At 44.3% G+C, this 141,234-nt stretch overlaps 6 protein-coding genes and 4 long non-coding RNA genes across 34 annotated transcripts in view; 5 read left to right on the forward strand and 5 right to left on the reverse strand.

Annotated features, from left to right (window-relative positions):
* Positions 1–531: 531 nt before the first annotated feature.
* Positions 532–4,313, forward strand: OPN1SW (opsin 1, short wave sensitive). The gene is made up of 5 exons (XM_025471586.3): positions 532–991; positions 1,265–1,433; positions 1,955–2,120; positions 2,558–2,797; positions 3,425–4,313. The coding sequence occupies exons 1-5, from the start codon at positions 640–642 to the stop codon at positions 3,542–3,544; spliced, it is 1,047 nt and encodes a 348-aa protein (XP_025327371.1). The 5' UTR covers positions 532–639; the 3' UTR covers positions 3,545–4,313.
* Positions 4,314–5,011: 698 nt separating this feature from the next.
* On the reverse strand, positions 5,012–34,264 carry CALU (calumenin). 3 transcript variants are annotated; one of them, XM_049093377.1, is made up of 8 exons: positions 34,119–34,215; positions 33,366–33,407; positions 23,885–24,116; positions 18,313–18,506; positions 14,354–14,520; positions 13,134–13,194; positions 8,748–8,947; positions 5,012–7,451 (listed from the first exon to the last, which is right to left on the reverse strand). In XM_049093377.1, exons 3-8 carry the CDS (start codon positions 24,103–24,105, stop codon positions 7,347–7,349), a joined length of 948 nt encoding a protein of 315 aa, XP_048949334.1. In that variant the 5' UTR covers positions 24,106–24,116; positions 33,366–33,407; positions 34,119–34,215; the 3' UTR covers positions 5,012–7,346. The 3 variants fall into 3 exon arrangements, with proteins under 3 accessions (XP_048949334.1, XP_035554521.1, XP_025327368.1); XM_035698628.2 differs by lacking the exon at positions 18,313–18,506 and adding an exon at positions 18,580–18,773 and having other exon boundaries at positions 34,119–34,208; XM_025471583.3 differs by lacking the exons at positions 18,313–18,506; positions 33,366–33,407 and adding an exon at positions 18,580–18,773 and having other exon boundaries at positions 34,119–34,264.
* Positions 34,265–40,971: 6,707 nt separating this feature from the next.
* On the reverse strand, positions 40,972–60,082 carry GARIN1B (golgi associated RAB2 interactor 1B). 22 transcript variants are annotated; one of them, XR_007401921.1, is made up of 9 exons: positions 59,915–60,082; positions 55,157–55,549; positions 53,544–53,728; positions 52,006–52,258; positions 47,914–48,035; positions 45,053–45,102; positions 42,880–43,115; positions 42,403–42,682; positions 42,056–42,194 (listed from the first exon to the last, which is right to left on the reverse strand). XR_007401921.1 is itself a non-coding variant. In XM_049093376.1 (8 exons), exons 3-8 carry the CDS (start codon positions 53,678–53,680, stop codon positions 41,242–41,244), a joined length of 750 nt encoding a protein of 249 aa, XP_048949333.1. In that variant the 5' UTR covers positions 53,681–53,728; positions 56,011–56,159; positions 59,915–60,077; the 3' UTR covers positions 40,972–41,241. The 22 variants fall into 22 exon arrangements, 14 of the variants coding, with proteins under 14 accessions (XP_048949333.1, XP_025327358.1, XP_048949330.1 ...); XR_007401920.1 differs by having other exon boundaries at positions 45,053–45,108; XR_007401922.1 differs by having other exon boundaries at positions 45,053–45,096; positions 59,915–60,081.
* On the forward strand, positions 60,071–61,183 carry LOC125752426 (uncharacterized). Its single transcript, XR_007401925.1, has 2 exons — positions 60,071–60,312; positions 60,639–61,183. It is a non-coding gene; the product is annotated as an uncharacterized LOC125752426 (long non-coding RNA).
* Positions 61,184–72,291: 11,108 nt separating this feature from the next.
* Positions 72,292–83,563, reverse strand: GARIN1A (golgi associated RAB2 interactor 1A). The gene is made up of 5 exons (XM_025471570.1): positions 83,291–83,563; positions 79,748–79,932; positions 78,553–78,802; positions 76,719–76,837; positions 72,292–72,657 (listed from the first exon to the last, which is right to left on the reverse strand). The coding sequence occupies exons 1-5, from the start codon at positions 83,441–83,443 to the stop codon at positions 72,462–72,464; spliced, it is 903 nt and encodes a 300-aa protein (XP_025327355.1). The 5' UTR covers positions 83,444–83,563; the 3' UTR covers positions 72,292–72,461.
* LOC125752427 (uncharacterized) lies at positions 80,538–83,467 on the forward strand. The gene is made up of 2 exons (XR_007401926.1): positions 80,538–80,740; positions 83,200–83,467. It is a non-coding gene; the product is annotated as an uncharacterized LOC125752427 (long non-coding RNA).
* A 9,381-nt stretch (positions 83,564–92,944) lies between the features above and the next one.
* On the reverse strand, positions 92,945–94,886 carry HILPDA (hypoxia inducible lipid droplet associated). Its single transcript, XM_025471571.3, is given in 3 exon segments — positions 92,945–93,651; positions 93,654–93,868; positions 94,704–94,886. Coding segments are annotated over 2 exon segments (189 nt in total). The 5' UTR covers positions 93,805–93,868; positions 94,704–94,886; the 3' UTR covers positions 92,945–93,613.
* A 72-nt stretch (positions 94,887–94,958) lies between these two features.
* On the forward strand, positions 94,959–101,345 carry LOC112675055 (uncharacterized). The gene is made up of 2 exons (XR_003145733.2): positions 94,959–95,125; positions 100,714–101,345. It is a non-coding gene; the product is annotated as an uncharacterized LOC112675055 (long non-coding RNA).
* A 6,424-nt stretch (positions 101,346–107,769) lies between these two features.
* Positions 107,770–114,891, reverse strand: LOC118350645 (uncharacterized). The gene is made up of 3 exons (XR_004804851.2): positions 114,111–114,891; positions 111,078–111,151; positions 107,770–108,336 (listed from the first exon to the last, which is right to left on the reverse strand). It is a non-coding gene; the product is annotated as an uncharacterized LOC118350645 (long non-coding RNA).
* A 16,364-nt stretch (positions 114,892–131,255) lies between these two features.
* The window catches only part of IMPDH1 (inosine monophosphate dehydrogenase 1), a 16,392-nt gene continuing 6,413 nt past the window's right edge, over positions 131,256–141,234 (forward strand). The window contains exons 1-7 of one of the 2 annotated variants that reach the window (XM_025471568.3): positions 131,256–131,497; positions 135,671–135,769; positions 137,914–137,962; positions 140,161–140,262; positions 140,394–140,468; positions 140,712–140,918; positions 141,072–141,159. In XM_025471568.3, the coding sequence (XP_025327353.2) occupies positions 131,316–131,497; positions 135,671–135,769; positions 137,914–137,962; positions 140,161–140,262; positions 140,394–140,468; positions 140,712–140,918; positions 141,072–141,159 (802 nt within the window). In that variant the 5' untranslated portion in view covers positions 131,256–131,315. The remainder of the gene's footprint in view (positions 131,498–135,670; positions 135,770–137,913; positions 137,963–140,160; positions 140,263–140,393; positions 140,469–140,711; positions 140,919–141,071; positions 141,160–141,234) is intronic. The other variant, XM_025471569.3, reaches the window with a different exon arrangement.

Here is a 141,234-nt window from a genome sequence, read left to right on the forward strand (position 1 = left end):
GAGGCCTTAGACTTCAAGCATTGTCCAATTGCCCTTGTGCCCATCTGTGAAGGCTGTTTACTAAGCTGCTCCCAGGGCGCTCCCCAGGATGCTCCCCTGGCTCTGCCCCTTCCTGGGGCATGAGGCTGCTCCCCAGGCTGGCTGTGAGTCCAAGATCTCTGGAGAGGGAGACTTAGGGGGCACCTTCCACAAAGGAGCAGATGGGAAGAGAAACACATAGGGATGTAGTGGTGCTGGACACCAAATGGAAAGGCATGCCCTCAATAGCTTCGTTCGAAGGACACACACACACACACACACACACACACACGCACACAATGGTGGCCACAGCTCTGTTAATATGGGTCAGCACCCCCAGGTTGCAGTGAGCCAATTCTTATTCATTCTAGCACCCAGTACTGCATATTGATTCTTTGAGCCCAATATTTTTATCCTCTCAAGAACACACAATCAGCTTTAGGGCCACAAAAGGAGGATGAGGTGGGGGCTTGGACAGCTCTAATCTCAAACTTTGTCCTTAGGAGGCTTAGGATCAGGACTGATCATTCAGGGAGCACGGAAGGGGCTTTGGAGGGTGGGGCAGAAGTGGTGGTGGGATGGTAATCTATAAGAGGAATCAGAGAGGGTGGTGGACATCCCATGAGTAAGATGTCAGGGGAAGAGGAGTTTTATCTGTTCAAGAACATCTCCTTGGTGGGGCCATGGGACGGGCCTCAGTACCACATCGCCCCTGTCTGGGCCTTCCACCTCCAGGCAGTCTTCATGGGCTTTGTCTTCTTTGCAGGGACACCACTCAATGGCACGGTGCTGGTGGCTACCCTGCGCTATAAAAAGTTGCGACAGCCACTCAACTATATTCTGGTCAATGTGTCCCTGGGGGGCTTCCTCTACTGCATCTCTGTCTCCACCGTCTTCATCGCCAGCTGTCAGGGATACTTCGTCTTTGGCCGCCATGTTTGTGCTTTGGAGGCCTTCCTGGGCTCTACAGCAGGTACTGCAGGGGAAGAGGCTGGGGGGAGACAGGACTACTCCAGATTTGGAACCAGGGACCAGACTGTGGGGTTAGAGTGGGTCCCTAAAGAGGCCTGGGGGGACGGGATTTGGTGCTCTTTATCATCTGGGTACAAAGCACCCTGGACTAGAAGTTTGACGAACTGAGTCCCAAACTCCACACCAAACGTCAGCCCAAAGCGCCTCTTTCCCCGCTCTGCCTGCCAGGCTGGGTGGGGCTGTCTACCCCAATTACCCTCACGTTTCACTACAGGTCTGGTGACAGGCTGGTCACTGGCCTTCCTGGCCTTTGAGCGCTACATTGTCATCTGTAAGCCCTTCGGCAACTTCCGCTTCAGCTCCAAGCACGCACTGATGGTGGTCCTGGCTACCTGGACCATTGGTATTGGCGTCTCCATCCCACCTTTCTTTGGCTGGAGCCGGTGAGAGTGTAGGGCAGTGGTGCTGATTTAGCTCGGAGCTCAGGTTGGCGTGGGTGGAAAGAGTTGGGTATAAATTTAGTCTCTGACCTCTTTTTTGTTTTGTTAAAGATTTATTTTAGAGAGAGAGAGCGAGAGCACTCGTGCACACACGGGGGTCGGGGAGGGGCAGAGGCAGAGTCTTAAACAGACTCTGCCCTGAACGTGGAGCCTGATGTGGGACTAGATCTCATAACCTGCCCCAGGTGAAACCAAGTCAGGCACCCCTGACTTGCACTTTTAAAGAGCTGGTGGACTAGGTGAGGGCAAGGCCTGTGAGAGGCAAGTGCTAACATTTATCCTGCAGTTGGAATTGCTATAGCTGTAGCTGGTAAAGACACAAACTGCCCCTGCATGAAGTCCTTGAGCATCCTCTAAGTGGAGAGCACAATCCAGGAATCTCAGCTCCCACTCCATTCATACTTGTGGTGAGCCCCGCAGCGAGCAAGTGCTTGTCCAGTGGGTGAGTGCTTGGTCCCTTGCAGGTTCATCCCGGAGGGCCTGCAGTGTTCCTGTGGCCCCGACTGGTACACCGTGGGCACCAAATACCGCAGCGAGTATTATACCTGGTTCCTCTTCATCTTCTGCTTCATTGTACCTCTCTCCCTTATCTGCTTCTCCTACTTGCAGCTGCTGAGAGCCCTCAGAGCTGTGAGTGATTTTTGAGGGTCAGGGAGGAAAGGGTCAGGGAACTCCAGAGGAGGGAAGAATGAGTGGGTGCTTTCAGAACATAAGACATCTGGAAATGCCCACAGTCAGGTAGAGGGGATATCTAAAAGCAGTGAGGGAAGTGGGGGCAGGCAGAATGATGAAATGGTGTGAAGAGTAGGGCGAGGACCTCTCTGCTCAAATATGTGTGGAGAGATTCATGTGATCTCTTCCAATGTCGCAGACTGTGCCATCTCCATCTTGCCTTCCTCAAGGAAGGAGAGCAAGAGGCACTAGGCCAGAAGCTGGGACAGAAGAGAGGCAACTGGAGTAGATGCGTGCAACCCCTCCACCCCCTGCTGCCAGCCCCAATAGAAAAGGGTGGAGATGTGGGAGTTGAGGGCCAGGGAGAAGAGGATGTTTCTCTGTGCTCTGCCCAGGTTGCAGCCCAGCAACAGGAGTCAGCTTCAACCCAGAAGGCCGAGAGGGAGGTGAGCCGTATGGTGGTGGTGATGGTGGGATCGTTTTGTCTCTGTTACACACCCTATGCTGCGATGGCCATGTATATGGTCAACAACCGGAATCACGGACTGGACTTACGGCTTGTCACCATTCCTGCCTTCTTCTCCAAGAGTGCTTGTGTCTATAACCCCATCATCTACTGCTTCATGAATAAACAGGTAAAGCTCTCTAATTACATTCCTATGAGATTCCAGTTCATAAGACCTGGTTCTCTTCTCACCAACAACTTTTGATTCAGAGCTCTTGAACTCAAAAGGTTTCTAAGAGTGAACAAGGGAAGCCTTTGGTAAGCACAGGGAGATAGGTGTGGTCGTCGAGACAAAGTAATAGAACCCAGAGAAAATAGAACTTGAGCCATAAAAAATCTGGTTGCTCTAAATGGCAGGATGAGAAATGAAAGGGTTTTGCTTTCTTGAAAAATAATCATTCCCCTAAACTCCTAATCCTTCCACTTTACAAGTTCTTAGTCCTTTCCTTTCCTATTTCTAGCCCGCAGGAGCATATGCAAAGCACAGAAATCACAATACATGCATAAATCTCTAACACATCCTATTATCTGAAGGTTCCAGGTGGCCTCCTATCCCAAATCATGAATCTAATGAAAACCCAAATTTAGGTGAATCTAGGAGAGTTCCTGTCTTGTGGGGCAAACTCCTTGCTTTGAGAATAAATAACTTTGTTTCTTCAGTCCCCAGAGATGGATTCAAAACCTGTCAATGGAAACAAAATTGGCAATTCTTTCCAACCAGAAGCACCTTCTAATAATAGTGGCCCTTCCCTTCCAGTTCCGAGCCTGCATCATGGAGATGGTGTGTGGGAAGTCCATGACAGAGGATTCTGAAATGTCCAGCTCCCAGAAAACAGAAGTCTCCACTGTCTCTCCCAGTCAAGTTGGCCCCAACTAAGGTGCCATACTGGCTTATTTGCAGCAACAAGGGTTTTACATTTAGGGAAATTTCTTTCTCTCTCAAAAACCAAACTACTAACAAAGCAAAAACAGATGGGAATAATGGTAATTCAGGGAGTCAATTTTCCATTTTCCTACCATTCCTTTCCTACCTACAAAGCTATTGTTCCAACTGGGTCTACTAACATGGTCTATGGCCATGTCAACAATCCTCGATTTCTACTCCTAAGTGGCATCATTCATAGCATTTGGAGAACTGATTATATATGAGGGACAATAAAGGAGTATGGCTGATTTTTCAGTGTATGGATAATAATTACCTTCCTTTTTGCCAATATTTTTCCTACTGGGAATCTGAGAGGATACATTCTGAATTAGAACTCAAACACCTTAGAAATGGGAGAGAGATAAAGAAAAAAACTGAAACTTTGAGTAAGCCCAAAATAGGAGTTTGAAAGAACTTCTTTATGCCATCACTGCCAGTAACCCTATAGCTCTGGCAAGGACAGCCATGTCCAGAAGTTCTTGAGCCAGTATGAGTTATTCTAGGTGCTCTCCCACCCAATTTAGCTAACCCTATATATCTCTCTTAAAGCTGCATTATTTAGTAAAGTTAATATTTAATTCCCTTCATGTTCTCAAATGACTGCCCATCTTAATACCATTTATAAACTATACCAGAATGTTCAAAAAAACTGTTTTACCTTATAATTTATGCTTCCCCTCTGCACCTCCTGAAAAAGAGCCTTTTTGAAATAAAAGATAAATGTGTGTACATTCAGGAATGGCTTGTTTGGTATCAGGTAATTATGTAATGAGCAGCTGGACTCCTCTCCAGTTATATGGCCCAAGGAAAGCAAAGAAGGGTTACAGCTGTAGTGAGAAAGATGCCAGATTTCAGAAATAGAAAAAGAATAATCTGGGAGAAGGCAGAAGTTGGATGGGGAGGGAGTGTGGTAAACCTTCTAGGAGACCTCCTTTTCTTGACATTATATAGCATACATAATTCTAAGCATGAGTTTTTCTTTTTTTTTTTTTTAAAGCTTTTATTTATTTATTCATGAGAGACACAGAGAGAAAGAGAGAGAGAGAGGTAGAGACACAGGCAGAGGGAGAAGCAGGCTCCATGCAGGAAGCCTGATGTGTGACTCGATCCCAGGTCCCCAAGATCAGGCCCTGGGCTGAAGGTGGCGCTAAACCGCTGAGCCACCCAGGCTGCCTGTGAGTTTCATTTCTTTTTTTTTTTTTATTTATGATAGTCACAGAGAGAGAGAGAGAGAGAGAGAGGCAGACACAGGCAGAGGGAGAAGCAGGCTCCATGCACCGGGAGCCCGACGTGGGATTCGATCCCGGGTCTCCAGGATCGCGCCCTGGGCCAAAGGCAGGCGCCAAACCGCTGCGCCACCCAGGGATCCCTGTGAGTTTCATTTCTTAAGAGAATAAAGGACATACACATTCCCCACAATGAATGTAAACAGTTTTATTTAGAAACAGATAGGTACCTGTTTGCATTATAGAATATAAAACTTGGTTTACACTCTATAAAAAATAACCAGTATCCAAATTCAAGAGAGCTAGCATTCACAGAACACACAATGTGGGTGTGTAGCTACTGTTCACCAGCCTCAGGCTTGACTTAAACCAAAAAGATAATCCAGGGGGATCATTAGAGATTAGAGTACAACACTTGCTGCTGAGCACCCAGCATCCAGAAGTTGCCATTTTAGCATATGAAGGTTTGCTTTCTTTCTTTCTTTTTTTTTTTTTTTTGAAGGTTTGCTTTCTAAGTGCATGACTTTAACATAAGGCCTGGGTTCTCTGTACCTAGGGAGCTGCAGGGCTCAGTTCATGTGCTCTCTCTAATCCCAGGTTGACATTATTATCTCTGATCTTCTTAACGATAAAAATGGGGAATCTGGAGAGCAGGGAATTTATATTCCCCTATACTGGGGTTAGACTTTAAAAGAGTGTATCCACTCTCAAGAGCTCAATGTAAAGGCCAGGATCAAGTTATGTGATAATCTGGCTTTTTACCAGGCTAAGTAGTCCACCTCAACATGATCATGGAAGACCAAAGGATACACCTAGGTTCAGATTATAATAATCACCCAGCACCACCTGAATGTATTATCCAGAAAGATATATGAAATAATAAAGGTTAGATATACATATATTTATCTTAGTAACCTGAGGGCTAAAAAGTTTGGAATATAATAATTCTTCTCAAAAGAGGTCCATCTGTAAGAAAAGGACCAAAAAAGACAGAGTTCATGTTACATAAGATATGGATAAAGTGAGTTGGGAACAGAAGGTGGCTTCTTCAGCTCTTTCTACAGTGTCCCTCTCTTTGACAAGGATTGACAATTTGCTGATCCATGATAAACTTTTTGGGGGGCAGCGGGGATGGGGGCTGATGGGTCAAAAGGCAAGAAGGTTGAGCAATGGTCCTCAAACCAAAGAGTCCTCTCAGTAGGCCCTCTCATCTTTGAGTCTGAGTTCAAGCTCTTCAGCTGACACAGAAACAGGCCTGGGAGTAAGTGGTTAGCATTCTGAGGTATGAGGATCCCTGGTAAATTCAGCAGCATGTGGTTTTTGGAAACCAGCCCACAAGATAAGAACACTGCAACCAAGCTCCTAACTAATACTGCTATTTAACCTCTGTCTGAAAGAGAAAGAGAAGAAAAAAAAAAATCCCCAATATGCTGGGAGGTTGTAAGCTTCATATAAGGTGGCCCAAATAATCTCTATTTCATCTCAGGGTTTCTTAAGAGAACCCTCATTCAGTGATCATTTCTCTCATTAAAGGCACTTTCAATGAAATAACATAATTGGCAAAGAGTACATTTTAACTGTAGTGAAAGCAAGATTAATTCCTAGGAACACCTGGGGAAAGAGGAGTTGAACGGGGCGCTTACAGTGATTTAATAGGCAAGACAGTCTTGAGCACTTCAACAGATGCATACCCAGAAAAGTGTGGAAAAGTGTGTGCCCTGAAAACACTTGTATTTTTCCCTTAGTTTTCCAGCTGTTTCTATGTATAGCTCTGTAAGAGATCACACTCACTACTTGATTGATTTTCAAGACATGGCCCTAACTCTTCCCACCACAGCTGTGCCTAGCAAAATTAGCAAACAGCCAGTCCTACTGGGAAAAAAAAAAAAAAAAAAAAGAATGAAATCAAGTCGAGCCAAGCTTTCTGACAGCACAGGGATCTGTCCTTGCCCAGATATTGCCACAATCAATTGCTAGACTTAGAGCAATTGAATGGAATATGTGGCCCCTACTACTTATGAAATATATTTTTCAATAGGCAAGATTAAGTGTTGTCTCTCTAAATATAAATTTTGGGGTATATTTTTTTTCCTTTTCTCTCTCCTAAACATTTCTTATTGATCTCAGGCTTAAAAAATTAGTTAAGTCAAAATTACAAAAATTATATGGCAAGGGTTGAGAAAGACTGAAGGGCTAATGTTTGCCTACAAGCATGAGTCAAGGATGTTGATCCTTCATATCATACTCCCAACCAGAGAACAAATACAAAAATAAACACACCATGTTATACATAATACAAAGTGTAAATCTACAAACACAAGTGTACTAATTAGAGTTGTTCCTCAGAAGCACAGTTCCCTCCAGTACCTCAAGGAGGAGGAGGAACGGGGACGGGATGGTTTTCATTACGCCTTTTCAGGTCTTAAAGTTTGTAATAACAGTCTCAGTAGCGCAAACAATTTCATGTGAAACCAGAAGCTGTAAAAATAAATTACTTTTGAAGAAATGTGGGTTCCTCTGTCTACAGCTCAGAACTCATCATGCCGTACTAAGGCCTCACCAAAATCTGTGGCCTGGCTGCCCACAAATAAATCATACTTGTCAACAATCTCCTCCTTGGTAAGCTTGCCATCCTGAAATTAGAGAGAAGAGTGAATTGAGGCAAAATAGATTTCCCACTCCAAATTTAGAAACACTGCCAAAGAACAAAAGGGGTTAGTCAGGATTTATGATTCTAATTCCCACTAAATTAAATGTGAACTCAATCTTCACCCTCAACCCTCCACAACACACACACAAAGGAAGAAAACAGCAATTAGTACAGTTTTCTTATAAAGAAAGTTAAAAATGGAGGGATGGAAATAACACAGCTCAATAACTGAACACCAGAGATACGTCAAACAAAATGTGGGACATCTCCTATGTATAGGTAAGAGACAGGAAGAATTGGGGAAAATACTTTAAAGTGAATCAAGTCATTGCCTAACAGGAACAATGAAATCTGCTAACGTCCTCACATAGTCTTCACCCCCGCTATGCCCTAGCCACCAATCAGATTCCAGACACAACTCCAAATGAAGGCTCAGACACTCAGCTCAAAAATTATCTAGGCCAGATTCCGAAGGGATGACCTTGGGAGTTTCCTTTTCTTTCTTTTTTTTTTTTTTTTTTCTTTTTTTGGGAGTTTCCTTTTCTCACGTATCTCAGGACACAGCACCTGGCTACTAAAGCGATTAAAGCAAGAACTCAAAAACAGACTGACCCTTAAAAAAGCCTAATGCTAAGACACTGCATTTGAAACAGAAGTTTGGCCTAGATAGGACAATGTTCAGCATACCATTCCTCCCCTCCATCTTTAGATTGATTTTCAGCATACTCTAAGCAGAGCATTCAGATTGCTGAAAGGCATTCAGATTGGTGAAAAGGTGACGGCTTAGTGAGACTTCAATTCTTTTAATGAAATAAATGCCTCAGATAATTGATGAAGGACAATTTTAACAAGCTCCAGAGAAATGCTGATTTATAATCCACTACAAAGAACTTAATTTTAAAAAGTATATTTAAAGAGGAAACAATCAAATTTGAGCAAGCAAAATGAGCCTGTAACAGGTAAAAGAACAAAGGAAAAAAAAAGCAGAGAAAATGTTCTGGGGATCCAAAGATAACAGATGATGCATGCTGGACACAGGCTACATACAGAGGCTCATTTCTGAAGCAAATGCCTTCAATGTGTGAATACTGGGCGATGGGATTTCTAAAATCAGATAGCTACTGCCCTGTAAGTTTTCAATAGCTGACTTAAGATTAGTAGCAGACTTAGACCAATTAAGACCTTGCATGCTCTATGTACCTTAACAGGAATGGTTTAGGCAACACCCCAGAAACAGACTTCGCTCACTGCTATGTCCTTTAGACATGGCCAGACTTACCTTGTCTTGGTCTGATTCATAGACTAGATGCCTGGCTTCTGCCTCTGCATGATCATAGTCTGAGGGGAGGATCCAGTCTTTGGTCTCTTCCTTGTCCATCTTCCCATCACGGTTCTTATCTCGAAACTCAACAAACTGTTCTCTTTCTGTCTTTACCCACTCTGGCTCATCAGCATTTCCATCATGGCTGTACATGTCACCTGCATGCACAGATGTATATAATGCAAAAGGTGAGTCTGTCTTTTCTCTAAGACTGTCACATGGTAATCTGGCTTAATTAACTCTTCTTCCTCATCCATTTGTACGGGACCTAGTAGCAGTAACAAGGGTATTTTAGGTCAGAGAGGCCTTAACAAGTAAGGCATTTTCCCGAGGCTTACTTAATGACCTTGTAACAAGAATATTTCCAACTGCTTAATGTCCACAATAGCTAAAATATGGGGAAAACCCAGATGTCCACAGATGAATGGACAAAGATGATGTGGTATATATATATGCAATGGAATATTACTTAGCCAGTAAAAAGAATGAAATCTTGCCATTTGCAAGGACATGGACAGAGCTAGATAAATACCATATGATTTCACTCATATGTGGAATTTAAGAAACTAAACAGGTTGAATATAGAGGAAGGGAAGAAAAAATAAAAGCAGAGACGGGGTAAACCATAAGAGACTCCTGGGATCCCTGGGTGGCGCAGTGGTTTAGCGCCTGCCTTTGGCCCAGGGCACGATCCTGGAGACCCGGGATCAAATCCCACGTCAGGCTCCCATTGCATGGAGCCAGCTTCTCCCTCTGCCTGTGTCTCTGCCTCTCTCTCTCTCTCTCTATCATAAATAAATAAAAATTAAAAAAAAAAAACCATAAGAGACTCCTAACTATAGGGAACTGAGGGTTGCTGGAAGGGAGGTGGATGGGGGGATGGGATAATTGGGTGATGGGCATTAAGGAGGGCACTTGATGTAATGAGCACTAGATGTTATATGCAACTGATGAATCAATAAATTCTATCCTTGAAACTAATAATATACTATATGTTAACTAAATTTAACTTAAATTAAAAATTATTTTTAAAAAGAATATTTTATGCTGCTGCTTTTATGAGTGCAGAGAGTCCTTAGCTCTTAGGAAATGCAGAAATAAGGGGCAATGACTAGCATCCAGAAAAAATAAAGACTATACTTTTAGAATTATGTGAGTGGAAAAGTCTGAAAATTCCTAAGTTATACATCAAACTTGCATGCAAGATATGGGGAACATATATTACATATATTACATAGGTCTAAATAGTTTCTAGCAGTTCTAAGCAAAGGTAGTTATTTAGTTGTGATAAAAGTAATTCATATGTTGAAACCCACAAAATGGAGGCTGCTCTACTAGCATGGCCTACGCCATAAATCTAAACCTAACTTCTGGGAAACACTACACTGCCAAGGAAATTTAACATAAACCAATCATAATTCTCCAACTCAGCTTTAGCTAACTTACCTAACCCTAGAAAACAGAACCTACTAGCCCTATAAGGAAATCCCTGACCTTCTAGCCAATAATGCTGTTTCTGCATTGCTTTCTTCTAATGCTTTATAAAACCCAGTTTTACTCAAAATCCCTTGGGAAGAGTGTTCCACTGCTTATGAGGCATTGCACTCCCCAATCCATAGACTGTTTTCCCTTGAATAAAGGATGAATTCATTACTAAACAGTATTGACAGCTGCTACTATCATTTTCCCCAACTTGAAGGCTTAGAACTACTTTTTTTTGAACAAAGGAGGAGTACCTCAGAGCAGGACTTGCCAGTTTTTTTTTTTCTATGCCACAGCATATTCAGAAAATGTAGTATTTGTATGATCCATTAGGCCCAGTGCACCTTATTAGCTGTCCTATGGGTCAAGGAGACCTTTCACAGTACATATGAGGAAATTCTGAATTAGGGAATAAATGTGTGCTGTAAAGACAAATTTTAATATATTTTTTATTTTTTAAAAGATTTTATTTATTTATTTGAGAGAGAGAGAGCATGAGTGACTGAAGAGGGGGACAAGTGGACTCCATGCTGAGTGCAGAGCCTGACTTGGGACTCAGTCTGAGATCATGACCTGAGCAGAAATCAAGAGTCAGGGCAGCCCCCGTGGCTCAGCGGTTTAGCACCGCCTTCAGCCCAGGGCGTGATCCTGGAGACCTGGGATCAAGTCCCACACTGGGCTTCCTGCATGGAGCCTGCTTCTCCCTCTGCTTATGTCTCGGTCTCTCCCATGAATAAATAAATAAATAAAATCTTTAAAAAAAGAGAAAAAGAAATCAAGAGTCAGACGCTTAACCAACTGAGCCACGCAGGCACCCCTTAAAAGACATACTTTTAAAAGAAGCTAGAATATATGACATAACCTAAGTACATTTTAAAGCTAAATGAGTAAAGAATATTATTTAATTTTCCATTTAAAAAGGATTCAATCTTTCTTTTAACATAATCTCAAAAAGTTCTTTTAGGTTTTAGAGATGTATACATAACCCAATGCTTATAGATGAAATGAGATGATGACTGGGATTTACTTCAAAATAAATTAAAAAAAAAAAAGAAGCAGCAGATATAGATTTAAAAGTACTGGCCATGGGCTGATGGCCATTAGGTACATAGTGGTTCATTATACTAGTCTAATTTTGTGTATGTTTGCAATGTTCTATAACAAACTTAAAGAATAAAAATAACAGTATAACTCCAGGGACTTCTTATTAATGTTAAATGTAAGAGACAAGGACCATTTACTTATGATCTCATTCCTCAACAGGGCAGAAACTAGCCCTGGCATATCCCCCCAAACTGGAAGATACTTTTTGGGATACTTTCAGGTTTACAAAGCCCAGCATCCCTAATGTAAAAGTGTTCACAAATTGATGATTTGTAAAAGAAAGCAACAAATCTACATACACACCTGAGAGCTTTAATAGTTTCAAAATACAATTCCTCTGCCCTTGAATCTCTATGATAGGGATGCAGAAAGAAATCTCTCCTTATTTGACCTCGGTGCTTGATAAATGATGGTACTTAACAGTTATAAAACTTAGTTCCTCTCCTCTGGAGGTTCAAATGAGTTCTTCAGTTTTAGCAATGGTGATAAAATGGCAAAAGCCAAGAATGAAAGGATAAAATATTGAAAAGTGGAAATAGTCAACTTTGAAACAGGCTCAAAGTAAATGCACCCAGACATTTATTTCCACTACGGTGATGAACTCCACTAAAAATAATCATTTTGGTAAAAAAAATTTTCTACTGTTCATCCCTTTCTTTAAAAAACTCAAAACACAAAACACAAAAAAAAAAAAAAAAAAAAAAAAAAAAAAAAAAAACTCAAAACACATCACTGAGTCTTTAAAGAAAAGAATGGTTAAGTATTCAGGAGTAATTCAACTAGAATAATAACCCTAAATGTAAGTAGCAAGCATAATTAGATAAAAATCTAAGAAGTAACTCATTTAATTCAAGGGACAGGTGGAAAAAAAGAGACAGAGGACCTAGACAGAAAATACAAACAGAACACCATGGAAAGAAGCAAAGGCTCTAAGAGAAACCCGCGACTCATGGTCATTTATTCACCCACTGATCTCTTTTATTCTGTTCCCTATCTTCTTCTCCTGGGTTTCCCAATGGCAGCCTAGGCTCCCTGAAACTCTTTATTGTCGATTCCATAGGCATCTGGGATGAACCGCATCAGTGCTATCCCATATGGCAGCCACTGGCTACGTGGAGCTATCAAGGACTTGAAATGTGGCTGGTCTGAACTGAGATGTACCGTAAGTGTAAAATACACTTTAGAAGACAATATGAAAAAAATCCTTAATAATTTATATTGATAACACATTGAAAGTATAGTACTTTAGAATATTAGGTTAAATAAAACATATTATTGAAAATAATCATGTTTAGGGCAGCCCGGGTGGCTCAGCGGTTTAGCACCTCCTTCAGCCCAGGGTGTGATCCTGGAGACCCGGGATAGAGTCTCATGTCAGGCTCCCTGCATGGAGCCTGCTTTTCCCTCTGCCTGTGTCTCTGCCTCTAATTCTCTCTCTCTCTCTCTCTCTCTCATGAATAAATAAAATCTTAAAAACCAAAAAAAAAAAAAAAAAGAAAGAAAAAAAAAAGAATCACGTTTAAAACATTTTTTTTGATGTGACTATCAGAAAAGTAAAAATACGTATGTAGCTCACATTTACATTTTGATTGGATAGTGCTGCTACAGATACTTTATCACCACCCACTATTATTCATGCTGGTCTGGCCTTAATGTTGTGCTAAGAGTTGACCCATAGGGGCCAAATTATTTCTATGGGCAAATACACTTCCATTGCTTCTCAGCTTCTCCTAGGAAAAACAGTAGAAACAGACTTACCAATATACTCTTCTAGGTCAATGAAACCATCGGCATTCTTATCTATATCCTCCATTGTTTCCTAGGCAGAAGAAAATAAGAAGAGACTATTAAAGTTAGTATCTAGATGAAATTTAGGCAATAATTTATCATTAAAACACATACATACACATATATGTGTGGGTATGATTAAACCACAGGAAATTGCTTAGGGCACCTGGGTGCTCAGCTCGTTAAGCATCTGTCTTTGGCTCAGGTCCTGGGATCTAGCTCCGTGTAGAGCTCACTGCTGGGGTGGGGTGGTCATGCTTCTCCCTCTCCCTCGGCCCCCCCCCCCCCCCCCCACGGTTTGTGTTTTCTCTCTCAAATAAATAAATCATTATTTTTTATTTTTTAAAAAGGATTTCATTTATTTATTCATAAAAGACAGAGAGAGAGAGAGAGGCAGAGACACAGGCAGTGGGAGAAGCAAGCTCCATGCAGGAAGCCCAATGTGGGACTCGATCCTGGGACTCCAGGAACATGCTCTGAGCCAAAGGCAGATGCTCAAAAACTGAGCCACCCAGCAGTCCCAATAAATAAATCTTTTATATATGTAAGTATGTATGTATGTATGTATGTGTGTGTGTGTGTATATATATATATATATATATATATATATATAAAATAAGCCATAGGAAATTGCTGTTTTTCTAGCTAAAAAATGGTAAAACATTACTTATTTTTTATGCTTCAACCCAAAATAACTATGAACCCTCTTGGAGGAACACTAGCACTGTTCAATGACCTATCCCATCAAGCCCACAATGATACGGAATAGCCCCAGTCATGCTGAAGTCATTCTAACGGGAGATGTGACAAATAGGTCAATAGCTATAGTCTATATTTCATGTTTACAAAACTATAAAGCTTATAGTTTATGTCTTATTGGTAACTGCCTCCTGTGAGAATTCTTTAAGTATTACTATTAGTGCCTGATAATTAGTGCCTGATTCATAATATTACTATTATGGAATATTTTTAAAAATAGGATTTTCCTGGGGTGCCTGGCTGGCTCAGTCGGTAGAGCATGTGACTCTACCTAGGGGTTATGAATTCAAGCCCTATGCTGGGGCTTAGAGCTTATTTAAAAATAAAAGCAAATCATTCTTCCAGATACAAAGTAAAGGCTAAAGAGGAAAGACAGTGGAAGTAACAAAAAGAAACTGAGTTTCTGTTGAGAATTATCACTCTTCACCAACCTGTACTACTATATCTTTCATGTAGTCATATTCCTCAGGGTGCAGGAAAGCTGTAAATTCCTCCTTTGTGGCAATGAGGTCTCCATCCTTGTCTGCCATTTTAAACCTCCGCTCATCTCTAACCATCATTTGTTTATAGTTAAATCCATCATCAGGGTCTGGATCATCTAGAAAACAAAACATTTACGTCAAATCTTAAGACTTCCACAAAACATGAAAATGTGTGGGCTGAGGAATCAATTTCCAAGATGAACCAAGTAAAGAAGAAATAAGCTGATTACAAAGGTAAAATTTTAACGGTGTGAAAACATTCAGTTTTCATAATCAAAATCAGGTGCAAATTAAATGTAAATGTTTGCCATTCCACATGGAACCCTGACTCCTTAGCTATGTAACCTATTACGTGATGCTTTGCTATTTTTGAAGTTAAGGTTATGAGGGTTCAAGCTTTCTGGTTATATTTGAGAGGCAGTGCTAACATCATACTATCTGGGTTTGAATCCTACCACTTTTTAGCTGTGTGACTGTGGGCAAGTAACTGTGCTTCAATCTATTCATCTGTAAAATGAAGATAACAGTGGTGCCTATTGCGCAGGACTGTGGAATGAGCGAATAAATCTAAGTGCTTAGAATAGTGCCTGGCATATAGTGGGCATTCAACAAATGTTAGCTATTGCTGTTTTTATTAAACATTAGGCTCCTGAGGCACCTGGATGGCTCAGTCAGTTAAACATCTGCCTTCGGCCCTGGTTGTGATCCAAGAGTCTTGGGATGGAGCCCCACATCGGGCTCCCTGCTCAGTGGGGAAGACCACTTCTCCTTTTGCCTCTGCCGCTCTCCCCCTGCTATGTTCACTCACTCTCTCAAATAAATAAAATCTTAAAAAAAATAAACATTAGGCTCCCATTGAGAAGCTAGATACCAAAGGCCCCCTCCCCTATCTCATATTAAGCACACTTTGATTCAAGCAACAGAATATTACCCTTTGAAAGGTCACACTTTTGTTTTTTTTCAGTGAACTCAGATCTACTGTAAGTTACAGGTACTGTCTGCCACTCTTATCATCTCCCCCACCCCCGGAAGATTTATGGAAGATTCTAGAATGCAAAACTAATCTACAGTTACACGGGTCACGGGTCCCCTAAGAATAGGGGGAAGGAGAGCAGAATTACAGAAGGACATGAGGAAACCTTTTGGGGTGATGGATACATTTATTTATCTTGATTGTAGTAATGGGTTCACTGGTATATATCTATGGCAAAACTCATCAATTGTTCATTTGAAATATGTGCGATGTACTGTATGTCAATTATACCTTAATAAAGCTGTTACAAAAAATAAGCACTAGATTACAACCAAATTGAAGTTGGACCTACCCATCTGCTAGGATGTTGAACTACATAAGGAGTAGTTATTTAGTCTCTATATAAGAATCTAGAAGAATGAAATTCAGCTTGAGAAAATGTGGAGTTATCTGTAGTAAAAAAACCCAAAACAAATGAACAACAAAAAAAAGTCTTTTCAATCTGCTGTGTGGACCAAAAGATAACATGTGAAGATATTATGAAATGTAAAAGACACCACCACATTAAAGCTAAGAAACAATCTTTCCTAGAACATACTGATCAAATAAAAAAAGATATGGCATTAGTTTTATAAAAAGGCCCACAGGGCCCCTTTAGCAATAACATCACATTGATTTTTGATACTGTAGTTCAATCTTTCCATACTTTAAGCACTGTTGGGAAAACAAAAAGTACTGTTCTATTTTCAGAGTTGGGTAGTTTGAAGCTTTATTCTTTGTTGAGTGTCAAAATTCTGTAAGACAGCTTATTGAATCATACTCAAAATCATAACAGGTTGGAGATGGGAGAATTTAAGGAAAATACACTTTTCTAAGATACTGAGTCATCTCTTCTAAACAAAGTTTCAGCACTAACTACATAACAAAAAAATAAGATAACAGAAGACAACTTACATATTAAGACTAGATTCTTAACTAAGAGCCCTCCTCTCTGCCTTAAGGTAAAATGTGGTGGCTACAATCCAGTAGCCTGATACATGCACATATATGAGGATGAAAAAGGAAGATAACTTTATTTTTAACAACTAAACTCATGTGTCTGCTGTCATTACTGATCGCCAGATCTATCCTAAGTACCAGTTTACTGTGCTATCCAGCCTACACAGTTTTGATAGGCTCTTATCTAATTTTGCTAGAATGGATCTTAGTATTTATCTGACTTGTGGTAGAGACAGTGTTAACTTTCCTTTTGTGGAAAGCAGATTCATTAAGACAGATTTTAATTAAAAGCTAAGATGATTTATACCTGAGCTCAAAAATTCAATCAAGAATGTACTCTCAGCTCACAAAAAACCCCTTAGCACTTCTGTAAGCCACCTTACTGCCCCAGCAATATCCACCCACATGCCTCAAGGGAAAGGTGCCTTATAAAGATATTTCCTCTCTAGTGAGTGCGTCAGCTTATTCAGCCTCAGTAGAAATACACATTACATTGAATCATTTGACCAAGACAGCAAAAGAGCTCTCAACAGCTTTTTATGCGCATAATCATACAAAGGGTTTAAGATTCATTCTGGGTAGCAAGTGAGCGTCTAGGTCTGAATAGAGATTTATTATCATATCATTTTGTTTAGATCACCAAGAACTTACCCTTCATTCTATTTTTATAAGTCCAAATAAATCAGGAGGGTGTTGGCTCTGAGCCAGAAAGCAAGAAGCACGGGTGCCTCTCCATCTGCACTGACTTTTTAATACACAGGTTCTTAATTGGGTGAAGGATATGTTTGGTTCTTGGCTAAGTGTCAAGCATGAACAGAGATTGCCACTTTAGTCTAAGGAATGAGAACAAGCCCAATACAGAAATAAAAGTCTCTTCACTAGAAATGCATGCAGTCCTGTAATTAACACAGACAGCTGGCTATCCAGTGGGAGAAACAGACCATTATACACTCACTGCTTATTAACCAGTGGTGGAGAATGCCTCCTTTAACCCAGAAATTTGCCTAATTTCCAGGATAAAAATGCAAGAAGTAACATTTAATATACATCTTATTTCAAATTGTAACCACATAGGGGAATCTCACTAACAAAAACATCCTAAGTCATCAACTCAGTAAGATCGCCACCTAGCATTCAGCAACAGGCAAGTGTAATACAGAAAAGAAAATTACTAACAGGTGGCCCAAGCACACAAACTACCAAATCCACAGAAAGCAATCAAAGTCATATTTATTTGCCTTGAAGCATTTGCATAGCAGGCTGATAAACTCATGTGCCAGAGAAAACAAATGGGAAATTTTCATTTCTAAACTTCATAGGCAGATACACTAAAATAGTTAAATTTTATCAAGAAAAGCTATTATACTTGATATTTACTTCATTAAGGAAAGAGCAATTTTCCTATTCTCACCAGTTATAAGGAATCTAATTTGGTTTGAATTTCAGGTCCAATATTTAAAAAATTTTTTTAATTCAAATTCAATTTAGTTAACATGTAGTGTATCATTACTTTCAGAGTAGCATTTAGTGATTCATCAGTTGCATATAAAACACCCATCATGTCCAATACTTTAATGTGACCATGTCAAGAGACATTTTAAGGTCTCCTGCTTTGCATTATTGAAATAATGTAGCCTTTTAGATGATATCTACTCCATGGTCTCTGAGGGATCACAGAAAGAAAAAATTGGTAAAATAATATCTGAATTGCTAAAGATGTATAAGATGCCAGACCTTAGAAAACCAAATTAAATACTTAATATATACATTTAAAGTTAATTTAAAAAAAAAAGAAATCAGTTCAGAATTGGACTATTTATTTATTTATTTATTGGACTATTTAAAATAAGCACAATTTCCTCCTTTCACTGTGTGACCCATTTGTTTCTTTGACTCAAGACCATGGTCTCTATCAGGCTGACATCTTGCCCCTTACCCAGGTAAGTGCCATAAGTCACGTTTCTGTACTCATCCCAGGAGATTAAGCCGTCTTGATTCATATCAAACTCGTGCCATTGGTTTTCAACATTGTCATATATGTATTTCTTCTGGGCGTGCTTAATCCAGGATTTCAGCTCCCCCTCCGTCACAAACCCATCTTTATCCACGTCTATTTTATCTACAATCATTCTACAAGACAAAACAGTTACGTTTCAAGGTGCCAGCTCCACAAGGCTTTTTCCCCCAGATAGTAGGGACCTACCTAAAACGTAGCCGTAGGTGGCATTTTTATACTCCTCCCAGGAAACGAGGCCGTCCTCATTGAGGTCATGCCCCTTCCACTGTCGCTCTACATCCTCGTAAATCCAGCGCTTTTGTGCAAATTTAATCCAGTCTTTGAGTTCATCCACAGTGACAAACCCGTCCTTGTCGCCATCTATTTTACTTACAATTTTTCTGTAGAAAATGCAGAGAAATCCAGCAAGAGGTTAAAAGGACACAAGGCTCTAGACTTAGCCAGGTGTGTGCTGTAGCCAGAAGTGTTGCCCAGCGCTAAAGCACGGACATAAAAGAAGTCTCCAAAAAAAAAACAAAAAAAACAAAAAAAACCAACAACAACAACAACAACAAAAAAAAACCTTCCAGACAGGCAACTGAAAATATTTCTCATAAATGGCCCGTTACTGATCTGAAATGAGCCTTCCAGATAAGGCAAGCAGAGTTCATAGTCGGTGCACTCACATGCAAACCCAATCTCATCCCTTTAGGGGCAGGTTATAGCCAGTGGTCATAATTCAGGAGTGAATATCCATTCCTATCTGGATTCTTCATTCTTTGCATCAAATAACATGCAAATCTTTATGTTTTTCTTTATTGCTTTTGAGAGAATCTCAATTTCTTGGTAAATAATCACAATCACTGATATGATTTTCTAAAAAATCAAAAATTTACACTAGAATTTTAAAAAATCAGTTGCTTTTTAAAAAGGTAACACTTTTGTTAAAAATATAAAAATACAAAGACAGTTCTGGGATCACTTACACCTCAAGTCAAGATTTAAAAACAGAAGCCAAAAAACCAAAACACACACACACACACACACACCCCCAAACCAAAAAGACCCAACCCCTCCCCCCATAAGCCCCCCCAAGCCCCCCACAGTGACACAAAGGCAGGACAAATGCATGTTTATTCTAAAAAATAGCTAGCAGCTAATTATACATTATGTTGAATTGGACTTTCACATATAACCACAAAGAAAGAGAACTCTGAGGAAATGATGGATAAGAATGTCTGCCCCTAACATACATGAGCTTAGAAGAATGTTAGTAAGTTGAGAGGGTGAGGATATAGATGATAAAGCAAAACTATAAAACTAAAGAATCAATATACTTCATCCTTCATCCTGGAGCTTTTCTTCCAGGTTTGCCATCTCAAGTTTAACTTAAGAATTTTGAAATATGTGCATGATATGAAAACCCCTAAAGATGCCACCACTCTAACTTATAGAGACACAGACAACCTATGTAAAGTCACCCAATTAAGTAGCCCAGTTTGGAACGGGAACTTCAAATCAAAATGTCTACGAGATCTGAAATCTTGGCATACTCCTATCCTCTACTATTTGCAGAATTGAAAGAAGTCTGTCACTTGGTAGCAAAGATGGTCTTTTCCCAGTTTGCATTCATTTCATGAATACAACACTGGAAAGTGATTAAAAATCACAGAGTACTTTAAAAAAAAAAAAAAAATCACAGAGTACTCCTGACACTATGAAAAGAGATTCACTTTGATATTGGTATGTTGTTAGCCTTAACTGTCTAGTATTTACTTAAACTCTGTAATGTAACAAGCATTTTCCTTCAAGGAATGTGTAATCGTCTAGCTTTTACTCTAAAATGTTAATAGAAAAAGTAAAGCAGTAAGAAGCTCTCTCTTAAATATCTTCCTCTATCTATATGGACATAAGACGATTTTTTTGCAACTTTAACCCTTGAGAGTCTAAAAAGTTTTTAACACATTGATTCCTACCAGTATTAAAAACTTCTGCATTATCTATAATGGAGCCCATTTTATGTCCAAATGGTACTACCAATAGTGCCACTGTACCATTAAGAAAAAAAGGGTAAGGTATTGGAATGTCTCCTGTTCTCAAATGAAAATTTTAAACTATTATAAATAGCCTAAAAAGAAGGATCACTCAAATAAAGAGACCTATGACTATTCAAGATGGGGTTTTGTTAATGAAGTTGGCTGAACGCTACTCTATGTATTTCAACAGAAATATCTCAAATGCTTTAACCCAGAGGGTGGTAAACTTTTTCTGCAAAGGGATAGATAGCAAATATCTTTTATTTTGTTGGCCACATATGGTTTGTCACATATCTCTATATTTTATTTTTTTTAAAGATTTAATTTATTTATTCATGATAGACAGAGAGAGAGAGAGAGGCAGAGAGACACAGGCAGAGGGAGAAGCAGACTCCATGCAGGGAGCCTGGCGTGGGACTCGATCCCGGGTCTCCAGGATTGCACCCTGGGCCAAAGGCAGGCACTAAACCACTGCACCACCCAGGGATCCCGTATCTCTATATTTTAATAGTCATTTAAAAATATGAAAGCTGGGATGCCTGGGTGGCTCAGTGGTTGAGCGCGCCTTCAGCCCAGGGCATGATCCCAGAGACCCAAGATCGAGTCCCACATCAGGCTCCCTTCATGGAGCCTGCTTCTCCCTCTGCCTATGTCTCTGCCTCTCTCTCTGTGTCTCTCATGAATAAATAAATAAAATCTTAAAAAAAAAAAAAACTTATATATGTATAAAAGCCACTCTTATCTTGCTGGCGATCCAGCCTATAGGGAGCTATGAAAGCACACTAGAAGCAGGTATGTCCTATTTTAGGCACTAAGCTCTAAACTCTGATCTTTAAAGCCTGTGCAAATTTATGAAGCTAATGGGTCCTGCGACCCTGAAGAACTCTACAGATGTAGTTATGATGCCACCAAATAAGCATTTATTTCAGGATAGACACAACGTACTTAGCGGACCTTATGTTATTTCTCCTAAGAGATAAGACATGCTTCTACATTTCAAAAGTCAGAAAGCAAATCCTTTGTTGTTGTTGTTTTTTCATGAACCTGGGTAAGTAGGCTCCAGGAGGATTCACAATATTCCTGAAATTTTCAGCATGCAAAATTTTATATATAGTCATATGTGCACTTTTCTGAGGAAGACTTCTTTGCTTTCCTTAGACTCTCAAAGAGGTTGGCCTATGCCCTAAAAAAGGATGATGAACTGCTCTAGTTCATTTCTTAAACAAATACACCAACGGTGAAAACTGTTTAATATTAAGGACCACCACCTTAAAACAAATAAACTTCATCTGAAGGACACATAAATGAAAAGTATACTTAAGACTTCTTCGGGTGGGAGGGGAAGAATACACACATAAGAAAAAATGTTCTATTTGTCAACATTCTTAAGAAAAAGGGAAAACTACATTAAAATTAAATGTTTTAGATATTACTAAAGATTTAAAAATAGTAGTGAATTTTTGCAACTACAGGTGTAAACAATGATCTTTTTCCTAATCACTTGCCTTCTATATAAATGGAAAATTCAGAGGGTGGGCCAAATCTGTTGTTCCCAACCTCTGGTGTGCAGTCCCCTACCAAAACAATGTTTAGAAATGCCACAGCAGGGACGCCTGGGTGGCTTAGCGGTTGAGCGTCGCCTTTGGCTCAGGGCGTGATCTCAGAGTCCTGGGATAGAGATCCATGTCAGGCTCTCTGCATGGAGCCTGCTTCTCCTCCCTCTTCCTGTGTCTCTGCCTCTCTCTCTGTGTCTCTCATGAATAAATAAATAAATCCTTAAAAAAAAAAAAAAAAAGAAAGAAATGCCATAGCAAATAAGTTTTAAAAAAAATCAGGGATCCCTGGGTGGCTCAGTGGTTTGGCGCCTGCCTTTGGCCCAGGGCGCGATCCTGGAGTCCCGGGATCGAGTCCCGCGTTGGGCTCCCTGCATGGAGTCTGCTTCTCCCTCTGCCTGTGTCTCTGTCTCTCTCTATGTCTATCATGAATAAATAAATAAAATCTTAAAAAAAAAATCACTTGGTATCCTTGTTTCCAATAGCAGTACATCACCCTATTTCTCCTTATCTCCAAAATTTAGAAGAAAATAGTACTTGTTCACACATTCTATGAAAAACATTTTAACTATCTTACTCTAAACAAATCTGAAGTCTGCTCATGTGTTGAACTTTTGCTATTTAATGACAAAAAGGAACATTCTCTCTACTGAAAACAGCTAGCAGAGCTATTCCACTACCTGCACAGAGCCAGAATGTACTGACACCAAGTCTAAAGGCCCTTCATTATTTAAGAGTAATTCTGTGAAGAGCCATGTGAGACCCAAATGGGGGTCGGACATACACATTAATAGGTAGGAGTCAAAGACGGAGAACACCCTCATGCATCCCTATTTTTAGCCCAAGTGTTAGCACAGTTATAAGGTTAAAATTAAAAGTGAGCATGGTCTCTTAAAGTTAGAAAAGCAACCTAAGAGAAGACTGACTCTATGTGCCTTCAGGTGTTTGAAGATAGTTTCTCATCCACATAGCAAAATCTTGTATTTCTGTCAGTGTTTCAGAATAAAATATTGTACCCTTCAATTAACAGATAATCTAATGAAAGGATAAGATAAACTTATTCTGAAGTATCACCCAAAACAAACTCTATAATGTCTTCTAATCATAGTACTATCCACGATGGCAAAATACTTTTGGAAGTTCTTACGTGGCACAACTTTCCAAACAAATCTCTTTAATATAGTTCAGGAAATTATACCAATGGTGCTCATTAAGGAGGAAATGTTCACTAAATTAACTTGCACTTCCTCAAAGAGCAAGGCTTTGGAAGAGCCAAAAAAGACATTCTTAGATCCTCAGAAATCCACCAAATCAACTCACTAGGTAAAAAAGATGCCTGCTGAGAGCCACAGAATCCAACTTTGGACCAGCTGTTATTAAAAACAGCAACTCATACTCTGACATTAAACCTATCACTTATTATAATCTAAAAGGCAAGGCTGGTTTGCTTGCTTTTGTTTTTGTAATTAAGGAAATATCTGAGAATGAAAACAAGGTAAAAGACATTCTCAGAAATCATCAACTTTACAGAAATTAGCCCAGGGGTTTCATTTACTTAAAGGCTTGGCTTGGGGAACAATGAATAGGTCGCAGATTGTATGTAAAAATTAAAAGCATCAGGGCCGAGAAACCCTCCATTTAACATTCCTTTGAAAATAAGATGCAATTCAATCTGGGTCCTGTAGCATTTGGTACTTTTATGCAAAAATGACTTTGCTTTGTAGAATGAGGTAAAACTGTTACTCAGTGGAGAAATGTATGAAAGCAAGCAATTAATTTTAGTGGTAGCAATTCTGGTTAGTTTTCAGGTGTAGTTCAAAACAGCTTTACTGTGTGGCCAAGCCAAAAGAGAAAAAAAAAAGAATGAGCTGATTTTTATAAAGAAATGTTATTAGTTTAGCCCCCTGAGAGTTGGCACCTTACCCAAGCCTTTCCTTGCTTTCTTCTGGTGTCAGCTGATCAAAGGTCTTCGCTTCTTCTGCACCCAAGAAGGCATCATGGTCATAATCAAAACTCTGAGCATCATTGTGAACTTTGTCGCTAAGCTGAGGCTCATGGTGTACACGGTCCTTCTTTTCTGTGGGCTTGCTCAAGGCAAAGGCTGTGCACAGGGACAGGCACATAAGAAATTGTCGCAGGTCCATGATAATCAGATCTTAAAGAAAAACAGAAGTTGGTTAATTCAGGAAGCCATGTGCTTTGTAATTAATTAAATAAGAAACTAAAAGCTCATAACCAATTTTTTTTGGCTTACAACCAATTTGATACTAAACCAAACATTATTATTTAATCCATAAAATAAGAATGGTAAAATATCAGACTTCCCAATTTTCACCAGTTTAAATTCAGATCTACTGACTCCAAATAACTATTTTTTGTACTATATCAGGGGTCTGGCCTTTAAACCTGGATGATTAGGATCACCTAAGAACCCTTAAAAAATGTCTCCTACTGAATTAGAATCTCTAAATTGAATGAATATATCTAAAGTTTTATTTTTTAAAGATTTTATTTATTTATTCCTGAGAGAGACAGAGAAGCAGAGACACGGAGAAGCAGGCTCTATGCAGGGAGCCCGATGTGGGACTCGATCCTACGACTACAGGATCACGCCCTGAGCCAAAGGCAGCCGCTCAACAACTGAGCCACCCAGTTGTCCCTGATCTAAAGTTTTAAATGCTTCTCAGGTGATTCTGATGATCATTAGATTAGGAACCATGAAATATTTGAGATTACTTGTCCTTATATACAGCACCAAGTTGTCTCCCATACCCATGCTCAACCTCAAATCACCTTCAAAGATCAAACCATTCAGATGGTACAGCGATGGAGAACAACTGGCTTTAGCATTCCTTATACTGTGTTTCCCAAACTTGCCCAGGCATTAGGACTGCTTGGAGTACTGTTCAAAAGCACAGATCCTCAGGTCCTACTCCATACCTTCAGAATCTTGATAGTCACAGTTGACTCTAATGAACATGCACAAGGCTGGAACACTTTATCAAAAAATGTTGACCAAAAAATTGCAGACAAGCTGCAGAATGGTAACTTGTTTAGCACACTCTACAAATGTCCCACAGTATTGTCTAGAGAAGTTATAGTCTTAGAGAAAAAAAATAAAAGTAAAAATTATGGGGAAAGATTTTTCCAACTTTCATATTTTAACTAATCTTTCACCAGAAGAACATGAATTCTGAATGCCTTTCCCCTACAGTGAGAGTCAGTTTTTGTAAATTCAGTTATCTCTTACTCATTTCCACTGGAAACCAATGGCTCCCCTAACTGGATAGGCAGGTGGTTATTAGGCATGAGGCTTGCTGTTGTGGTTACATTGTGTTTCCCAAAAAGATACACTGAAGTCCTAACCCCTGTACCCATGAATGTGACCTTATTTGGAAATAGGATCTTTGCAGATGTAATTAAGTTAAAATGAGGTCATTTTGGATTAGGGTAGGCTCTAATCCAATGACTGATATCCTTATGAAAGAAGGAAATTTAGACACACAGAGAATAGAATGCCAAGTTATGAAGAGGCAGAGATTGGAATGATGCATCTGCAAGTCAAGGAATGTCCAGGATTCCTGGCAACTGCAGAGGCTAAGAAGAGGGAAGGAAGGACCCTCCCCTAGAGCCTTCAGACAGAGCATGGCTCTGCCAACACGTTGATTTCTAATTTCTAGCCTCTAAAACTATGAGAGAATATCTGACCTTTTAAGCCACCCAGGTTGTGGTAATTTGTTACAGCAGCCCAAGGAAACTAAGGCTCATGCAACACACAAAAGATAAATATGTTACTTTACCCTAATTTGCAGATTAAACTAGCTAGACTTTCCTTCCTCAGGATGTCTTTAGTGGAACCATCTAGTCCAAGGGCTCACAATTTATATGTAAATATTTTTAAAAACATGAAAATTCTTTCAGCCTAACTCCTAACTTAGTGGTTCTCAACCTAGACTGCATGCACCCTAGAATCACCCAAAACTTTTAAGAAAATATGATCACTAAGTCTCACCGCTACCTATTAATATTTTGAAAAGGCAACCAGGTTGTGAACCACTATTTTAACTAATCTCTCAAATAGCATAGTAATATCTTAAGAAATCTGATCTGAAAGTATACTTCAAAGAAACTGCATTTATCTGATCCTGCCTCAAAGTTTTTGAAACCTGGAATGAATTGTTCCAGGGAAAAAAGAAATTAAATATGCCACTACATTAGACAAATTTTATTTTTTTATTTTTTACTTTTTAAAAGATTTTATTTATTTATTTATTCATGAGAGGTACAGAGAAAGAGAGAGGCAGACACAGGCAGGGGGAGAAGCAGGCCCCATGCTGGGAACCCAACATGGGACTCGATCCCAGGTCTACAGAATCACACCCTGAGCTGAAGGCGGCACTAAACCGCTGAGCCACCCGGGCTGCCCCAGATTAGACATATTTTAATGTATGTTTTTCTTGTAACCCTCAAGAAAGCACAACCTGAGGCCTCCATGAATAACTTTCAGGTTGCATAGAAGGACACTGTATTCAATACCTGGGAAAGCAGCACAGTGGGGAAGGGAGAGAAGGCCCTAAAACAACAGAGGATTCATCATTAGAAAGTAGAAAGTATTCTAAATAGGACAGCCCCAAGAAGTCCAACAGAATGCCGCTAAGGAGATGACGGGAGGCAGTCACTCCTGGAATGCCCATTCTCCAAAAAAAGGTACTCTTACTTGAACGGTTGGTGAGACTGATGAAAACCCCTAAGCAATGTGAAAGCCAGACCAAGAGACTCTTAGAGAAACGGGAAGAAGGTGGTCCTTTTCTTAAGCTGTTCCCACCAATGTTAGAACTCAGCTATGCTTCTGAAAGTTAATCAGCATCCTGTTTCATGCTATCTCACCCAAATGCCCAAATTTGTATACAAAGACACTTGTACAAAGATATTCAATGATAGTTTATAATGATTAAAAAAATAGAAAACTAAACCAGAGAACTAGTAAATACATATTAAATCTATATTATGGGACAATACAAAAGATTAAAAAGAATGAGGTGGATCTACCTACAGTGAAACGGAGAATTCACGATGACATGTTAAGGGAACAACAAAAAAAGCAAGTTGCAAAACAATGTCAATTTAAAACCCAAACCAAACAACCTCTCCGATTATTTATATTTGTATAATATAGAACACATATGCATGAAAATGGCATGGAAGGATAAGCATCTATCTGTAAACAGTGGTATCTCCCCAGGCTCAAGGGAGAAGAGGTGGGGTGGTGAGGCTGGTGTGAACTTTAATATTGTACTTTGTTGTCTATATTTTGTAAATGAATACACAGTGTATTGCCTGTATTACTTTTTTTTTTTTTTAGATTTTTAAAAAAAGTTTATTTTTTATGAGACACAGAGAGAGGCAGAGGCACAGGCAGAGGGAGAAGCAGGCTACCTGCATGGAGCCTGATGCAGGACTTGATCCCAGGACCCTGGGATCACGACCTGAGCCAAAGGCAAACGCTGAACCACTGAGCCACCTAGGTGCCCTGCAAATAAAACACTTTCAAGCCATTTCTCCAGATTGAAAAAGGAGACTGAACCCCCCCCCCCACTATTTTTAAGTCATAAACTTTTTAAAATAAAACATGCTGCTCTAGAATAACACTTCAGCTTACCCTTCAATAATTCAACTGATCAATCAAATCAATGGAACAAAAGAGAAAATTAGAGATTTAGTGGCTCTCTTTAAGTGCCAAAATGAGTATGCCTTTATTTAAGGGCAAAATAAAGCTTCCATCTCAAACTACAAATAGTTCTTTAAACCAACAAAACTCTTTAGAGATAAGGAACAAATTTCTGTTGTTGATATTTTGTAATATATCCAAACGATTTCTATATACTGTTAGAGGTTTATAAAATCAAGTAAAATCAAGTCACTGCAACAGAAGATTTTCCTTATGCCTATTAATAAGGGAACTTCACTTTTAGGAAAATTTTATAAATAATTAATTATATCCTCAGAATAAAATACCCCAACAACTCTTGCAAATCTCAAATGTGACAATATGAATAAATGCGTAAGCCCATTACCAGGTCTGGAAAAGATACTGTACAAAGTTTTTATACATGAAATATATGGAAATGTAACACCGATTCACTGAGATTTAGAGGCAAAACTACATTTAAATTTGAGGCCTAAGATCTTGATAACAAGATAACAAGGGTAAGAGATAAGAGAATTCCAGAGTAAAAGTCAAGAGCTTTATCATCTATCGTTCCCTTTTTCTTTCTCTTTGAATTAACCTTCCAATCCCATGCCTCTAAAGGCTTCTTCCCCCATTTTGTCAATCAATACTTCTCAGGTTTCCACAATCCAAAATCAGTTCTTTCCCACACCTCACTATCCATTCAAGGTTGCCCTTCCCTTTCCTTCACCAGCAAGAGTGTCTAGGCTGCTATCTGTGTCTCCTCACCACCTACTGCCACCCTGAAATCTAGCTGCTTACCACGGATGAAACTGCCCTTTAAAAAAAAAAAAAAAAAAAGATTTTATTTATTTATTCATGAGAGACACACAGAGAGAGGCAGAGACATAGGCAGAGGGAGAAGCAGGCTCCCTGCAGGGAGCCAATTGTGGGACTCCATCCCAGGACCTCGGGATCCTGTCCCGAGCCAAAGGCAGCTGCTCAACCACTGAGCCCCACTAAACTGCTTCTTAAAAAGGTGCCCCACTAAACTGCTTCTTAAAAAGGTCATCAGGGGGGAGGGGAAAAAAAAATAAAAAGGTCATCAAGGATCACTTGATAGACAAAGTCAATGGTCCTACCTTCCACTCTCTGCAGTGGGCAATAAAAAACCCTGCACTTTAACTTTTAAAAAAATATATATATATGCTTTGTGCCCACATATAATATACTAACTCCTGGCTATTAGAAACTTTCACAAAGGCCTCTTGTTCTATGAATACAGACACCAAAAAACAAAACAAAACAAAAAAAAACAAAATGTACTAGATTTATCTAAATCCATACAATACATAAAAATGTTCAAGTAGAAACAAAGGCTATTCCCCAAGACAAAGGATATTTTATGTGGGAAGATGTGAGAACAGTACAAAACAACTTTTCACACAGGTATTTGAAGAACTACATTAGTGCAGTTATTTCTGAAGCATCTTTCTCTTTTTAACCAAACTGAAATCAAATGATAGAAAACTAAACGGCTCTTCTCTTTCTCCTTCCGTCTTCATTATAACTACACATCAATGGATAATAGAGTATCAGGAAAACATAAATGAAGAACTTAGTTGTATGAAAGCTCACCATGTGATCTAGAAAGTAAACGAATGGTTGTGCAAAAAGCATCTCCTCATCTCCTATTTATCAAATGGCCTGTAATTTCTTCTAAAATTCTGTCTCTAGGCAGCCCCGGTGGCGCAGCGGTTTAGCGCCGCCTGCAGCCCAGGTCGTGATCCTGGAGACCCTGGATCGGAGTCCCACGTCAGGCTCCCTGCATAGAGCCTGCTTCTCCCTCTGCCTGTGTCTCTGCCTCTCTCTCTCTCTCTCTCTCTCTCTGCGTCTCTATGAATAAATAATTAAAATCTTTAAAAAATATATAAATAAAATAAAATAAAATTCTGTCTCTCCCTCACCAAGGGTAACATCTAATAATTTTTCTTAAAAAAAAAAATCTAGGGGTGCCTGAGTGGCTCAGTCGGTTAAGCATCTGCCTTCCTCTCAGGTCATGATCTAGCATCACGTCCCCACGTGATAGATAAATATGTCTATCTAGCTCCCTGCTCACTGAAGAGTCTGCTTCTCCTTCTCCTTCTCCCTCTGCCCCTGCAGGCAAGTGCCTGGGCGCTCTCTCCCCTTTCAAATAAGTAAATAAAATCTTAAAAAAAAAAAAAATCTAGACCTGTACTGTTCAGGACAGTAGGTGTGAGTCACCTGTGGCTGTTAAGTACTTGAACTGTGGCTAGTGTAAATTAAGATGTGACATAAGTGTTATACTTTATATAGAAAGAATGGCATTTCTTATGTACTGGGTTAAATTATTAAAATTAATCTGTTAAAATTTCAGGTGAAAATGTATTTATATGTAACATATACTTTATTTCTACTGGATAGTGCCATGTTAGAGACACAAACTAGAAAAAAAATATTTTTAAGGGATCCCTGGGTGGCGCAGCAGTTTGGCGCCTGCCTTTGGCCCAGGGCGCGATCCTGGAGACCCGGGATCGAGTCCCACATCGGGCTCCCGGTGCATGGAGCCTGCTTCTCCCTCTGCCTGTGTCTCTGCCTCTCTCTCTCTCTCTGTGACTATCATGAATAAATAAATAAGGCAGGATCACACCCTGGGCGGAAGGGAGGTGCTCAACCACTGAGCCACCCAGGCATCCCTAGAGACACAAACTAAATAGAACAGGGTAAGATATAAAGTAACTATCATCCTTTTGAAGTATGTCATCCATAATATCCTCTGCAAAGTTATTTTCATGAATTGCTTGTTAATTTATAAGGAGAAAAGATTAATAGCATACGCTTGAGTCTCCTTCAATAACAAAGATTAGCCTTAAGAATCTGTTTATTAAAAAAAAAAAAATCTGTTTATTGGGCAGCCCGGGTGGCTTAGCGGTTTAGCGCCGCCTTCAGCCCAGGGTGTGATCCTGGAGACCCAGGATCGAGTCCCATGTCAGGCTCGCCGCATGGAGCTTGCCTCTCCTTATGCCTGTGTCTGTGCCCCGCCCCCCATGAATAAATAAATACAATCTTTAAAAATAAAAAATAATTTAAGGGATCCCTGGGTGGCGCAGCGGTTTGGCGCCTGCCTTTGGCCCAGGGCGCGATCCTGGAGACCCGGGATCGAATCCCACATCGGGCTCCCGGTGCATGGAGCCTGCTTCTCCCTCTGCCTGTGTCTCTGCCTCTCTCTCTCTCTGTTACTATCATGAATAAATAAATAAAAAATCTTTTAAAAAAAAAATATTAAAAAAAAAATAAAATAAAATAAAAAATAATTTAAAAAGAATGTTTATTTTATCCATTCACAAATTTCCTTAAAAGCTCTAAATTCTTGCCATTTCCCTCCCTTCCCTCTAGTCATTGGTCACAGAACACTTAAATTGTTTCAGGGGAAATTTAGATGTCTGGATTAAATGCAACTTCTCAAGAACATTAGCACTGAGTGATCCCACAGGTATTCTGGTTGACCAAAGACCCATTGCTCAAAGTTAACAAGTGGGAGAAACGGGTGTGGTGGTAAAATTCCAGTTCTCTGAGCTGGATATTCAGCAAAAAAGGGCAATCCACTATAATGCAGCAAAAACAGGATCTACGTGTCTACTTCAACTGTGGGTTGGATAGCAGCTTAAGTATCCTAAGGCCTACGTTATGAAATCTAAACATTTAGAGCTATCTAGTTATCTGACATTCTTCATTTACAACTTTAACTTTAGTCCAAGTACCACCAATGGATTATCACATTAAAGGAATAATGTCATCCTTCACGATCTGATACAAGTTATGATAATGACAAACCATTTATTCAATGTTTCTCTAGTGGCAAGGCAAATCATTAACACATTCTAATTATATTTGTGGTACTGAGAGCACACATTTTTTAGACAGTTGAGAATAGAAAAAACTGCAAAATTTAGCCACAGAAGAACTTTGAGAATGATAAACTACTACTCAGGCTTCATTAGTTCTATAACCAAAGCAACCCAGTATAAAATTTAAATTTTTCTGGGGATCCCTGGGAGGTTCAGCGGTTTAGTGCCTGCCTTCGGGCCAGGGCGTGATCCTGGGGTCCCGGGATTGAGCTCCGCATCGGGCTCCGCATGGAGCTTGCTTCTCCCTCTGCCTGTGTCTCTGCCTCTCCCTCTGTGTCTCTCGTGAATAAGTAAATAAGGTCTTAAAAAAAATTAAAAATTTCTGGCTACGGAGTGAAAAAAATTAAGAAAAAAGTTCTAAAAATTCTAGGAGAAAAAAGTTTCCTTTGGGGCTGATGAAACCTTAAAACATAGTTAACTGCCATGGGAATGCTTTGCAGAATGTAGGGACAGGAGCCTTGTTTTCTAGTTGCAATTTTGTAGTGTATGTTTAACACACATAAAGTCCTTGAGAATTTGATAGTTATTTTAGTTCAACCTCCCTTCAGTGCCAAATGTCTATAAATAATTTTAAAGTCCTAGATGAAAAGACCTATCTATTATGATTACTCCATCTGGAAGTAATCCGTATCCATTCCTCTAAACTTTTATAAAACTTGTTTGTACCACTCCACAATAATGATCTTAGGCTACTTTAAGTTGTCTCCTTAGCTCCCCTACAGATACAACATTTTTTAAAAGGCAGGACTCTCATCTAATATAAATTAATATCTTTCTACAGTCCCTAATACAATGTCTTGCATTTTTTATATACCAATACATTTTACTTGATTGGTTGGACAGCACTTGGCAGCAATGCAGTTCCTGCCTGCTACCCAACCCCCAATTCCCTTTACCAGATCTGGCCATCAGGCAGCAACAGGCAACGTGTTATTTCAGCTGTTTTAACTCTAATACATAAATTACAACATCAACAACACCCATATTTCAGAGTTCACAAAGGATCTCGGATGCTATGGTCCAGCCTCTCCAATGGCTATCCCTAGCTATACCTCTGTCCTTCCGACATCCCTGGCACATCTATGTTATAGAAAATTTGTGTTGATATTTATTACTGACCTCCTATACTGGTGCAATATATAGAAAATGCCACCAATAAGTGTATCTTGTGATGAACGGAAACAATTATATTGAGAGTGATGAAGAGTTGATTTCAAAGCTGTAACTGGGTACCACTCATTCAAGCATATGCAGTTCATCTTTATCAATCAGTTCATAGTCCTCCCAGTTGCAATTCTCAAAAAAATCCTACTGGAGACCCCTAAATCACTGTGAAACTCAGATTAGACCTAGGCAACTCATCCTCTATCCACAAGTCCAATTTGCAGGTTTGTACTGTAAATCTGTACTATACAACTTAAAGTCTTCAGCAATGGCCAACGTTTGTTATTTGGTTAACTAAATTTGCTGAATGAGGTCAGACATGCATTTGTCTTGTGTCTTCCACTCTAGGGCAAAAAATAACTTATCAGTGATTACACCTTTCCTACTCCCCCTATGAAACCATCATTAGAAGCAATCTTATTCCCAATTCATTAACGTTGACCTTATAGTACATGCTGCCAGGAAGTGAATGCAATTCAATTCTGAGAGACATTATTCTGGGAACTTATACACTTAGGAATTGAGATCAAGGGCCCTACAACTTTAGGAGGAGACCTAATCAACTTTGGCTTGGTGCAAAAGCTTTTTTCAAAACTACCAACCACCTACCAAGCGCTTAATCAGGGCAGCTGTAGGAATTTACCTTTCAATACAGCATGCCAAAAATCAGAACTAGGGTCCAGCGCTAGAAACAGAAAAAAAAAAAAAAAAAAAAAAAAGTAAAATACAATTCCCCAATAAAGCTTTACAAACTATTTCCCGTCGCTGACAAGCATGTAGCCAAACATGGAAGCTCAAAGCAGTCGGCCTTTTAAAATTACACAGTTTTTTTTTTTTTTTTTTTTTTTAATCACCTAAGTGTCTTCCCGCTTTCTCCCCGCCCCGTTTCTACACCCTCAAAGTCAGCGAATACGACTGTTTTGGCAGACGAAGCCTACGCTCGGGATGTGGCCTTGGGGCTGGGCTGGAGGACACAGGTAGGCCAGTTTAGTGGGAGGTGGCAGATTACGGTTACAATAACGCTACCCCACCGCCCTCCGACCTTCGGTAGGCAAACGAGGGATTCGGCGAGAGACGGGGCCCCGGGACCGAAGACGTGGCAAGTCAGCCACAAAACAGCACCCCCCCACCCAGGAGGCCAAACCGGGAGCCGCAGTTCGCCGAGACCCAGCCCCCCTCCCCCCAGCGCGCGGCCGAGCGCGGGCGGCGGCCTTCCACTCAGACCGCGCGCCGAGGGCCCGGGGGTCGCAAGCAGGTTCAGGGCCGTGTCCCCGCGTTAGCACAAACAGGGGCCCCAAACGGAGGGGATCCACGCCGCGTGGGAAGCGAGGGTTGAGGACAAAAAGAAAGCGTAAAAGGGCGAGGCTGCAGAGGGACGGAGGACCGCGGTACCTACCTCTCCTCCTAGCGCCCACGGCCCAGGAACCCACTGCCGCCGCTCACCCACCGGCTCGGCTCACGCGCGCAAGCCCCGCCTAACCGGAAGCAGCTTCGCGACCCGCCCCCAGCCGCCTCACCGGCGGCCTCCCGACCAATCACCAACGAACCCGCCGCTGGCGTACAGCTTTTCCGGACATTCATTGGCCCTACAGTCGCGGAACCGGGATTGGCTGGAAAGCGCCACGTCCCCGCGAGCGCGCCGAGTGCGTGGACCGGATTCCCGCCCAGCCCCGGTCCCGGCCTGTGGGGTTGGCGGGCCCCGGCCCGCGCCTCAGGGCGGCGTGTGGGCGCGGCTGCCCGGCGGCCACGTCCCGCTGCACAGCGCGTGACGCGGCCGCCACAGCGCTTCTTGGATTACCCGCTAGTTATGCTCATGCCCACGAACACACAGGGCCGAATTACTGCCCCGGCATCAGCTTCTTTCCCTTGGGCGCTATCGCCCCGATGGAGACTGCCGGAGGCTCTTTACTCGTTGGCTCCAGTGTATCTTTGAGCTTTACCTCCCACCACTCCCTCCGCATGTCCTGGGCTCTGGCCATTACCACCGCGGTGTTTGCTAACAGCCTGCCCTTTCACATCTCTTTTATCTGTCTTCATCAAGTGACCTCCTCTGCCTGGGCTAAGTGCATTTTCCTGATTCTCTGCCTTATGGATGCCAAGAATAGTCCCGCTTCAGTCCCAGTCAACTTTAGAAGTCTTTCCTGACCCTACTAGGCATAATAATAATTCTTTTATTTGCCTTCCTAACTTCAATCTTCAATGCGCTGTGCCAAATTTTGCTATAGAAAGCCTTTTCTCCACATGTCCTCCTCTAGGCTAAGCTCTAGGCTAGAGATCTGCCTTATTCGTCTCTTTATGTAACAGCTGACCTTGCTGTCCAGTTCAGAGTAAATGCTTAACCCTGTTAAGTGAACCGAGTGGGTGGAGCCAATTGCATGTCCCTGATTTAAGAGGAATACGGGAAATGTTTCACTTACTCATTTTCAGGTCATGAAATTCAAAGAAACGTGAAATGAGGACTACTATGTTTGCAACACAAATGGAACATAAACTACTATCTTCTTAGCACACAAAAGCCTCGATTCTTTAATATCCGGTTCAGATGTAAGTGATATGCTGATGAAAGAGTTAAATACAAAGCCATTTAATGCACTTTTAAGTGCCAAGATGAAAGGTTGAGGATGAATGCTGTGGAAATTCAGACAAAGGAGTGACAGTGACCCTTGGTGCTAGCCTGAGAGGTCTTCCTAAGAAAGTGTGACTCAGACTGGACTAAGGAATTCCTGAATGCAATTATTCAGCAACAGCAGTAACAGGAACAAAAGCAAGTAGGAGTCAGAGAGGGGGGGTAAATTCTTAGGCCAGGTAGGGGATGAGGGAGGTAAAAAAAAGAAAAAAAAAAGTAGAGGGGGCATGAATAAAAAGCAGAGATATGTTTCTCTAAATAATACAAAGTCTTAATCTGAGGAGCTTGAGCTGAAGGCAGTGGGAATTGTGAATCTTTTTTCTGAAGGTTTCTAAACTTGCATCTATGTGGGTGGTACAATGAAATTGAAGGAGGTTCTTTCTAGGAGGAACATCTCCTAATAGGGATTAACTATAAAATAGACTACATCAGGAAGTATTTTCAAAACTTTAAAAAGTGCCTCTTTGAAGTCAAGCTCTGTGCCAGGTGCTGATAAACCCACAATGAATAGGACATGGTCCTCACCCTCAAGGAACTATAGCTCAGTGGGAGAGCCACCCATCTTGAAAGTGTCCTAGAGGAAGCTGGATAAAGTAGTGCGACTCTGCCAAAGATGTGGCCCTCCAACCCTGAGATTCCCTGTGGTTAAGGGCTTGGACTGGGCAGAGCAAGGAAAATGAAAACAAAAACAAAAACAAAAACCTCTTATATATAAGAGAAAAATTTAAAACATAAAGTGAAAATAACAAGTCCTGGACTTAGTGATTACTCACATGAAAGAAATGAAGGAGCTCTCAAAAACTTAAAGTTTTAATCATAGGAAACTGAGAGAATTAACTAAATGGGTGTAAGAAAAGGGGAATGAGTTCAAGATATGGAAAGTCTAAAAGGAGTCAATAGGGGCATCTGGGTGGCTCAGTCGGTTATGCATCTGCCCTTGGCTTAGGTTATGATCTCAGGGTCCTGGGATCAAGCCCCAAGTGGGGAATCCCTGCTCAGGGAGGAGTCTGCTTCTCCCTCTCCCTCTGCCCTCCCCCCTACTCATGCTTTCTTTCTCTCTCTCAAATAAATGAATAAAACCTTTAAAATAAAAATGAAAATAAAGAGAGTTAATGGGCTGGAGGAGATACTTAGAAGCATCATTGGACAAGGCAGCCATGAGAATAAGTGAGCTTTCTGAGGAGAGAAAAGCACATTATGCCTCAAGGGAGCCCCAGAGTTAGAAAGTAGGTGGTGGAGGAAGAGGACTTGAAGGGTGACACATGAGAAATGTCACCTTAGCTGCCCCCAAAGCCCATTAGTCCTGGATTCTGTCAGAGAAGTACTGAAGTACTGTTTATGGCAAGTATGTCAACCTCAAAAGGCTGATGTTCTTCAAGCATTCCCTACTCTGCCATATGGTACTACTGAACTCTACAAATAAATGTGCCAGACACTGTTTCCCATGTGCCAGACACTGTTCTAGGCCTATGCCAGACAGCAATAAACACAATGGACCAAATTCTCTCATGGTGCTTTTATTCTGGTCTGTAGCCAATAGTCCAGATAAAAAAGCAAAACATATAGAATGTGAAGTAATGATGGGTACCAAGGAATAAAATAAGGCAGGGAAGGAGAGAAAAGAGTGCTGGGACTATCCAGAGTGATGCTGCAATCTTAGAGTGGCCAGGGAAGGCTTATAAAGAGGATGACATATAATGACATATAAGTGAACATCTGAAGGTAGTGAAGAACATATGGGGGTGGGGGTTGGGGGTGGGGGGTGGGAGAGAACAACAAGAAGAAAGGCCCTGACCTGAAGCATGCTTGGAATGTTTGAGAAGCAGCAGGGAACCCATGTGGCTGGACTGTGGTAATTGAGGAGAGTAGAGAAAATGAGGTCAGAGAGGAGGTAGCAGAGATTTCTGCAAGGAGCAAAGGAACAGCATGTAGAGCCTTTAGACTATTGTAAGGACTTTCGCTTTTACTATGACTGAGAAGACATGGAAGAGACTGGCTATTTACCAGACTGTTTCCTCTTCCTTCTATGAACATAGCTAGACTACAGTTCTAGTTCAGGATGGGTAACTGAGCCCTGGCCAAAGGAAAAATAGCAGAAATGTCTACTACTTCTAGTACTTGCCTTACAAACTTGCCATGTGCCTTTGTTCAAGATCTTTCTCTTACTGTGGTAACCCTAGAACCCACGGTACATCACAAGATGGAAGGAGCCCAGGTTCCTGTTAAAAAAACTGTTCACTGAACAGAAACACCTTTTTTTGGACTTTTTCTGAGAAATGAATTTCTATTGGCTATTTAATGCCACTGATGTATTGCGATTTATCTCTTTCAGAGCTAGCTTTACTTTAATAAGATGGGAAGACATTGGAAGGTTTTGAGTGGAAAAGTGACATGATCTAAGATTTTTAAAGGGTTACATGTGACCAAAGAGGGTGAGATCAGAAACCACCCACCCATTTAGGAGGCTTTTGCAACAATCCAGGTGATGACAATCATGATGATGACTTGGTCCAGAGTGGTAGCAGTGTCAGATCCTGCATATATCTTGAAAGTAGTTTGAAAGGATTTCCTGGTGGGTTGGAAATGGGGAAGAGAGAAAGAGAGGAGTCAAGGATGACTCCAAAGTTTTGAGAAAGTAGAAAAATGGAACTGCCATTTACTAGGATAGAGATGACCTTGGGAGGAGCAGGTCTTGAGGGATAATACTGAAAGGTTAGTTTTGGACGTGTTGAGAGCCTATTAGATATTCAACTAGAAATGTCAAGTAGGCAGTTGGATATGTGTCTATGGAGTTCACAGTGTTCTGGACTAGAGATATAAATGTGGGAGTAATTGGTTTATGTGTGGTATGTAACCATGAGTTTTGATTTGGAGATGGTAGAGAGTATTGATGAGAATGAAAACTGAGAAGAAAAGTCAGTGAAGGAGGAAAGCCAGGAGAGTGTAGTACTCTAGAAGCCAAGTGAAGAAAGCATTTCCAGGAGAAAGGAGTAGTCACATATGTCGCGTGCTGGTAACAGTGAGATGAGGAATGATTAGCCATTGGGTTTAGCAATGTGGGGGATCAGCTTTGGTGGGGTGGTGGGTGCCAAAACATACCAGAGGGGTTCAGGAGAGAATAGGAAGCAAGATTGGAAACCTATTCAAGGAGTTTACTTCAAAAGGGTGGAGAAAAGAAAAAAAAGGGTGGAGAAAATTGGAGCAGAGATATAGCAGGGCCAAGAGAAGTTTTATTTTCTTCTATTTTTAAATGGAAGAAATTGGTTTAGGAGAAATACCAGTGTATTGCTGATGACAGGGGTCTAAGAGTGAGGAAAAAATTGATGTAGGAAAAAGGGGGAATTTCTGGAGCAATGTCCTTGGGTAGAAGAGATGGGATGGGATCTAGTACAAAAGGGGAAGAGTTGGACTTTGCTTAGAACTGAGACAGTTCTTCCATAGTAGCAAGGAGAGAAGGAGAGAAGGTAGATCTATGGGTCTCGATCCAGGTAAGTGGTGGACATGGTGGAGAGAGCTTGAAGTTTCCTTTCTGTTGCTGATGTTCTCAGTGAAAAAGGAAGCTGGGGTCATCAGCAGGCACTGGGGGTTTGAGGTGAGAGGAGGTGTGAAGCAGCCATTCAGCAGAGAGGACAGATGAGGTGGGCATAGTATGATCTCCAGGCTATATTGAGGACCCTCCTGAGGCTGGAGATTATGACTTTGAGATAAGACTGGGAAGTACATCACAGTTTTCTCCAGGCAAGTTTAGCAGCGTGATGCAGGCATTGGAGCTGGTGGAGAGTCGAACTTGGCCAAGTAAATAGAACCAAGTGGAAGAGACACAAAGGTGTTGAAGGTGCATGCGAGAGAATGATAATAATAATAACTGATCCTAGAATGTAGGCTGAAGGGGAGGGAAATGAGGACATGGGGAGAGTGAGGGACAGTGAAAAGACAGCAGGAACAATAGGTTGTGGGATTAGTGGGTGGAAGAATTATTGGGCTCAGGGAAAGACAGGAGGTGGTAGAGCTGGAAAGTGGGAGTCATGGGGTGGGGTGCAGTTATTAACAACAAACTCCAGGGTAAAATCACAGTGGCTGATGAGTATAGTGGGCAGGATTTTGGGGCAGCGGCTCAAAGAATAGTGACCTGGGGTGTGGGAGAGATCATCTAGGTAAATATCGAAATCACCAAGGATCAGGACAAAACTCATCCTTGGAAAAAGTGATGGTGATCCAGGAGCTTACTTTTTAGCCCTCCAACCATTTAAATTACTCCAGTGAAGGAAAAAACCCTCGTAGGATATCTTAAATCAGAGCAGGACATCTAAGAAAGCTTTCCAGGGCAGCCTGGGTGGCTTAGCGGTTTAAGCGCCTGCCTTTGGTCCAGGGCGTGATCCTGGAGACCTAGGATCAAGTCCCATGTAGGGCTCCCTGCATGAGCCTGCTTCTCCCTCTGCCTGTGTCTCTGCTTCTCTCTCTCTCTCTCTCTCTCTCTCTCTGTGTGTGTCTATCATGTATAAATAAATAAAAATCTTTTTAAAAATCTTTCAAAAAAATAAAAAATAAAAAAGCTTTCCAATGAGAAGGTTGGTTGAAATGCTCATAGTCTTTTTTTACTGAATGTGAAATATTATACATTGTAAACAAAGAGGCTAGACAGTCCTTTGTGACTCCCTTGATCTGTGAACCGCTGATTTTACATTTACTTTGAGCCTGGAACCTCTGACTTACCTGTTTTGAGACTGTACCTCCTGTCTGTGAAATCCCTGGTTTAATAAGCACTAACAAGTTATGTCAACATTTAAAGGGGGTGTCAATGCGAATTGAGCAAGTGTCAGTAGAACTGAGACAAAAGAGAAAGTTTGACCATAAAAGTCCCCCTACCTCACCCGCCTTGTCTTACACTGCCTCTTGCAGGAACCTTTCTGCTGCCTCAAACCCAATCCTTCATTCGACACACCAGGGTCAGGCTAGCAAGTCCAAGTTAGGGAATGTGCTAAGGAAGAGGGTGCAAAACTTGAAGCAGAAGAGGGGGGAACCTAGATGGCTCAGTCAGTTGGACATTGCCTTCACCTCGGGTCATGATCTCAGGGTCCTAGGATCATATCAGGGTCCTGAGATGGAGCCCCACATCGGGCTTCCTCTCCCTCTGTTCCTCCCCCTGCTTGTGCTCATGCTCTTTCTCTGTCAAATAAATAAAATCTTAAAAAATAAAATAAAATAAGGGACTAATAACTACAAAACTGGCAAAAAAAAAAAAAAAAAAGGAAGCTTCAGGAGAGGCCGTGGGGTGGAATTGGTTTTTAGCCTTCTCATAGTTATCCAGAGTACTTGGCACAGAGAAGAAAACACATCTGTTTTGATATATGGCCTTACTTTCAAGTTTTAAATTAGATAAATAGAAGCTTAGGGAGGCATCTGTCAATGGTCTATTTCTTCTCTTGTCCTCCTCAGCTTCTCCTTCAGGGCTGTTCTGTTTTCTTCTGTCACCACCTCTCCGTGAGATCTCCCCTCTTGTCTTACTTCCTCCCTCTACCTCCTCTTCATTCCGCTTTGTTCTCTCCCACCTGTCCTTCGGTCCTACGTTCATTTCCTTCCTTCTCTCCATCTCTTGGCCATAGCCCTTCTGAGAGCACATCTTCTCATGCTCACCCTGCGGTGGTAACGGAGGCGAGGTGTGATAGGTGGTGGCGTGGACCTGGAGTTACATGCTGGAATAATGCTTCTTACCCGGAGCCATGCTCCCAAATGGTTTTCCAAGGAAAGGCTATGCTGTCAGCGTGAGATGATTCTGGTTTTTCCTTAGTTGTAGCTTTCTCCTCCCCCACATCCAGAGTCCCTCAGAAAGCTGAATGCTGCAGAGTGGTATTGGTGAGGGCTGCATAGATTCTCCCCAGTGCAAAAGGGTGGCTCAAATAGAATTTCCTGTTAGTGTAGGAGAGAAAGGTGTCCCATGAGATATAGCTTGCCTCAAAAGCTCTGGACACATAGACACTTAAGGTAATTTTTTTTATTGTCTACTATTAATAACAGGTATTCTGTAAGAGTTGGTAATTTATTATTATTATTTAACTTGAGAAAACACAAACCACTCCTACTTTATTTAGGGATCTATCTCTGGTCAAACAGAGGCACATATTGGCACTAATGAATGGTTGCCAAATGAATATATGGATGGATGGATGAACCTTTGGAACATGCAAAGATAAGGGCTGGGCTCCAGAGAAGTATCACTTCCACCCAACTCTTTCTGGCCTAGTTCCTTCTCACTCTCTGCAATAGAAGATTGGGGCTCCCCCAAGAGCTCTGGAAAGGAAAAGGGAGAACCAGCATCCCACTCCCTCAAAGGAAGAGCCCAGAGGCACTCTGTGGAGTCAGCGCCCCCCATCCCCCCACCAGGGAGAAAGCAGGTCTAGCCACAACAGTGTTGTCCAGGTCTCTATGGCTTCAGGGCCTCTTGCAAGAACTCCCAGGGGCCTCTAGGGAGCTGCCACATTTAGGATTTCACTCAACTCAGCTGGAGGTAGAGAAGAACAGAGCAGGAGCAAAGAGGATTGAGGTGGCTTTGGTAGGCACCCCTTCACTCCCACCCACAGCCTCCTGGAATCACCCGCAGGACTAGGACCTGAACCCAGGCCTGAGATGGGACTCCAGGGCTGTCCCAGGAAGGCAATCAGATTATTCCCATCACGGTACCTATGTGTGAGGTCAGCTGTGGCCTGGTGGAGGCTGCCAGGGTGCTGAGGAGTGAAAGGGGCTGGGGCCCAGAGGGGTTCTCTCTTTCCCACTCTCCATAAGTGAATGAATCTCTCCAACTGAGGTCACGCGTGCAAGGGATGCTGTCTTCGCTGGGAGTGTCTTTCTCTAGGTCAAAAAGGGAATGCATTTGTTTGTAACTTTAATTCACAGGGCAGTCTCACAGGTCATAGCCAACACTTATGGGGTGCTTATTATGAGCCAGGCACCATTCCAAACAATCACATGCATGAATACTCTTTTAATCCTCACAATGAGCCCGAGAGGTCAGCCTTTTTACTAGTATTCTGAGACACAGGGAGGTTAAGTCACTTACCCATGGTCACATAATGAGGAGTCAGAGCCAGAATTCAAAGCCAGGCAGCTAGGCAATAGAGCCCATGTTTTAACTATTATATCATTTGAACAAGGCAGTGCCAGTAAAAGGAGAGAAACAACATGGCTTGGAGAGGATCACTGAGTGAATTTCCTGAGATTCAGCTAGCCGAACTGGCAATGGCCTTGAACCCGGATGGCCTTAAGCCAGAGCCCATTCTTGGTCCAGTTGGCTTCAGCTACTCAGAGGGTGGCTTGCAGCCCAACAGCTTTGGCATCACCTGGGAACACATTAGAAATGCACAGTCTTGGATCCATCCAGAACTACTGACTCCGAATGTGCATCCCCCACTGATGGGGGAGTTGAATGGTTCAGCTTCCCCTGAATGGGGGAGTTGAATGGTTCAGCTTCCCCTGAATGGGGAAGTTGAATGGTTCAGATTCCCCTGAATCTTTTCCAAATATAGCTCTCTCTTACTTTTCATCCAGAAGTTCCCAGAGGCTGGGGTACAGCTGTCCTTCCAAAGTCAAAGAAGAAAAGGGTGTTCTGGGATGCCTGGGTGGCTCAGTGGTTGAGCGTCTGTCTGCCTTTGGCTCAGGGCGTGATCCCGGGGTCCTGGGATGGAGTCCTGCAGTGGGCTCCCTGCAGGGGGCCTGCTTCTCCCTCTGCCTCTGCCTCTTTATGTTTGTCTCTCATGAATAAATAAATAAAATCTTAAAAAAAAAAAAAAAAAAGGAAAGAAAAGGGAGTTCTTTCGGTTCCAAGGAAAGTGAAGGGTTCTGAGGACATACTGGGATAATTCGTTCAATCAGCCTCAGGACAGTTTGGGACTGGTGGTAGTTTCCATGACACCACATGTCTTGTGACTCTGAAAATCAAGCTGTTCTCCCAAGTCCTAGAAATAAGCTTGACATATTCTCTCTGTCTTCTTCAGCCATAATTTCATGGGATATGTTTTGAGTATGTGTGTGATTGAATGTATGTGTGAAAACATTAAAGAATCATCATTGTATTTAGTGGTCACATGACATGAGAAAGCACTCCTAGGTTTGGAAAAATGTGGGCCAGCTCTACTTACCATTTAGAACAGGGGCTAAATGAACTGGCAGCCTCCAGGCTGAATTTGGCCTGCAGATACGTTTTGTTTGCCCACTAAGTGTCAGCCTAGACTGTGTTTTAGTTTTTATGGGGCAGGGGGGTATGTCACATAAAAATCCAGATTTTTGCCTTTGTTGAAAAATCAGAGTATCTGGCAGCATCAGGCCTGTGTTCCAGCATGGTGACAATTGAAGTCTTCATGGAAACTTCCATTTTCTTGTTGTGACCGTCCCCACCACTTCCTACAGCCTCTTCAGTGCTGCAACCAAGTGTCAGCCCAGCTATTATTTAACTTACAATGGAGATGAAAGAAAGGTCAACCTTTCTTATATGATGTCTAGGCTCTCTACCTGTTTATACCACTTGCGGATGTTTGAGTTGTAATCCGTGGTTTGGATGAAAGTTGGCAGAGCTTCTCCAGGATCTACACATTCCCCTAAATTCCTAAATATAACATGATATTCTCATTGCCTTCTGAACCAATAATTTATCAGTAGTGTGATGCACGGATTTTATTGAATTCCCATTGTGCTCCTAGCCCTGTGTTTGCCACTGCAGATAATTCAGAAGCATGAAAAGAATGAATATTGGTTGAAGACATAAGACTTAAGCCCTTGAAACAATTAGGGAATAATTTAAAAGAAGTTATGACCAAGGAAAGATTCATCTGGAAGGATGGGTAGGATTTAGGGTGGAGCATCAGGGGAAGGGAGCAGATGGGATGAATAAGGCATGGGGAAGAAGAGCTAAGGTTGACCAGAGCAGTTTAGGCCTGCAGAAGAGGAGGCACAGGGCTTCTGGCTTGAGGGTGAGATGGTAAGAGGGTCATGCATGCCGAAATGAGTAGATTTGGGGTAAACTAGAACCTATCAATAAATGGGGAACTGGCTGCTGTGTCCAGAATATGTCATGCTCCCTCACACAGATCCCCTCTGCCTCCTGTGTTTCGGCCAGCCTTGCTGTGCTCCCTCTCTATGACTTGACTCAGATGCCCGGCCTTCCCCAACAGCCTCCTGGGAGTGGGGATGGGCCTCTGTCTTTGTGCTCCTGAGGTATCCCAGGCACGAGTTTTGAATGTTGCCTAGAAAGAGAGGTTTTGTGATTTTAGGATCTACCCATCTGACTCCACCAAATTATAAACTCTTTCAAAGGGTTTAATACAATGTCTTTCTTTCATTGTGACTCCAAAGCCTTCAACCGTGTTGGACACTTACCAAGGGCTCACTGCATGTTTTTGAATGAGTAAATGAAGAATGAACTAGTGGAAGATTATTGGAGCAGGCCGGGCATGCGGCAGTAAGGTGGACTAGGGTAGAATCTGCGGGAGTAGAACTGAGGAAAAATATAAAAAATATTTCAAAGAAAGAAATTGGTAAGATATTCGCTGCCAAATTGACTACGGTGGCCAAAGAGCCTAGAGGAACTCAAACCAAGGCCTGGAAAGACAACAGAGATCCAGGAAAGCTGGGCTGGGGAGCTGGAGGGGGACATATTCCTACACCTGTGGTGCAGAAAGTTCTCCGAGAAATGGGTGCCCTGTGCCCTCTGTTACCTGAGCTGTCCCATTTGGTCTGTGTCTTTTTGCTGCTCCTGGAGCTCCAGCCATTTCAGGATCAAGGAAACGAAGGTCGAAAGGAAAAGAACAGAGCATGAAACTCTCATTTCAAGTCTTGTTTCTAGTTATATTTTTCTCAATGCAAACACTTTAGAGGCAGATATAAATACGAAAAAGGGGGATCCCTGGGTGGCGCAGCGGTTTGGCGCCTGCCTTTGGCTCAGGGCGTGACCCTGGAGACCCAAGATCGAATCCCACATCAGGCTCCCGGTGCATGGAGCCTGCTTCTCCCTCTGCCTATGTCTCTGCTTCTCTCTCTCTCTCTGTGACTATCATAAATAAATAAAAAAAAAACTTTAAAAAAATATGAAAAAGGCCAGCTGTTGCTATACTGGGTGGGTGTGACACATATTAAAGTACCAGAAGAAAAAAATAGGGAAGGGGGAAGGGGGGTGGGGAGAGCAGAGCCCATGCTGCTGTTTTTGGTGAGGAGGAGTGGGTGTGACTCCATCTGTTTGGTCCTTTGTCTCAGCCTTTTATTTTATTTGCTGTAAGTTGCTTGTTGTTGCTAATGTGCAAAAAAAATGGATATAATTGCAACCAGAACCAGACTAGAACCTGCCTGAATGAAGAGAAAAACCATCACTCAGGGCTCCGTTCTGGGAAATTAAAGAGAAGAAACCAAAGTCCATACAAAGCAATTACTGAGATAACAGTGAAGCAGAAATTCACTTCCCCCGATTTCTCACAGCCCTCTGATCCATTTGGGACATGACAGCCCAGACTCAGTGGCCCTAGATTGCTGGCTGGTCTCTCCATTCTCCATGCCTATACTCCCTTTCTCTTCAAATCAACTGCAACAGAGGGGGCGGGGTGAGGTGGGGTGGGAGGGGCGTGGGGGGTGGCACGGGACCTTTCCAAAAAGTAGATTGGATCGTGTCACTTCTCAGTTTTATTTTATTTTATTTTATTTTAATTTTTATTTATTTATGATAGTCACAGAGAGAGAGAGGAGAGAGAGGCAGAGACATAGGCAGATGGAGAAGCAGGCTCCATGCACCGGAAGCCCGACGTGGGATTCGATCCCGGGTCTCCAGGATCGTGCCCTGGGCCAAAGACAGGCGCCAAACCACTGCGCCACCCAGGGATCCCACTTCTCAGTTTTAAATGAGGCTAAGGCTCCTGCGACACTAAAGTCTGAATTCATTCCCATGGCTCCCTGGACCCTGGCACAGCCCTCCGCCACTGCCCACTTCAACTTCCGTCCATTTGTCCATCACCATCACTTCCCCATTGGCCTTCCCTCCCTCTTTCTAAAGTCACCAAATCTCTTCCTCAGGATGAGGTCTCATCTGGTCCCTCAACCTGTACAGCCTTCTCTACCCTTCATCTATTTAGTGGCTATTTTCCCTTCTGGTCTTAGCCTCCTCTGACCTTCCAGAAATATTATAAACTGTCTGTGCCAGATATTGCCAATGGGTCCCCAGCATCCCTTCTTCCCTCTTTCCTTGGGAACAGAGGTCTAATTTTGTGTTGGGCCCATGGCTATGCACAATGATGAGTGTATTTCCCACCTCCCTTGTAGCTGGGTGTGGCCATGTGACTGAATTTTGGCCATTAATATAAACAGAAGTTATCCTTCAAACAGTAATAATAATTTTTTAAAAAATCCATGATTTAACATTTGAGACAGTCAAGAAGTTGCTTCACTATATCTTGCTCTATTAGAGTCCAGGGGTCTCCAGCTCCGCAATGTGACATCTTACCTAGAAATTTCTTAACTACAGATCTCTGTAGGTAAGGTTCTGATATACAGAGTGACAATCTCCAGTATAAATTCTCAGGCAGTGGGCAACTGAGTTTTTCTTGTGTTAATACTTTTCTACTTCCAGCCCACGTTTGAGTTAATAAGACAAGTTAATACTTATTGAGGCTTTCCTTATGTCTGTCTCTAAATCTGCTGAGAAGCATGCCAAGTAGTGATATGTATGAGTTCATTTACTCTTACAATATCTGGGTAGGTTGGCATTACCATAATTTCCATTTTGCCCATCTGAAAATGTAGGACTAGAAAAGTGAAGCAATGTGCCTGAGGGCTCATACAGCAGTGAACAGGACTGTGTGAGCTCTTAACCACTCTAAGAGACGACCCCCTCCAACTCTACTTTTTGTCTTTCCTTTCTTTCTCTCTCTCTTTCTTTCTTTTCTTTCTTTCTTTCTTTCTTTCTTTCTTTCTTTCTTTCTTTCTTTCTTTCTTTCTTTTTTGTTTTGTCTTTGCGTTTCTGGTCCCTGTTGTGTTCTCAATGCCTGTCTTATACTGTCTGACTTAAGACTCAACCCTAAGTCACCTACACATCTAGGGACATTTCCTCAGGCATGGAGAAAATGGGACTGTACAATGGAGCTTTCCAGAACAGGTTATACATTTAGAAAGCAACCACAGAAGCTCCGTAAAGTCCAAGCAGAGGCCAGGCGAGTAGGTAAATGAACTCAATCAGTAGACAATATTTTAGTTGTTTCTCTGTAAGGACTAGGAACTGGACTAGAAATTAGGTTTTACTTTCCCACCTGTGCTACTAATTTATTCTTATTATTGAAGAGTTACTTTTTATTTTTTATTACATTCCTCCTCTGGAGTCAAGCCTACATGCTTGCTGTGTGGAGGAGAATAAGGCAAAGAGAATGAGGGAAAAGGTTACTCTGAATCAAAGAAAAAAAAACCTGGATACTGAGTGTCAGCATTTCATGCTCCTCCCTCTGCTCCTTTTCCAAGTGACTAGGTTTCTGGATTGTATGGCCCAGACCATCTGGGCTGCAGAAGGGATGGCAGGCTGGCCTGATTTAAGGCATGTATATACCTGAACTCATCGTGCTGGTGCAAGTCGGCAAAAATCTGAGAGAGTGCCTCACTCTCCCCCTTGGCCATCAGCTGCATGAGGCTCTCACTGGGCTGGGAGGCTTGGGGTTTCTTCTGTACTAACTAGATGGAGAGAAAAAGCAAAGCCAGGTGGTTAAGGACTGAGGGTCTCTGCATTTTCCTAATCATGGTCCCGACCTGAAAGTGCTGGAACTTGAACTATTCCTCTGGGCTGCCATGTCAGCTGCTCAGAGAGGCCATTCTGGGGCCATTTCATTTTGTTTATATCTTCTGTATTGTTAAAAATATCCTTTGGTGCCTCAAGGTGTCATTGAAAACTTTAGACATAATTTAGTAGATAATCTATTCTTATTAACATACCTTCATACTTTCCTGAGTAGTCTATTCATAAAACTTTAATAAGGTTTTTGCTACTTGGTTTTATATTTAAATGTAAGGGGATCAAATATCTATTGTAGGAACTTAATGGATGCTTAAAAAATCAATTTCTCTAAGAAAAATCCTACATTGAGCTGCTTTTTACACCTGGGTAAAATTGTTTTCTTTCCTGTTGCCTGTGATACCACCATAGGTACTCCAGCTGCTAATTCATTCATTTGATCATTCATTCAATATTTATTGAATGTCAACTATGTGCCAGGCACTAGGGATGTAGCAGCTAAGAAGACAGGGAAAACCCACTGCCTTTATGGAGTTTACATTGCAGCTCAAATTGGTCTTAGGGCTTGGGGCAAAAGTGCCCAGGTGGTTGGTATTGGTAATATTTAAATATTGGTAAATTCTACCAAATATTTAAAGAAATGGTAATACCAATTCTTCAAAAATTCAGAAAACAGAGGAGAGAACACTTCCCAAATCAGTCAATGAGGCTAATACTACTCCGAGACCAAAGCAAGGGTATCACAAAGATTTCTCAGGAAAACTACAGAGTAATATCACTGATGAACATAGAAGCAAAAAATCCTTAACAAAATGCTAACACACTGAATCCAGCAACATATAGAAAGAATTATATATACCATGACCAGGTGGAATTTTTACTGCAGAAACACAAGGTTGTTTTAACATCTAAAACTCAATTAATGCAAGACACTATATTAATAAAGGACAAACCACATGATCATCTAAATAGGTGCAGAAAAAATATTTGACATAATCCAATACCCAGTCATGATAAAAACTCTGAATAAAAAAAGAATAGAAGGCAACGTCCTCAACCTGATAAAGGACATCTACAAAAATCTCTTGGTTGCATCATATATATATTTTTTAATTTATGATAGTCATACAGAGAGAGAGAGAGGCAGAGACACAGGCAGAGGGAGAAGCAGGCTCCATGCATCGGGAGCCCAACGTGGGATTCGATCCCGGATCTCCAGGATCGCGCCCTGGGCCAAAGGCAGGCGCTAAACCGCTGCGCCACCCAGGGATCCCGGTTACATCATATTTAATGAAAGACTGAATGTATTTTTCCTAAGATTGGAAACAAGGTAAGGATATCTGCTTTTGCCACTTCTAATAAATATTGTATGGTGCTAAAGGTTCTGGTTAAGGCAATAGACAATAAACAAACAAAGAGATCCTGACTGGAAATGAAGTAAAATTGTCTTTATTTGCAGATGATATTTACATACGTATGTATGTAGAAAATCCCAAGGAATTTGCAAGAACTACTGTATCTAATGAACAGGGTTAATATACAAAAATCAATTGTGTATCTATATACCATCAATGAGTGACGCAAACATGAAGTTAAGAAAACATAATTCAGTTCACAATAGTATTGACAATAATAAAATACTTAGGAACAAGCTTAATAAAAGAAATTCAGAACATGTTTACTGAAATGTACAAAAATATTATTAAGAGAAATGAAAGATCAAAATAGATGGAAAGATAATCTCATTTTCATGTACTGGAAGACTCAATACTGTTAGGATGGCAATTCTCTCCAAATTAATGTGTGAATTCAACATATTCTTGTCAAAATTCCAGCAGGCTATTTTGTAGAAATTGACAAGTTAATTCTGAAATTGGTATGGAAATGCAAAGGATCTAGAATAGTCAAAATAATTTGAAAAAGGATCAAACTGGAAAATGCACATCACCCAATTTCAAAACATAGTATAAGACTATACTAATCAAGACAATGTGATATTGGCACAAGAATAAGCAACAGATCAATGGAACTCTCGATTGAGAATCCAGAGATAAATCCTTAATTTATGGTCAATTTATTTTTGACAAAGATGCCAGGACAATTCATTGGAGAAAGAATAGTCTTTTCAACAAATGGAAAATCCTTTATTATATATAGGACAATTGTATATCCACATGTTAAAAAAAAAAGTACTTAAACTCTTACTTCCCATCATATACAAGTAGTAACTCAAAATAGATTATAGACCTAAATGTAAGAGCTAAATCTATAAAACTTCTATAAGAAAACATAGGATAAAATCTTTGTGACTTCCAGTTGAACAAAAGTCTTAGCTACAACCCCAAAAGCCTGATCCAAAAAAGAAAAGAATCGATAAAGTGAACTTCATCAAACTTAAAAACTTGCTACCCAAAAACACCATTAAGAAAACGAAAAGGAAACTTACAGACTGGTAGAAAATATTTGCAAAACATATATCTGATAAAGGATGTGTATCTAGAATATACAAAGAACTTTCACAATTCAATAAAAAGATAAAACTCAATTTATTTTTTTTTGAAACTCAATTTAAAAGTAGGCAAAAGAGTTGAATAGATATTTCACCAAAGAAGATATATAAGTGACTAGTAAGCCCATGAAAACTTTCTCAACATCATTAGATATTCAGGAAACCCAAATTAAATCCACTATGCATCCATTAGAATGGCTTTACTAAAAACCATAAATAATACCAGTGTTGGTAAGGATATGGAGAAAGTGAAACCCTCATGTACTGCTGATAGGAATGTAAAATGGTGTAGCCACTTTGGAAAATGCTTTGTCAGTTTCTTTAAAAGTTAAATCTAGGAGTGCCTGGGTGGCTCACGGTGAAGCACCTGCCTTCAGCTCAGGTCATGATCCCAGAGTCTTGGGATTGAGTCCCGTGTCAGGCTCCCTGCTAAGCAGGGAGTCTGCTTCTCCCTCTCTCTCTCTGCTCTTCCCCCCTGCCCATGCTCCCTTTCTCCCTCTCCCTCTCTCAAAATAAATAAAATCTTTAAAAGTTAAATCTAAACTTACTCTATGACCCAGCTATTGCATTCCTTGGAGTCTACCCAAGACAAATGAAACATATGTCTGCACAAAAACTTGTACACAAATGTTCATACCAGCATTATTCATAATAGTCAAAAACTGGAAACCATCCAAATGTTCACCAATGGACAAACAAAATGTGGTATATCTATACAATGGAATGCTATTCAGTAATTTTCAAAAAAGATTTTATTTATTTATTCATGAGAGACACAGCAAGAGAGAGAGGCAGAGAGAGAAGCAGGCTCCCTGCAGGCAGCCTGGTATGAGACTTGATCCCAGGACGCCGGGCTCATGCCCTGAGCCAAAGGCAGATGCTCAACCACTGAGCCACCCAGGCACCCCTGCCACTCAGCAATATGGAGAGTTTGTGATTCTGCCACGGAGTTGACCTCATGCTACAATATGGGTGAGCCTGAAAAACATTATGCTAACTGAAAGAAGCCAGGCACAGAAGGCTATATATTATAGGATTTAATTTATATGAAATGTCTAAGAAATATGAATTTATAGAGACTGAACATATATCAATGGCTGCCTAGGGCAGAGAAATAGGAACAATTGAATGACTGCAAATGGGCACAGGGGAATTTGTAGGGTGACGGAAGTGTTCTAAAACTGGTTTGTGGTGATGGTTGCACAATTCTCCGTGGTTACTGAAAAAGTTGAACTGTGCTCTTCAAAGGGTTGGGTTTTATGGTTGTAAATTATACCTCAATAAAGCTGATTAGCAAAGGCCTACGGCAGGGATCACCTTCCCAGGTTGCTCGCATACCAGATCACCTGAACTCCATAGTTCAGCTCTGGACTTTGCTGGAGGTGGCAATGGTGCCCACTTACGTTAGAGTCTCCCGAGGGGCTGCAGCTGTTCTTGGGTACCAGACAGTGAGTGACAAGAATCCTAGGGTCTTTGGTGGTGATAGACAGGCCCTTATGCAGAATTTGAACCAGTCGGATCCAGAAGTGGAAGACAGTCTCAGGATGGTCAGGGTGGAGCCTGAGATAGTAGATCTTCTCAGTGACTGTCCTCAACCGCAGGATGCGCTGAAGCTGGTCGTAGACCTGGAGCTCCACAAACTTCAATGGGAGAATCCTGGAGCCACAAGGGAGGACACAAGGTGGCAACCCTATCGCTTCTGATTTAACCCTGTCTTTGTTAAAATGAGAAAGGTCTTCCACAGGGCTGAGGCTTTTGGAGTAGGAGAGAGAATGCTTAGCACAGTGATACTCAAACTTTGGGGAGACCAGATTCACCTGGGGGCACCTGGGTGGGTCAGTCAGTTAAGCATCTGCCTTCAGCTCAGGTCATCATCTCAGGGTCCTGGGCTCGAGCCCAACATTGGCCTCCCTTCTCAGTGGGGAGTCTGCTTCTCCCTCTCCCTCTACTCCCTGCTCTCTCTCTCTCACTCTATATTAAATAAATAAAAACCTTTTTAAAAACCCTATTAAAATAAATACATAAATAAAGTGCAGACACCTGAAGGTATCCCCTACAACTCAGATTCAGTAGGTCTGGGGGCTTGCCCTGACATCTGCCATGATTCTCATGTTGGTGCTCCCTGGGATCCTGTTTGAGAGAGGTAGCCCTGGAGTAAGGTGCCTGGGGTCAGTTTTCTTCTTGATAGCATAAAGGGAACTGCCCTTCCCAGCCACAGAGTGGCATTGTCCAGCCTGTCCATTTGTTGACCCTAATGCTTTAACTACTCTTCGAAAAGAGTCTAAAGTTCAAGGATTTGAGCTGTACTTCCTATAGGAACACCCAGAACATAAAGGCAAGGTTTATCACCCAGCCAACATGGAGAAATGAAGGGTTTCCCTGTATTTCTGGGACTCTCTAGAGATTCTTGAGATATCCTACAGATTACTTGGAGAAGCTCAAATATCCAAAAGAACTGTTTCATCCCAGAGAGGTCTGATGTCATTGTATGTCACAGTTCTGAGATGCAGTTCCACTCATTCTACCAGTAGGAAAACTGAGATGAGGCAAATAACTTGAGACTAAAAACTTTTTGGAGTCATTGGGATACCAGAGACTAGAACCTATGTCTCCCACCAGTGCTCCATTTGCCAGACCTCATTGCTTCCTTGCCCCTCAGCCCAAGTCGGAGAGATGTTCTATGTTCAATGGGGTGAGTGCAGCAAGAAGGGGCATGTTGACTAGCTTCTCACTGTGGACCATAACTCTTCCCTTGGCCCTTCCCCACCCTGGCCTTGATGCTTCTGGTGCACCTTGTCTTGGGCTACTGTTGTCTAAAAAAATAATGTCACTGCCAGTGACTTCTCTGCTTCTTACTACTTGGAGTTTAGTCACAAAGCAGCCTCTGCTTTGGGTCCACCCTTCATGCTACTCGTCCTCTGTTCCCATCTGCAATACTTACCTCTTCAGCTTGATGTTTGGGGCTGTAGATGGTCTGTTCCATGTCTGGCTCTGTCCCTGGTGCCATTTCACACTAGCCATGAGGAGGATATTGGGAAGGGGCAGGCAGGGCACAGAGGAGGTTACCCCAAGGGCCATGGTGTTGGAGGCTTTGTAGATGTCTATCCAGCTCCTGCCCTTTCTGACCTGCAAAGCAGCCCCACGGACACAGCCTGAGCATTTGGCAGAAGCAGCAGTGTATTCTAGCAGAGGGTTTCTCAACCTCAGGCCTATTCACCTTTGGGGCTGGGTAATTCTTTGTTTGGGGGAGGGAGCTCTCGCATGCATTGCCCGATTGTTAGCAGCAGCCTCGGTCTCTACCCACAAGACACTAGTAGCAATCCCTTCCCCCGCGGAGTTGTGACCATCAAAAATATCTCCATTTGAAAATAAGTAAATATATATAATCTCCATTTGGGATTGCCAAATGCCCCCTGGCGGCGGTGGGCAAAATCAACGCTTGTTGAGAAGCACTGTTGAAACCTGTATTGGTTAAATACCTGTAAAGTATTTATACTACCTCCTCTTAACAACTGCTCTCAGGAACCATAACCCAGGAGTTCCCTGACCTGTGTCACATTCCTGTGGCTCCTCCTCACACTGTTTCCTGGCTTTTCTTTGAAAAACTTGTCCTAAGGTCATTCTTTGAGGGGCCCAATTATCTCCTGCACTTTCGCTGCACTGTAAGATCCCTTGCAACTCCCAAGGTCTGTTTATTTGGGGTTCCCCCGCCCCCAGCCCCAGGAAAGGAAGTGCAGGCAAGGAAACAAAGATACGCTAAGGGGCCCAGGGTGGCACAGGTGGTTAAGTGGCTGACTCTTGATATGTCGGCTCAGGTCGTGATCTCAGGGTCCTAGAATTGAGCACGGGGATGGGGATGGGCTCATGCTCAGCAGGGAGTCTGCTTGACATTCTGTCTCTGTCTCTCTCTCTGCCCCTCCCTCTGTGCTGCCCCTGTGTGCAAGCATGCTCTCTCTCTCTCTAATAAATAAATAAATATTTTTTATTAAAAAAACTTTTTTTATTGCATCATTAAAAAATGCAAGAAGTGCCCATTGTACTTAGGCCTTTGCTTCCCATGTTTGCCTGTAACAACCAGGCCCAACTCCTTTTATAATAGAAGGAACTGGGATTTGGGGCACTCAGGTCACTTGCACAATGACACCTCCTGATAAGAAAGCAGAGACTCTGAGCCTGGGGCCCTTTTGGTACCCAGCTCCTCTTTTACCAATCAGCATTTCTGTTACAAGCCCTCAAAGGGCAACCCATTTCACTGCCTCTTTGTTCATCTCTTTGGGCTGACAGCCTGGAGGAGGAAACAAATTGAGGGATTCAGAGACCAAATCTACTGAGAGCAGAAAACCCCTGACCTCTGTCCCCACGATGACAAATGCCTGCAGAAGAAGCCCTGTCTGAGGCTCTGCAAAGTCAGGGTCAGATGCATTTCAGGCCCACTGACTCTTCCTTGCCTCAGTTCTCACTCCACTCCAGTCCCAGGGGCAGATGCTCCCAGTCACATCTTGGGAACAGGGTTAGGAGAATCAAGGAATGCCATTCTGAGCCACCCAAGTGTACCTGGACAAAGTTGCTTTCAAATACCACTGAGTCAGGAAATAGGTTGAATTCTGGAGAATGAAGCATCTGGCAGAGCAGTCCCTCCTCTACACCCAGGCCCACTCCAGGGTTTGGCTCCCCATCCACAGGCAAGAGGCCCCTGACTTCTTCCCAGGCATTTAGGGGAGGGAAGGTTGGAAAAGATCTTGTGACTTTTACTGTCTTCTTTGATTTCCACCTAGTCTTTCTCTGTGGAACCGATGACAACATTTCTGCACATGCTCAGGGGCCTGCTGCAAGTTTGTCCTGGTATCTCTCTCTTCCCTCGTGGCCTTGGGCAGCTGGCCAAGGCCTGGGACCGCCAATCAGCTCACAATGATGAATGGATGACATCATGAAAAAACCAGGGCAGGCCTGCAGGAAAGGGAAATGCAGAGGAGCCTCCCTTTTCCTCCAGAGTGCTTTTAGGGCTTGTTTATGCCCTGATGGTCCCCAGCCCCTGTCAGAACGCCGGGACACGGTGCCCCCAGAGCTTGCTGAGAAAGTGGTGAGCCAGGCAGAAAACAAGGAAGGAAGGTTTCTGGGAGGCGATCTTCCTCCCTGCCTTTCAACCTTCCCTTACTTTTAGTGCAACCTACCTCAAACAGTTTGAAGGGCTGTTCTCTATTTAAAACCCAGCCCTACTGAGCCTTGCATGATATGGGAACACGCGTGACCTGGTTTATCTGCAGGACACTTTTCTGTTTTGGAAGGAATTGCTGGGCCCTGCTCCGTGCTCTGCTCTGTGCTCTGCTACGCCTGGGTGGTTACTCCTGCAGGCCTATTTCCCTTAGCAGGTCAAACTGAAGGAGGAGTACAAGTAATTAGTTTCTTACCCAGAGGCTGGCTTTTGAGGGTGCCAGCTGAGAGGAATAGAACTGGGATGGGCAGTTCTGCTACATCAACAAGATATTCCCCCTCTCAGAGAGTGACAGCATTCCTCATTCTGGAGTCAGAAGAAGCAAGAGCCCAAATCCTGCTGTGGCTAGGTCAGGGGCAAAGAACAAAGCAGGCTGACCACCGCTCAAGTCCCCTTTGGGGGGAAATTGTATTCTAATTTGAACAAAATTCTGGAATTTACCAAATGATGTAAATCAAAATCAAATGTGATCTCTTTGGAAAAGTGAGTTGACAACTCATATATGCAACGTAGAAGCATGAAGATATATTTTTGTATTTCATTATCAAGTCAGAGAGGCAGCTGAAAGGTCACAAGATTCTCCTGATCCGATTCCATCTGTCCCTCACCTGGTCACTTCTAGTTTGCCCCTGGTCAAGTACCTGAAACTGCTTCCTGGTTGGCAAAGCAACTTCTGCATTCCTGTTCCTCATTTTTTTCTGTTTATCATGTGGGACAAATGTCTTCCATGGAATACTCTCTAAGGATAGGGTCAAGAGACCACATTCTGAGATTTACATTTCTCTAGAAACAACACACAGTACAAACAAGATGGCAGTTAACACGCTGGTATAAGTTAAGCTTGTCTACCACAGTCAAACTTATTGGTCTGGGAATATGGTTTGGATGTATTTGGCCACTGAGACATCCAAAGGTCCCCTTTAGTGGGGAAGATGACTTTTTCTGTTTTTTGTACTCTCCTGTTCAGCCCAATTGTGTGGTATGTGAAAGAGGCTTTAGTTCCTGGTCTAGAAACTAATTGTGAGGAAGTGAGCTTTCAGCTCTAAACAAAATGCCAAGCAATAATCAAATGTCTTCAAGATGTCTACCCTTCCTACTTGCCCCCAATCAAACCTCAAAAACTAGCACACTTAATGTTTTTTAAAACCACTTGATGGATGCTTGCCTTTCTCAATATCTATTCTCTCCATTTCTTTATTAATGGAATGCCTGATTTTTAGTTGGGCACAAGTTTCTGGAATCAAAATTACATTTCCTGGCCTCCCTTACAGCTAGATAAGGCCATGTGACAGAGATGTAAGCCCAACGTGCAAAGTGCTGAGGAAACATTGTGGGAAGGGGCATACTTTTTTCACTCCTTATTTTTTTCCTTCTGACTGGAATAGAGACTTGACAGTTGGAGCCTGAGCAGTCCCATTGGGCCATGAAGTGGCATTCTACGGGTGGTAGCATAGCAAGATAAAAGGGCTCCAGCTCCTTGATGATCATAAAACTGTCATACTAGTCCTACCTGGACTGTGTACATCCAGACTTCCTCTATGTATGAAAGAAATAAATTTGAGTTTTCTGTTATACTGAGTCAGACTTAAAACTTGCTGATACAACTATATAAAACTCCTGTCTATTCTTCCAGACTGATTTTACAGAATATAATGAGGCTATTTACCAATAATTCTAAGCAATGAAGAAAATAAGATTAATTTATAGGTAGTTGGGACCTTAAGACTGACAAATTTGTGACTTCTGGGGAGGAAAGTTGTGTAAATATATGTCCCCATAATATGAGAAACTCGTTGCAACTTTTATCATTCTGTGCATGCAGAGATGTTGATGCTGCCACAATTATTGCTTGGGCACATTTGGCGATCACTCTGGTGACGGTCTGTGGTTTGAGGCTAAAATCACTCAGTATAGTGTAAAATATCATTTCAAAGCTTGCTCAGGAATGACCAAGTATATGATTGTCAGTTGGGGCTGGACCTGGGTTCTGTGGAGCTTAAAGTTTATACAACTTTGGAGATACTTAAAAATACTGGAGGGATGGGGCAATAGGAAGTTATTATTTGATGGGTACAGTTTTAGTTCGGGAAGATGACAAAGTTCTGAAGATGGTTGTTGGTGATGGTTGCACAGCAATGTGAGTGTACATTATTCCACTAAACTGTACACTTAAAATGGTAAATTTTATGTATATTTTACTACAGTAAAAGATTTCTAAAACATAAAAAATAAAATAAAAAATCCCCACAAAAGTATGATACAAAATTGTTAGAAGCCTTCATCGGGGCTTGGAAGTTTCCATGTGAACAAAGGGCCCTAAAGTATAAGCTTTATTATCTTCATGGTAAATCTGTCCCATTTAAATCTGTGTCACTATTTAAAAAAAAAAACTATTGCATAAGCAGTACATGTGCTTGTAGAACATCAGAAAATAGAGACAAGTTTAAAAAACAAGCAGCATATTCTTACCTCCAACATCACTGCAACAACCATGGGTATGGGTGTGTGTGTGTGTGTGTGTGTGTGTGTGTGTTTGTGAGAGAGAGAAAGAGCGAGAGATACTACTCTAAAAATTGTTTATAACTTTTTTATAACATAAATGATTTAGTCAACACTTTCTACCTTTGTACTTTGGTATACTTTTATCTCATCTCATCTAATTTCTGAGGCATATAAAAATTTCTTAAATTAACTCCAATTATTCTTAAAACTGATTTATCCAAATCAGTATTCAATCTAGGACTTCACATTCCCCTTAAGTTTATTTTAATCTAATACAGTCCCGTTTTTAGGACACGTACTAGTGGAACAATTGAAGTAGTTGTCCTACAGAATATCTCACCTTCTGGATTTGTCTGGTTACTTCCTTGTGTTATTTAGTTCACTTGCTTAGCTATTATTTTTCTTTTGAAATAGAATTTATATCTAAAGGGCTGATGGTTTCAGGTAATTTTTTTTTATTAAAATAGTCACTATTTCTTAGTAAAGAGCTACTATGGGATCTATGTAAGATATTACTCTTCTCTCCCAAAGAATGTCCATAGGAAGATATGTTGAAAGAATATATATGTATCAGGAGAAAAAAATGATTCCAGGAAATAGAATAAAGTCCTTGACAAGAATCTTCTCTGCACTCAAGGGACCTTCGAGTTCCCATGAAACAAGCAAGCAAACAAACATAATCAGACACCAAAATAAAATGAAAAGGAGACCTGATGACGTAAGGGGAGGGGGGAAGAAGAAAAACCCACTCAATATCTGACAGTCACATTAGAAACCACAAGGAATGGAGGTAACATGGTAGCAAATGGAGTCAATGACATGGTTAGCAGGTCAGAGACTATCACATGGAACTCAATGATAAAGAAGAGCAAGAGATGAGGAGACTTGAAAGAAAATGACATGGGAGACATTTATATTGACCCAACATACAGCTAGAGTCCCTAATCAAGAGGGAACAAATGGAATTGAAAAAGTCATCAAACACATGAAAGAAAAAGCCATTTCTGAAACAAAAGACCCAATTTGGCAAACAATGGGATTTACTTTATTCCAGGTAAACTAAGTAAAGAAACCATTGAGACAAGAATAGCTCTTGTCAAGTTCCTTAATCTTAGGCCTAACAAAAGCATCCTACTACAAATGTCTGGATAGAAGAAGCAGAGAATCTGCCAAGGGGAATAAAATGAGACTAGTTTCAGACTTCAGCAACTTTAGATGCTATGAGACAATGGAACAATGTAAAAGAATGTTGGAGAAAAAGGATGTGACCTATAATTCCATAGATGGGATTTACATCGAATGACATTCATTCAACTGTAAAGGAAGCAAAAATAATCTTCAAATACTAAGCATGCTGGAATAAATAAATTTATAGGCTGGTTCTTTGAAAAAAAAATTAGACCACTGGCTAACAGTTTAATTTTTTATAAAAGGAAGACACAGAATATACAATTTGAAATAAGAAATCACAAATAAGTACAAATAACTACAGGTTCCTGGATAAAGGAGATGTGCAACCTACAATATACTTTAGTCTAGGTATGTTCAAAAGACTTCAAAATATAGTGACTTAAAATAGAATGTTGGTTCTCCCTTACACAGTAGTCCAAAGATAGGCTGTCCTGAGCTGGTGGAGTACCTCTGCCATTGTCAATATGTCACTGTCTCTGTGTTTCAAAGTGGCTGCTTCAGCTCCTGCCATCATATTTGCATACTGGCCAGAGAGAAGGGGAAGGGGGAAGGGGAGGGCACACTCATTCCTTTTAAGAGCATGACCTAGAAATGGCATAATCACTTTTGCTCACATCTCATTGGTCGGAATTCAGTCATTCGGCCACACCCAGGCACAAGGGAAGCTGGAAAGTGTAGCTTTTAGCTGGATGCCCATGAGCCCACCTAGAATTGGGGTGTTATTATTTAAGGGTGAAGAATATCAGTGTAAAATCAGCAGCCTCTGCAAAGAAGCCATACAGAATTATTTCCTCTGACATCCATAGTAAATACACAATAATTTTTTAAATGGCAAAAGTTTAACTTGTGGCAACCTAACAAGAGGTTAAGTGGTGGCCAAAGAATAGAACAGAAAATCTGGGTATGGCCTGATAACAGAGCAAGAAAGCTAGTTAATATAATTGTGGTGTGTGTTCTCACAAATCACCCACATCCACTCCTACCCCCCTAAATTGGTGAGAGGCAGTCTGAGGGAGTGAGTAATCAGCTCAGGGAAAACAAGAGACAAATATTCAAGAGGAGGAGGCCCTGTTGATCACAGCACTGTCTCAGCAGAAGCAGAAAAGCTCAGCTCTGCCCTCTGTTTTTCAGATCTTCTGGCTGAATCGGCGCAGATCACCCCATGAGAACAGGGTATACCCCCCACTTAGAGAAGAGGATGTTTTAAACACCGCGGGGAGAGAGCATAGCCAGGTCCTCCTCACTGGACAGATCTTCTGGAGGAGGTTGGAGATGAGAAGTGAGTTGGGGTGAAGATCGACTAGGCAGGGTTGCTGTGGGCCTGGAGCAGGGCCAGGAGAGAGCCTGAGGAGAGGGTGACGCATGGCTGGGACGGTCCTGGCGCCCAAGTGATGCTGTCGGGAGCTTGCTTCCCTGAGAGCTAAGAAGTGGAACCAGCAGCGCAAAGCAGCTTCGAGGAGCAGCCACAGTGTGAGGTGGGGGGAAAAAAGTGGAGAGAGCGAAGTAGGCTAAATGTTGCTGTTAAACTATCATCAAAGTCAAGAGGGCAATGTAGACGACAAGGTCAGCGCTCCAATATAGTGCTTCTCAGCCTTGTCAGACCCAAGTGCCTTTTCCATGACAAACTCTAACACCCCCTTTACCATTCTGAAATAAAATTCAGTGATTATAACCTACCTATATATATTATTTTTAAAAGTCAATATGCTAGCCTACCTGTAATATAAAAGAAAAAAAGCTATGATAAAATCATATATGTTCCAATATGTAAATGCTGGTGCAGGACTCTATTCGAGGTGGAAATGAAATATGATCAGAAACTTGTACCCAATGGATCCCTGGGTGGCCCAGGGGTTTGGTGCCTGTCTTTGGCTCAGGGCGGGATCCTGGAGACCCGGGATCGAGTCCGCGTCGGGCTTCCTGCATGGAGCCTGTCTCTCCCTCTGCCTGTGTCTCTGCCTCTCTCTCTCTCTCTATGTCTATCATAAATAAATAAAATATTAAAAAAAAAATTAAATTGTACCCAGAACGCAGTAGTCACACACACACACAAAAAAAAACCCCACAAAAAACAAAAACAAACCACAACACCGACCGGTAGAGGTATATTGAATCGGCTACTCAATAAAACTACACTATAAATTGACAAGTGGGGTCCCAAGCAGTCAATGCGGATGGCAGGATGTTCCCGTGAGGCCGGCCTGCTCAGCCTCCTGAGCCAACCGGCGGGGTCCCAGCGGCCGTGGCGCGCCACCTGGTGGCAGTCATCCGCTCAGCTTCCATAGTCCTGTGAAGGAATGCGCGTTCTCGGGCTGCCTGGGCGTCTGGGTTTAGCAGCCAGGCTGGGCTGAGCCTGCAACCAAAGGTCCCTGATAACCCTGACGGCAATGGGCACGATGGGGACTGACGCCTGCGAGAAGAGGCCCAAAGGCCATTGTCCTTCTGCCCTCTGGACTTTGAGACTCATGAGCTGCCTGAAGCGCGTGCCAAGCTGTTCTGGGTTTTACTTTTCCCATCTGTGAAGTATATAGTTCATAAAAACAGCTATCTCATACAATTATGAGAATCACATTAGATTGTTGATGTGGCGACACTTTCAAAAATGCAAAGTGTTTACAAGTGGAACGTCCTGAGGGCGCGTGGGTGACAATCTCATACCACTAGTTGTCACATTCTTCTTGCGTCTAGATATGTCCCTTGCATGGCGGTGAAGGGAGGGAATGGTTGTGACAGAAATTCCTTTCCTTCTTTGTGCAAGGCAAAGTGCTTAACTGGTGACTTTAGGAGGCTGTAAAACCATTTTAGAATAAACCATCTGTGACTATTTCTTTGTACGCATGGGCACATGGTATGTTTCTTATTGCAACTATTAACATTCAAAATCAGTGTTTTGTTTGGGCATAATTAGAATTTTTAGTGATATTTTAATTTTAAAAAATATTATCCACATCCCCAGTGGGGAAATTCATTTACCCTAAATCAGGCAGGAGTCAGAGACAGAGCAAAAGCCACAACAACCCCTTCTCAAAATGTCTCTAGATTGCTGTATTTCTGGTTGTTTCCATTCAAGTTATAGCTTCTGTAAGTGGCCTTAGTTTTTTTTTTTTTTTTTTTTTTTTTTATTTATTTATGATAGTCACAGAGAGAGAGAGAGAGAGGCAGACACATAGACAGAGGGAGAAGCAGGCTCTATGCACCGGGAGCCCGACGTGGGATTCGATCCCGGATCTCCAGGATCGCGCCCTGGGCCAAAGGCAGGCGCCAAACCGCTGCGCCACCCAGGGATCCCAGTTTTAATAATTCTAAATGTTCATTCGTAAATGCCTGTTTTATGAAGCTTTACCACTCTCAGTTGTTTCCCAGTATTGAAACCACAGAACTTGGATTTCATTGAACCCTTGTGGGCTTTATGGTTTTTTTGCTCTCTTTTTTGTTTTTGTTTGGTTTTTAAGCAGGACTTTATGGTGGGGGCAGGGCAGGGGGAGGCTATCACAATTGGTATAGGGACCATTATGATGGAATTTTGCAGTGAGGGGACAGGCATTGGGCTCAACTCCCAATGTACCTGGGCAAGTGGGGATGTATAGCTAAGGGGCAGGTGGGAGTTGGTAGATGGAAAATACTGAGGAGTAAGGGAGATTCTGGTGAATTTGACTTAACGGGATTCTTGATGAAAATAAGACCTCTGTGTTTTGTTTTCTAAATCAAAGGCCCTTGATTCTGAGAGCTTAGTGAATTCCTTGGTATCCTCAGGATGCACTTCGAGACCACTCATTTCTACACTTTTGGTGTCCCCGGGATCTCTGCTTCCTCTACCTGCTGTCTCATCAATAACACTAGACTCTTAATTGACCAGCTGTTATTTTTTGTAAGATGCCATTTGTGAGGCTTTAATCTCATTCCATCGCACATTTCAAGTGAGTCTGTCTTGATATTATTCCTTGAGGACATGTCTCTGAATTCCACTTCAGAAACTTTAAGATGCATTCTTGCATTGTTTTGACAATTGTTTTTGCAAATGTCATATCCTGGTGGGCTCTAATTGACACTGGATCACAATGTTTTGTTTCTTTTCTCCTTTAAATTATGTGTTTATTGGCTATTAAAAGCTTTACTAATCCCTCATGTGGTGATATTTTCTTTTTTTTTAAAGATTTTATTTATTTATTCATGAGAGACACAGAGAGAGAGAGAGAGGCAGAGACATAGGCAGAGGGAGAAGCAGGCTCCATGCAAGGAGCCCCACGTGGGACTTGATCCTAGGACTCCAGGATCACACCCTGGGCAGAAGGCAGGTACCAAACCGCTGAGCCATCCAGGGATCCCCTGGTGTTATTTTCTTTCTTTCTTTTTTTTTATTTATTTATTTTTATTTATTTTTATTTATTTATGATAGTCACAGAGAGAGAGAGAGAGAGAGAGAGGCAGAGACACAGGCAGAGGGAGAAGCAGGCTCCATGCACCGGGAGCCCGACGTGGGATTCGATCCCAGGTCTCCAGGATCGCGCCCTGGGCCAAAGGCAGGCGCCAAACCGCTGGGCCACCCAGGGATCCCATCTTTCTTTCTTTTTTTACCCCATAGGTCAGGAGTTCTTTTTTTAATTAATTAATTAATTCTTTATGATAGTCACAGAGAGAGAGAGAGAGAGGCAGAGACATAGGCAGAGGGAGAAGCAGGCTCCATGCACCGGGAGCCCGACGTGGGATTCGATCCCGGGTCTCCAGGATCGCGCCCTGGACCAAAGGCAGGCGCTAAACTGCTGCACCACCCAGGGTTCCCCCCCCGGTGTTATTTTCATCTAAGAAATAGTTTGAGGAATCATTTTAATGATGAAGTCCATTCAGCAAAGGCCATAGTTTCTTCCCTTGTTGGGGGGTGTTGGGGTTGGGAAGAACGATGTGGGGCACCAGAGCTGACTATTGCAGAAACAGGTTTATTTAACAAGCTTTACTTGGGTGTCTAGCAGGAACCAGTTATTGGAGGATACACAAACGAGTAAGATACCAATGGTTGACATATTTGCCTACACAGCATCCATTTTTCTGGGAACAGTGTCACAGTTACACTTCAGGGCTGTAAGCAGAAAATTGACAGGTCAACCCAAGCCAAAGGGAATTCATTGGAAAACTATTGGCAGGTCTTTACCACAAATGAAAGTTAAGGGAACCAGGTTTGGGGGATAGGAGGGAACCAGAAGAGAAGCAATAGACCAGCCCAGCAATTGTCGTGTAGCCAGGGCCGCTTGGTCATAGCTCTGGAACAGGGCGAGGTCGGTGGAGGGAAGCTTACCAAGAGGAAACTTCAGGAGGAAGGGGATGACATTCCTGCTCAGTATAGAAAATTCAGCTTAAGTCTTTACAATGGACCTGAAGAGTTAGCAGGATGAGTGACTCCTGGAACTCGTGTTACAGGATTTTTTTTCTCCGTTGGTACCTGTGGATCTTGGTCACACTGCTTTGAAGAAGGAAGAGGTAGACCAGATAGAGTGGTAGGTGGCAAAGCCAAGTTTGTTGAGCAGTAGCAAAGTGATAATACGAAGCTCCGGAGGAAGGAGGGGACCTGAGACGGTTGCGCTGGAGTTCTAAATCTAGGGGTTTTAATGGGCTTGCTAGTGGGCCATTTTAATCTGATGACCCCTCCCTGAGCCTGTCATCCAATCAGGGTTTTGTCATCTATCTATCAGGTGGGAAAGGGTGGAGGGCTCCTTCCAGAGTGGCATAAAATCCTTTTAAGGGTGGTTTCTTCTTAGGGTGGGGGCCGTTTGTCCCAGCCTGCCTGCCTTCCAGGTATCTATCCATCACTAGGAAAGTGTTGAGAAGAAGAGGCCACCATGAAATGAGCAGTCTCTTTCTGTTCAGGAACACAGCCCATCTTGATGTGCAAAACAAAGGCAAAAGAAAAATGACATTTCCTTACTACCTATAGCCCACTGACAAGTCCTTGAGACAGGCAGAGTGACATTCCTCTAGGGATTCACCTGCCTCGATGTTAATGCTTTGTTAAGGGCAAAAGGCAATCTTAGTCCAACCGCCAGCATCCTGTATGTCTACTTTAACATATAAAAATTCCTTTGGATACTTCCTTTATCTCTACCCTCTAAGGTACATGTTAACAATCGTTCCCCAAGCATATGACCCATCAATATACACCTGAAGGGTCTCATGACTAAGGTTTTATTAGACAGTAATAAATGACCTTTTCCTAACAATAACTAGTCCCCTCAAGTCCTGGAAACTTTGCTTCCAAAATTCCTCAGGGACTCACACTAACCCTAACCCCCTCCCAACTTGAAAATATATAATGGGCCACTCCTCGTGATCCAAGCGCAGCTCTGTCTGCCCAAGGGTCCTGTCCCTGGACTTTAATAAAACCACCTTTTTGCACCAAAGACATCTCAAGAATTCTTTCTGGGCCATTGGCTCTGAACCCTAACATCTTTCCTACATCGCACCTTATGTGACTACAAGGGAGGGAGGAATTATCTCGATCTCATTCTCTTCCCTCCCTCTCACCTCCTACCTGGACTTCCCACTAGCCAAACCCACCTGGGCTCCAGAGGCAAAGGGCCCTTGAGTGTAGCCTATACAGATCAGCAAGGAGAAGAGGCAGGAACCAATGGAGAAGGGGGAGAAAGGAGGAGTGGATTTGGAGGGAGGAGAGAAGTAACTGGCACATGGAGTCACAAGGCCCAAGCTAGGATTCCTGGGACACTGAATGTTAAATGAATAAACACAAGGACAGAGAACACGACTTATTCATGCCATCGAGTGTCCCAACAGAGCATAGATTAAATCCAAGTCCTGGGTGCTGCCCTGGGTCTGCCCCTTCCAGCCATTCCAGTTTCTTCGATGGCCTCTTTGATTGTCTGAGCCATTCTCAAATGGACAGGAGGACACCAAACCCAAGCTCTTTCTGCCTCAGAGTCACTCCTGTTGCTTGCACCTGAAGAACTCTGATATACAGATTAGTACTAGAGAGTGGATTGCTGGTCATAGGTTCCCAGGGAGTTTAGTAGCCCAACAAGACAGCATAGAATGTGGCAAGATTCCAACAGTATTCTGGGGTGAGAACTTACCTGTCAATGGTCCCCAGCTCATTAAATGACCAGTTGTTGATAGCTAGGGCCACTTGACGGCAGAAGGTATCTGCTGCAAGTAGGTGCTTTCTGCCTTAGGAGCATAGTAAGGGTATGAAGAATTCCAGGACACTGGGGTACAATAGATGCTTCTAATGACACCGAATAACTTAAAAAGAACAAAAGTTAAAACAGATTTGGGTCTCTTGGTTGTTGCATTATGAAGGCTGTCAAGATCACAGCTTCCATCTGGTATCTTGTGTAAAAGAGGCACAATGTAACAGCGAGATTCCATCAGCTGGAGCAGGGATAACAGAGAAGACCTGGATGACCCAAACCCTCAGGTCTTTCTCAACACTCCCCGCTGCCCATCCCATGGGAGAGGAAGTCCATCTCTCCTTACAGGAGGGTATTGAACAATCCCCTCCATGGTATTACGCCAGCAACCAGAATTCAATGCCATGATGCCCCAGCAGGTGTGGGTAGGTAAGTAAGTATGGGAATCAGCAAAGGGAAGAGAATATTTACCCAGGAAAACATATTGAAGTCAAGTGTGTGAATACTGATCAGGAGAACTTTTAAGGCACTCCGTCAAGGCGGGAGAGCAGAGTTTTCGATAAGGCTGATTTTACTGATATGGATGCTCTTACCAGAGATTACATCATAATTGTGCTATTTCTCACAGCGCTGTATATTTCTTAGTTTGCTGTGTTGGCTGAAGCAAAGCTAGATTCAACCTGGTTTACATTAGAGAATGAGAGGCCAGAAATTCCTTGATGTGATGTAGAAAAAGGAATTCAAAGCCTTTGGGAGACAAGAAAGTTGAGTTGGATCACGTACTTGCCATTGCCCTTGCCTGACCCCGTCCCTTTTAGAAGGCCCTGAATACTTGCACATCTCCAAGGTTTTGAGAGAGCACTAGAATGTTTAAGAGGCTGTTTCTAAGCTAGTGAACAGGATCTATAATCTCAGTGGGAAAAAAGAGAATTCTGGGGCACTCAAGGACCGGAAGCATAGTTCCGCATGATAATGAGAGCTGAGAATGGTTTGACTTTTTGAGATTCTGTGTCTGTACGTAATCAAGGGTGTTTTGGGGACATTTTTCATGCCTTCTGGCTGCCTGTGCTTCTTTTTTGGGATTTACACATTATGAGTTTCATCTCCTCAAAGGGACCAGACCTTACTTTTTCAGCCCCCCCTTTCGGCTCAGGTGCATCCTGTAAACTGAATTCTGCCAAGCAGACTAACTTGCATGAGGCCTCGACTTGGGTATGAGCAACATAAGGAGGTTAGCCCTGCACAGAGAGGTCTCCCTGGGAGGCAGGGGAAGTAGAAGCATCTGATTTTAGAACTCAGGGATGACGGACTCCAGGCCAGGGGTACAGGGGAGCTGGTGTGTGTGCAATAGTGGGGCATGGGGTCTTTTGTTGGAGCCGTCCTGCAGCCTGGCTGGGCTATCGTTCCTTGTCCTAACTGGAAGCCTTAAGCATTTCTCTCCTGCCTTTCCAGAGAGTCTGTCAGCTACTCGATATCCTTTCAGCTGTTCCTTTTATGCTTGAACTAGCTAGATTTGGCTGTTGACAACTAAAAGATCAGGACTGAGTTAGGGTCTCTAGGAATAAAATGGAGAGGCAATGATTCAGGTCATTTTTTTTTTTAATTTATTTATGATAGGCACACAGTGAGAGAGAGAGAGAGAGAGAGAGAGGCAGAGACACAGGCAGAGGGAGAAGCAGGCTCCATGCACCGGGAGCCCGACGTGGGATTCGATCCCGGGTCTCCAGGATCGTGCCCTGGGCCAAAGGCAGGCGCCAAACCGCTGCGCCACCCAGGGATCCCCATTTGCTTGTTTTTAATGGCTTCCACCTCTTATTATAACTGATGGGTATGATACTTGACCTTATCAATGGAGCTCTACGCTCCTATCACATCCTGCGTGTGCCTGTTTATAGCCTTTCTCACACCATTATGATTGTTTACACGGCCATTTCCTTGGTGGGACTAGGAACTCTTGAAGAACAGATGTCACTTGCTATTAGAGTTCTTTGCCAAGAAAAGGAGCTGACTCTAATTTAAACCAAAGGGAATTTATTGGAAGGATATGGGTTAGCTCACAGATTCAAAGGGGCAGCTGAAAAGCCAGAGCCAGAGCCAGAGCCAGAGTTGAATGCACTGCCATCAGAATAGCTCCATGGATTCAGGTAAGGGCGGCCAACTGAACATCTCATCAAATGCTGCAGCAGGCTGGGTGGTTTCTCAGGAGAAATTGAGGGGTTTCTCAAGAGAACAACTTGGAGAATGGATGACTGGTGGCCAATAATAACAAATGTGCAGCACAATGTGACTCTCTGCTCTGTTCAGAGAGGCACTCTGCCATGGGCCTCAAGCATCTCTGCTCATCCTTGCTATGTAAGCCAGATTTCAGGACCTAAATGGGTTGTTTTGCTCACTTGCATGTTTCTGGATAGGGATGAAGAGTTTTTGTTTTTTTTTTTAAGATTTTATTTATTCATGAGAGACAGAGAGGGGCAGAGACATAGGCAAAGGGAGAAGCAGGCTCCCTGTGGGAAGCCCAATGCAGGACTCAATCCCTGGACCTGGAATCACGACCTGTGCTGAAGGTAGCTCAACTGCTGAGCTACCCAGGCGTCCCAGATTGCAGAGTTTTAGACAAATTGTCTTACTCTTTGTGTTTTCCTTTGAAACCATGTTTTACTCAACACTATGAAGGATTCCATTTTTTTTTTTTGAAGGATTCCATTTTGATGGGCAGACTACACAGTAGCATTTTGGGTCCCCCTTTGGTGTTAACTCAGAGTCAGTGGCCCACAGTTCTTTAAAGTTTCTGTGTTTTTTTAAATTTATTTATGATAGGCACACAGTGAGAGAGAGAGAGAGGCAGAGACACAGGCAGAGGGAGAAGCAGGCTCCATGCACTGGGAGCCCGACATGGGATTCGATCCCGGGTCTCCAGGATCATGCCCTGGGCCAAAGGCAGGCGCCAAACCGCTGCTGCCACCCAGGGATCCCAGGTCATTTGGATCATCAAGTGAAAGCTGGCTCTCATGGATACAGTTAGGGAACCACAGCTGCTCACAGCCCATCTCCTTGAATAAAGGGAAGCCTGGGATCCTTAACTAGGAACACTATTACTAATACTGTAAACTGCCTACCATGAGTGTTCCTCTTAGGCATCTCTGAAGAGACCTTGGGCCATTTACACTGATAATGTGCCCTCATGGGATCCCTGGGTGGCACAGCGGTTTAGCGCCTGCCTTTGGCCCAGGGCGCGATCCTGGAGACCCGGGATCGAATCCCACGTTGGGCTCCCGGTGCATGGAACCTGCATCTCCCTCTGCCTGTGTCTCTGCCTCTCTCTCTCTCTCTCTCTCTCTCTCTCTGTGACTATCATAAATAAATAAAAATTAAAAAAAAAAGATAATGTGCCCTCATAAAAGGGAAACACAGAAACTTTAAACCATTGTTCTCTTGAACAATAGGAAGAAACACAAGGAAAGTGATGTGGGCAGAGTGAAGGACATGCCACACCCTTGCAGGATGTAAATGCACTGTGCATTTAGGAAACTGCACTAAGTTTAACATGGTAGGAACTTGAGATGGGAGGGAAGCAGCCTCTGGGGAAGTAGAAAGGCTGGAGAAATACGCCTGGTCATTTCCTATCAAAGGGTTTGGCTTTTATCAAGGGTGAAGCTGTAGTCAGATTTGTGTTTCAAACAGATTGCTCTTTAGAAGTATAGAAGGGAAGTGGATTGGAAAGAAATCAGAGTTATTGGCTTTTGGAGTTAGACTGGGCTCAGATCCTGACCCCACTGCTTACTCCCTCTATGACCTTAAGCAAATTCTTGAACCCCTCTATGGCTCACATTCACCCTCTGTGAAATGTGTTAACAAGAGTATCTACTCCTGGGGCACCTGGGTGGCTCAGCCAGTTGGGCATCCATCTGCCTTCAGCTCAGGTCATGATCCCAGGGGCCTGGGGTTGAGCCCCTTGTTGGGCTACCTGCTCAGCAGGGAGCCTGCTGTACTCTCTCTCTTTCTCTCTCTCAAACAAATAATATTTTAAAGAGTATCTACCTCCCAATGAGTTGTAAGGATTAAGTGATCTTTATAAAGTCTTAGCATAGGGTTTGGCACATGGTCAGTTGCTAATGAAGTTAGCTAGTGGGGCACCTGGGTGGCTCAGTGGTTGAGTGTCTGCTTTTGGCTCAGGTCATGATCCTAGGGTCCTGGAATCAAGTCCCCATCAGGCTCCCTGCATGGAGCCTGCTTCTCCCTCTTCTTGTGTCTCTGCCTCTCTCTCTTTATCTCTTATGAATAAATACATAAAATCTTTTATAATAAAATAAAATAAAACTAAAAAAAAAATAAAGTTAGCTAGTATTGTTATAATGAGGAGAGGTTGGGAGACCAGCTGGGGTTATCACAGTAATCTAGGTGAGAGCCGACGGAGTTGTAAACCAAGGCAATAGAAATGAAGGTGCAGATCCCCTAAATGTTTGTAAAACACACTGTATCAGTGGAGTTGATTGACCCTTCATGCAGGGGCGCTTTAAGAGCAGCATGGATATGTCACTAGTGATACTAGGACCACAGGCATAAGCTGGGAAGCAAGGTTACCCTTCACATCAGCCTCCAAGTTCTACTCTCAGACTGCTCTCAGTCCCTCATCAGCACTTGCTCAGCTTCACTGTAACATGCTGGAAGGAAATTTTTTTTGTTTTTCTTTTTATGGGAGACAAGAAGAAACCCACAAACATTAGGCATCCTCTCAGCTCATGTCTTTGCTGACCCAGTCAGGCCAGGATTTACCACTCAGCCCACCCAAGTGTGCTCAAGGGGAGAATGGCTGTGTTCTTTTTCCCTCCATCACACTATTTCCACTCATGTGAACTCTAGAAAAGAAGTGCCCCTGGCCTTGATTTGCAGGCCAGTGGTTTAACCACCATGTCGACCTTAATGGCTTTTTTGTGTCTCCAGAATAGGGCTCAGTATCTCTCCCGCATCCTCCCTCAAGGCAGGTAGCTTGTCCATCTCCTTCTCTCTAACATACCCAGCATCAAGCTCAGTGTCTGACATCTAGCAGGAGCCTGATGAATATTTCTGGAATCTTGTGGTAATATTTTCCAAGTGATTATCTGCCATTGGTCCAGAGGTTGGCCCAAGCTCCTGCTCTGTCTCTGATATACACAGTTACTGTATCTTCCAGGTTGCTTCCATTAGGTCCAGGGTAGGAAGCACCAAAACAAGTAGGACTTCCAGTGACAGGTGGTCATCGTCATCCCTACCAGAAGCCACATCTTTATTAGCAATCAAGCTTTGCACGGCCCAGGGTGAGCCTTCATATCTATACATTAACATGGCAGTTGGGGTGGTAAAGGCTCACTTTGTTGCTTGAGGTAAGTGGGGCAATGCAAAGTTATCTCCCAGTTGGTCAGCATCACTCTCAGGATTTCTTTCACTTTGGGCTTGTAGCAGTTCTGCCTCTGATTCCCCTGCCCTTCTGAAAGGGGAAGTTGAGTTTCTCCCCCTGGCCCTTTCCTCCAGACTAGATATTTTGGCTTTGCTTGGCTGCTCTGGGGTTTCAACTTAGCAGAACATTTTCCCCACTTACCTCCCTAGAGGGTGAGATTCTGCTCCTAATAAGTCCATCCCGAGCCTGAAGCCCCACAGAGCACAACCTCTAACAATTAGGAACTCACTTGGAGGTTTATTGGTGGAAGTACAGAAGCACTTTGTTATAAGCACCATCATACCTCTCCCATGGTCTTTTGGCCCACAGTGGGAAAACAGCATTAAAGGAGGTTGTAGCTAGTGCACTGAATGAAGCTAGGGAAGATCACCCTGTTTTGGCCAGGTATCAGGGTCCTAAAAGGTTCTCTCCTAGGGAACTGGCAACAGGAGCCTGCAGGAAGTGTTCATCTGGATTCTCTTGTTCCCAGAGACTGTGGCTCAAGGCAGCTCTCATGGGTATGTTCAAATTGACTGGAGATACCACTCTTGCGGGTGTCTGATAGCTGTCCAAATTGTCTATTTTGATGGCAACATTGGTGTTACTGTTGGAGCCCAGAAATTGAGGTCGTTGGAAGCAATAAAAGAAAAAAAAAAAAAAGCATTGTTAGGAATTTAATTTAAAAACTGTTTTAAAATTATGTTATTTCCTGTACACGTGCCTTGAACATAGATGTGAATGTGGCAATGATTGGCAGTGACACATGCATATACAGTATAATATATCAAGAGTGACTTGAGCAGAGAAAGCCCAGCAGGCAAGAGGCTCAAGCTAAGGCCTGCTCTGCTGGAGTGGAACAGACACCCCTCCAAACCTTAGGTGTCGCATTTATATGTCGTGAACCTAATGTGTTAAGACTCAAAGGTGAGATCTGAGCCCACTGGGATCTGCCTGATGCCTACTATAAACTGCCAGGCAGCAGCCTAAGCCAAAGAAAACCTTAAGACAATTCTCTGAAACATTAACAACTTAAAAAAAGTCACAGCCACTTAATGTGTCTAGAAAAACAGTGTAGCCAAATTTTTAAAAATTTTGATTCTAAGTGAGATACATGCTCATTTTAAATTAAAAAAAAGGGGGGGGACCATAAAAAAGCACAAAAATAAATAAATAAAAATCACTCACACTGTAACTATTCAAAGAGGAATGCACTGAGTTTTTTTTTAAGTGAAACTAATTTTAGAGTTATGTAGCTAGCACTTGGCAAAATGGCCGAATAATCTAAAAAAATCTTCGTATAAAACACCTAGAAATGCTAGATAAAATATAATCACATAATTTTTTTAAGACTTTATTTATTTATTCATAGACATAGAGAGAGAGGGGCAGAGACACAGGCAGAGGGAGAAGCAGGCTCCATGCAGGGAGCCCGATGTGGGACTCGATCCCGGGTCTCCAGGATCACACCCCAGGCTGCAGGCAGCACCAAACCGCTGCGCCACCAGGGCTGCCCCTAATCACATAATTTTAAAGGCATTGTTAAACCCACAAAAAGCAAAGAAAAATCCCAGGGGCCAAATATTAAAGACAGGCAAAGTGCGGGCTGAAGCTGGGGGTGCCCGAGGGACTTGTCAGTCTTTGTGCCCTGGGTATTTTCATGGCCATGAGACACAGGAGGTAAAGTCTTGGGCCCAAGCAAGGCAGGGACTTGACTGAGGTATTTGCATAAATCAGAACTCTCAAAGCCACCTTCTCTGTGAAAGGATGCACCAGAAGGAAATGCATCTGGTGCCACAGCTTCATCTATATTCACCTGGATTCTGAGTCAAAAGGAAAGTCTCTCCTGAAAATTCTTATGCTCTTTTGAAATCTGAAATGGCATATGGTCCAAGAACTCCCAAGTTGAAAAACTAATATAAAAAAATTTCTCCTGAGCCAGTAATATCTCTGAGGCACCTGACGGAAGCAAACTTATCATGGTTGGGGGTGGGGGTGGGGGGGTGGGGTGGGGAATCAACTACTTCCTACTTCTATTCAGGCTCACAGATAAAGACCTGCTGGAGAAAAAGCTCGTGATAAACAATTTCAGCTACAGAGGGCATCAAGACGCACTTGGTGTCCACATCTGTGTATGAGGGAGCAAAGAGAAGCAACAGGGCATCTGATGTATCTGAAAACAGGAGAGCTCCCAACCTCCCACAGGTTCTCAGTGGAAGTGCAGCAGGACAGTTTGAGAAGGAGGAAACTGGGAGGAAGTGCAAGGGGTCTGGCTGTGGTAAAGGCGGAAGGGGTTGGCGCAATACGTGCCTTATGAACTTTCAAAGCCATCTAACATTCTCTCTTGTAAGACACAGCCTCATACTAAGGAAAAACCATTGGAAACGGGGTCTAAATTGAGGAAGCAAAGAAAAGAGAGAGAGATCAGCTAAAGACAGGAAGAGGAATGCAGCCCCAGGAGGCCTAGAAAGCACAAGGCCGTAAACACTTCACAAAGACAACCTAGAGCCCAGACCAGAAAGCTTGACCCACCCTCGTTTCCCAAAGTTCAGAAAAATCATTTCACATCAGAAGTAACCATCAGAAGAGTAATCAAACCCTGTGAAAAATTATATAAGGAAAAAAAAGAGTATATGAAGCATAATAAATGCTTACAGACAATGAAAGCACACTAAAAAGATGAGCCAGCAAAACAAGTGAAAACCACAACTCAGCATTTCAAAATGAGCTGAAAGAAATTAAGAAAGTGATAGAATATATGAAAGAACAACACAACTCAGAATTTAAAAGGTTTATAAACATGGTGATAAAACTGAAGAATTAGACATTTTTAAAGAAATGAAGATTTCCAAAATGAAGCCTAAACCAGAAAGAATACAAGAGCATACAAAGCGGATAATGCCCTAAGAGAAATAAAGGGACAAAAGCAGAAATTAAAGAAAGAAAAAAAGAGAAAGTGACAGCTCTATTAGATAAGCAAAGATGATCCAATACATATAGAGTATCCAAAGAAGATTTTATATAATTCAATAAAACTACCTTGAGATTAAAAACAAAACCAAAAACAAGCCTGGAAAGCACACATAAAGGCACACAGTGACCTGGGAGACCAACCCAGCATGACCATCATTGGCATTGGGACGGTGCCCCAGAGGGAGGCTAAGGTAGCATGGAAAGTCCTTTGTCTAAAGCTGCTGCCTTTTCCCCTCAATCTGAGAGAGAAGGGCTTCCCGGGACCACCCAGGGACCTTGAGCCATGGCCCCAGAGGTCCTGGGAGGCCCAGTAGGGAGGGGCAGAGCTCCCACTCAGGAAATCTGAAGGGTGGGAAAGATGGAAGGCAGGGTCTCTTAGGTGGCAGAGTGAAGAGGAGTTGCTTCTATGTCCAGTGGTTTGTCAAATCTAAGAGGACATTTCCTGAGGGTCAAATGTGGACCATACCAGAAAGAGAGAGTGGGAGCCAGCCTGGAGCCATGACAAGTCCTGCCCAAGGGGACTCCCTTAAAGGGCAAAGGGGCTATGACCGCTAGTGTCTGGGTGGCGTGGATGGCGGCAGAGTCAGGGTCCAAGAGGTGGTGGCCAGATGAAAGGAAGGTGTCAGAGCATCACCAGAGTTGCAGTGGGGCATGAGAGGAGTATCAGGTATGGGACTTCAAAGAACCCAAGAAAGCTCCTAAGAGAAAAAGTGAGCTTTCAAATTAAGAAAGAGAACAAGAGGAGTGACAACCCAGTGCCCACTATAAAGGACCATCTGAACATGAGGCCAGGCTGAGGGAAGGTGCAAACAGTTCAGAGTTTTTGATCATTATTAGGCACCAGACATTTTAATTTCAGAATTGAGAACCAGCTTTTATCTAGGGGCAGGAAGAAAACTTTTCCCACTGAAGAAATTGTAAAGGGAAAGCAATGGGACGCCCGGGTGGCTCAGCTGTTTAGCACCGCCTTCAGCCCAGGGTGTGATCCTGGAGTCCTGGGATCGAGTCCCACATTGGGATCTCTGTGTGGAGCCTGCTTCTCCCTCTACCTGTGTCTCTGCCTCTCTCTCTCTCTTTGTCTCTAATGAATGAATAAATAAAATTTTAAAAAAAGGGGGGAAACAAAAATACATTTACATTTTGATTACACCCTTCAAGTAGTAATTGTTCAATGTATTAGTTGCATGTTTTTGCTTTTGTTTTCCATCACTTGTTGCATAGAGTCCAATGTAATTACTTAGCAAATTAGTAAATGGTGTTGGAGCCATCTCCACTTTGGCCTACTGTTTATTCTGTCCATCTTACAGAACAGATAAGTGAGGTAAAGAGAACTCAGAACTGTCTTACCCAGGGAATCCTGATGAGCTGGGACTGGAGATAGTGAATATTTAACTCCCTAAGCCTGTTTTATTAGCTTAACTTTCTTCGAATTAATTTACTCATCTCTCGTTCCTTTTATTGAGCACTGTCTATATGAAAGCACTACAATTTGCCTAGGATATATTCAGACCAATCAGCCACAAACCCTGTTTTCAAGGACAGGCTTATAATAAAAATAAGGGGAGAAGTCATTCACATAATTATCTAGAATAAAAAGAAGGAACTGAGATAATTTGGCAGAGGGTGTCACTGACACCACCCATGGCTCAGTGCTGCGGGAAGGGATATTGGAGCAACCGGTGTGGAGGACCCCACCTGTCTGCTGTGAGCTGGGGTCTTCCTGAGATATTCGAGAAACTGCCACTGGTCTGCTCAGCTGCCAACAGCATGAAGTTTTCGCTGGGCTGAGTGGATGACGGGAGGCTGCTTTCAGGCTGGGTGGAGAAATTTACAGTCAGATAACCAGGTCTGCCCTCGGACAGTTCTTGACCTCCTCAGGCCAGAACCTTGAAGGAACTCACTTGAATCTTCCGGCCTACACCTGGGAAACTACACCTGGGCCTACACCTGGGAAATGTCCCTTAAACATTAAACCTCAGAATCCTCAGACCACAATTGAACCATGGCAGGATCACCTCCTCTCTCTGATGGGCTACTATGGCTCCTGCTCACAAACATTAAGAGGCCATAGGATACCTAATTCCACAAGAGGAACGTGTTTAGATACTAAAATCTGAAAGTCTTAGGCAATCCAGCCTATTAAGTTCTTTCTTTCTGTGCCTCTTCCCTAAGCAGGTCCAGGAAAAGCCTTCTGTATGTTGGAAGGCATTGCAGAGTATACTTCTGCATGAGCTTGCTTCCTGGAAATAATCTGGCCATATATATCAAGAGCCTTAAAAATGTTCATACCCTTTGAATTCTAATAATCTATTCTGAGAAACAATCAGAAATGTGGACCATACACATAAATGCTTGTTTTAACATCACTTACAATAATGAAAAGTTAGAAACAATTCGAAGTGGCTGATAATAGGAGAATGGCAAAGTGAATTTTAATTCATTCATACAACTACTGAACAGCATGAAATTATCAAAATGATGTGCATAAAGAGCTTTAAAAAGAAATGGAAAAATGCTTCTGATGTAATCTAAGTCGAAAAAGCAACATTCAGAAACATTATATATTTAATATCCTCAAATCTATAAAGTAAAAATTAATTTAAAATGGAAAACTGTTTAAGAAACAAAACGAATGAACAGAGGGAAAGAAAGAGGCAAAACCAGGAAACAGACTCTTAACAATAGACAACAAATTGAGGGTTGCTTGAGGGGTGGGTGGGGATGGGTTAAAAGGTTGATGGGGATTAAGGAGGACACTTGTGATGAGCACCAGGTGCTGTAAGTGTGTGATGCATTACTAAATTCTACACTTGAAACTAGTAGAAACCAGTATTACACTGTATGCCAACTAACTGGAATTTAAATAAAAACTTGGAGAAGATAGGTAGATAGATAGATAGATAGATAGATAGATAGATAGATAGATAGATAGACAGATAGATGATAGATAGATAGAACCTGGATAAGATGGACTCTTAGCAAATTCAATCTAGCCTCTAACCTTTAAAGAATAAATGTTTTCAAAGTTTTGAAATACTCAATGATGTGAAAGCACATGCAAAATTCTTCAGTTGATGTTAAGAAGACAGCATAACTTTAATGCCAAATCTAATAAAAAAAATCAAACAATAAAAAAGAAAAAGAATAATAAATAAAATGGAAGACTGGAAAGGAAAAGAAATATGCAGAATGTTCCAAGTGATTTGCGTGGGGTTGGGAAAAAGTGGGAGAAATTGTTCTATAATTTTCTAATTTTCTTCAGTGAGTATTATCTCTTTATAATATTGGGAGGGGAAAACCCGACGAAACAATTTTTAAGTGAGTTAAGCACTTTATAGCTCTTTTTTAGGAAAAGTAAATGAATTTGCTTTTCATGTTTGTAGACCTCAGTTCAGGGTGTGTGCCTCAGTGGCCATGGAAAATGGAGTTGGTCCCTACAACACTAGACTCTAATATCCATCATCCTCTGAGGTGCCGTGCGCCCTGTGCCCCCGACTCGCTGTAGGTCTTGGCTGGAAGCCTCACTTACTGTTGTTGAAGTGGAGCTGTTGGACATTTTGGGCACCAGGCAGTGAGTGAATTGGATTCTCGGGTCTTTGGTGGTGATGGACAGACCTTTCTGCAGAATTTTCACCAAGCGGATCCAGAATTGAAACACAGCCTCTGGATGTTTTTCGTGGAGCCTCAGGTAGTAGATCTTTTCAGTCACGGTCCTAACCCTCAGGATGCGTTGGAGCCGGTCACAGATTTGTAGCTCCACAAACTTCAGGGGGAGAATCCTAGACACAACCAGGAAATTCCCATAGCAAAAAGCTCACCAGTTCAATCAATCATGTGGTGCCTACCTCACACTTGGCCCATCCTCATTAGGCTCCCTCCTATCTCTGCTTGAGTGGGTTAGGGGAGATGCCCCTGGGAGAAAGCTCGAAGCCTACAAGGGGGAATGATTACCAAGAACAACTCTTCTCTGACTTCCAGGGCCTTTGTCACTAAAGAACCTGCCCACATCAATAATAATGGCTGATAGTCGTTGCATAACATCTCATTCAATCCTTACAACAACCCTTTGATGAAAGAAAGATATTATTAATTCCATTTTATAGATGTTGAAACTGAGGGCCAGAACAGCTAACTGATCTGCGAAAGTTTAGATCTTCATAAGTAGGACCCGCAACTGAGGTGTTCTGACTCCATTTCCAGATCTCTGCCCCAAATCCTAGTTAGCTGTGTTGAGAGTAAGAAGAATGAATGTTCTATACATCCAGTAGGTTTTTTTTCAATTTGAATATTCCATAATCCCATCTGATTTTCATACCCCTCACCTTTTGGGGGGAGGGGAACCCTCTAAGTCTATAAATATACATAGATTTTTATATCTATAAAGACAATATACAAATAAAAATATGAATATATAAATATAGAGATAAATAAATATTAAATAAATCAATAGCAATAAATATAAATAAATAAATAAATAAATAAATAAATAAATAAGAGCCAAGATCCTCAAAGACCAGGCTGAGACAGGGACTAGTACTCTATACCCATAGCACCAAGCACAGTGCCTAGTACACTCAGACACTAAATAAACATTTGTTAAATTAATGAATGAATTCTACATAGTTTATACATGAACACACTGTCCTTTCTTTTATCTAAAATCCAACTGCAAAACAATGCGGTCATCCCACCTCTTCTGGCCCCTCCCTCAAGCCTTACTTTACCTGCTGAGGGTGACCTCTGGAGCACAATCAGGCGTGCTCCAGGAGGGAAACTGACCCCGGGGCCAGGTGACGTTGGCCATCAGGAGGACGTTGGGAAGTGGCAAGGAGGGCACCGAGGAGGTCACCCCAAGGATCACAGTGGTAGACCCTTCATAGACATCCATCCAATTCCCGGGCTTAGTGACCTAGAAATCAGCCCCAGGTACATAGGTCAGAGAGAAGCAGAAGACAGGGTGGACAAATACAAGTGCTGCAGCACTTCAACTTGGTGACATGCTTAGAGCACCTGGGTTTCTTGCAGGTGTGCAGTATATTGGGCTGGGCCATGATCAGCATCCATCTTTGTGTGGGTTTCCCCAGACAAATCAGTTTACTGGTAACAGGAAACTGTGTTACCCTTCTTTGTGTCCTCTGTTTTATCTAGCTTTAAAGATTTTTATTTATTTATTTATTTGAAATGGGGAGGGGGGCAAAGGAGAAAGGGGAAGGACAAGCATACTCCCACACTGATCAGGGAGCCCTTTGTGGGGCTGGATCCCACAACCCTGAGATCATAACCTGACCAAAATCAAGAGTCTACCTCACGCTTGGCCCAACCTCATTAGGTATAACATTTATTTAATGTTAAAAAGATGCATTAGTAAGAAAAAGCTGAGAGACATCGACATTTTACTCCTTCATCCTTGGGTTGAAGAAGCCAGCCAGGTTTCTAATGATCTGGAAGGGAGATTGTGTAAAGAAAGTTCTAGAAGAGGAGGAGAGTGAGGTAAGAGCTATTGAATGGGGAAGACTCAGGCAGCCCAGCATCAGGGAGGGCCCAGGTTGTTGCCGGATCTTGAATAAACTTAAGAACCTGTTTTCTTGCAGCATCTGAGGCTGTGGAAAGACAGGGAGACTGGATGCTTGGCACTGGACACAGCGTTTCAGCTAAGACACCCCCACCTCACCGTCCAGAGTGGGCAGAGAAGCCTCCAAGGAACCACAGGGATCAGGGTAAGGAACATTTGAAGGGTGACCCCTATGTTCCCAAGACCAGAGGACCTAGTCCCAATGTTCTAGACTTTGTAGGACCATCAGAACCATTTCACAGCCATGTTCACTGGGGACAAGAGGAAAGCCACAGGAAGGACTGAAATTTAAGTTCCCGCAAACCTAACTAGAGGGTGCTCCTAGAAAAGTCTATTTTTATTTTGAAGGAAGAAAAAAATATTTCTTGGAGCCCATGTTGTGGAATGAGAGTCATATATGTATTATAAAACACAGGGCTGCACATATTAAAAGTAAGTGCTAAATAAATGTTCTTGGGTGATACTTCTTTTTTTTTAATTTTATTTATTTATTCATGAGAATACACAGAGAGGAGAGAGAAGCAGAGACACAGGCAGAGGGAGACGCAGGCTCCATGCAGGGAGCCTGATGTGGGACTCGATTCTGGGTCTCCAGGATCACACCCTGGGCTGAAGGCGGCACTAAACCGCTGAGCCACCGGGGCATCACCGGGGCTCTTGGGTGATGCTTCTTAGAGGTGATAGCAGAGGGGTGATTCTGAGGAGAGGGGAGAAAGAGAGCCACCTAACTGTGTAACTTGGATCCTTTCGAGTAAACATTTTTAAAAAGATTTATTTAATCTATTTAATATACAGTGAGCATGAGTGAGGGGGGCAGAGGAGGAGGGAGAGAGAATCTTAGACTTTGTGCTGAGCATGGAGCCCAATGCTGCGCTCGATCCCACGACCCCAAGATCACAACCAGGGGGCAGCCCAGTGGCTCAGCGGTTTAGTGCCGCCTTCAGCCCAGGGCATGATCCTGGAGACCTGGGATCGAGTCCCACATTGGGCTCCCTGATGGAGCCTGCTTCTCCCTCTGCCTGTGTCTCTGCCTCTCTCTCTCTCTCCTCTCTCTGTGTTTCTCATGAATAAATAAATAAAATCTTTAATAATAATAAAAAAAAAAGATTACAACCAGGGCAGAAACCAAGAATACAATGCTCAATTGACTGTGCCACCCAGGTGCCCCTCAAACTTTTAATTCCCCCATGGGGCAGCTTCAGCAGGCAGGCTTTTCTCCTCCCTAGTACAGTCTGAGTTTTCTGCTGCCCGAGTTGCTACGTATCCATCCAGAGAATCTAAACAATTTTAATATCAGGTCAAAGGGAACATATTAAGAGAGTAAACCTCCTGTCAAAATATCACACCTAAATAGAAAGGACTGGAATTTGGTATCCTGAGTCTGAATTTCCTTCTCCACCGAGACTGTGTTAGGAAGGAGCACACCTTCCACTAGGTTGCCAGCTGATGGCCCCACTGTGCAGCCCCCTGGAGTAGTGCAGGAACCAGGGAGCACCAGGAGCCATGAACTGGCTCTCTGAAATCTGGGGGACTTTGTAAGGGAGGAGCTTGCTGTTGTGTGAATGCGTCTCCAAGCTAAGCTCAAATTGTCTCCACCCTCTCCTGTAACTCCTCATTGCTTTATGACTCCGTCACAGGGATTCCTGACTGCAGACCCTCCCTGTGCATTCCAGCCTCCTGCCTTTACCCAGGTCCTCGAAGTACCTTGGCCTGAATGTCCTCCCCCTGCTCTTCCACTTACCAGAGTCTCAGCAATACCTCAAAGAATGGTGTAACCCCCTCTTTGGGGGAGGCTTCTTCAACTGCCAAAGTCGAAAGAGGGCTCTGAACTCCCTAGACACTGGCGCCCCTCTCTCTGCTCATGCTTTAGGGATCAGCAGTTCCAAACCACCCAACAGAGCTTTCTTAGCAGTTACCATTTTATAACATGCCCTCTAAATTGACAAATTCATAAGCTCCTTGGCCAGGGACACTATCTAATCTCTCTTTACATCTTCTGCCCCACACACAGCACACAGTTTGCTAACTGAGGAGCTGGTTATGCCACACCTGCAAAGCAACACAGGTGTGCAGGTCCCAGCTAGATTTCTAGAGGGAGGCGGGCAGCCCCTCAGTGAGATGTAATGCATTTTTTAAAAGTAAAATTTACCCCCAATGTGGGGCTTGAACTCACTACCCCAAGACTAAGAGTCACATGTTCCACCATATGCCATGTGCCAAAAGCTAAAATGACCACCCTATACTCTCAATGGCCCCATGCTTCCCAGGCCCAAAATGGTCACTTCCATTGGCCATATCACTATCCTTTAGGAGATTTAGAATTTGGGCAAGGCCAATTCTAGGGGCTTGGCTCTCCAACTAGGCTGTTTCCAAACCATCCCAGAGAGAGGAAGTTGGATTTCAGAGCAGACATTCTGAGAGGGTGCATATGGACCCTGCTTGGAGACTGAGCTCTAATGTACCCTTTTGCAGGGTATAATTCTATTTCCTGAAAGCCTATGACTTGCGGGGAGCCCCATGATGTTGTAGGCATAAACTGAGCTGAATTTGGGATCCAGACCCTCTGGTGGTCTCTAGCCATAGTGGCTTCCTTCTCCTCCCCAGGGCTTTCCAAGGCCACAGCTCCTTTGGACCAACCTTCAGGAACAAGTTTTGGAAAGGGAAAGAGAGTGGGCTCTGAGCTGCACACGGGTACCTGGATAAAGTTGCTTTCAAACACCACTGAGTCAGAGAACAAGTTGAATTCTGGAGAATGAATCAGTTGACAAAGAAGGCCATCTTCCACCCCAAGTTCCACTCCAGGGCCTGGTTCCCTGACCTCAGGTGGGAGGCCCCTAATTTTACTCATTGGTTCTTGGGAAGAATGGGCTGGGGAACATCTCTGGGGCTCCACGCAGACCCAGCCCAATTTCAAGATGTTGGTGTGACCACTGCTCCCCCCACCTCCACAGCTCCACTTCCCCTCCTGACTTACAGGCTGTCCACCAGGCCAGGGAGGGCCTGTCGGCTCACAATGGCAGGCATGACATCAAGGAATGTGATAGGTAACAAACAGGGAAGTCAAGGAAAGATTGGGGGAGCAGGGCCTTTTATCTCCCCTTCGCACTACATACTGGCAGTCATGTAGTCTTATTCCATTTTTCACTAATTCTCTCTGTATACATGAGGAAAATGACTGCACTATGGTTATGCCAAGACAGCAGTGAGCTGGCCAGAACAGCAAGGCAGGCTCCCAGGAAACCCACAGCCCTCAATCCTCTCCCCCGACAGTGAAGGCCCTCACAAAAAGTTTCTGAGTGAACTGATCACCTAAAGTCAGGCCCTCACCTTGCCAGAAAAGCTTAGGACAGAGGCAAGCAATTCACCCCCATCTCTCCTACCCCATTTCATGGGATAAAATGATTATATATATATATATATTTAATATAATATAATATTATATCATAATTTTATAATATAATAAAATAATATAATTTTATAATAAAATATTTTATGATATTTTATTTTAATTTAATATTTATAATATTTTAATATAATTTAATTTAATATAATATTTTAATTTATAATAAAATATTATATTATAATCTTATAATATATGTATTTATTTAATATATATATATTTAAACACCAGGTTGTTCACAAAGCAAAGAGGCTTATTTATTTGGAAACAGTAGGCAAATGAGAAAGTGTGGCATAGTAGTATGCTCGAGCCAGTGCAAAACAGAGATCATGAAAACTTAAATTTTCAGGATTTTGACAAAGCGGTTATTAAACACAGCCATTATTAAAAAATTAATTATATAAGCTTACACTTAAACAAATCATACAAAAACAAAGGTAATGGCCCAAACTCACCTTCTGAATTATTAATTATTTTACTACTCTCCAGAGGCTATTTATATCTATTGTACCTACGTGGTAAAAATACTCTATAATGGTGTGCTACTACTGCCTATCTCTTCTCCATGTGTGTTCAAGGAACCTCCTGTTGGTCACTGCCTTCAAACCAGCCATGTTGAGAGTTATTTACACCACAGAAACCAGTAAATTCGGGGCACTGGGGTGACTTAGTTGGTTAAACGTCTGCCTCGGCTCAGGTGGTTATCCCGAAGTCCTGGAATTGAGTCTGCATTAGGCTCCCTGCTCCGGGGGGAGCCTGCTTCTCCCTCTGCCTCTCCCTCTGTCTCTCATGAATAAATAGATAAAATCTTAAAAAGAAAAAAAAGAAAGAAACCAGTAAATGCTACTAATCAACCCTTGATTTATTATTTTGTTGGCTATCCAAAGGGATAAAGTGTTAATGATGGAAATTAAACTTAAAAGTGTGTCTGTAGCTGTTACATTGTAGCCACAAAATAACTCTGAGGAGTCTTCCAGTATATGAAAGCTGTTATCTGATTTAGGAAATATGTTGCTTAAGTCATTGGTGAACGTGTAAAGTTCCAACATACAACTTGGTTACTTCATTTTCACCTTATTAATATAAGTGAAAAAATCAGCCAATATTCATGTCAGAACTACACTTGTTTGTCAGTTGCATAGGTTGGCCATGGAATGATTACTGAGACCTACAAAGTTAGAAAAAGATGAAGAACAGTATATTTAAAATGCTATCACTTGGATCAAAGGTATTTAACAAAAGGATACATACTCATGCATGCTTGAACATGCCCAGAAAAATTCTGGGAAGATAAAAACGTCATTGGCTTAGGAGGCATAGGGCATTGGTAATGGTGATGAAAAAAAGGACTTATTTTTCACCGTATACTTTTTTTTTTTTTACTATTTGAATTATTTACCATGAACAAGTATTTCTTTTTAAAAAATATTTTATTTATTTATTCATGAGAGACAGAGACACAGAGAGGCAGAGACATTGGTAGAGGGAGAAGTAGGCTCCATGCAGGGAGTCTGATGTGGGACTCGATCCCAGGACTCTGGGATCATGCCCTGGGCCCAAGGCAGGCACTAAAACCCTGAGCCACCCGGGTGTCCTCATGGATTTCTTTTAAATAAATTTTAAAATAAAAAGTGTTAAAGAAACTTCCTACATATGGCTCTACAAATATTTGCTGAGAAGCAACTATGTACAAGGTACATTATATATTGGAAGAATCATTACTAGCTCTATAAGTAGTCTGTTCAGAGTTGTAGACATGTGGTCAGGGCTGTATTGGACATAACTGTTTACTTCCTGAGTTAAAGATATGTATTTGAAGAAATAAGGGCTGGAAGATTTCCAAATATAGTAAAAATTATAAACCTACATCTACACAAAGAGTAATTACTAGAGTAACAATTTTTACATTAATAAAAATTTTTAAATATATATACACACAAATTTTAAAGTTCTTTAACAATTGACTAAAAATTATAACAATGTAATATGTAACATTACATGTAGAACATATGTAGCAGTAAAATATATGACAAGATGGCACAGAGGGGGTTCCTGGGTGGCTCCGTCAGTTAAGCATCTGCCTTCAGCTTGGGTCATGATCTTGGGGTCCTGAGATCAAGCCCTGCATTGGGCTCCTTGCTCAGCAGGGAGTCTGCCAGGGAGCCCCGCCCCTCCCCCAGCTCATGCTCTCTCGCTCGCTCACTCTCAAATAAATAAAATATTAAAAAAACAAACAAACAAACCAAGAATGACACTGAGGATGAGAGGGGAAAATAAAGGTGGAGTATTGTGTGGTTCTGACATTATACATGAGGTGGTAAAATACTATTTGAAGTAAGACTGTAATAAGTTAGAAGATGTCTACTGTAAATCCTAGAATAGAGGAACCATTAAAAAATTAAATAGATGTATAGCTAATAAATCAATAGTAAAGATAAAACAGAACATTGAAAAACACAATTAATCCACAAGAAGGTAAGAAAAGGAACAAAAAACAAATAGGAAACAGAAAATAACAAGTTAGAACATTTAAGCAACCCAATCTTATTCATAATTACACTAAATGTAAATGGTCTAAACATTCCAATTAAAAATGAGATATTGCCAGTCTGTATAAAAAGAAAGGCACAGGGAAGCCTGGGTGGCTCAGCGGTTTAGCGCCTGCCTTCGGCTCAGGGCATGATCCTGGAGTCCTGGGATCGAGTCCTACATCGGGCTCCCTGCATGGAGCCTGCTTCTCCCTCTGCCTATGTCTCTGCCTCTCTCTCTGTGTCTCTCATGAATAAATAAACAGAATCTTAAAAAAAAAAAAAGAAAGAAAGGCACAACTATATGCTTATCTACAAGAAATCACAATATATAAAGACACATAAGTTAAAGGGACAGAGTAAGATAAACTTTGCAGCCACTAATCATAAGTCAGCTAGAGTGGCTATATTAATATCATACAAAGAAGACTTCATGACAAGGAATAATACAAGTGATAAAGAGGGACATTTTTTTTCTAAAGATTTTATTTATTTTGAGAGAGAGAGTGCACATGCAAGCGGGGGGAGGCGTAGAAGGAGAGAGAGAATCTCAAGCAGTCTCCATGCCAAGCTCAGAGGTTTACATGGGGCTTGATCCCATGACTCTGAGATCATGACCAGAGCCGAAATCAAGAGTCAGACACTTAACTAATTGAGCCACCCAGGCACCCCAGAGGGACATTTTTAAAATTTAAATTCAATTAATTAGCATATAGTATATTATTAGTTTCAGCAGTAGAGGTCAGTGATTCAACAGTTGTATATAACATCCAGTGCTCATTACATCACATAATTTCTTTAATGCTTGTCACTCAGTTTCCTAATCCCCCCTTCCTCCACTCCAGCAACCTTCAGTTTGTTTCCTATGATTAAGAATCTCTTATGGTTTATATCCCCCAAAGAGAGACATTTGTAAAAGATAAGAGGGTCAATTTAAGACATAACAATCCTAAATGTATATGTAGCCAATAACAGAGTTTCAAAAAACATGAAGTAAAATCTGATGAAACTAAAAGGAGAAATAGATATTTAGAGTTGGATGTCTCATCATTTCTTTCTCAGAAATTCACAGAACAAGTAAATAGGAAATCAATAAGGGTACAGAAGACTTGAAGATCAACTAACTTTATGTAAAATTTCTTAAAGATGTATTTATTCATGAGAGAAACACAGAGAGAAAGTCAGAGACACAGGCAGAGGGAGAAGCAGGCCCCGTGCAAGGAGCCCGATGTGGGACTCGATCCCAGATCCCAGGATCACGCCCTGAGCAGAAGGCAGACGTTCAACTGCTGAGCCACCCAGGTGTCCCTATCTATCTATCTATCTATCTATCTATCTATCTATCTATCTATCTATCTATCATCTATCTATCATTTATTTATAGTGAGCGCACGCTCCAGCTGGGGGTAAAGGAGCAGAGGGAGAGAGAGTGAATCTTAAGCAGGCTCCTCAGCACAGAGCCCAATGCAGGGCTCCATCTCATGATCCTGAGTTCATGACCTAAGCCAAAATCAAGAGTTGGATGCTCAAGCAACTGAGACACCCAGGTACCCCCCTCTATATAATTTTTATTAAAATTTTTATTTTGTATATTTTCTATAAGAAATATTTTGTATGCTTTCTCTAAAACACAGAACACTCACTCAGAATCCACTTTCTTTTCAAATGCACATGGAATATTCACCAAGATACACCATGCGCTGAGCCATAAAACAAGTCTCAGTAATATGGGGTATGTTCCCTGACCATAATCAATGAAATTAGAAGCCAATGAAATTAATGAAAGAAAAATATTTGGAGGAGCACCTAGGTTGCTCAGTTGGTTAAGCATCCACCTTCAGGTCAGGTCATGATCTCAGGGTCCTGGGATCTAGCCCCATTTGGGCTCTCTGCTCGGAGGGGAGTCTGCTTCTCCCTCTCCTTCTGCCCTTCTGCACTTGCCCCTACTCATGCTCTCTCATGCTCTCCCTCTCAAATAAATAAAATCTTTTTAAAAAGAAAAAATATTTGGAAAATATCAAGGGATTTGATGGTCTATGGGCAAAGCAGGGTGTAAATATTGTAAGTCACAGTCATTTCATAATTTTTAAAAAATTTTTATTTATTTATGATAGTCACAGAGAGAGAGAGAGAGAGAGAGAGGCAGAGACATAGGCAGAGGGAGAAGCAGGCTCCATGCACCGGGAGCCCAACATGGGATTCGATCCCGGGTCTCCAGGATCGCGCCCTGGGCCAAAGGCCCGCGCCAAACCACTGCGCTACCCAGGGATCCCGCATTTCATAATTTTGATTTGTTACAATAGGTTTTCTTAAGAAAAAAAATCTCACGTGTCCACACAAGAATAACCTGGGGGTGAAAAAGCACATTATTGAACTATTTTGCTATCCCGCCTTTTGAAGGGGTCCTTGAAAAAAAAAAATCACGTTGTAGAAAAAAGAGCTGCAAACTAGCAATCGAGCACCCATTAATTCAATGATATTATCTAAGTTACTTACCTTTATTCCGTTTCCTCTGTAGTAAAATGAAAAGATCTATGTGTGTAATACAGTGGCCACTAGCCACATGTGACTACTGAGCACCTGAGATGTGGTTAATCCAAATGAGATATGTTTTTTTTTTTTAAAGACTTTATTATTTATTTATGAGAGACACACAGCGAGAGGCAGAGACATACACAGAGGAAGAAGTAGGCTTGATGTGGGACTCAATCCTGGGACTTGTTCCTGGGACTCTGAGATCATGTCCTGAACCAAAGGCAGCTGCTCAACCATGAGCCACCTAGGTATCCCAAATGAGATATGTTCTAAGTGTAAAATACCAATACAAATACATACTTAGTACCAAAAAAAAGTAAAATATTGATCTCATAAATAACTTCTTAGGTTGATTACATGCAGAGATAGTATTTTTAGTATATTAGATTAAATGTGTTTAAAATATATTTTTGTTTCTTTTTTGTGTAACCACTAGAAAAATTTAAATTAAGTATGTGGCTTGCATTATATATTTATTGGGCAGTGTTAGACTAGAGCCTATCTTCCAGCCTTAATATTCTGGTATCTATCATTAACTTTAGAGGCAGAGTCCTTAAATCTGGAAACCATTACACAGCCTATAGTTACTGTTTCCTTCTTCCTTAGACTCCAGTAGATGGCACTAGAGCTAAGGCCTCAAGCTAATAAGGAGATAGGATTTCTACTTCCAACTTTCTCAATATGCTGTGCTTAGTCTCCCCTCCTGTCCTTGCTCACAGTTCCCTCTAGAAGGAAAAGTTTCTAAGCGTGGCTACCTATTCATTTCTTAAAATTCAGATGCTCTAAAAGCTTTTCCTTTTAATATTTGCCTCCGGCCAGAAGGTAACTTTATGTACCCACGTCCCATACATGTTCCTATCACAGAACCATGAAACATTATTGGTTTACATTATTGGTTTACATGTTTCTTCCCCCCACCCTGCTACTGTTGATGCATGTTATTGGAGGTAGGTAGTAATGAAATCTTAGTCTATGCGCAATAGCCAGCAGGTGCTGAAGGCAGTGTATCAGTCGGGATAGGCCAAGTTATGCTGCAGTAGCTTAACACAATAGAGGTTTATTTTTTATTTACACTACATGTTCATCAGGTATCGTAAAGGGCTCCTCTCCATGGTATCCTCACTCCAGGACCTACGTTAATGGAGCAGTTTCATTTGGACCACTGCTGGTTACTGTAGTGGATGAGGAAAGGTTAAGGTTTTTGAACCAGTGGTTAAGTGTTCTGATCTAGAATCGACACAAGTCACTTCTACTCACAACTCATCGGCCAAAACTAATTCATGGCCTTGTCCAATCACAAAGGTGTCCCGAAGTGCACTTCTATCATATGCTTGAAAGGCAAGGGCAGAAGTATTTGAAGACCGTTAATGACAACCACTAATGACTTCTGGTCAGTAATCATTCAGCGCACTATCCCTCCTGCAGGTGATATACATTCACCATACCTCCCCAAAGAAGACAACCCAGTAATTCCCTTCAGCTACATCAAGTTCAAATTCAAGAATCTCTGAGTGATGCACAATAATCTCTACACCAGTTTCTGATGTGGCTTGAGATGGAGACCTATAAATTAAAAAGATAAGCCCCCTCACATTTAATAAATATTGGTGGAACAGGGACAAGATGAATGCACTAAGGGAGAAGAGGAGGAATAGGAAACATAGCAGCCTAGTGATCATGATGTGCCACTGAGCAGAAGCAGTGAAGGTCCCTTACCCCAGGGAAAGGGAATAGTTTCTGATTAGGCCCCAATTCTGCTTCCTGGGAACACAGCCTTAGGCAACTGTTCTGCTTTATGCTACTGAGAACTCAGAGTTGTTGCTGCAGCATAACCTAACCTAACCTAACGCGCCCTCGACTGATAAAGACAGGACTATAGAAGGGCGTGTTGCATATTTGAAACAATAAACTTTAGTATGTGTGACATTTACTTACTTCGAGGGCAGCAAAGTGATCTTATTAAAAGTTGGGAAGCCAGCAACTCATGTTATACAGTAGCAAAGTATTGGTAAAACTGTTGCCTGCAGTAACTGAGAAGACATACCTGATCTAATCTAAGAAGTAAGGGAAAGTCGAGAACTGTATTTTAGCAGCCTGAATTGGGTACTATTGGTTACCACTGACAAAGCACAAGATTAGCTCAGACAAGAACTGAACTGGCCAGCCTGCAAGTAGATAAAAGGGCTGTAAAGTGATTACAGAAATCAGAGGGCTTGCAGGGTTCACAGAAACAACTATTTCTCATCCCTAACAGTTAACAGATAAAACTGAGAAATGTTTACAATGACAAATGCTATTTCAAACTCAGCTGTGTAGGCAGGATGACTGATGGGCTATCTTGGTTTACCCAGACCTGTCCTAGTTTTAGCCCTTAAAGTACTGCATCCCAGAAAAATCCCTCAGCCAGGCAAACAGAGACAGCAGGTGGCCCTATTCATGGGAAAGATCAAAACAGGGGTATGGCCATCACATCTGTTGTTAAAATCTCCAAGTAGATTAAGTTGTCATAGAGTGAAGACTTCACAAAGGTTGTGGCACCCTATAAACCATTTCAATTAAACTGCTTGGGGAAGTGACTTTCATGGGCAGCTCTCCCACTTAAAAACACCCCAAATGGGTTGAAGGTATGAGAATGAGAAAATATATCAAATTTAATATGTTTAGGATAGCTACTGGCACATGTCAGTGCCTGAAATCCGAGACCAAAAAAAAAAAAAAGTCAGCTATATTTTTTATTTGTACTCTGCTACTGAGAGGTGAGCCACATAACCCCAGCTATCCACTAAGGATCATGGAGGCAGACGGTACCATGTGCCCATGGGTGGGAAGCTGGAAATTCTTGCTAAACAGCACTAATGACTACCATAGTACAATAAACAGAAGTGATACCCAAACCACTGGCTTCTGGAGTAGTGGCATTTAAGCTCAAGAACGACTCAGGAAGCAAAAGTGGGTTAGCAGAGGCACCATACTCCTTTCTTACTCTTTGGCAAAAGTAAATCAAACTCACCATACATGAAATGACAAACGTCAAGAGAGTGTGAATGGATATATTACCATGGGCAGAGGAGTGAATGGATGCACTTGAAATGGAGCAGCAGATGGAGTAGTGGATACAGGCAAGAAAAAACCCCCACCCAAATCCCTCCATTTCTGTGTAAAGACCAAGCTGTAGAGATCCAGGAGTGAGCAGAAACAATTGTCTGTGAAGTGTGGACGTTTAACCAGCTGACCTAGAGATCAAAATTGAGCCCTTATTCCTATGGATAACAGCAGCACAGGAGGAAAAATACAAAGCCTACTGGACTGATAGTCCTCTTTCCCCCAGAGACTGAAGGTGAGGGTGCTAGAAGAAATCATTTTTCTTTAGAAATGGAGAATCAAGAGATGACTAGAATATTCTTGGTCTAGGCTCAGAAAACTGGTTGATACAGGGCAGACCCAACTGCCCTTGCCTCTGAATTCAGGTTTATTTACATTGTTTTATGGTTTTCTTAAGTAGCTTCTATGCTCAGTGTGGAGCTCAATGAGGGCCTTGAACTCACAACTCTGAGATGCTTTTTTTTTTAATTTAAAATTTTTTATTTTTTAGATTTTATTTATTCATGAGAGACACAGAGAGAGAGGCAAAGACACAGGCAGAGAAAGAAGCAGGTCCCTGCAGGGACCCCGATGTGGGACTCAGATGCTCAACCACTGAGCCACCCAGGCACCCCTACATTATGTTTTAAGCAAAGTATTCTTTTTTTTTTTTTTTTTTTTTAAGCAAAGTATTCTAAGTACTTTTCTCCTCCAGAGTTTTTAAGGTGTCAAACCCCAAATCTAGGAATGAAGACCCTTCCCTACCATTAACTTCAAGGGCAGAAGTCAACATGACACATAGAAATATATATTCAACTTTTATTTCATTAGAAAAATTAATTTAAGCCACATGGTGGCCATAATGCCATTCTTGAGCAGGCTTTGTCATCCCACTGCCCCCTTCATACCAATATACATGCATACATGCTTTGTTAGAGAAAGGACTTTACCATATGAAACAATGGGAGGTGGACACTGACTATTTCATCATCCCCCTCCCTATGCCAACTCATACACCACTTCAACTGCTGTCCACACACAGACAAGGTCTCATGGAAGAGAAGCTGAACACCACATAAACTGACCATAACACCCAAACCCAAAGGAACTCTTGGAAAAAGCTAACAAAGCAGGGATGAAAATAACCCCATCTCCCAACCGCTGAACATGAAGCACATGCCCCTAAGAGACATCAGAGCCATGGTGCAAAGGACACCAGAACGTATACAGCAGACCCTGGGGAGAGCAGTGACATCATTCCATCGCAGTTATAGGCAACCCACTCACACCGGTATATTAGACAGGCTCTTTTTCCAGGGCAAGGAACATCCAGATGGAGAAGCCCTTCAAGGGCCTGGTAACAGTTTGTTCTGGTAACACTGATGTTCTGAGCTTGCCTGCCCAGGAACTGGACACCTGCCTGGATCTGTTTAGGCCAGTGGTCCAAGGTTATAGCTGGTGGAGGGAGGTCTTATCACACCTCTCTGGATGGATGGTCTGGAATGCCCTTGGGGGCTCTGCACTGGCTGTATGACCTCTGGTGGTCCAAGAGCTCCCCAGCAATGGGCTCTCCAGTATGCCTCCCAGGGACTCCATCAGTCTAACGAAGATGGAGAGCAGGGTCAGCACCACACCTAAGAGATAGAGGTTCAACATAGGCTTCATGGCTGAAAGGACTTCACTTCTCTGTAGAGCGGTAGAGCTGTCACTTCTTGAAGGCCTCTGGATACTGAGGAAAGAGAGGTGAGATTAATCGACAGCCTTTTGGGATATGCATGTATCTAGTCCTGACCTCTGTCTTCCTGTGGAGCTAAGGGTGAGGCTCAGCCCGTCAAAGAGACAGGGACCAGTAGATATGTTCTTTGCAACAGACTCTCCAAGCATAGTTATGCTGTAGACTCCATGGCTGCAGAGCTAGCCTTGCTTCTTGGACTAATTCAAGAGCACTCCTTAAAACTTTTACTTCTCCTAAAGTAAAACCTTTTATTTCTCCTGCCAGGTGCAATGCACAACCCCTATGCCACAGTCCAGAGACCAAAAATCTTCCTGAAAGGAGTCTTTTTTTTTTTGGGGGGGGGGGGAGGTAAGGATAGGAGAAAGCAATCTGCCTAGAGGTTCTCCTCACACCTCAGTCAGGTCCCACCCAGTTAATCATCAACTTTTTGGTAAAGCCAAAATAATTACAAGACAGTCACATCTATCAAGTTCACTTATTCAACAAACACACCCTGGATACCTACAACGTGTTAGGCACCCTGGAAGGTACCGCACGGGGCCCGGTAGTCATGAACCCTGCCCTCAAGGGCCCTACAATCTAGGCAAGAAATTAGGCAGCGAGCAGCCACACAACACGCCAAGTGCTAACAAGGGTGCTGTGGGACCAGGGCCGGACGGGGACGCCTAACCCGGCGCTAGAGAGCACGAAGAGAGACACATGGAACGCAAGGCCATCTCTGAAGCCAAGGCCGGAGCGGCTGACTCCGCACCCAGGTGGAGGCGCAGGGAGGACGAGTCCAGCCGGGGGCGCGGGGCGGAAAGCCGGGGAAGCCCACAGGGCCGCTCACCTCCAGGAGCAAGGGCCAGGAGCGGCCCGCTCGCCAGACAGCGGGTCTCGCAGGAGTCCGCAGGCAAGTCACGTCCCGAGAGCGCCAAAGCGCAGCGCGCAGCCCAGACGACTCCCCGACGCAAAGGCGCAGCCGTAGGCGCGAAGCTGAGCGAGGCTGCCCACGCCGCCCACTTATAGCCGCGGCCCCGCCCCGAGCCCGCGCACGCGCACTCGGGCCGCACGCACTGGCCCCGACGCACGTCCGTGGCCCCGCCCCGCCCCGCGCCGCGCCGCGCTTCCCGTCGGACCAGTTTCGGAAAGCGTCCGCCTGGGGTCTGTGAGTCACTGAGGTCGGCAGTGGGACTGCGTGCGTGTGAACCCAGACTGCCTTCTTCCTGCTGCAGGAAGCCGGAGGGAATCAGCCCATTTACGCCCTACCAGGTGGACTGGAAGACTTACCTGGAGTGCCCAGATCCAGAGGCCCGCGGGCGGGGCGGGGCGGGGCGGGGCGGGGCGGGAGGAGGGCGTCTTCCCCAGACCCTCCACGAAGCAAGGATCGCCGGAAGGCAACAGGTCCCACCCCTACCCTACTCCTAGTATTTAAATTCCAGCGACTGTAGAGCTGACTTTCACTTTCTAGGAGAACTGAGATTCCTCAACCCTTCCAAACCCCGACATTTAGTTTACCATCGATACCACTGGAATGACGAGAGGCCCTTTTACAACGTACTAAGTTCCGCCCTCCAGGAATGTCTGTCATATGTGAGAACATGTGAAATACTCAGCTGGCCCTGGCGTCTGTGCCTGAATGCACACGGACAAGTCACTTTGTACTCACTGGGCCTCAGGTTTTAAAGATTGTATTTATTTATTTGAGAGAGAGAAGAGAGAGCATGAGCTGGGGGAGAGGCAGACGCCCCGCTGGGCAGGGACCACGGAGCCAGATGCCAGGGACCCTGGGATCATGGGCCTGAGCCTAAGGCAGACACACAATGTACTGCGCCACCCAGGAACCCCCACTAGATAATTTTTTAAAGGTACTTTCAGATTGAAACAAAGAGCTAGGAGGTGACAATCCAGCCTCATCCCCAGATCTGCGGGCTGAGAAACCTTACAAAGCACCTCTCCACCCCCCAATCCCATCCCCCAGGAAACCGGAGAAATGTAGACCTTCTGCTGTGAGAGCAGATCTCAGAAAATAAGAGTCCTAGGGAGACGCCGGGAAGGCCCCTGGGAAGAGCCTCCACACTGAAGGGCTGTCATGGTCTCACGGCTTTCCTCCTGGGGATGGCAGTTTGGCCACAGCGCGGGGGGGAAGGTGACTCCAAGCAGGGCCACAGAGCTGTGGGACTGGCGGTCCCATGTGCCAGGGGCAAGTGCGGGGGCTGGATGCGTAAGAAAGAACCCGGAGCCTTCTGCATAGGCTCTGCGATTTTGCAAAAAAAAAAAAAGAAAAAAAGGATGAACGAACAAACGAGCAGGAAGGGAGGAGCCAAATCCCAACTGCGACCTTTCCCCTACTTTCTGTGCTTGTGGTCTTGTTTTCTGGGAGGAGTGAGTCGGAAAAGGAGAAAGTTGGGGATGGAGACGTGCTGGCAGGCAGGCACTTATAAACTAACCTCTCTACTTAGACCGCAGGAATTTTTGGTCTTTCCTTAGAGTTTTGACTGTTTTGTGCCGGACTCAGCAACTCTTGCACTGTTGTGAGGAGACGCTAGAGCTCTGAAATCACACTGCCAGATGTCCCAACTTGCTAGTTGGGTGCTTTGGGCAAATCCTTTAACCTTGCTGTACTTCAGTTTCCTCAGATGTTAAAGGAGAATAATAGCAGCCCTTAACTGGAAGTTAAATGAATTCATCCTTGTAAAGCACAAAGAAAACATTCCATGAGTGTTAACATTATCTGTATTATCCATTACAAAACTCCCAAAGAGGGGCTTTGGTCATAGTAGCTTATGTCTGGCACGTGAACCCAGGAATTCCACAATAATCCTTTGGGCTCTGCTTATTGTGAGCTCTCAATTTTTATGTTTACACAGCTAGAAGTAAGACATGGGCACCTCTCAACAATTCCCTCTCTCCCTATAGTCACTGTCATTGCCTAAATGTCATACCAGCTGAAGTTAACCAGGGTTTAGGTGAATGTAGCCCTGTGCTTCCCTTGTACCAGGTATGAATATTATTGGTTGTCATCTTTGGGTAGGAACTGGGCATATCTAAATCGGGACTCTTGTCCCATCTCCATCACCTTGGCCAAGTTAATTAATCTATTGGAGCCTTAGTTTCCTAATCTATAAAATGGGGGAAATAATATATAGATAAATAGGAGATGCTCCATAAGGAGTGGCTATTATTTTACTAAACCACTTGAATGTGTGTGTGTGTGTATATATATATATATATTTTTTTTTTTTAAGTATTCTCTATGTCCAGTGCAGGGCTGGAATTTACAAACCTGAGATCAAGAGTCACATTCTGTACCAACTGAATCACCCAGGTGCCCCTAGGGGCAAATTCTTATCTTAAATCAGGTTGTTATCTAGTTGGATAAATAAGACCTGCAAAAGATAACTGCCAACCCAAGGCACTATAGGGGTCATGGTTAAAAATGAATTGATCTTGGATCATGATCCACGGGGTCCTGGGATTGAGCCCTGCATGGGGCTCTCTCTGCCTCTGCAGCTCCCCACTGCTTGTGCTCTGTCACACTCTGTCAAATGAGTAAATAAAATCTTTAAAAATAAATAAATCCTTTAAATTAAAAAAAAAAAAATTAGACTTGAGCATGAGTCCTGCTCTGCAATTTGCAACCTATTGTCCTTGGGCTCTGCTTGCCTCCGTTTCTTCCTTTATAAAATGGGAGTAATGAGATGCTTGGGTGGCTCAGTGGTTGAGCGTCTGCCTTCGTGATCCCGGAGTCCCAGGATCCTGTCCCACATTGGGCTCCTGGCAGGGAGCCTGCTGTTCCTTCTGCCTGTGTCTCTGCCTCTCTCTCTGTATCTCTCTCTGTGTCTCTCGTGAATAAGTAAATAAAAACTTTTTTAAGAATGGGAGTAATAATAGTTCTAACCTTAGTAGGTTAGACTGTTAGGAAGTTTAAATAATGGATGTAACGTACTTAGTATAGATTAAGGGCAAAATAAATGGTGGTTACTAATCTGATTAGCTCCAAGGGTAGACTATTGTGAACATACGGCAGTGCTTGGGAGCCCCGAAATAGAGGAAGAGAGGGAACTGGGTGGGAGAGAAATATGAAGGAAGAGCATGGCTAGGGTGGCAGTGGTCCGCTTGGGGATCGTTTAACAAATTCACCATGAGTGAGTGGAAGACTGGAAGCAAAGTAAGCATTTTCCAAATAATTGGCACCTGCCATGCATTTTGTTGAATGTCTTACATAATATGATTTAACTGAACTCCCATAACAACCCTGTGTGGCAGGTATGAGTGTTTTCCCACTTTGTTAGCCACACGAGCTAGTCTTTTACTCATCCTTCATATCTCAATTCAAATATGTTTCCGTGGGCTGCCTGGGGAACTCAGCTGTTCTCTCTCTCTTAAATAAGTAAATTAAAAAAAAATGTTTTAAAGACTTATTTATTTATTTATTCAGAGAGAGCGAAAGAGAGGCAGAGACACAGGCAGAGAGAGAAGCTGGCTCCATGCAGGGAGCCCGACGTGGGACTCGATCCCGGGTCTCCAGGATCACACCCCAGGCTGCAGGCGGCACTAAACCACTGCGCCACTGGGGCTGCCCAGTAAATAAAATCTTTAAAACAAAACAAAAACCATATTTCCTCTGAGACCCCTTTGCTGACCCCTCAGATCCTTGCTAAAGGCTGCAGTAGCATGACATACATTTCCATCACTGTTAGTTACCTTACCCTTGATTGTAGTAATGTCTGCTTCCCTCTTAAAAGCCTGAAAACATCAGTGAAAGGAGTATCTGGTCTAATTTTGTCTTCATTTCATCCTAGCACCTAGCACCACATAGTAGGCTTTCAATAAATATTTGTTGATTGGAGAAATATATAAACAAATGATCTTACCCGGCATATTCAGTGAGTCCCCATTGTTCTACCAAAGAAAGGTAGACAGGGCCTCAAGAAAAACCCTTTATAAGTTCTATCTTCTCCTTGGGAACTGCTAATCAAGGAAAGCTCCTTAATGAACCATATCCTTACCCCAAGCCCCTCAAAAAAAGTGCTACCATAGTCAGCCCGCACAGGAGTACCATACTAAGAATATAATATCTTCACAAATCTGGTCTTATGATCTGGGTTCCATTTAAAGAACATGTCTTTGCCAAGGTGGTGAGTATAAATTGGTACACTCTCTATGGAAATCAATTACATAGTAGCTATAAAAACAAAAGAATGCATATGCCCTTTAACCTAGAATTTCATATCTAGAAATGATCATTACAGACAAATTCCTGCATATAGAAAATGGAGTATATAGAGGCAGTCATTACAGCACTGTTTGTAATATTAAAGATTGGAAAGAAACAGAGCAGCCTATTAATAGGAACTGGTTAAGTGAGTGACCAGTACCAGGACTGCATGATCATACAGTGGGTTACTATAAAGCCAGCCAAAAGAATAAAGGGTTTTGCACAGACTGATGTGATCTCCACAATACAATAAGTGGAAAAGCTAAGCGTATAGTGTGTGTATAATATGCTACAGTTTGTGTTAAAACAAACTCCCAAGAAAGAACGTACAAAATGAGATACCAACAAGACGCCTGGGTGACTCAGTTCATTAAGCATCCTACTCTTGATGGCAGGGTCTTGGGGTTGGGTCCCGCATCAGCCTCCATGCTGAGCATGGAGTCTGCTTGAGATTCTCTCTCTCTCTCTCTCTCTCTCTAAAATAAAGAAGTAAAATAGTTTTTAAAAACAAGATACCGGGGTGCCTGGGTGGCTCACCCAGTCAAGCATCTGTCTTTGACTTGGGTTCTGATCCTGGGGTCCTGGGATTGAGCCCCATAACTGGCTCCCTGCTCAGTGAGGAGTCTGCTTCTCCCTCTTGCCATTGCTCATGATCTGTTTCACTCTCTCTCTCTCTCTGTCAAATAAATAAAATCTTAGCAAAAATGAGATACCACCTCCTACCCACTAGGAAAGATCTATCTATATCTATATCTATATTTATATCTAACTATCTATCTAATATATATATCTAGAGAGAGAGAATTATATAGAGAATTTAAAAGAAAACAAAATAAGCAGTGGATGTGGAACCCTTACACATTGTGGTTGGGAATGTAAAACAGCTGTTGTGGAAAACAGTTTAACAATTCCTCAAAAAATTAAACATAGAATCACCATATTATCAACAATTCTACTCTGAAGTAAATATCCAAGAGAACTGAAGATATATGTTCACCCAGAAACTTATATACAGATATTCACAACAGCACTGTATTTAATAGCCAAAAAAGTGGAAACAACTCAAATGTCCACTAACTGTAAACAAAATGTGACACAATGGAATATTATCCAACCATAAAATTTAAGTACTATACATGTTTTAGTATGAGCGAACCTTGAGCATATTATGTTAAGTGAAAGAGGTCAGACACAAAAGGACACACAGTGAATGACTCCATTTATATGACATGTCCAGAATAGGCAAGTCTATAGAGATAGGAAGTAGGTTAGTGGTTGCCAGGGCCTGGAGGGAGAGAGGAATGAGGGGTGACAGCTAATGGGTACAGAATTTCTTCCTGGGATGATGAAAATGTTCTAAAATTAGGCAGTGGTGCTGGTTGCACAACTCTGTAAATGAACTGTACATTTTGAAAGGGTGAATTTTGGCATGTGAATGAGATCTTAATAAAGCTGTTATTCTCTAAAAAGAAAGGCCAATTAAAAACATCATCCACTGACAAAGAACTAATCACTACAGACCCTTACTAAGGAACTTTTCAAGTGCTTAAAAAGAAACCTGAACCCAGAAGCAAATAGTGAGATTCAAGAAAAAATGGTGAGAAAACAAATTATGACTACTCAAAACTATTTTTTCCAGACTAGAAGAGAGCAGAAAAGTGGCAGCAGAGCACAGCACGTGAGATTGGAGCAGTCCTCTCTTGGGAGAGACAGCACCAGAACTTTGCATGGAACCTGAATGAGCTGGTGGTTCGTGAACAGAGCTGTATCAATGCCAATGCCCTGGCTTCACCATCACAACATAAAGACCCTAGATACTAACCCTGGAGAAGTACTTGGGAATTGTTTCTACTGCTTCGCTTTGCAACTTTAAGTCCAAAGTCATTTCAAAATAAAAAGTTTTAAGAGTTAAAAAAAAAGTAAACCCCTTTTTAGTAGTAATGATTACTTTGGCAAAGTAACAACAACAAACTAAAAAATAATGGTAAACCTTTAAGTTGGAAACAGTGAGTAGAGAACAAGTCTTATTGAGAGGAAGGTAGATATTGATTAATTTTAGGCATTTTAAGTCCATATTAAAATGTTAAGGGCAGCTCTTCCTGTTACCTTTTGAACGATTCAGGCTTCAAGCCATTGGGTGGAGCAGATCACATATTAGCCGTGAAGGAGAGGACTAGTGGCCCAGAGTGGAATATTTCTTTTATTCTCTACTCTATCCTCAGTGTCTGATATGTGTTCAGCAAATATTTGTGGAATAGATGGATACATAAATGAATGGCTTACTCTCTCACTCCCTTCTGGACTCTGATCAAATGTCATTTCTCAGGGAGGCCTTCCTAACCACCCTATATAAAACACACCCTCATTCTGTCCATCTCCCCTACTCTGCTTCATCTTTTCTTCACACTACTTGATACCACCAAACCTATCTTATACTTAAATGTTAATCATCTGTCTTCCCCCACTAGAAGGTAGCTCCTTGAAGATAAGGATTTGAACTATTTTGTCAATAACTACATGCTTAAACCCATAGCGTTACCTGGCATTAGGTGCTCAACAAATACTTACTGAATGATTAAATATTTTTTTGATTAAATATTTTTTAAGAAAAAGAGCAGCTCCTCAATGATTGGTTTTATTTATTAGTAATTGTGCAACATTTTAACAATTATTTCTGGGTGATACAGCTATGCAATTTTTCCTCCAAAATTTTCTTGCGGGTGCATGTGTTACTTTTATAATTAGAGAAAAAAACTTTCAAAATGTAAACTAACATTTTGTAAATTAATTGCTTGTGCAACATTGTGACAACAGGAGATATGCAATGAGGGGAAAACAGCCAAGGGAGTTTGGATGGGGAAACTGGGTCAAGAGCAGGGCTGCTGTGGGGGTGGGGGTGAGTGGGAGGGCTAGGGCAGTGCAGGGCACCAGAGAAAGATGCCCATGGAAGGTAGAGTCAGTTCCAAAAGATGGGCAAAGGGCACCCAATGCAAACAGAGGCTTCTACACCCCCTACCTGGGCCAGGGGCCAAAATTCTGAGTGTGGTTCTGGTGCTAACTACCTACCAACCTGGGACAAGTTGCTTTTCCAGGCCTCAGTTTTCTTTTCTGTGAAACACAGGGCTGAGGGAAATGAGCTGCCTCTAAGTGTTTCTACCTCAGAGGTGTGTGGTTCTAGAACCTGTGCTAAGAAACTACAGCATGAAAAAAAAAAAAAAGAAAGAAAGAAAGAAACTACAGCATGGGCGGGAGTGAGTCCCAAAGGCACAATGGACTCCTGTCCCCAAGCCCCATTTGGGAAATCCCGGATAAACAATGCAGAGTTAGAAAAAAAAGTATTTAGACGCCTGGGTGGCTCAGTGGTGGAGCATCTGCCTTTGGCTCAGGATGTGATCCTGGGGTCCTGAGATGGAGTCCTGCATTGGGCTCCCCACAGGGAACCTGCTTCTTCCTCTGCCTATGTCTCTGCCTCTCTGTATCTCTCTGTATCTCTCATGAATAAATAAATAAAATCTTGTGAAAAAATAGTATTCAAAACTATATGGCCCATCTACATTAACCATGATATATATAAATATCATATATAAATATCATATATAAATGTCATTTATATCATATATATATATATATAGAGAGAGAGAGAGAGAGAGAGAGAGAGAGAGAGACTGATAGGATATACTCTGAAATATTAACCTTGACATTAGTTTTCACTGGGCAAGCCCTTTTAATTCATTAGTCACAAAAGAGTGCCAGGGGCCTACAGACTTTTCAAGGACTCTCAAAAAAATGTTTGAGATATAGAAGAGAAAATACATTGCTTCAAAATTTTTTGAAAAGCAAAATTAAAATGAATGAACAGTTAATCAAAGGTCCCTCAAATATGACATGTCAACTAGACAATTTTACTCAACTCAATAACTTTAAATGTGGGATATGAGTATATTTTAGTGGGCTGGAGTCACGTCTAGGGCCTATGGAAGTTCTTAAAATGAGTGAGTGGTGGATTATGAATTAGTTTTATAGTTTCCTATAGCTTCAGATCTTCTACTATAAGCATATATAGTAAGAAGAAAAATTCAATGAATTTTGAGAAAGCATGTAAATGAAAAAGCCTAGGAAAATTTAGGGTGAAGAAACTTTCCCCATCTCAACAAAGGCTGAGGCTCTCTAGTCCTCTGATTTCTATAGATAATAAATAAAAAGGAAACTTAACTCAAAACATATATTTTAAGAGTTTTCTCTTTCTGTGCTGATTACTAAGTTATGCCCATCCAACAACTGGAATAAATCCACATGTGGACATTCTTCTCCCTCTTTCCTTCATGGAATCTTAAAATTATTAAATGTTAAGACCTAGGAGAAGCCTTTCTTCTTCCTGTCTTGGTGTTCACAGTGCGCTGAGAGTGGGGCACCCGGGTCAGCCATGACCCAGCCAGGCATGGAGTGGAGAGAGCTTCGTGCTTCTGGGCAAGTGGCTGCAGGAGCTCCAGGAGGGGGCAGGTGGGTGTCTGGCTGTCATATCAGGGAGATGGAAGTTGGGGTGAAAGCCTGGAAGGTAATGGGTTTCTCCTGATTTCTGTGCTATTTTCATTCATCATTGCAACATCTACATCCCCCTCTTCTGTGTGTGGCTACATGCACACATACCCTGTGTTTACATATATGGGTACACATGGGTACATTCTCTGTCTTCCTGTCAGGCTGACACCTTTCCCCCAGACACAGACGCCCAGACATTTCTGCTGCCAGCCGACTAACTGCATAGCTCTGTTCCCAGTCAGCTAGTGGAGGGCAAGGGGGTTGCCCTGCTGCCTCTCATCCCAGCCAAGAAGGGCAGAAGCTGCTGCCGGGCAAGACAATCTGGTCAGAATTCTCCTCTTCTTTCCCCTCAATGGTGATGGCCCAGGTCCTCCTGAGTCCTTCCCCCAACTCAACTCCAACCTCCCAACCCTCCCGACCCTCTCCCTGAAAGGCAGCTAAATCCACCCAGTCTGTCAGGCTCCCAGCTCTTTCTTTTCTTTTCTTTTTTTAAGATTTTATTTATTTATTCATGAAACACACACACACACACACACACACACACACACACACACACACAGAGGCAGAGACTCAGGCAGAGGGAGAAGCAGGCTCCATGCAGGGAGCCCAACATGGGACTCGATCCCAGGTCTCCAGGATCAGACCCTAGGCTGAAGGCGGCGCTAAACCACTGAGCCACCGGGGCTGCCCTCCCAGCTCTTTCTTTAGGCCCTATGATCCTCCCCAGGCCCCCAACTCTGGTTCTTTTGCTTACTGAAGTATCCGTTCCTGATGTCATAGCATTCAATGTTTTGCCTCTCAGCTGATAAGCACGTTCTATCTAGAGAACCTCCTGTACTGTTCTTAAGAATTATTACAAATGAAAAAAAATATTACAAATGTTTTACTTATTCATTTATTTTCACTGTTAGATTGTAATTACTTCGAGAGGAAGGGTTATTTGAAGATTTAAAAATATATTATCTTTTTTTAAAAAAGTATTCTCTATGCCCAGTGTGGAGCCCAATGAGGGGCTTGAACTCATGACCCTGAGATCAAGACCTGAGCCAATATCAAAAGTTCGATGCTTAACTGACTTAACCGAGCCACCCGAACACCCCCCAAAATATATTCTTTTTAATCTGTGCCTTGTACAAACCAGGCGTTCAGCAGTTATCTGATCAATCTCTTTAAAAAAAAAAAAAGATTTTATTTATTTATTTGAGAAAGGGAGAATGATCAGGGGAGGGGCAGAAGGAGAAGCAGACTCCCTACCAAGCAGAGAGCCAAACAGGGGGACTCCATCTTGGGAGTCTGGGTTCATGACTTGAGCCAAAAGCAGCCACTTAACTGAGCCACTCAGGTCCCCTGATCAATCAGTCTCTTATCACACACAGGCAATATAGATCACTGAGCCCCCTGAGCTCACTAAATCCTTTAGATAGACTAAACTCATACTTTCTCTGCCCATCCCACCCATATCATCAAATTGAGGCTCAGCCACTGCCCAGCCAGAGCAATGGGTAAATCTTTTCCTCTCTCCAGCCTACAGTCCTCTCTGTTGAAACAAACAGACTGAGCTCCATATGCTCTAACTTTCCTTCTAGCAGATTAGATTCTCTAACTCAGTGCTGTTACAGCATCATGGCAGCCTCTTGTCCTCTGACTTTTGGAATAAATTTATAGTTGTCCCCTGCCTCTTCTGTCTCTGCAAAGCAGGGAGAAGTCAAGGAAAAAGAAAAAGAAAGGGATGTGGAGAATCTTTCACAGTAAAGGAAACGTCAATTTAGGGACTCATGCAAAATGAGGGCCACCCAGAAGATTGTGCTTGGTGTGTAATGGGACATGCAGAGCCCAGGTGTTCTGGGTGTGTGCATCAGGACAGGTGTGTGCACACTTAGGAAACTTTACTCTGGCAGTGACTCTCAGACAGTTGATGTTCTCGTTGTTGATGTGAACTGCTGCCCTAGAGTGCGTGGGTGTGTGGCTTTCAAAGCCTCCTGGTTCAGGTCACTTGGTCAAGAGGCGTGTGACTATTGTTGTTTTTGTGTGCCTGAAACTGTGCTAGGCTCATCACTCCAGGAAGTTCAAGTTCTTTGGTTGGATTAGTGAATCACCGCGTAGATAGAAAACATGGGCTGCCTGCAGTTCCCAGTTCCCTTACTTCTTGCAAGCCAGGCAATGAGAGCAATCTCCCCATGGTCCCAGAGGCCAACACACCTGAACAGCCCCTTCCCATTGAGGGAATGCATTGTGAAATTATACCCTGAGGAAGAGACATCATCAATGGGAAGGGCACGAAGTCAAAGTCATTCCACAATCTGGAGACAAGACAATGGCCTGGAAACAAGCTCAGTAACCAACCTTGCCTTGCTCAGCTCCCGAGTTGCATTGCCTGATTGACCAAGGAAAGGACATATTCCTATGCCCACAAGAATGAGAAGTTACCACTCTGATCAGAGCCCAGATTTCAATAAACCCTACACCCGAGGTTGGGCTCCTCTGACCTGTCAGGGCAAGACAGAGGGGTTCCTAGCTTCAGGGAGGATACTGTCTACCATCAGAGTTAGATTTCCTCCCCAGAGGATGGGCTCACCTTCTAACCCCTTCCCGGTAAAGTCATTCCCAACCCCACAACGAGAAGCTCGTCGATATATGTACTTCTGATTCTTCTAGCTGCTTTTCCCAACCTGGGACATCTGATCATCCTGTCAGAACACACAGCAGTCCCTCTCCTGCCCTCTTGCTTGTCTGATAAAGGTCAAACCCAGCTCTGCTGCTAGGCTTCTTGCATTTTCTGATTAAGTCCCCTTTCTCACATAACTGTGGTTCACTTATCCTCATGTGGTCCCCATGCTTTCTTATAAATTTATATGCTGATTTCCAGAAAGGGCGTGTATTTGACAATGTCATTTTTCTATTAAAGATATCTTGTTGGGGCACCAGCTAGCTCAGTCAGAAGAGCATGCTACTAGATTTTGGGGTTGGAAGTTCAAGCCCTACATTGGGTATAGAGATGACTTAAATAAATAAAACTTAAAATAAGTTTCTGTTCCTCTTATCAGTTTTCCAAGTTCTTGCTGTATTAAGTTGAGCCCTTATCTATTGTATTTATGAAAAAATATTTCCCTATTTGCTTTTAATTTTATGACTATTTTCCTCTTTTTTTTTTTAAGACTTTATTTATTTATTTGACAGAGAGAGAAAGAGAGAGAGAGCCCAAGCAGTGGAGCAGGAGAGGGAGAAGCAGACTCCCTACCGAGCAGGGAGCCCGATGTGGGGCTTGATCTCAGGACCCCAGGATCATGACCTGAGCCGAAGGCAGATGCTTAACCAATTTAGCCACCCAGGCACCTCTATTTTCCTCTTTTTAACATTCATTTATTCCACAACTATTTATTAAGTGTCACTAGGAATAAGCACTGAGCAAGACATTTTGGAGGCTGGACTACTTGCCTTTAGGATCCTTCCTCCCTCCTACCCTCTGATTGTTCAACCTTCAGGTCTAGAAGCTTGATAGTATAGTCATACTTTTGGGTTATAAGGCTCTGGGCCTAATCACTTAAATTTATATATAGCTCACATAAGTAATAAAAAGGTAAACATGAATTTAAAATGTATAATATATGGTTAATATAATAACTCACTGCAAATAAAATTCACATGAAATTGACCTATCAACAACTTATTAACTTTCATTTATTAGATCACAATGAGGAATAAACCCTCCAGGTGCTGTGCTGAATGGTCAATGAGTACTTTGTTATGTATAAATGTCCACTTGGGGACCCAAACACAACAGAAAGTAGCTGAAGGTGGTAGAATCAGAGCTGGCTAGGGGATCTCAAAGGTGAACATCACCAAGTCCATGGGCTCGCTATCCCCACTGTCCCTATGGGAGGAGTTAGAGCCCTGGGACTGGATTTCTTGTGTTGGTATTTCTGGGTTAAGAGCAGCAGCTATCAGGTCAATGGAACCTGAGTTGAAGCTCAACTCCACTACTTATTGACAGTGTCACTTTGGATAAGCTACTTAATCTCCCTGGGGCCCAGTTGTCTCATTAATTATCTCTCAGTGGGAGTGATGATACTCCCCCCCCTATAAGACCATTTTGAAAATTAAATGACATTATGTAGCCAAAGGTTTTGGCAGTGTTTGTACTGACGCGCTCAATAGATGTTGGTTATATTTTATTATTATTATCACCACTGTTATTATTCTCCTTATGTTATGTGGCAGAGGCTGGCTGTATTTGGGTGCTGAGGATGAAACAATGAACAAGACAAACACGGTTCTTGCCCCATTCCACCTCCAGAGATCTGATACCCCGATTCAGCTCCTCACACTCATACTCAATCCAACAAGGCTGAATTTTGCAGATAGCCTTAATCATACACACAGCCTCGCATCCCTTCTTGCACTGCCTTGTTGAGAAAGTCACTTTAAATCAAGGACAATCTCAGACTATAAGTTCTTTGAGGGCAAAAAATTAACTTATTTCTCATTCCACTGAAGAACACAATACATGTTTGGAAAATGACTGGTGTCCTTCTGTGAAGTGGAAAATCTGGACACAGAGTGAAGAGGGCCATATGAAGACAGGGACAGAGATTGGAGTTAGGCTGTCACAAGTTCAGGAATGCATGGGTTACCAGATGCTGGAAGAAGCAAGGAAGAATTCTACTCCAGAGACTTCAGAGGGAGCACAGCTCTTCTGCTACCTTTGGACTTCTGGCCTCCAGAACTGTGAGAGAATAAATACCTGTTATTTTAGTGGTATTTTGTTATGGTGGCCCTAGGAAAATCATACAGATGAGGTGGAGTGGTATGTAGACAGGGGATGAAAAGGATTCTAACACAAATCAATACCATTTACACATCTGCAGGAATGTCAGATTAACTCATTTTAGGACACCAGAAAGCTATGTTAGATCATGGGGAGGGGAGGGGGAACAAGGCAGTGTGGTAGGGGGAGAAGGATAGTGCTATGGGACACTAGGCATCTAGGGGTTGAGCATCTCTGGGGCCAGATCAAGGGTGCATGGAGAACAGAGGTCTAGGGGAAAGCAAAGGCAAAGAGGAGCTTTCCCATCAGTCTTACCCAAGGAGCAACTCTGGGGACAGGCCATACATCTGGGTTCCCGAAAGGTAGGGTAGTGTTCCCACACTTCTGACACTTAAGGACTCTAGCCTCATCCATAAATCCATGTTTCAATTTTGTTGATCCCCCAACAATTTACCAATTAGAGTTTCTGATTAATAAGTGAGAACTAATAATAATACGTTCACTCACTTCAACATTTACTATATGCCAGGTTTGTGCTCTTTGGTGATGTTACAACCCGAAGAGTGTGCATTCTCTATTCTTCAGCAGCTTAAACAATTCTAGTCAAAATTAAACCACTTGACATTTCAGTTCGCCTAGGAACCCTAATGAAAGGGAGTGTATGGGTTATATCAGGATTTTTGAAATACTGAAAATAGTCCTGGGGAGCTTTTTAGTGGCAATACGGCTGATTTCCTAATTCTGAAGGGTGAACAGAGAGCAAAGTCTTTTGTTTTCCAACTCTATAAAACCCATAGAAAGATCATAGAGCCTGCAATACAAATAAAATAAAAGCAAAAAAAATTTTTTAAAGATTTTATTTATTTATTCATGAGAGATACAGAGAGAGATAGAGAGAGAGAGGCAGAGACAGAAGCAGGCTCCCTGCAAGGATCCCGATGTGGGACTCAATCCCGGATCCCAGGATCATGCCCTGAGCTGAAGGCAGATGCTCAACCGCTGAGCCACCCAGGCGTCTCAAATAAAAGCAAAATTTAATGCCACTCCCCATAGACCTTCAGACGCAGAGGCAATAATAAAACAAAACAAAACAAAACAATACAGGTTAACAAGTGTTGACAAGGATGTAGAGAAATTGGAACCTTAGAAATGGGGCTGCGGATGTAAATGATGTTGCCGTTTGGGAAAAAAAGTGTGCTGCTTCCTCCAGAAGTTGCACATGGAATTACTATATGACCCAGTTACTATATATATATATACTCTAAATGGGTGGATTTTACTGTGTGTGAATTGTACCTTCACAGTAAAACAAACAAACAAAAAGTCTCAAGCCCTAATGACTAATGATACTGGACATCTTTTCATATGTATATTGGCTACTTATATATCTTCTCTGGTGAAATGTCTTTCCACTCCTTTAGTCATCTCTAAATTGGATTCTCTTTTTTGTTGTTAAGTTGTAAGAGTTCTTACATGTTTTGGATATAAGTCCCCTATCAGATACATGGTTTTCAAATACTTTCTCTCATTCCATGGGTGCTCTCACTTTTGTTTTTATTTTTAAAAATGTTTATGTGGGAGAGTGCTCTCACTTTTAAATTCTAGTTTGGCGGGATCCCTGGGTGGTGCAGCGGTTTGGCGCCTGCCTTTGGCCCAGGGCGTGATCCTGGAGACCCGGGATCGAATCCCACGTCGGGCTCCCGGTGCATGGAGCCTGCTTCTCCCTCTGCCTCTCTCTCTCTCTGTGACTATCATAAATAAATAAAAATTTAAAAAAATAAATAAATTCTAGTTTGGCTAAGTATAAATTTTAGTTTGCTAGTTATTTGTTCTTAGACATTTATAATATTATTCCTTTGTCATCCAGCTTATATTAATGATAGAAAATGAGGACTCCTGTCATTTGTTGCTTCTGGACAATTCTCAGCCACTGTCTTTAAGAGTATTTCCTCATTTTATTCTATTTTCTCCTTCTAGAACACCAGTTCCACAAATGTTAGCCCTGGCATTAGTCATTCTGGTCACCATGTCTCTTAACTTTTCCTTCGTATTTTCAATCTTTTGTCCAGCTCTGCTGCATTCTGTGTAACTTTTTAGTTTTTTTTTTTCAGTTCACTAGTTTTGTCTTCCATTCTATCTAATCTGTGGTTTGACTTGCTTACATAGTTTTAAATTTTGATTATTAAGGCTTTCATCTCTCCATGTTCAATTTGACTTCTTTTCAAATCTCCTTTAACTTTTTTGAGAGCCTATGATCCTTTTCTCAGGTTTTCAAGTTCTTGTTTTCCTCCAAACATTTAAAACATTCTTCTTTTTTATGCTGTACCTAATAATTCCATTATCAGAGGATGGGAAGGATCTTACATAGCTGTTTACTGAGTATGATGATATTTGTTCACAGAGGATTTTTTTCTCTGTTTTGTTTTGTTTTGTATTTGAGCTTTACTTGTCCAAACTTTTTTTTGAGGGGATCCTATGGAGCCTGGAGTGAGGGGTGGCTACTCCAGAGAAGCTTTTCGAAAAGCTTCTTTAAAGAATCACTAATTGTGGGGCACCCAGGTGGCTCAGTTGGTGAAGCTGTTAATCATGCAACCCTTGGCTTCAGCTCAGGTTGAGGTCAAACGTCTGACTCTTGGTTTCAGCTCAGATCATTACTCATAGGTCCTGAAATCAAGCCCGGTGAGGGGCTCCTCACTTACCCAGCAGTCTGCTTGAAGATTCTTTCTCTGCCCCTGGCTCACTAGGGCATGCTCAAGTGCACATGTTCAATGCTCTGTCAAATAAATAAAATCTTAAAAAAAAATAGAAAAAGAACCACCACTCATTCTGAATTTTTGTTAATGTTTTGTCTTATGTTTTCCCAGACCAGACATAATATAAATTTATTCTCAAATTCATCTGAAACACATGATCAAAAATTCCCACAGGAAAACCTTTTTCATGTCTGAAATGCACATAGAGATAAGTACATAACTCTGATCCCTCCCTTTGCTAATGGCCAGATTTCTCCTGGCCCACCCTTCCTTGAGAGCACAGCCCAGAGGATGCCAACTCTTTGCCAGGTTTTGGTTATTGAGATTAGCCAACTCCCACAGGACAGCTCCAGCTTCTTGGTCCACTTAAAATAACTCTGGTTTTCAGATTTCTCTATTCTTTGCTCTGTATATTTGTCTTCTTTTTAAAAAATTGTATTTATTTATTCATGAGAGATATAGAGAGAGGCAGAGACATGGTCGGAGAGAGAAGCAGACTCCCCTCAAGGAGCCGGATGCGAGACTGGATCCCATAACCCCCGGACCACACCCCAGCCAAAGGCAGATTCTCAACCACTGAGCCACCCAGGTGTCCCTGTATATTTGTCTTCTGCCTCAGTAGATTTCTCTTTCTTTTCTTTTCCTTCAAGCTCTGCTATGCACTTAAAAGAACATTTATATCTTTGGTATTTTGCATCTGGAAGATCGTCTTAGTACCTAGTTCTTATATTGCCTGAAATAGAACTCCCAGGGGGGAAAATGCACAAATAAGCACAAGATTTCTAGTGTTCACAGCCCCACTGAAGACTTTAGACATGTGCTTCAGAAGATGAGTTCATCAGACAGTGGAATTCCTATTACTGTTAGATGTTAGATGTTAGATGTATGGGTAACCTAGAACATTGACCCAACTAGAATGCATCACCCTTAAGAAGGGTTTGAAAAAGTGAAATCTGTGCTAAATCTTTTGAGTAGTCAGCAGGAGCAAGATTAGAGACAAAGGCTGGTCTTTCTGAGACCCTTAAATCAATCCCCTTCCATCTAACTCTCCTATGTGGTGCCCTAGAGGAAGGCATGGGAAGCATAGTACCTGGCACCTAGTAAGTGCCCAATAAATACTTGCTGACTAACACTGAATGTATAATTGAGTCATTGTGTCACAAGACAACTCCTTGATTTTCTGCAGTAAATTTCTCTATTAATCCTACCAGTCCTCAGGCCAGTGTTGGAGAATGAGTTTGTTAAAACACTGCTACAGAGCAATAAGGTACATTGGGGTAGTATTAACAGATAGTCATTTCCAACTAATCAAAGTAAAACATGTACTTGGGGTTGAATGATGGAAAAAAAAGGGGGACCAAAGCCCACATATGAATTATGAAGTATTACCTAACACGCATGGAGCACTTGTTATATACCACTGTTGTTCTAAGTTCTCTCCATGTATTAATTTGTTTAATCTTGCCAACCACCTGAGGAGCTCAGTGTTGTTACAATCCTATTTTATAGGTGAGAAACTAAGGCACAGAGAAATTAAGTAATTTGCTATTGAAAGATGGAGCTGGAATTCAAACCAGGCTGTTCAGCCCAGGTGTTCATGTGCTGAGCCATTAGGCCATCATGCCTCAGCTGGGACCTGGGTTCCTTCACACAGATCTGCATACTGTTTCAAACAACACGTCTTGTGAAGCCTCTGGCCCTTGCCTGTGCTCTTCTTAATACTTGAAATGACCTGTTCTTATTTACTCCAAAGATACAAATGCAGTGATCCGAAGGGGCACCTGCACCTCAATGTTTATAGCAGCAAAGTCTACAACAGCCAAACAATGGAAAGAGCCCAGATGTCCATCGACAGAAGAATGGGTAAAGAAGATGTGGTATATATACATGGAATATTACTCAGCCACCAAAAAGAAAAAAAGAAAAGAAATTTTGCCATTTGTAATAACATGGATGGAGCTAGAGGGTGTTATGCTATGTGAAATAAGTCAGTCAGAGAAAGACACCTATCATATGATCCCACTCGTATGTGGAATTTAAGAAACAAGATAGAGGAGCATAGGGGAAGGGGAGGAAACATAAAACAAGACAAAATCCGAGAGAGAGAAATCATAAGAGACTCTTAATCATAGGAAACAAACTGAGGGTTGCTGGAGGGGCCGGGTGGGAGGATGGGGTATCTGGGTGATGTAATGAGCTCTGGGTGTGACTTAAGACTGATAAATCACTGAACTCTATCTCTGAAACTAATACACTACATATTAATTAATTGAATTTAAAATTTTTTAAAAGAAATGATCTGTTCTTTCTTTATCTGGGGAAACTTTTTTCATCTTTTCAGACTCAGCTGAGATTTTTGGTGCCTCCAGAAACTGGCTCTACTTTGGACAAGGGCAACAAGGACAAAGGGGAAGGGAAAAATCTATACTCCATGATTGAGAAGATAAAAACCAATAGATTTCACTTATATGAAGCCAAGAGGGAGACATCCATGTTGCCTCCTGGCCTAGGGCTCTGGGGGGCTGGGCTGAAACCTTGTGTGTAGAGGGACATGTACAGATGGGAGAATCCATTAAGCCATGTTGTAAGAGTTTTAGGAGGCACTCTTTGTATCCAGCTTGCCTTTCCTTAGGACGGCTTAATTCAGAAGGGAAACCAAAGTGGTTGGTGGCAAGCACGCCTCCTCTATTCCGTGTGATTTGGGTGGTGATACAAAACCCCTCTGCCCAAATGTATTTTCCTTTATGCATGAAATCTCCATCCTTTGGGGTACAGTATTGTCTCCTGAAAGTCACATTTTACAACCATATACTGAGTTGCAATTACGTGCCAGGCAGGGAGCTCGGCGATCTATCTTCACAGCAATCCTAAGAAGCAGGTGCAATGGTAATCATACGTTTTCGTTTGAGGAAGCTGGCTTCTGAGAAACGACCCTCATGTAAGGTAACACCGCTCGAAAATGGCAAGATAGGGACTCACTCCGGTTAGGAATCGGCGCTCTCAACTGTTCCCGTGCCTCTCCCTGACGCCAGGTGGTCTGCGCATCCCTCCCGGGGTCCCGGAGAGCGCCCGGCGGTGGGGAGACAGCGCCTTCGCCGCCTTGCTCCGAGCTGCGGGGTTGCTCTTTGGGGAAGTCCGGAGGGGGGCGTGGGACTCGCGGATGCAGGCGCCGGGAGCAGCCGAGGTTCGTCCCAGGAGGGAAGGGCGTTCAGCGAGGCGTTCGGACTTGCTGCGCCCCGAGAGCCCTCCCTCTCCGGCTGGACGGCCGCGGGCTGCCCTCGCGCCGGGGCTCGCTCTCCTCCCGGGGCCGCGTCTGCGCGTCCGTCCGTCTGGCCGGCTCACGGCGCCGAGCTGGCCCGAGCGGGGCTGCCCCCGCCCCTAACGGGAAGGAGCCTCCGCGCACCCTGGCCCGGGAGCAGACCCACGCCCGGGCAGGCGGAGGCGGAAGCCCGAGTCCCCGCTCTCCCCGCAGCGAGGCTGGCAGGCGGCTCCGGGGTGCTCTGGGTGCCGACGACTCCCAGTCACCTCGGATGCCACCGCTTCTTAGCCCGCGCCTGTCCCGGGCTGTCCCGCGGGCCCCGAGCTCGGTGAGGCAGCTGCTCCGCCTTCCCCGGGATGGCCACACATCGCCGCCGAGGAGAAGCCGGGCGGCATGTAACCCCCCGCAGGGTGGCCCCCCTCCCCTAACCTGAGGAGTCAGCCTTTGTGTGACAGGTGCCTGCCTGCGCTCTAGGGACCTAGCTGTGGCAGGGAAGTGAGTGGGCGGAAGGAGGTGAAAGGTCCCGGTTCACCTAAGCCTCTACCTGCACCCATGAGGTCAGCAAACCTGGGCTGGGCAGGGAGGGTCAGAGTGACTGGGTCTTTCCCAAAAGCTGGGAAGAGCATAGGTCTTGCCCTAGTCACAAGCAGGTCAAGGGCTGAGCAGCCAGCTGGAAGCCAGTAGCTTCTCAGAAGCAGTGTCTCCTTGGAGGCAATTTCTATCCTCACTGGTGTTTGCTTCTACTAATTTTTTTTTTTTTTAAGATGATGGGGTTGGTGTTTTACAAAAGTAGTGAGGTTGGTATTTTAGGTATTAGGTAACTCAGAGTCCCAGAGTCCGGACGGGTTGGGCATCAGGATGGGCCTGGGACATCATGACCAGAATGCACTCTGTGCTAGCATGTGGAGATTGGCTGTCCTAGCACCACCCACCCCAACCTCTTGTCTTGCACAACCTGGAGCTCCAATGGTTTAAATAGAATAAGCCAAATCATCTTCTTAGCTATGGCCAGAATTCTGGTGTTCAACTCTTAGCTAAAAAGTAAATAGTATATTTGCCACCATTCCCTATGCTTAAGTTTCTGATGGAGCAATGAGATGTCTCCAGGGCCCTCAAACTCAGAATGGGTGCAGTACCACCTTGCTATGTCACCTCACTTCTGACCCACAACCCCTGGAGGCTGAAGGGTTAATGTAAGCTCTGCCTAATTCTGGAAATTTCTCACTAGGGCTGCTAGAATCCAAGGCATGACTACAGCTAGGATGCATGAGAACCGAGACTCAAATCAGGCCTGCCATTTAAACAGGACACTAGGGCATCCCTGGTGGCGCAGAGGTTTAGCACTGCCTGTGGTCCAGGGTGTGATCCTGGAGACCCGGGATGGAGTCCCACGTCAGACTCCCTGCATGGAGCCTGCTTCTCCCTCTGCCTGTGTCTCTGCCTCTCTCTCTCTCTCTCTCTCTCTGAATAAATAAATAAATCTTTAAAAAAAATAAAAATAAAAAAATAAACAAGACACTAGCCTGGGATCACGAGAGTCTTAAGAAGGTAGTAGGTGTGAGGCATCTGGGTGGCTCAGCAGTTGAGCGTCTGTCTTTGGCTCAGGTCATGATCCCAGGGTTCTGGGATCGAGTCCCACATCAGGCCCCCAATGGGGAGCCTGCTTCTCCTTCTGCCTGTGTCTCTACCTCTCTCTGTGTGTCTCTCATGAATAAATAAATAAAGTCTTAAAAAAAAACAAAAGAAGAAAGTAGTGAGTGTCTGGATGTGGCAAGAGAGGAAGGATGAATGTGGGGCTCACACTGTAGTGGTGTGCAGGTCCCCTCATACACACAGGCCCCACATCAGTGAAGAGTCCTTACATGTGGTAGGAGCTCAGTAAATAGTGGTTAAACAAAAAAAATTGGCAAAGTTTTAGACTCAAAAAGACTGAGAAGTGGTCATAACCATGTCCCAATCCTTTGCACAATTGTGAGGTGCACCTGATTTCCATCCACCATGCATTTGCATCCCAGACCCTTACCTGTGGCATCCTGTTTTCCCTGGAGCCCCCCCACCCAACTTTCACTTACCTCACTCCTTCCCGTCCTTTCAGTGTCAGGCTAGGACTCTTCCAGGAGGTCTGGATTATGTGCCCCTCTTCTGTGCTCCCATATACTGACACTGCCTTCCTGTGCTCGCAGACGTCACGTGGGATTGGAATTACCAGTTTCCCAGCCTGTGCCCTTCATCAGACCACAAGCCTTGAGGCCGGTGATTGTATCTTACTCTGTTCATGCCCCTGTGCCTAGCACATTGTCAATGCTCACTAGATATTTATGAGATGAATGCATTAAACACACTGTTTCTCCATCCACTTCCTCCTTGGAAGTTGACCTGAAGTGGAGCCACCTGCCAGGTGAGACATAAATCAACCTCTGGCAGAGAGAGACGTCTGTTTTATAAAAGACTTCAAGCCCAAAGAAACAATATCTAAAGTTGGAGGCTCAGGCATCGTGGCTGGTGGAGGGTTTCCTCCTGCAAATAACATCTGGGAAAGGCAGTCATCTGTTCTGCAACCGATGCTGCTAAGAACCAAAGGTTGGGGTGTTTATGTGTGTTGAGATGAAGCGGAGGACCCTCGAGTCCTGAGCAGCCCTTTGGTCCAGTGGCGTCATGTACCGTGCTGTGATGGGTGCTGTGATGGGTGCAAGGGCCAAAGGGGAGTGGGGGTTGGGTCTGCTGAGTCCGAACCATACCGGAGCTCTGGCAGACGATCTCTACATGGCAGCTGCTAACCGTGAAGGTTATGTGGGGAAAGAGGGGCAACTTTGGGCTGCCTGGGTGGCTCAGGGGTTGAGCATTTGCCTTCGGCTCAGGGCAAGATCCCCGGGTCCTGGGATGGGGTCCTGCATCTGGCTCCCCACAGGGAGCCTGCTTCTCCCTCCTCCTCTGTCTCTGCCTCTCTCTCCATGTCTCTCATGAATAAATAAATAAATAAAATCTTAAAAAAAAAGAAGAAGAAGAGTGAGTTCAAGAACTTAACTGCTACATTGTTTTGTTCTGTCAGGTTTTTTTGTGCTGATTTAATCAGCCAAGACGCTGTGATTACAAGTATGAATATATAAGTAATGTGTTTGAGGTTGAGGATTGGGTGTAGACAGATGGTTAGAGGGTGTGTGCGTGTGCATGCACATGTGTGCTTCATACCCCTGTGGACATGGTGTCCCTGTGCTTTCAGTTCAGTCACAGAAATGAGGAGGGAAGAACGGGAAAGAGGAAACACATACAATATGCCATATGCTTTATGATTTTTACCTTGTTTAATCCTATAACTCTGTACTGTAGATTTCGGCTATCCCCATTTTGCAGTTGAGGAAACTGAGGCTCACAGACGTTTTGTAGGGTGCCGAGGGACACGGAAACAATTTGTGATCTTCATAGTAATGTTCAATTTATGTCTGCTCCATTATTTCCAGGTTGACTCCTAACTCAATGGTTTGGCCATCTAGGACAGGACACAGAGGTAAAGCATTGATTGAACCCGGTTAAGAAAGGTTAAGCCTTCAGGCCCTGGGGTCAGACTGACCAAATTCCAGTCTGACTTTAACTGTGTGACCTGGGCATTAGTGTGGAGACCTTATGTCAGTGCCTTTCTTTTAATGCCATAAATTTACCTTTATTAAGTGGTCAGCTCCAAACAGCTTATTAAATATTTATATCCTAACAACATAGACATTTGAAAAAAATAATACACATAAATTAAAAGCAAAAATATTTTAATTAATTCTTAGATTACCACGATTACTGATGAGATACTGTGACTTGGGAATTGCATTACTTCTCTACCTTTGGAATCAAATTGAACACTACCCTCAATTCCTGCTCCACACCGACTTCAGGTGGAATGTCCAGTTTTGCCGAAATAAGTCATTGAAAGGAATGCAGCGCCACCTACTGTAGAAACAGTGAACTGCCTTGAGCTAGTAGTTCACATAGATGTCAGACGTCGAGTATTTAACCGCTCCTGAAAATTTTCAAATATTCTGCGGAACCTCCGTGTGGCAACTTGGAGTACGTTGGCACACGGTCTGGGAATTGCGGTATTAGGGACTATCCAGGATTACTTGGGCAATTTACTTATCTTTTTGTGTTTTCCTCACCTGTAACGTGGATAATAATAATACCTAGCTGATGGGTTTGTGATGAGATTTGCATGAGGTGTGTGTAAAGCACCTTTGCAATGGCCCTTGATGCTCTACACTTGAATCATATGGGAAACCTAATTAAAATCGTGGATGCCTGAAACCCTACCTACAGATTCTGATGTACTTGGTTGGGGGAGGGGGTGGGCAAAGGCATAGGAGTTACTTTTTTTAATTTTTTAAAAATTTTTATAGATTTTATTTATTTATTCATGAGAGACACACACAGAGAGAGGCAGAGACATAGGCAGAGGGAGAAGCAGGTTCCATTCAGGGAGCCTGTTGTGGGACTCGATCCCAGTACTCTGGGATAACGCCCTGGGCCAAAGCAGACAACCACAGAGCCACCCAGGCGTCCCAGGAGTTACTTTTTGTAAAGTACCCCCACAAGAAAGGAGAAAAAATGAGTGGGAAATAACAGGGAGGGAGACAGAACATGAGAGACTCCTAACTCTGGGAAACGAACTAGGGGTGGTGGAAGGGGAGGAGGGCGGGCACTGAGGGGGGCACTTGATGGGATGAGCACGGGGTGTTATTCTATATGTTGGCAAATTGAACACCAATAAAAAATAAATTTAAATAAATAAATAAATAAATTTAATTTTTTAAAATTTTTATTTATTTATGATAGTCACACACACACACACACACAGAGAGAGAGAGAGGCAGAGACACAGGCAGAGGGAGAAGCAGGCTCCATGCACCGGGAGCCCGACGTGGGATTCGATCCCGCGTCTCCAGGATCGCGCCCTGGGCCAAAGGCAGGTGCCAAACTGCTGCGCCACCCAGGGATCCCTAAAAAATAAATGTATTAAAAAATTTAAAAAGTACCCCCACGAGATTTTTTTATAAGATTTTATTTATTCCGATCCCAGGTCTCCAGGATCACGCCCTGGGCTGAAGGCAGGCGCTAAACCGCTGAGCCACCCAGGCTGTCTCCCCCCGCGGCCCACCCTCCCCACCCCCCCACCCCCCCCACCCCCCGGCCACACACACACACACACACACACAAGATTTTATTTTATTTTATTTATTTTATTTTTATTTTTTATTTTTTATTTATGATAGTCACAGAGAGAGAGAGAGAGAGAGGCAGAGACACAGGTGGAGGGAGAAGCAGGCTCCATGCACCGGGAGCCTGATGTGGGATTCGATCCCGGGTCTCCGGGATCGCGCCCTGGGCCAAATGCAGGCGCCAAACCGCTGCGCCACCCAGGGATCCCCACACACAAGATTTTAATGTGTGTCCAGGGCTGTGATCCACTGACCTAGCACATAGTGAGCAGGCTATTTTAAAAATAAAAGTAATATTGTTATTATGGTCAGACAGAGAGAACATAAACCTAGGTATTTGAAGGCCTGGGTTCTAGAACTTTTCTTCCATTTAGGGGCTGTGTAGTCTTGGGCAAATTACTTGCTGTCTCTTAACCTCTATTCCTCTATGTAAAATGAGGATAATGACTGTGGTGAGTCCTAAATCATAGAGTTATCATGAAGTAATGTGTGTGAAACTGCTCTTTAAATTGTATGGCACTATTGGAAACTAGAAGATGTAATCCCAAAGAGTAACAAAACCCCAGAACACTTGAGGACCACTGCCCTCTGCCGGTCTGTGCGCCGTGAAGAGACCCATAGACCCACAGCCGAGAAGAGGCAAACAAATTGTGGGGTTCACCAGGGCTCCTTCTCAGCTGCGGAAGAGCCCAGCCTATTTTTTGGAGGTACTGCAGTACTGAAGAATCCCAGAAGAGGGCACCCTTGTCCCAGTCCCAGACGCGGGTTGGCATCTAACCATCCATACCAATTTATTTTGAAAAAGTTTAAGTAAATAAAAGCTTAAACTTCTAGATTTTATTTATTTTTATTAGCCATTATACAGTACTATGTAAAATAATTACAAACTCAAGAGTTTAAACAAGAACACAATATAAACACTGTAAAAGAAATGAAAGCTTAGTTTTACTCACTTAAGGCTCTTTGGCAGTAGATCTTAGCAAAAAATTTCTCTAGATTTCCTTTTAATCACCATTTGGACTTTTAATAATTACAGTTTTAAAAAATATTTTATTTGTTTCTTCATGAGAAACTCGGAGAGAGAGGCAGAGACATAGGCACAGTGAGAAGCAAGCTCCATGCAGGGAGCCCAATGTGGGACTCCATCCCAGGACCCCAGGATCACAACCTGAGCTGAAGGTCGACACTCAACCACTGAGCCACTCAGGCGTCCCATAATTACATTTTTAAAAAATATTTTATTTATTTGAGGGGATCCCTGGGTGGCTCAGCGGTTTAGCGCCTGCCTTTGGCCCAGGGTGTGATCCTGGAGTCCTGGGATTGAGTCCCACATCAGGCTCCCTGCATGGAATCTGCTTCTCCCTCTGCCTGTGTCTCTGCCTCTCTCTCTCTCTCTCTCTCTGTGTCTCCCATGAATAAATAAATAAATAAATCTTTTAAAAAATTTTATTTATTTGAGAAAGCAAATGAGAGAGCACAAGCAGAGGGAGAGGCAGAGGGAGAGGGAGAAGCAGACTCCCTGCTGAGTGCAGACAGCTCCATGAGGGGCTCTATGCAGTGCTCAGGACCTGAGCCAAAGGCAGACACTTAACTGACTGAGCCCCCAAAATTACATCTCCTATGAGAAGTAGCAGTTTGTAAAGGAAGCACCTGACACATAGTAGTTATTATATATATATTATATATATATAAATAATAGTTATGATTATTATATATAATATAATAATAGCTATTATTATCATGACACTTGAAGCTAAACGGAAGCCCTATGCATTTTCATACATATCAACAGAGAGTGAGTTCTGGGGTTTGGTTTTCCCTTGACCTTGGGCTTCAGAGTGAAAGGATGAGGTATTATTGTTAATTGGTTAAAACTAGTCCTTTGTCTTTTATAGAAATAACTCTTTCATTGTTGTTTTCATTATATGGGCACACCTCTTTTGCCTGGCTGAAATATAAGCTTAGTACAAAAAAGATGTAATTATTGGGCTTTACTCATAACTGCCAAATGTGGTTCAGTTGTGAGTGGGTGAACAGCCTGTGACATCCATACTGTGATGGAATGCTCCTGAGAATGAAAAAGAAGGGGCTATGGGCAACGGTGTGGGTGAATCTCAGATGCATCTTGCTAAAGTGAAAGAAGTCAGACTCCGGGAAGACTGGGTGGCTCAGTGGTTGAGCGTTGAGCATCTGCCTTCAGCTCAGGGCCTGTTCCCAGTGCCCTGGGATTGAGTCCTGCTTTGGGCTCCCTGAGGGGAACCCTGCTTCCCCCTCTGCTTGTGTCTCTGCCTCTCTCTGTGTGTTTCTCACAAATAAATAAAAATCTTAAAAAAGAGAGAGAGAGAGGAAAGAACGAAAGAAGTCAGACTCCAAGAGCTACCTACTGTATGATTCCACCTATAGAACATTCTGGAAAGGGCAAAATGATAGGAACAGAAAACAGATTAGGGGCTGCAAGGGATGAGGGGTGTTGGTGGGGAGGGGGACGTTGGCTGCAAAGGGGCAGTGCGAGGTAATGGGAACTGTTCCATATCTGGTATCTGGATTGTGTTGGTGGTTCCGTGACTCTAATCGTTGTCAAAACTCAGAACTGCATATCAAAAAGAGTGAATTTTACCTTGTGTAAATTAAAATTTTTAAGTGAGTGAAAAGCCAGACATAAACAGCCTTGTACTGTCTAATTCTATTTATATGAAAAGTTTAGAACAGGCACATTTATAGAGACAAAAGTAATTTTGTGGTTGCTAGGGGTTGGGACAAGGAAAGAATGGGGAGTGACTGCATATGGGTGGGGGCTTTCTCCCTGGGGTGAGAAAAATGTTCTGGAATTAGATGCTGCTGATAGTTGGAGAATCTTGTGGATACACTAAACACATGGAATTGCACATTTTTAAATGGTGGGGTTTTATGCTCTGCAAATTATATCTCAATTTGGAATAGTGATTTAAAAAAAAATCTTACTTAGCCGGTTTCCTCATCTATAAAATTAATATTCCTACTTGATAGGTTGTTGTGTTTAATGTCCAAAAGGAGCCACACATCCCGTGTTCCATGGCTGTGCTCCACCTGGATGCCCAATGACAACTGCTTTCCAGGACCCCAGTTCCGGTGTAACCACTCTGTGTGGCCCCAGGAAAACCAGTTCACTTCCCTGAGCCTCACGTTTCTCCTCTGCAAAATGAGAAGAGCGGGATGAGATGAACTCTCCGATTCCCCCATCTGGCGAGGACCTCTACAGCACTCCTTGTTTGATGAAACCACCGAAAACAAGAATTTGTGTCTGTATGGTTCTCGACATTTCTCAAAGCACTTTTTAAAAAAAAAGATTTTATTCATGTATTCATGAGAGACACAAAGAGAGGCAGAGACATAGGCAGAGGGAGGAGAAGCAGGCTCCCTGCAGGGAGCCTCATGCAGGACTTGATTCCAGGACCCCAGGATCGCGCGACCCGACCTGAGCCAAAGGCAGACGCTCAAACTCTGAGCCCCCCAGATGCCCCCTCAAAGCACTTTCAAGGAACCTACCTCACTTGGTACCTCACCGAGCATCTCGAGCCTCTCGTGTACTCCATCACAATGATAATCCAGCTTCAGAAGAGCGAGCATGATGAACCAGCAGGAAGCAGAGGCTTGGGGCGGCCAGGAGTGAACGCAGCCTTGGGCAGAGGGGCCCTGGTTCAGTGGCTGCAGAAGCTCCCGCCTGCCCCAAGGTCAGGACCAGGTGCCAGGGCCTCACCGCACCCACTGCCCAAGCGCGCGCTCAGGGGGTCCAGGGCGGAGCCACCAGCGCTCTGGGTGGCTGGTCCCTCCGCCCTCCAGAGCCCCGCCCCAGGAGGCTCAGGTTTCCAGGGGCCCAGAAACCCACTCTGGTGCGGGCCAGTGTTGATGTCAGCTCTCCAAACTGCTTCCTAAATCTGCTCTGTCTCCAGAGAATTCTTGGTTTCGTTGGCTAGAAGTTAAACAGAGCAGCATCTCCCAGCATTTCAGGACTACAGGCAGATAAGATGCTCTTTTTCCCTTCTTCAGTGTATATAGAGAGAAGGAGCCCTAGGGCAGCCTCTCTCTTCTCTCTCTTTCTCTCTTTGTCTCTCTGTATATCTCTGTGTCTCTGTCTCTGTCTCTCTATCTCTCTCTCGCGCGCACACACACACATTCGTGGGACTGTGTCAAAGGTTCCACAGCCCTGGTAGGGGAGAGTGGAGACTGTGTAGGACCTATCATGAAGGGTAATGAGAAGAGAGAAGGGTGCACAGTATTCCAATGAGATCCCACTCTGGCCTAGGGTCACCAGGCTCACCTCTGTACCTTCAAGGGAATAGAGATGTTGCCCCCAGTCTTACCCCCAAGATGGCCCTTGCTGGTAATTTGGTGCCCTCACCCTCCCGAGTGGCTCTGGGCTAAGCTTCAGATGCACGCAAGGGATGGGAAGGCAGTGCTGTGGATACAGGGCCTGCCTATAGGTAACCAGGTGGGGCTGGAGACCTCCATGGGGCCCTGGGGATCTGCCAAGAGGCCTGTCTCCAGCAGGAAACCCTGGGCAGCCCTCACATTCACCCTGAGGACTGAGCTGCTGTCTAAGCTGGAGTCCTCGGAGGAGGAGGCAGGAATAGGAAAACAGGTAATTCCTCTCACACATCCCTCTGAGTGTTGCAGGGGAGTGAGTGGATGGGGCAGGAGAGGATACAGAGTGTGGGAGCCCACAGGGTTTCAAGGCCTGGGAGCAGGGTAGAGAGGTAACACTCCCAGATGTGCCCTTGGACAGATTAGGCAAGGGGGAGGCAATGCTTGCAGGGGGAGGGAGACTTGAGTGGATGAGGTAGGCCTGGGCCCACTACTCCTATGACTGACCTTCTTCCCTGCTAACAGCCAGGTGTCACCCCAAGGCAGAGGCCCCTATCCTCCACTCTCCCTGCTGCCCTCTGTCCTGCTTTCCCACTGTGACCTAGCAGGAGGAGGAGGAGGCTGGGGCTGAGGTAGACCGGGAGGAAGGTAGAGCTCTTTTGAAACTTAGGGCCCAATTGCCCCCCCCCCCCCCACCTGGTGACCACTGGATGGGAACAACTTCCCCTTCCTGCCCTCATGGCACCGGGGAACTGAAAACACTCACAACAGTCACTCCCCAGACCAGCTGGGGACCATGGTGGGGGCCTGCCCCGGTGCCCCAGGCCCACACTTGGCACCACCATCACCCTCCGTCCCTCTGCTTTCCAGTCTTGGGCCAGAGGCAGGAGTGGGTTGGGGTGAAGGCCAGGGTTTGTTGTGGCTGTGATAATGTCAGGGCCTCCCAGGCAAGAGAAAAGTGTGCTTTGCACATTGCTTACATTTTTCTTATGAAGCTAGGCTGAGAAACGCTTGGAAATAAAAAATGAGAGAGGGTGGGCAGACTGTCCTCAAAGGCAGGCTCTTGTGTCACCTGTGCCCTTGGGGGTGAAGGGAAGGGTGTCTCAGTGGGAATCCAGCAGAGGATGCTGATGGGCACAAGGGGTTCCTGTGGTCTTGGTATAGACCTTTCCTGGTCTGGTGATCTCTACTCACTATCCCTCTCCACTCTCACCCCTGCACCAACCCTGTCTGACTCCAACCTCATCCTCACAGGAGGTGCAAAAGCACTCACTATCTGAGCAATGTGCAGCAAAGCTGTCAGGTTATGTAAGCCCTGGAGGCTGGGGCTGGGACAAGGAGGGGTGTGGGAGAAGAATCATGAGGCTGGCACCTGGGTCCTGCTTCCTCCCATCACCCCCGCCCATTGCTTGGATATGGCTGGCTGGCTCGCAGGGGTGAGACTGAGACCCAGCTTTGTGGCTCCACTTTCTGTGATACCTCAAAATGCTAATCTCCACAGGCTGCTCCTTCTCATCTGACCTTACTCACGTCCCCAGTGTCTGGGGCACGGGTGAATGACTCCTTACCTCTGAGGAGCCTGCGGGCAGCCCCTGGCAATCCACTGGTAACACTCCCCCAAATCCCAGGCTCTGAATCCTGTCCTCCAACCAAAGTACCCTGTTCCGACCCTGCTCCTAGACATTTTGCCTCTGGTCCCTTCTCCCCTACATGTAAACTGGACAGGAGAGAAGCACCAGTCAGTCAGGACAGCCTCTGCCCTCACGGCACCTTTGCCCTATGTCTCCTCTGATTGTCTAAGTGGGAAACTCCTGGTACTCCCTTTTCTTCCACCAGGTGAGATTTCCCCCCCCATTTCACCTGCTCTGACAACCCTGAGAACCTACCTGTCCTTCCTGACAACCTTGAGAACCCAGCCTTCTCCTTCCCCCACTGTCCCATGCCTGCTGGCTTCTTCATTGACAGTGGCCTGGGGACGACGCCACAGCTGCCAGAGCTGGCCAGAAGCTGTTCCCTTTCTAGCGATCGGCTTCTCTTCCATCAGTTAGTCTGTGGATTATTAATTGTGCGTTCTGTGCTCTTTAGAATGTGATTTAAAAAAAAAAAGATTTTACCCATTTATTTGAGAGAGAGAGAGACAGACAGACCCGATCACAAGCAGAGGGAGCTACAGGCAGAGAGAGAGGGAGAAGCAGGCTCTCTGCTGAGCAGGGAGCTCGATATGGAGCTCAATATGGGGTTCAATGCATGGCTCAATGCGAGGCTCGATCCCAGGTCCCTGGGATCATGACATGATCCGAAGGCAGATGCTTAATCGACTGAGCCACCCAGGTGCCCCTAGAATGTGATTCTATTTCTGGCAGCCTCCTTCTCTTATTTGATAAATGTGTGAGTATGTGTGTTCAGGTTTCTATAGGGTGTCCTTTCAAATAAAGAGACAGTGAAGTTCCAGAAGACCAGCTGGATTTGGGACAGAAAAAAGCTTTGGTTTGGGTGATATCCCTGAAAATTCCACTTGGCTCCTGACACACCAGTACAAGGTGGGGTCCTGCCTCAGGGGAGTTGGACTACTGTGAGGAAAGCCCAGGGCCTGGGAATAGGAGGACTTGCCTCTCATTCCAGCTCAGGGAACATCACAGGATCCTCTCTTAAGCTTTCTGTGCTTTGGTTTCCTCGTGTATCACCCAGAGTTACCATCAGCTACCTGACCCAACCCTCAAACTGTGCAGTAGAGACGAGGCTCCCTCCAGGCTGGCCTGGTCACTGTCCCAGCAACCTCCTAGCTCACTCCACCTCAGCAATTTTGCCCATGTCATATCCTCTCCTTGGAATGTCCCCTCCAGTGACCCTCTTTTCCTAAATCATAACTTCTTCAAAAACCCAGGCTGGTTCTTTCCCTCTGTGAAATCTTCTCTGATTACTCTAGCCAATAGTGTTGGGTCTCTCCTTACATCTTCTGTAACACTCATAGTTGGCATTACCAATGAACTTTATATCAGGGATTCTCAACCTCAGCTCAATTGACGTTTTGAGCTGGATAATTATTTGTTATAAAGGGATTATCCTACTCATTTTAGGACATTCATCTGGCCCCTATTCAATAGATGCCAGCAGTACCCCTCCAGATGTGACAACCAAAAACACCTCCAGACATCACCAAATGAACCCTGGGGGCAGGGGGCAAAATCAGCCCCAGTTGAGAACCATTACTTTATATTGTTATTTAGCTTTTAATATTTCATTTTCCCAGCTAGATTCCGTTATAAGCCCTAATGTGCCTGGTGCATGTTTTACATGTCATGTGCTCCATAATTATCTGTTGAACAAATCAAACATGCATTTTCAAATGCAAGAAGTGCAGGTAAAAGTGATTCTTATAGCTTCCTTTAGGCCTGAGTTTACTTCTATGGGGTGGAGACATTCATGTTTGCCCCTAGAAAGTCAGTCCACTTTCTTCCCACAATCAGATCTTAAGGAACAACTGTTACCAAGGAATTTTGCGATGTCTACTACAGAAATTTTACAATAAATGGGACCCATAACAAAAATATTTCCAAGCTAAAAAAAAAAATTTCCAAGCTAAACTCTCCTTATTTCAAGTAAAACTTACTCAGATCAAACTCTGAATCACAAAAGAATCTGAATCATCCTTTGAAGTTCACTGCAAGTGGCCATACCTTGTATTAGACTCTCTGCTGATGGTGTCTGGCTCTGTGTGAGAGTAGAGCAGATGAGAGTTATTAGGACAATATTTCAGGACCCAAGTGTTGAAGAAAACAAGCCCTGGGTCTTACAGGGCTCCACCAATCATCGCTTTCTGCCTGTGGGCAAACTGCTTCACCTTCCTGAGCCTCAGTTTCCCTGCCTGAGAAACAGACATAAGTCATGGGAGGCAGGATTGCTGAGAAAAGCATAGGTCTATGCTAGTGTCTGATGTGTATATACTCAATGTTGGTCTTCCTCCTTCAAGGGGAAGAGCTGTATCTAATTCCCCCATGAGCCCCTCTACAGCCTAAGCACAGTGCCCTGCCCATAGTAGTACTCTGCACACCTTTTTTATAGCAACACTCCATACATTTTTGGTGAATGGACTGTGCACCTAACTTTAGGAAGTCTGGGAGATGAAGGATTACAGATCGACAAGCACCTGGACAGACCATCACCCCTCAATCTTATAACCCCATGTTAGTTGCAGGCTAATCCTAAACATGTATTTGACTCATATACTTTGTTTCGAGCTGGAAAGGGCTTTCTACAAGATCTAATCCAATATTCTCCTTTCTCAGTTGAGGAAACCGTCCCAGCGAGGATACATAGCTCTTTCACATACAAACAACTACAACAGTCCATTGTCCTGCTGGCTTAGGAGGATTAAGTAGTTTTGCTTTAACTAGTTAGGGATTCTTCAAATAGTTCCTCTAGACAGACCAGTGTTTTTCAACATCGGCACTGCTGACCTCGGGACTGACTCTTTGTTGTGAAGGGTGGTAGGGTGCACTTTAGGATGTATAACAGCGCTCTCTGGCCTCTACCCACTAGATGCCAGCAATATACCCTTTTCTCCCTTTGTCATGACAATAAAAAACGTCCCTACACATTGCCAAACATCTCAGTGAGAATCATTGGTCTAGACATTACTGCAGGTAAAATCCCTTCATGTGAAATGCTGAGGCCCTCGGGTTATCCCATCAAAATGTGATTGTTTTAATGAATAGTTTGCTAGTAAATCTCATTTGTAGCCAGCAAGCTCTGGAGAAAAGACAGAACCGCTCTGTAGTGAGCGCCAGGTCTCAATCACTGCTCAGGGCCACTTATTCTGTATACGTGTGTCATTTATTTATCATACTGCCTACTTCCAGGGGACTTTGAAATGGAGCCTGTCTCATGTCCTTCTCAGAACAACTGGCTGTTTTCTGTGTGTTGCCCAGGAATCTGGTTGTGGAGAAGGGGCTCCTCCCCATCAGAGCCCCTCTCATATTGTACTCTCCCAGCCCGTTTGTCTGCCCCAGTGGTCTGTAAGATCCACAACTGCAGAGACAATGACCATGTAATTGGCACATGGGAAGTGCCCAATAAACAAGTGTGGAAGGAACATGGAATAGAAATTATAATATGTTGCATTTGGCTGTGAGTCAATAGTGCAGAACTTAGCTAGAGCTTGCTTAGTTCACATTAACCATTGCTTCTGTTTATTAAGATCCACCACAAGGGTGTCTAGGTGGCTCAGTCAGTTGAGTCTGACTATCGCTCAGATCATGATCTCAGGGTCCTGGGATCTCAGGGTCCTGGGATCACATTGAGCTCCCTGCTCAGTGGGGGGTCTGCTTCTCCTTCTACTCCTCTCCCTGCTCATGTGCTCTCTCTCAGATAAATACATAAAATTAAAAAAAAGAAAAAGAAAAGAAAAGAAAAAAGAACCTACCACAAGCCGGGAACTTTGTGTTTTCTCATTAATGAACAAATGAACATTATCAGATAGATACTATTGACCCCATTTGAAAGATGAGGAAATTGAGGCTCAGAGAGTTTATGACTTGAGTGATTATATAGTAAGAGGTCCACATGTGGACCTAGGCTCACCATATATCCAGTCCTCGTCCTTTCTGATATATTACTGCTCCTGTTTATAGTCATAAAACTGTGTGTTGGTTCTTTCAGTGAAAAGAATGATTAGCTCATGATCAGGGACCAGAAAAATGACCGTATCATTGTGTACAGTTAAGATCAGTCCACCCTTGCCCCTCTGAGAGATCTGCAAGGCCGTGGAAATAATCTTGTTATACAAACTGTCTGAGTTCCTCTGGGCTGCTATAACAAAAATACCATAGATTCAGTGGCTTAAACAGTTTATTTCTCACAGTCTGGAGGCTGGGAAGTCCAAGATCAAGGCACTGGCAGATATGATATCTGGTGAGAACTTTTTTCATAGACGCTGTGTCCTTTCATGGCAGAAGGCCTGGAGAAGCTCTCTGGGTTCTCTTTTATAAGAGACCTAATCCCATGACCTAATCATCTCCAGAAGGTCCACCTCCAAATGCCATCACAACGGGGATTGGGTTTCAGTATATGACTTTTGAGGGGACACAAACCTTCAGTCAATAGCAAAAATATTGTCTATAACGTTATTCACAGTAACAAGATTTCATGTGTGGCCAAGAGTCAGAGAAAGTGTTTTAATCCAAAATCTGGGGAATGGGTGTGTACACATATAGGAAAAGACACCAGAAAGAATAAAATGCAAGATCCTACCACTGTGGGACGCCTGGGTGGCTCAGCGGTTGAGCATCTGCCTTTGGCTCAGGGTGTGATCCCAGAGTCCCTGAATCGAGTCCCACATTGGAGTCTTTGCATGGAGCCTGCTTCTCCTTCCTCTTCCTATGTCTCTGCCTCTCTCTTTGTGTGTCTCTCATGAATAAATAAATAAAATCTTAAAAAAAATCCTACCACTGCATAAATTCAATTTCCTTTGTGAAATAGTTGGTGAGGAGTCTGATCCATAATTCTGCCTTCTTGAAATACATCTTAACACCGCCAGTCATTCAGTGTTTACCATTTGCTCTCCCAGATTGTCAGACTTTTTTTTTAAGTATACAGTACAAGAATTGTCAAGTGTTTATTTTCTATCTACTCTGTGTCTTCAAAGAAATTATTGCCTGAGGGCAAGGACTCTGTCGACAAGAATAATAACAATGGTGAAATAGAAAAAGCTATGCCTTTTAGTCAGTAAATGAACAAGTTTGAGCACCTGTAGGCCCAGCCCCGCTGCTTGGTGATGGGGTACCCCAAAAGAGGGCAGAAACGCCCTTTTCTTCAGGAGCTTGCAGCCTTATCCGTTCCTTCCTCAGGTGGTGCCAGTTAAAATCTGAGGAAATCTACTTTTCTGCAGTTTAGGGGAATCTATTGAATAGGTGGTAAAGGGGGCAGCAGGCAAAGGGAGATGGATAATCACCCCCGCCTGTCTCGCCCGAGTTGCGGTAGGTCTGCGGCGGGCCCGTAGGAGGCGCCCAAAGGACCACGCCATCGGTCTTTAGAGACGCTCCGCTCCTTTCCTCTCCGGCTTTCCTTAGGAGGAACCAGATAACTGGAAGGTCCGGACGGTGGGGAAGGTGATGGGGCGCGGGGGTTCCTTGCGGTTCCCCCTCCATCTCCCGGTATCCCCTCACCATCCCCGGACGGCAGGGACCGGCTGAGCCCGAACGCCCGCTTCCCCGGCGGGGCGGGGCGGGGCGGAGCGCAGCGCCAGGGCCACGCCCCCCCTCGGTGCCCCGCCCCCGCCCCGAACCCCGCCCCTTCCCGGCCCCCGACTCGGCTGCGCTCACTCCCCAGCGGGGGCCCGGGGAGCCTCCAGGCGGAGAGGCTCCCGCCCGCCCAAGCAGCGGCCTCCGCATGGAGGGGCCGCTAGCTCCGCTAGCGGGGTTGGGCCCGCGCCCGCCGCCGCCGCCGCCGCCGCCGCTGGGAGGCGGAGCCGCCGCCGTTCCGGAGCCCGGAGCCCGGCAACACCCCGGACACGAGACGGCGGCGCAGCGGTACAGCGCCCGTCTGCTGCAGGCCGGCTACGAGCCCGAGAGGTGACGCCCAGGGCAGAGCGCGGGGCGCATCCGGGGCGGGCGCGGCGGCTCCGGGAACCCGGCGACGCTGCGGGGGAGGGGAAGGGCAGGCCCCAGCACCCTTGCCTTCTAACCTCCTCCACCCCTAAACCCCCGAAGCCGGGCGCAGACGCCACACACCTGGCTTTGGTTGGGGGAAGCGGGCAGGCGCTGTGCAAAGGGTTCGGTGCTGCGCCGAATACGGGAGCAGGTCGGCAAGACGCTCCCGAAAGTCTTAGCCCTATTCGGACCTCGGCTACACACCCGACGATACCTGGCCCAAGTGGCTGCAACTCCTGGGGTGGAAACAGTGCTTGTTGGAGTCCCTGTCCAACTTTGTTTCCTCCTCCTTTAGCCGTTTCCTCCTAGAGCTATCTCCAGAGTCTTACTGGCAGGTGTAGGTGTCCAGATGGATGCTTCCTCAGAGCCGGGGGAGGACACTGCCCCCTCCTCGCCATTCACTAAAGTCTGATGAGGCTACTAATGCAGCTCGCCTCAGGGTTTCTCCTAAGATTCAGGACCCCTCCTGCCCTTAGCCTGCTGGGGTCTGTAAGAGTCACTGGAGGAAGAGTGAGGGTTGGGCCCCAGGGATACTGGCTGAAAAGGAGACAGTGGCTAATCTCTGGTTTGTATCACAGCTTGAAATACAATCCCGCTGTCCTTCCGGTCCAGAGGATTTGGACTTCTTTCTCTGCCCCATCTGTTGGTGCTCAGCAGCCTGGGGAGGTGACCTGGAAGCTGGTTTGGGGGGGGGGGTGGTCTGGGGGGAATTAGCCCTGCAGCTCTGCACAGGGGCTGGTGGCTTATGTAAGAACTTTTAAAGGCTTAAGGGGCTGCTGGGTGAACGCTGGCCCCTCCTGCCCTGGCAGGCTGCCTCTCTAGAATTGACTCAGGTTCCAGCAGCCCTATCCTTCCTCCCATCCTAGAAATTCGCCTACTGGGGCCCAGGGGCCAGGACGATAGGGAGAGACCAGATGAGGTGAGGGAGCAGGCTGGGGCACTTGGAGGCTTGATGGAGGCAATGCCTTGGTTACAAGCAGGTACTGCAAAAGGATCATTTCAGAGCTCAGACCGGGGCTGCAAAAAAGGAGCATTCTTTCTCCAGACTATACTTCTACACAAAGGGGCCATCCCCACCCCCCACCAGTCTTGGAAGAACCTGTGTAAAACCCAAGCCCCAGCCAGGTGGTGTAATGAGATTCCCAACCTGCTGGCGAGACCTCCATCTGCTATCACTAGCTTAGAGAGCTCTGCAAACAGGACAGGGTTGGATGGGAAGTCCTGTGTCCTGGGTTTGGGGCTAGTGTTCTTGTTCTCTAGCTCCATCTTAGGCAAGCCATGTTCCTCATCCCGGCTCTACAAGGGCAATATTGTTGCTACCTCTTCACCCCACCCCCACCCTCCCCTCAAAAGTGTTTTGAAATCTTGTCCCTTTGAGTGGCTCCAGACCAGACAGAAACCCCTGGCTCCCAGCCTGGGCACTACTCCTCCACTACCCTGGAGAAGGTGCTTCGGCCTGCTTCTCTACCCCACTGCCTTCGTAGCTGCTAGGTGGGGGGCCTCAGGGGACCAACAGCCCTTCCTCAGGCTGAGGAGGCCCACTGGTTGCCTCGGTGTCTCCTCCCCATGGAGGAAGCAGCTGGGGAAGATCAGGAAGAGGGAGGAGGAAAGCCACGGGGATGGATTAACCGTCTCTGGAAAAGGACAGCCTAACCCAGGGCTGAGCCCAGCGGCTTAGAGTAATGAGGAGCTCTGACAGGTCAGAGCAGGCGGGGATGTGGGGCAGCAGAAGAAGGGGAGTAGGGCCCTAAGTTCTGTCATCACTGCAAAAGTGACCCCCCTCTCCAGAACTCAGCCTGGCAGCCTTCTCCCCTAGGTCCAATTTCTGGGCTGGGGCAGATGTCCCATTAAAGTCATCTGAGATGTCAGAATCCAGCTGCTCTCCTGCACCCCAGCTCTGGTGGAATCCTGAATAGTACCCTACCCATTCCTAACCCATTCTGTAGGGGATAGTGCGCCAGAGCAGGTCCCTTAGAGACCTAGAGACCACAGACCACCCACCACCTGTGCTCTTGGCCTACAATGCCACTGCAGCCCCTATCCTACTGCTGCAGAAGTGGCCCAGGACACCTTTGATGTGCCAGGGTTCTTTCTCTGGCTGGTCTCACTGCTCTGTCTCCAGATGGCCAGGGAGAGGTCCTAATGCTATGCCCCTCAGGGCCCCCTCACTCCACCATATGGCACGGGCCCCCTCAGGCCGAGTCCATGAGTGTTGGGGAACCAGGAGTGCTTCTGAGGCACCCCTGGCAAGCTGGCTCCAGCCCCTACTCAGCAGAGACCTCCAGTAGGCCCACTCCCTACTTTCCAGTGCCAGAGTGCCCTCAGAAGCCCCCATCAGGAACCCTCCTCAGGGGTCCCCAGGTGGGCAGGGAAGCTTGTGTGTGTGTGTTGGGGGTGGGGGTGTTCTGTGATATTCCCATCACTCACAGTAAGAGGAAAGAGGACACTGGACATCTGAGTCTCCTCCAGCACTGTAGCCTCACGGGCTTCATCGCCCAAATTCTGTGGGAAGGTCCCCCTCCCCTCTGCACATAGATGGAACAGTCTGTATTTTCCTGGCAGGGTCCTGGGGCGTCACTGGGGGAGGCTGGGCATCCCAGGGAGCCTCCCCTGGGCCCGGCTGCCACCAAACTGCTGAGAGGTAAACAAACGCAGCCTCCAAGGGCTGAGGCGGGAGGGAGGGAGCACCACAGAAAGCCACCTTGCCAGGAAGAGGACTGTGTCCCTGCCCTGCCTTTCTCTCCCCTAACCAAGAAGTGGGCTGTGGGGCCACAGGAAGAGGAGGGAGGAGGAGACCGTGGAGTTTGGGGTGCAGGATGGATTCTGCTCTCTAGCTTTTGGTCAGGGAGTAGCATTAGCAGTTCTGGTCTCACAGAGAGAAGGGTTGGCCCCCTGCCATCCCACCTCTCCTCAGGTGAATCAGTTTGCTGCTGCCAAATCTTAATGCCCCCATGTAGAAATCTGGGTCTTATTGGGCCCACAGAGCCACCAAACTTCTGCTTTGGGAAATCCTTAAAACTTCCCCAGCCTGTGTCCTAATTTGTATGCATACTTGCCTAAGCCAGGCCTGTGATCCTCCCTCACCTTCCCAGCATACTACCCTCCCAAATGAAAACAAACTTTCCTCTCTGGGGTTAAAACCCAGATATATATATACACCACTTTCTGAGCTGGGGATAGGGCTGACAAACTGAAGCACTGGATCAGGAATCAGAGGTAGTACCGGTCCTCCCTTGCTTTGCTCTCCGAAGGAAGGGACGGTTTTGCATCTGTAAAGTGGGGATATCTAATAGTTGGCAGCCAGCGGATTGTCAAGTAAATGTGATCATTTATGAAAAATGCCTCGTAAACTGCAGAGGGCTTCAAGGCCGCCCAAAGGTCAGGGAATGTCATTGCTGAGAATGCCAGCTCCTAGGCATGATGTTGGGGGAGACTGGGGCCTTGGTACTGGGAGGGTCCAACCACAAACTCCCGTGTGTTGGGGAGCTGTGAGCCCAAACCAGGCCCACAGGGCTCCGAGTCCCCATCAGGGGCTGGCGCTTGGTCTCGGGCGAAGGCAAACCGTGTTGGAGGTATCCCTGGGGTGGGGAGTAGGACAAGGGGAGACTCAGGTCAGCGCGGGCCGGGCGGCTGCGGGAAGCGAGGCTGGGGCCACCCAGGCTGGGAGGGAGCGGGCAGCGGGCAGCGGGGAGCGCGCCGCGGGGGGTTGGGGTGCGGGCAGGGGGCTAGGAGGCGGGGCGACGGGGTGGAGGGGGCGTGGTCCCGTGGTCCCGTGGTCCCGTGGCCCCGCGGGGCGGAGGTGCCACTGCGGGCGGCGGCCGGGCCCGGCTCCTCCGGGCCTTTGTGCGGCGCGGGGCGGAGGCGGCCGTCTCCCGGGGGAGGGGCGGGAGGAGAGGGCGGCGCCCCGGGCCCGCCTCGCGGCTGCCGCAGCCCCCGCCCCCGCCCCCGGCCCGCCCGGCCCGCGGCGGCAGCGTGGCCGCGGCGTCAGCAGCAGCGGCGGCGGCGGCGGCGGCGGCGGCGGCGGCGGCGACAGCAGCCCCAGCGGCGGGGCGGCCGGCGCGGGTGTTTATGTCGGGCCGCGGTGTCTCCCGGCAGCATGGCGGACTACCTGATCAGCGGCGGCACCGGCTACGTGCCCGAGGACGGGCTCACCGCGCAGCAGCTCTTCGCCAACGCCGACGGCCTCACCTACAAGTAAGCGCCGCGGCCTCGGCCCAGCCCCGCGCACCCCCCGCGCGCCGCGACCCCCCCCCCCCCCCGGCCCCGCACGTGCGCCGCGCCCCGGTGACGCCCGCGCTCTCCGGCCCGATTCGAGCCACTTGGGGGGCGGGGGCTGGGCGAAGGAAGGAAGGAGGCCCGCGCGGAGACGGACGTGGCACAGCGACATCGCGGGCCCTCGGTGCCATGCCCCGGTTATGGCCGGATCCCGGGCCGGCCTGCCCCCTTCCTCCTCTCCCGGGCGTCTTGGCCCCATGGAGGGGCCCCGGGGCGGTGGGAACTGGAGATGTGGGAGTTATGGAGAGACTTTTTCCAGACCTTGGTCCAGGACACCCTCTGGCTCCCAGCTCACGTGAGGGCAGAAGGGACCCTGGAGTCCAGCTAAGGCAGCTGCTTGGGTGTTGCCTCCAGGAGAGGCCCAGCTGGGCAGATGGGATGGCTCCTTTTTCCCACAGACCTGTCCAGCCTTCCTTCCAAGTGTGCCCCGGCCGGCCCACAGGTTAGCACTAGTGCCCCCCCCCCCCCGCCCCCCAGGGCACGAGTATTCTGTGACTGCTACCCCTAGCCCACCCTACAGGGGGTTTTGGAGAAGGAGGAGACCTATCTGTTTGCCTCTGGCTTAGTTTGCATTTCCATGGGCCCCGGGCCAGTTGTCCTGCGGGCTGCAGGCCTGGCACTAGCTCCCCTGGCTGCAGGACTGTGTCCATGCCAGGAAGGACCATCAAAACCTGGGACTGGGAAGAGTGGGGATGCTAGCAAGTCAAAAGCATCCCTGCCCTGTCTCCTGCCGGTCCCTGCCCTTGCCTGTAAGCGCTCATGCTCAGCAGGCAGTTTCCCTAGTCACCACGATTCCCAGTCATTTCTAAGTGGTTCGGCTTGCCTGGCCATAGCTGGGGTGTGGGCCAGGTGAGGGGTGTATGCAATACCTAGAGAATATTGAGAGACCCAGACTCCAGCGATTCTTCTCCTCCTTCTCAGTGTGCCACAGAGGCCTCTTCACTGTACAGAAGGGTTACCGAGGGGCAGGGGCAGTTAAGGTTCTTTATTTGTTTGGAGGGTCTTTGATGAATGGGGAGAAAGGATCTCTCTGATACATTGTTCACTGGAGTCTTCTAGGTAAACTCCCTAGGGAAATTCCTAGCAGTTTCTCTAGGTCTGGCAGGTTAAAGACCCCACCCCTCCCACCCACCCTGCAGCTTTTCCTTCCTGCACTGGGGTGGCTGCTGCTTTGCTTAGTCCGGTTGGGAGTGTTCCTAAAGTATGGAGCTTTTGCTTTTGGGTGTGTCTGTTAAGGCCACGTGACTTCAGGCAGATTGGGCCCACGGGGCCCCTGGGTTATGGCACACTGCTTTGCCAAATCCACGCAGACCCACGGTCTCCTTCAGGGCTTTGCCATGACCATGGCCCACCCTAGTGTTGGCAGCTGCCATGCTTGGTTAGGGCCCCGGCATCCTGGTCCTAACAACTGTAAAGCCCCTTTCTCCCCTTTCCCATCCCAGGTCATGTCTGTTGGTTGCTCCAGTCCAACTGGAGTGGAGTGGCAGCTCTCTCAAAACATTTCCAAGTGCCTGCTCTGTCAGAACATGCCCCATGCTCAGCCCCCCAGGGTCCCTCCATGCTGTTCTGAACCCCATGTGACTCAGCAGCCCCAGTCCTGGGCTGTGCAGCTCGTCCTGTGCCTAGTGGTGCTCATGCCATGCTGCACTACTAAATGGTTTTTGGGTTCATTCTGTGTTTACTTACTGCCTCCACCTATCAAGATTGAGAAGTTTTCAAGGACAGGCGCTGTATCTGCTATGTGTGTCATTACAGGAACTCCTATGTGCCTCAATGAGCTCTGAGCCCTGAAGGCAATGGACATTTGAGGCCAGCTGCCTTGGTGGCGCCCCAGGTCCACAGACCTTCCACTGGCTTTGGCTCTGGGTCTCTGGGCTAGAATCAGCAAGATGCTAGTGGGGGGCATGAGGGTGCTTCAGCCCTGGCCAGGGAATGGCAGGGATCAGAGGGCTCTGGTCTCTGCCCCCCTTCCCACCCCTAGGCTACCTCGCCTGGCACGGCAGGCCCTGCCCCTTTTGGGGACCCCTCCTCACTCAGTAACGCTCACTTTTCTGTCTTCACAGCGACTTCCTGATTCTCCCAGGATTCATAGACTTCATAGCTGATGAGGTGGTGAGTACCTCTTCTGCTGACCTGGGGGAGGAGGACCCCGTATGTGGTAGAAGAGGCTGACTTCTTGCTCAAGGGCGGGGTGGTGGGGAGACTTTTCTCGGGCATGTAGCCTTTACTGCTGCCAGAGACACTGGCACAGTGCAGTGGGGTAGACTGATGGGGCAGAAGCAGCTGTGGGGACTCAGGGGTGTGCTGAGTGGTGGGCCTGGCACAGGGCAGGAGGGCTGTCACTGCCAGAGCCGCGGTGAGGTTCCGAAAGGCCCTGCGAGGGGATGGGGTTGGGTGTGGCAGCTGCATTACTGCGGTCAGGAAGGATTGCATTTTGTCTGAAATGCTGAGCAAGGACATGACAGAAGCCAGTAAAGTTATGGAGACTTTGGATGAGGTGGACAGACTGGTCTATGGGTCCGTAATGCATAGGAATTGGCAAGACGATTTGTGAGAATTCAGTTCTGGACAAATACAAGGAAACACGGTGCCTCACTTTATTGAAGGGGCTCAGCAATGAGCCAAGTGAATGAACAGTGTTCTTTATGCTTTTAACCTATGACAGATTCCTAGAAGCCGAGGGGTGAGTGCTGACGAGTATAAGTCATTTCATGGAGAAGTTAGATTATTCAACAATGAATTCCTGCACATTAGAGAGTTTCCTTTGTTGCTGTTACTGATACTTATTCGGGTCTGATGCTCACGGAAGACCAAAGGGCCTGAGTGTGCCCGGATCACTCTTCCCTCAGGGAGACTCATGTCTAGCCTCGTAGCCAGTGCTGATGTGGATAGATTTTGGGGGGAAAATTTGGGCTATTCTGGATATGTCCCTTGTGATGGCAACCAGGGTATCTTGGTTCAACTGTTCAGTTTAACGAAATTTACCAAGCCCTCTGGCTTTGCACCAGACCCGGGGCAGGGTATGAAGAAGAAAGGGATGGAAAAGTACCATCCTGGCTATCCGGGTCTCCCAGTCCTATGGCCTAGGTCAGGAAGGCTGTGTGGCTCTTCTCCTGTGGCATGATGGGAGAGGAGAAGACAGAGTTTTCTAGACTGCAGGGCCATGGTTCCAAACCAGGGTCTCTGGACGGGCTTCAGGGGCCTATGGATCTCCAAAAATTCTATACCAACATCTGTGAGTGCTTTGGGGGCTAAGATCCATGAGCTGTTGGCCTGAATCTCAGAGGCAGATCCTCCCAAATGTATATGTGCAGCTCTGACCTCTCCCCTGAGTGGCAGACCCTTAGTTCCTTACTTTCCTGGATGTCCTATAGACTCCTTTCTACACCTTCTCCTGGTCACAGCATTTCCCACCTGGCCCTGTTGGGCAGCCTCCTCTGTTGCCTCCCTGCCTCAGGCCTTGTCACATAGAGTCTATTCTCCACATCAGAGCCTGAGCAACTTCTTTGAAACATAAGTCAGGGACGCCTGGGTGGCTTGGTTGGCTAAGCATCTCCCTTCTGCTCAGGTCATGATCTCAGGGTCCTAGGATCAAGCCCCACATCAGGCTCCCTGCTCGATGAGGAGCCTGCTTCTGCCTCTGCCCTTCCCCCTGGCTTGTGCCCTTTCTTTCTCTCTCAAACAAAGAAATAAAATCTTAAAAAAAAAAACAAAAAAAACCCACATGAATCAGATCATGTCTCTTCTGCCATGAGACCCTCCAGTGGCTTCTCATCTTAGGATCAAATCTAAGCTCCTCTCCATGGCCTCAAGGCTAGACATCCTTACTGCTCACCCCCTTAACCCCTGTCTGTCTCTGCCCCTTAGCCCCTGCCCCTCCCCTTTCGCTCTCCTGTGAAAGCCTTCTTCTGTCTTAAATACGCCTGAGGAAGATTGGGAACGGAGGCAGGTTTCGCACACATAGCCCTCTCTGCCTGCAGTGACAGCCCCTCAGACTTGGACTTGATTGGCTCCCACTTGTCATATCCCAAGAAAGAGGCTTCCCCTGACCACCACATCTTCCTTCCCGTGGCCACTTAGCTTTGTTGTCTTTCCTTGGGGCCTTTATCCTGACTGAATAATCTCATAAGTGTTTTACATGTTTGTCATCTTTTTTTCCAAGTAGAATGTAACTTCAGGAGTGATAGCACCTGCCTCATTCACTGTTGTATCTGCAGGCCTGTCCTGGTGCGGGGGACCCATAGGGGCTCTGTACACATTGGTGGAGCGATTGGTAAAACTCTTCACACAGACAATGCCTCTGTTCTCAGGACCTGACCTCAGCCCTGACTCGGAAGATCACCCTGAAGACGCCGCTTATCTCCTCCCCGATGGACACTGTGACAGAAGCCGACATGGCCATTGCTATGGCTGTGAGTCAGTCACCAGTGTTGGGAAGACTCTGGGGGTAGATGGGGACCAAATGGGGGCTGGATTCAGGAGTGGGGTTCGCAGAGCAAAATGGTTGGCCCCTGGCTCTGATCACACTTCCCTTTCACTCTAGCTGATGGGCGGTATTGGTTTCATTCACCACAACTGCACTCCGGAGTTCCAGGCCAACGAGGTGCGGAAGGTCAAGGCAAGTACGAGGCCTGTTCCCCAGAAAGAAGATGCGACCTGGCTGCCCCCTGCTTTGCCATGCTCTGGCTGACTGCTGTGGGGTCTTGTCTGCCCTTTCCCACATTGGGGACATGGGGCTCAGCCCTCGTTTGCCCACTGGCCCTCTCTTCCCATTGAGAGTCCTGGCTCCCCTGTGGCATGGCTGTAAACCACCTCCAGCCTTCTTTCAGCTTTTCTGAAAGAAGCCTGTCTCTACCCACAGAAATTTGAACAGGGCTTCATCACGGACCCCGTGGTGCTAAGCCCCTCACACACTGTGGGCGATGTGTTGGAAGCCAAGATTCGGCACGGCTTTTCCGGCATCCCCATCACTGAGACAGGCACCATGGGGAGCAAGCTGGTGGGCATCGTAACCTCCCGAGACATTGACTTTCTTGCTGAGAAGGACCACACCACCCTCCTTAGTGAGGTACTTGCAGGGCAGGGAAAGTGTGGTGGGGGCAGAGGGAGGGCCTCACATCCTGGGGCCTCAGGCTGGTGCCTGTGACCAGGGACCAGAGGGAGGCCCGGCTCCCTTCTCTCTCACCTGCCAACCTGCAGGCAAATGTTCCTGGCTCCACAGGTGATGACTCCGCGGAATGAGCTGGTGGTGGCTCCGGCGGGTGTAACGTTGAAAGAGGCAAATGAGATCCTGCAGCGCAGCAAGAAAGGTACCCGGAGTGCGCAGAAATTGCAATACTCCTCCCCCATCCCAATCTGTCCCCCTGCACCCCAGGCCCCCTGTT

The sequence above is a fragment of the Canis lupus genome, chromosome 14 (genome assembly GCF_003254725.2).
Source record: "Canis lupus dingo isolate Sandy chromosome 14, ASM325472v2, whole genome shotgun sequence".
In the NCBI taxonomy this organism is placed as follows: domain Eukaryota; kingdom Metazoa; phylum Chordata; class Mammalia; order Carnivora; family Canidae; genus Canis; species Canis lupus.

What these genes read in the sequence shown, in the direction of transcription:
- GARIN1B (XM_025471573.3), bottom strand. Translation starts at nt 55,405, where the DNA reads ATGTTGTCATCGGTTCCACAGAGAAAGACTAGGTGGAAATCAAAGAAG. An exon ending in TTGAAAGCAACTTTGTCCAG is followed by an intron (nt 53,729 to 55,156) that starts GTACACTTGGGT and finishes GCTGCTTTGCAG; the next exon opens with GTCAGAAAGGGCAGGAGCTG. An exon ending in CACCAGCACGATGAGTTCAG is followed by an intron (nt 45,109 to 47,913) that starts GTATATACATGC and finishes TCCTTGATCCTG; the next exon opens with AAATGGCTGGAGCTCCAGGA.
- GARIN1A (XM_025471570.1), bottom strand. Translation starts at nt 83,443, where the DNA reads ATGAGTAAAATTAGGGGCCTCCCACCTGAGGTCAGGGAACCAGGCCCT. An exon ending in ACAGCTCCACTTCAACAACA is followed by an intron (nt 76,838 to 78,552) that starts GTAAGTGAGGCT and finishes TTCTCCACCCAG; the next exon opens with CCTGAAAGCAGCCTCCCGTC. An exon ending in CCCCAGCTCACAGCAGACAG is followed by an intron (nt 72,658 to 76,718) that starts GTGGGGTCCTCC and finishes GGGCTCCAACAG; the next exon opens with TAACACCAATGTTGCCATCA.
- OPN1SW (XM_025471586.3), top strand. Translation starts at nt 640, where the DNA reads ATGAGTAAGATGTCAGGGGAAGAGGAGTTTTATCTGTTCAAGAACATC. An exon ending in CTTCCTGGGCTCTACAGCAG is followed by an intron (nt 992 to 1,264) that starts GTACTGCAGGGG and finishes GTTTCACTACAG; the next exon opens with GTCTGGTGACAGGCTGGTCA. An exon ending in ACTGCTTCATGAATAAACAG is followed by an intron (nt 2,798 to 3,424) that starts GTAAAGCTCTCT and finishes CTTCCCTTCCAG; the next exon opens with TTCCGAGCCTGCATCATGGA.
- CALU (XM_025471583.3), bottom strand. Translation starts at nt 24,105, where the DNA reads ATGGACCTGCGACAATTTCTTATGTGCCTGTCCCTGTGCACAGCCTTT. An exon ending in CACCTACGGCTACGTTTTAG is followed by an intron (nt 14,521 to 18,579) that starts GTAGGTCCCTAC and finishes TTTGTTTTCTAG; the next exon opens with ATGATCCAGACCCTGATGAT. An exon ending in TGACCTAGAAGAGTATATTG is followed by an intron (nt 8,948 to 13,133) that starts GTAAGTCTGTTT and finishes CTGTGCATGCAG; the next exon opens with GTGACATGTACAGCCATGAT.